Genomic DNA, 142,613 nt, shown 5'->3' with positions numbered 1-142,613 from the left:
TATCAAAAGAAATTCATTAATATGAAACAGAAAAACTATTTATTGGGCTCCTCTGAGCCAAGAGGAAGGCTGTTTTATTTGCTTCCCAAAATCCACAAAGACCCGGCAAAGTGGTCTGTACCATTCCAGGTGCCTCCCGGGCGTCCCATTGTATCTGATTGTGAAAGTGAAACATACCACACAGCAGAATATCTGGACTTTTTCCTAAACCCCTTGTCCACAAAGCATGACAGTTATATTAAAGACACATATGACTTTGTGGAGAAGGTGAAACAGGCAGAGGTACCCCCAAACTCATTTCTTTTCTCGATTGACATTGACAGCCTTTATACCAATATTGATATTAAGGAGGGAATGAACTCCATTAGGAATATTTTCCACAAATATCCAGAAAAGAAAAGGCCAGAAAAAGAATTATTACAATTATTGGAAATCAATCTGACAAGAAATGACTTTGAGTTCAACGGGGACTACTTCTTACAAATAAAAGGGACAGCCATGGGTAAGAAATTTGCCCCAGCATACGCCAACATATTCATGGCTGAATGGGAAACTGCAGCCCTGGCAAAATGTAATAAAAAACCGCTGTATTATTACAGGTTTCTTGATGACATCTGGGGAGTATGGCCTCATTCTGAACAAGATTTTGAAACGTTTCTAACCACTCTGAATGATCACAATGACTCAATTAAACTCAAATCCACAATTAGCGACTCTACAATTGACTTCTTGGACACAACCACCTTTAAAGGCCCAAATTTTTCACAGACCCACAAATTGGACATTAAAGTGTTTTTCAAACCCACGGACACGCATGCATTGTTATATAAAACAAGCTTCCACCCGAAACATACCTTTGCTGGTCTAATTAAGTCCCAATTATTGCGATTCCACAGAATCTGCACCCAGCGGACTGATTTCAGAGCAGCGACCAAAATTCTATTTGCAGCTCTCGCCACTAGGGGGTACTGTCGTTCTTTCCTTAGGAAATGTTTTAAATCATTCCTACAGACCAAACCTATTGATCTGACCCCTATCCTACCAGTGATTGTGACATATGCCCCATCAACATGTAAACTGATCAGAGTGATTAAGAACAACTTTCAAGATCTTGTCCAGAAAACCCAATTACTGGGTGATCATAAGGTGATAGCGGCCTTTAAGAGGAATAAAAACCTGAGGGATTTCCTCATTAATGTAGCCAAGTGAACTAATACTACGCATGGAAAGGGTTTAAAAAGAGGGAATTGTGTTTTTGACTGGTTGCCTGTCTACCGGAGGTCTGTTGTAGGGTTGTCATGGTGATGACTAGACCTCGCGTTTTGGGGGTATACTGTCCCTTTAAGAGCCGCCGTAAGCCAGAGCACGCATGCACTCAAGTTTGTGTCACACTGAGCGCTGTGAGCGGGAGCACTGGAGAGTTAGAGACTGCAAAAGATTCTGTGGCTAGCTACACACGAGGTAAATGTGCTAAAAAGTGTAGCATACTGCAAAATATTGTCACCAGTGTTGTAGTAGACTGTAATTAGCTAAGTTTCTTTAGCAATGACTCCATGTTTGTGACCATTTCTGTACAGTTCTTAACGCGCGACGGGTGCATGTTTAATGGTCACGTGCTGTGAAAGGGACTGAAGAGCGGGTTGGCGTGAGTAGTTACAGTGTCCTAACAGATTTCAAAGTTGTTAAGTTTGTAGTTTTACTCACTTTGCATAACTCTGTATGTTTCTGTTTGATTCAGAGGGGAGATTACTTGCTGTGTGATTCCTGCGTGTGTACTTGTCCTAGCACAGTAGCTGTGTGGAGAAACCGAAGTGAGTTCATGATGTTCTCCCATAGAAATGTATGTTTAAAAGAGAGTTTACAGTGCACTTTATTGCCAGTTGACCTGCGAAGTTGTGGGATGTAAACAATGTGTTTATTTGTTTTGTTTTCTCTTTTTTTGTTGTATTTGTTTCTTGACAGGTCACTACTGTTGTCTATACTGTTTGGATTTAACATGTACATATGATAGTTACTGTTGTCTCAGACCCTGAAAGGCAGTTTAGGCTGAGCCAGTGGAATAGTTAAATTTTGCCGTTTCACTCAAAACTACAGAATTAAAACTGTGCTCCTCCGAGTACAGTCGGAGAATAAAAAAGCCCACAAAAGAGTATTTCCTGTGTCCTGTCTCATTCCCCATGACCGGGCCACATAGTTTGGTGTCAGAAGTGGGATTCTCAGGTTAGTTTTGAGTTTCAGTATAGAGAGACACAGTGAGTGGGGCTTTATAGACAACAGTAGTGGCTTAGAAGATCCCAGTCCTTCCCAGAGGGCGGCAATCGCAGTGTGGACGTCCTGAGGTGGTTCGGTGCAGTGGCAGTTGGTACAACAGGAGCCTGCTTCAGCCATTGGACAAGGAGGGCGCCTGACACAGATTTTGGACTGTTGAATCTCATCTACAAGTGACTGTGGGAATCTGCTGCAGTAAAGACTCAGAGACATTGCAGTATGTCGCAAGAGGACGAAGGGGAAGGTCCTTCAGGGGCCGGAGCTATCCCCACTGAAGACAGTCAAGCTGCCTCGTTGTTTGACAGTGCAGGTAACCCGTTGGTGGAGCTACAAACAAAGATTAACGAACTGAGTAGGAAACATGATGCTGTTATGTCTAGTATTGCTAACATGGGTAATGTTCCAACCAGATCTGTCGTGTACATTCCAAGAGAAAAGGTGATTGTACCTTTTAGTGGGGAACCAGCTAAAGATGCTTACACTGTTGATGAATTCATAGAAGAGGTGGAAAGAGCAATAAGAACTAGGGGTCTGCGTGGAGAGGATCAAACCGACTTTATCCTCTCACAGCTGAAAGGGTCTGCCCTAGAGGAAGTTAAGTTACGTATGGCAGGCCAGGTGAAGCAACCGAGTGATCTCTTTTCATATTTGAGGGAGGCATTTAGAGAGAAGCGCACCACACCACAGCTCTTGCATGCTTTCTATGCACGCCGCCAACTAGATGGGGAAGACCTGCGAGATTATTCACATGCACTCTCTCAGTTGCTCAATGCTGCAATACAGCAGTCCCCTAATGTAGTACCCAACACACAGCTGGCACTTCGGGATCAATTCATTGAAGGTGTGCATGCCCCAAATCTTCGGCGTGAACTACGTAGGCTCACTAGGGACAAGCCTGAGTGTAGTCTCTTTGATGTTAGAGAGGAGGCAATCATGTGGACTATGGAAGATCGTCCACGCAGCACTAATGTAGCCAGACATAGAAATATAGTGAGTGACAGGCCAGATGAAAGCTGTGAAAAGACAACCTCCACCAGTGATGTACAGACAGACTTTACCATGGCTCTGCAAGAGATGGTTAAAATAATCACACAACAGGGTAAAGCCATAGGGGAGTTAACTAATGCAGTGAGGGAGCTCACAACACAGACTGCCAGTTCTGAAGACAGTAGAAGTGTTAAAGCTAAGCCCAAGCCTAAGTACACTAGAGAGGGTCAGCCTATTTGTCTCCGATGTGAAGGGGTGGGACATATGGCCAGACACTGTAATGCACCCCAACAACCTACGAGCCAGTCTGCAACCATGTCCAGTTCCTCGCTAACGGGAAACGGGAACCCTCCATTGCTATGAGCCGGGCAATGCGAGGCAAATCAGAAGGCTCAAAGGAAGCTCTAACCAAGGAACATTTTCTAGAACATGCTGTTGGTCAGTGCCCTGAAGTAGATATCCAGATAGGTGGTGTATCCCTTAGATGTCTGCTTGACACAGGAAGTAATGTAAGCACTTTGACAGAAAGCTTTTTCAGAAATCATCTCCAGGGAGAGGATGAAGATATGCACTGTACTGCCAAGTGGCTTAAAATCACAGCAGCCAACCAGTTGCCGCTGCCCTATTTAGGCTATGTAGAGTTAGATGTACAGGTCATGGGGCTCACTATACCTGAATGTGGTTTTCTTATAATCAAAGATGATAAAACAGAAAGAGACAATCCCAAATGGTTGGATTTGTCACCCCATGGCATTATAGGGATGAACATTGCAAAACGATGTAGACAGTTAGTACTCTCAGAGTTTGACACCACTCTAGGGGGAGAGCTGGAGTCCAGCTGGAGGAAGGCCTGCCACTGCGTACAAGCTGCTGAGCTTGTGGAAAAGGTGTCTACTGCCCGTGTTGCAAGCAAACACAAAGTGCGGGTGCCTGCCTCATCCCTGACCACTGTCTATGCAAGGGGCCATGGCAAGCAGTTTGGTAGCGCATTGGTTGAACCAGGGAATGTTCAGCTCCCAGGTGGCTTATTGGTGATCCCAACTCTAGTGTCAACTAACAGCCTGGTATTCCCAGTACAGGTGATGAACATCTCACAAGAGGATGTCTGGCTTCCACCTAAGGCTAGACTAGGCATTATTAGTCCTGGCCGCTGCATTGAGGGTGACCCATGCGAGGTGAAATTTGAGCGCATATCTGCCAACCACGAGGAGGTGACTCTTAACCAAAAGGACTGTCAGGGGGCCAACAGCTGCGTACAGGACTTATTGGGAAGATTACACATAGGTGGCACACCAGGACAACAGGCCGAGGTCAGAACTCTTTTGAAAAGGTATGCGGATGTTTTTGCACTTCATGATGAGGATTTGGGGTACACTGATCGTGTGAAGCATGAAATTCCTGTTGTAGATGAAGCCCCTGTTTCTCAGCCATACAGGCGCATTCCACCAAATCAGTACAAAGAGGTCAGGGAGCACATTTCTGAACTGTTGAGAAAGGGGGTGATTCAGGAGAGTTCGAGTTCCTGTGCTTCACCAGTTGTTCTGGTACGCAAGTCAGATGGGAGTCTTAGACTGTGTGTAGACTACCGCAGACTAAACGCGAAGACCAGGCGTGATGCGTTTCCACTCCCTCGCATTGAGGAGAGCCTGGATGCCTTGAGTGGTGCAGAGTTCTTCTCAACCATAGATCTTGCCAGTGGCTACCATCAGGTAGCGGTACATGAGAAAGACAGAGACAAAACAGCCTTTACCACACCATTTGGCCTGTATGAATACTTAAGGATGCCTTTTGGGTTATGTAATGCCCCCGCGACGTTTCAACGTCTTATGCAGGCCACAATGAGTGATTTGGTCTTTCAGATTGTATTGATCTACTTGGATGATCTGCTTGTGTTTTCATCAACATTCCAGGATCACATTGTGAGACTGGAGACTGTTTTGAAAAGGCTGAGGGATACGGGGCTGAAGGTTAAGGTTGAGAAGTGCCATTTCCTCCAGCCCAAGGTCAAGTTTCTCGGTCATGAAGTGTCGGCTCAGGGAATAAGCACAGATCCTGACAAGATAAGCGCTGTGGCAAAATGGCCCATCCCTAGTACTGTGAAAGAGCTAAGGTCCTTTTTAGGATTTTGCAGCTACTATAGGAGATTCATTGAGGGCTTTTCCCAAACTGCGGGGCCACTCCATGATGTGGTGAATGTCTGTGTTAAGGAGATAAGTCCTGTCAGGGCTAAACAGCTTTTTGCTTCAGCCTGGACACCGCAATGCTTACAAGCTTTTGAGTTGCTTAAGGGAAAGTTGACTAGTGCCCCTGTTCTAGGCTATGCTGACTTCAGTCTCCCTTTCACGCTGGAAACGGATGCTAGCAGTCTTGGATTAGGCGCTGTCCTGTCTCAGAAGCAGGGGGGAAGGAATAAAGTCATAGCTTATGCTAGTAGGAGGCTCAGAGGGGCTGAGAAGAATGATCAAAACTTTAGCAGCATGAAGCTCGAACTCCTAGCGTTAAAGTGGGCAGTCACCGAAAAATTTAGGAGTTATCTGCTGGGGTCCAAGTTCACAATCATAACGGATAACAATCCCTTGTGCCACCTGCCCACTGCTAATTTAGGAGCCATTCAACAGAGGTGGGTAGCTCAGCTGTCTGTGTTTGACTTCGATGTTAAGTATCGCCCTGGCCGCTGCAACACTGCCGCTGATGCCCTCTCTCGGCAACCAACAGTTGACACGGCAGAACCTGACAGTGAGGATGCAGAATATGATGGCTCTATAGCCATATGTAATGTGCTAAGGGCAGGTACAAGTCTAGGCTCAGATCTTGTCATGGCTGGAGTTGAGGCTTGTAGGATCAGACTGCTGCAGGCCTCCGAACCAGATGGGGAAGCAGTCAGTGAGGCTGTGCTGGGCAACACCCCAACGATGCCTGGTTATTCCAATGCAGAACTCTATCGCTTCCAAGTGTCAGACCCAACAATTGGTGTCTTGAGAGAGTTTTGGAGCAGACAGAAGAGACCCACCTACAGAGAGAGAGGGGGTCTGTCTAAACCGGTACGTTCTCTACTGAAGCAGTGGCCTCGGATCAGAGAAAAGGATGGACTGCTATACCGTGTAATTGAAGATGCTCACCTTGGACAGTGCCATCAGCTGCTACTACCTGCCTGTCTTAAAGAAAAAGTGCTCAGGAGTGTGCATGATCACATGGGACACCAGGGAATCGAACGCACACTGGGATTGTTGAAACAAAGATGTTTCTGGGGAGGCATGTTTGAAGATGTTGAGCACTGGGTGAAGAAATGTCAGAGGTGTGTGTTAACAAAGATGCCTCAACCCAAAGTTCAGGCACCCCACGCTCCATTTTTGGCTACCCGCCCACTTGAAGTTGTTGCTGTTGATTATACCACCCTTGAGCGGGCTACAGATGGTCGTGAAAACGTTCTTGTAATGACTGACGTGTTCACCAAGTTCAGTCAGGCATTTGCCACACGAGATCAAAAAGCAGATACCACAGCTAAGGTTATCCTGAAAGAGTGGTTCCTGAAGTATGGGGTACCAGAGCGCCTGCACTCAGACCAGGGCAGGAATTTTGAAAGCGCAGTGATTGCTGAGCTATGCAAACTGTATGGAGTGAAGAAAACGCGTACAACACCCCACCACCCTCAGGGTAACCCACATTGTGAGAGGTTCAACAGGACTTTACACAACCTCTTGCGTACGCTTCCCCCTGAGAAGAAGCGGCGCTGGCCCGAGCATCTGTCAGAGCTGGTGTATGCTTACAATGTCACGCCGCACTCAACGACAGGGTATTCTCCCCATTACCTGCTGTTTGGGGTCCACCCACATCTACCCGTTGATGCATTGTTGGGCCGGGAGGAAGTGAAGGATGACAAACTGGACTGGTTAGCAGTGCACCAGGAGCGTCTCCAGGATGCACATGCCAGAGCCAGAGAATTTGCCGAACGGAAGGCTGCAGAGAGAGTGGTTCAGCAGCAAGGAAAGGTGTTCTGTCCACCTGTTGACATCGGACAGTTTGTGTATCTCCGTTACCGACCACCAGGAAGGAATAAAATTCAAGATGCCTGGGCAGCCCCTGTGTACAAAGTGGTTGATATCCAAGGGACAACATACACAGTAGTGCCACTGGAAGGAGGGCCGGTGAAAAGAGTCCACAGATCTAACTTGAGGCCATGCGTGGGGTCTATACCTGCACCCAACCCAAGGCTACGTGACCAGGAAGTCAGTTCTGCAGATGAGCACCAAGTGTCTGATACGGAGCTTGAGCATCCAGAGTTTGCCTTGATGGAGGAGGTCCAGTACCCAATGGAGCTGCCAGTGGCTCAGGGACCTGGGAACTTGGTTCCGACGGTCAACGAGCCTGGAAACCAATTGGAGAATGGAACTGAAAATATGGGTGAGGATCTGCTAGGGCAAGAGAGCAGCGACAACCCTGATGACCTCGAGGTGGAGCCAGCAGCTTACCTTCCACCTGGGCCAGGAAGCATTGGATTCTCCAGTGAAGAACCGGTGGCAAAACCTGTTCCAGCTCCTAGGAAAGGAAAGAAAGAGAAAGCGGAGGCCGGTCCACCCACACCTGCTACACGCAGGAGTAGGAGAGAAACTGCAGGGGTCCACACAAACCCATTTAATCTACCTAGGTCAGCATGCAATGCAGTATCCTTCAGTCCAGATGTACTCTCCCAGGTGTTAGCCGGTATGGTTCTCTACACCACCAAACTCAGGGGAATGGTGGATGAGCAGGGGGTCACCGAGGACGTTGACTCGTAGCAGGGGAGAATGTAGCCAAGTGAACTAATACTACGCATGGAAAGGGTTTAAAAAGAGGGAATTGTGTTTTTGACTGGTTGCCTGTCTACCGGAGGTCTGTTGTAGGGTTGTCATGGTGATGACTAGACCTCGCGTTTTGGGGGTATACTGTCCCTTTAAGAGCCGCCGTAAGCCAGAGCACGCATGCACTCAAGTTTGTGTCACACTGAGCGCTGTGAGCGGGAGCACTGGAGAGTTAGAGACTGCAAAAGATTCTGTGGCTAGCTACACACGAGGTAAATGTGCTAAAAAGTGTAGCATACTGCAAAATATTGTCACCAGTGTTGTAGTAGACTGTAATTAGCTAAGTTTCTTTAGCAATGACTCCATGTTTGTGACCATTTCTGTACAGTTCTTAACGCGCGACGGGTGCATGTTTAATGGTCACGTGCTGTGAAAGGGACTGAAGAGCGGGTTGGCGTGAGTAGTTACAGTGTCCTAACAGATTTCAAAGTTGTTAAGTTTGTAGTTTTACTCACTTTGCATAACTCTGTATGTTTCTGTTTGATTCAGAGGGGAGATTACTTGCTGTGTGATTCCTGCGTGTGTACTTGTCCTAGCACAGTAGCTGTGTGGAGAAACCGAAGTGAGTTCATGATGTTCTCCCATAGAAATGTATGTTTAAAAGAGAGTTTACAGTGCACTTTATTGCCAGTTGACCTGCGAAGTTGTGGGATGTAAACAATGTGTTTATTTGTTTTGTTTTCTCTTTTTTTGTTGTATTTGTTTCTTGACAGGTCACTACTGTTGTCTATACTGTTTGGATTTAACATGTACATATGATAGTTACTGTTGTCTCAGACCCTGAAAGGCAGTTTAGGCTGAGCCAGTGGAATAGTTAAATTTTGCCGTTTCACTCAAAACTACAGAATTAAAACTGTGCTCCTCCGAGTACAGTCGGAGAATAAAAAAGCCCACAAAAGAGTATTTCCTGTGTCCTGTCTCATTCCCCATGACCGGGCCACATTAAGGCAAAACTTTCACCTCTCTCTGAGCCCAAACTCAGAGACCAGGGGCAATTTTTTAAGCACCAAACATGGTTGCGCAGCTTCTCAAATGGAAATGTATTCCACTCACAATGTAACGGTACTCCACGCTCCAGGAACTGTATTTATGTGATTACTTGCAGCCAATGTGGCATCCAATATGTTGGTGAGACAGGCAACACACTTCTGACCAGATTCACCCAGCACAGGTACAATGTGTTAAGGAAAAGGAACACACACACACATTTGGTGAAACACTTCCTGTCACACGGCTGGAAATCGGTCAAAGCAACAGTGATACAGGCAAACCCCAGATGGACAGCTCAGCAGAGGAGGAAGGCTGAAAGAGGCTGGATTGCCAAATTAGACACTGTACACCCTAAGGGGTTAAATGAAAAAAGTTTTTAAAGGGACATAAAATCCACACAGTGTACATAATGGTTGTTTATTAGTGTCTTGTTGTTGCTATGCTTGTTGCCATGCTTGTTATACTCATCATCATTATTGCTGTTATCATCATTCCACCGGTCTCTGTATATATTTGCTGAAGCACCCTGACCATGAGGTTTTATCCTAACCTTAACCGGCTCGAAACCTGCGCTGGATTTAACCTTATCTTTGATGCCCAGCCCTGAATTCAATCCTAACCCTAACCACCTTGAACCCTATATTGGTTTGACCCTTGACCCCAAAAACCCTCCTCTTCCCCCCCCCCTCCCTCCCTCCCTCCTCCCCTCCCTCCCCATCTGGAGGCCTCATGCTCAGGATGCTAAAACAATCCCTTTTCAGGGCACCAAATCGGGGACATGGTTCCTTGAGCCGGGAGCAAGGATGGCCTGTGCATTGGGACCCAATCGGGCCCCCACCTTACCTTCTCCTAACCGGCCTGCGCCCCTTGTCCACCCACTCCTGGAGCCCTCTGTCCTTACACAAAGCACTGTATATATGCGTGTATATTCAATAACTGTACATATTATCAACATAATTCGAATTGTGATACTGTTCTTTTAACTCTCATATGGAGAGAGACTTTATGTGGAAACTGTATATTTCTATACACAGATTACTGTCATCCGGTGTACATATTGTTTGATTGTATATATCATCAACGCCATTTTGTTTGTGATGATTTTTATTTAACTCTCATATGGAGAGTAATGTTTTGTGAAAACTGTATTCCTCTTCACAAATTACGGTGGGCCAAAATGCTCCTGAACACTGCAAACAAGTAAGCATCCAATCAATTTAAATTTTTAAAGGGACCTCTGACTCATGGAGCAGATGCTCTTCTCATTGGTCGAGGAGACCCGCAAAGTTTGAATTTGGACTTGCGCAGTGTACATACAGAACATAACTGAGATTTTGTTATGCTGTATTCATTCTTCTAGTAAGCCAGCCTGAAGAAGGTTCATGCGAACCGAAACGTCGCGTTATTGGCTTACTTTTATGTATATTTGTTCACTTTTGAACTTTTGTACTGAGCGAAAATAAAGCTCCTAGTTGTTGTACTAAGTTAAACGTGAGTGTCATCAGTTTGCGCACAGCTGCTTAACATTGCTAGCACAGTCACAAGTGACCAGTTAGTTAAGTTAAAGCCACGAGTGAGACCGCAAACATGCCCACGTTTACAGCAGAGGACCAGTGGACCACCGTCCGACGACGTGGAAACCGGAGAGGAGATCGCGGCTTTGCGAGCGACCGGAGATCACCCCGGCGTACCAGCTACCCGTCCCGCAACAGACGCCGGACCTACGCATCGGTGGTGAGAGGACGTGACTACCGGGATGAGAGAGAAATCCCGCACGTATGGCAGCACAACCAGCGGAGAGAACGGCCGACTGAGGATCGCTATGCTGCCCAACACAGAGATCGGACTGAACGAGAGCAGCGGTTTGAACGGGGGCGAGCCCAGGACAAACGGGGAGATCGCTACTTCACAAGCGACCGGAGGTCACCCCGACGGACCAGCTACCCGTCCCGCAATGGGCGCCGGACCTACGCATCGGTAGTGAGAGGACGGGACCACCGGGAGGTGAGAGAAATCCCGCACACATGGCAGCCAAACCAGCAGAGATGGCGAACGACTGCGGACCACCATACTGCCCGTCACCGAGAGCGGCGTTTTGAACAGAGACCAGCCCAGAATAGACGGTATGTGAAACACGCCAGATCCGAACGATCTGAGCCTCCCACGAACAAAATACCGTCTGATGACCCAGACTTTTCTATCAAAGTGCGTATTATTCATAGACTCATTAAATCAGTCCACCACCTTAAAAATGTCTCAAGGGATGCATACCCGCCCTCTTTGAATAAAATAGCCCAGAACTTGATGACTGTTATTAAGCCGGCTGTCCCAAATGAACGGACACAGACGCTGATTGAGGGTAATGCTCAAAACTGGGCGCACAACGCTGTTTTAATCCTCCGTGAACATTATTCTGAGGCGATGGAGGAGGAATTAAAAAGCCTTTTTGAGTTCCCTAAGCAGGACTGGAGGGGACCCTTTGAAGTGGCGACATCCTGGGCCAAACGCAACCTGGGCCGCCGCCTCCAGCCTGAGTCGCTAGAACAGACCGAGGCAGTCATCGTAGCTAGGCTGGCAGACACCAGATCAGCAGAGCGGGGCCATACAGCCGGCAAGCCGAGACGACAACCAGAGGCGAGGGAGGACCTGATACAGCCCGACCCTGTCGAACCTCCGGTGGAGGTGTTGCAGCCAGCCTCTTCCCACACGCGACCTGCCGCACCACAGCCCAGCACCAGCCAGGCCATTAAAGTTACTGCGCAGATCCATGCTCCGCCTGTAGCGAGCGCTGTAACCATGGTGACAGCGACGACCATGACGGACCCCATCAGAGGTGACTGGTCACCCCTCACAGAGAGACTGGTGGAGGAGGACGGTGACCTGAGGTCCACCACCACCCCTCAGGAAGATTCTCCTGAACCAGAGCCCGAACCAATGTCACCTAAAGACCAGAGAGTGAGAAGGGTCCTCGACGCTCTCCACGTGACCTCCACTGGGGAGAAGTCACCTCCACCCACTCAGCCTCCACAGCCTTCTGAGGACATGGAGATCGAGGTAATGGACCTCACACAGGGGGAATCCACCCCCACCAAATCCAAGGGAGGCAGAAGAACAGCGCCCAAATCCCCGACAGCTTCACGCTCCAGCCTGCCACGCACCACTCAGGATAGACTGAAATCCTGCGTGCAGACCCGCCTCCAAACGAGGAGAATTGAGGAATCCTCCTCGTCTCCTCCCCCTTCACCAGGTTCACCCATTCAGCAAACGCACCCTCCAACGAGACACCCGAACACGCAGAAGAAACTGGAAGACTGGAGTCTTCACATCAGAGAAACATCACTCATCATGGGTGACTCGAATGTGTGTAAACTTCCATCCTTTTCAGCACCAGGAATACAAATTGACAGTTTTCCCGGGGCGAAATGGTGCCACGCACAAGCCCTTTTAGAAAAAGCGACCTGCGACGAAGATTTGGAAACACTGGTGTTATCTTTTGGCCTAAACAATAGGTCACAAAGAGACAAAGACACACCGGTCACAGAGCTGAAAAAGGCACTGCAGACAGCCCAGGAAAGATTTCCTGAGGCCGACATCTACATTCCAGCTATTAACTTTTCCTCAACTCTGCCCCGGAATGAGCAGGAAACACTGCTGCATTTGAACACTTTTATTGCAGGTCTGGACGAACACATACCCACTCTTCCTGATTCAATGTTCCACACAGAAAAGGACAATATCCACTGGACTGATAAGACAGCGATGTGTATGTTGGAGCATTGGAGCAACTATGTAAATGTTGTATCCCCGTGAACCCAGCTAACAGGGAGGGGGTAAGTGATGTCAATTGCAACAGTGTCATCAATTTATCTAAACACTTTCAGCCTTCCACTGCTCAGCGGACCCTTTTAAGTAGGGGCCTTAATTTTATTCCCACAAAGGGCCACAATAAAAATTTCCTATTACAATGTAGATACGACATTCAACAATATCACAGAAGGGTCAAATTGGCTATACATTATGGAGATAAATCTGACACAGAAATCCAACCCTTCACTCCCAAATCTAATTGGTCTCCTCCCTTGGGTCAGCTTCCACATGAGGTGTCCACCTTGGTGAAAGCTGATTATGAATATTTTGATAATCATTTCCACATTGACCGCATCAAACCTAACTTAAAGGGAGAAGAAACCAAAGCTCTAAAAGAACTAAGAGAAAACAAACAAATAATTATAAAACCGGCAGACAAAGGAAGTGCTGTGGTCATCCTGGACAGAGATCAATATTTACAGGAGGGCTACAGACAACTAAATGATACAACATACTACTCAAAATTGAAGAAACCCATCTATTTGGACACACTGCCTATTGTGGAGAAAATAATTAATAATCTTTATCAAAAGAAATTCATTAATATGAAACAGAAAAACTATTTATTGGGCTCCTCTGAGCCAAGAGGAAGGCTGTTTTATTTGCTTCCCAAAATCCACAAAGACCCGGCAAAGTGGTCTGTACCATTCCAGGTGCCTCCCGGGCGTCCCATTGTATCTGATTGTGAAAGTGAAACATACCACACAGCAGAATATCTGGACTTTTTCCTAAACCCCTTGTCCACAAAGCATGACAGTTATATTAAAGACACATATGACTTTGTGGAGAAGGTGAAACAGGCAGAGGTACCCCCAAACTCATTTCTTTTCTCGATTGACATTGACAGCCTTTATACCAATATTGATATTAAGGAGGGAATGAACTCCATTAGGAATATTTTCCACAAATATCCAGAAAAGAAAAGGCCAGAAAAAGAATTATTACAATTATTGGAAATCAATCTGACAAGAAATGACTTTGAGTTCAACGGGGACTACTTCTTACAAATAAAAGGGACAGCCATGGGTAAGAAATTTGCCCCAGCATACGCCAACATATTCATGGCTGAATGGGAAACTGCAGCCCTGGCAAAATGTAATAAAAAACCGCTGTATTATTACAGGTTTCTTGATGACATCTGGGGAGTATGGCCTCATTCTGAACAAGATTTTGAAACGTTTCTAACCACTCTGAATGATCACAATGACTCAATTAAACTCAAATCCACAATTAGCGACTCTACAATTGACTTCTTGGACACAACCACCTTTAAAGGCCCAAATTTTTCACAGACCCACAAATTGGACATTAAAGTGTTTTTCAAACCCACGGACACGCATGCATTGTTATATAAAACAAGCTTCCACCCGAAACATACCTTTGCTGGTCTAATTAAGTCCCAATTATTGCGATTCCACAGAATCTGCACCCAGCGGACTGATTTCAGAGCAGCGACCAAAATTCTATTTGCAGCTCTCGCCACTAGGGGGTACTGTCGTTCTTTCCTTAGGAAATGTTTTAAATCATTCCTACAGACCAAACCTATTGATCTGACCCCTATCCTACCAGTGATTGTGACATATGCCCCATCAACATGTAAACTGATCAGAGTGATTAAGAACAACTTTCAAGATCTTGTCCAGAAAACCCAATTACTGGGTGATCATAAGGTGATAGCGGCCTTTAAGAGGAATAAAAACCTGAGGGATTTCCTCATTAAGGCAAAACTTTCACCTCTCTCTGAGCCCAAACTCAGAGACCAGGGGCAATTTTTTAAGCACCAAACATGGTTGCGCAGCTTCTCAAATGGAAATGTATTCCACTCACAATGTAACGGTACTCCACGCTCCAGGAACTGTATTTATGTGATTACTTGCAGCCAATGTGGCATCCAATATGTTGGTGAGACAGGCAACACACTTCTGACCAGATTCACCCAGCACAGGTACAATGTGTTAAGGAAAAGGAACACACACACACATTTGGTGAAACACTTCCTGTCACACGGCTGGAAATCGGTCAAAGCAACAGTGATACAGGCAAACCCCAGATGGACAGCTCAGCAGAGGAGGAAGGCTGAAAGAGGCTGGATTGCCAAATTAGACACTGTACACCCTAAGGGGTTAAATGAAAAAAGTTTTTAAAGGGACATAAAATCCACACAGTGTACATAATGGTTGTTTATTAGTGTCTTGTTGTTGCTATGCTTGTTGCCATGCTTGTTATACTCATCATCATTATTGCTGTTATCATCATTCCACCGGTCTCTGTATATATTTGCTGAAGCACCCTGACCATGAGGTTTTATCCTAACCTTAACCGGCTCGAAACCTGCGCTGGATTTAACCTTATCTTTGATGCCCAGCCCTGAATTCAATCCTAACCCTAACCACCTTGAACCCTATATTGGTTTGACCCTTGACCCCAAAAACCCTCCTCTTCCCCCCCCCCCCTCTCCCTCCCTCCCTCCTCCCCTCCCTCCCCATCTGGAGGCCTCATGCTCAGGATGCTAAAACAATCCCTTTTCAGGGCACCAAATCGGGGACATGGTTCCTTGAGCCGGGAGCAAGGATGGCCTGTGCATTGGGACCCAATCGGGCCCCCACCTTACCTTCTCCTAACCGGCCTGCGCCCCTTGTCCACCCACTCCTGGAGCCCTCTGTCCTTACACAAAGCACTGTATATATGTGTGTATATTCAATAACTGTACATATTATCAACATAATTCGAATTGTGATACTGTTCTTTTAACTCTCATATGGAGAGAGACTTTATGTGGAAACTGTATATTTCTATACACAGATTACTGTCATCCGGTGTACATATTGTTTGATTGTATATATCATCAACGCCATTTTGTTTGTGATGATTTTTATTTAACTCTCATATGGAGAGTAATGTTTTGTGAAAACTGTATTCCTCTTCACAAATTACGGTGGGCCAAAATGCTCCTGAACACTGCAAACAAGTAAGCATCCAATCAATTTAAATTTTTAAAGGGACCTCTGACTCATGGAGCAGATGCTCTTCTCATTGGTCGAGGAGACCCGCAAAGTTTGAATTTGGACTTGCGCAGTGTACATACAGAACATAACTGAGATTTTGTTATGCTGTATTCATTCTTCTAGTAAGCCAGCCTGAAGAAGGTTCATGCGAACCGAAACGTCGCGTTATTGGCTTACTTTTATGTATATTTGTTCACTTTTGAACTTTTGTACTGAGCGAAAATAAAGCTCCTAGTTGTTGTACTAAGTTAAACGTGAGTGTCATCAGTTTGCGCACAGCTGCTTAACATTGCTAGCACAGTCACAAGTGACCAGTTAGTTAAGTTAAAGCCACGAGTGAGACCGCAAACATGCCCACGTTTACAGCAGAGGACCAGTGGACCACCGTCCGACGACGTGGAAACCGGAGAGGAGATCGCGGCTTTGCGAGCGACCGGAGATCACCCCGGCGTACCAGCTACCCGTCCCGCAACAGACGCCGGACCTACGCATCGGTGGTGAGAGGACGTGACTACCGGGATGAGAGAGAAATCCCGCACGTATGGCAGCACAACCAGCGGAGAGAACGGCCGACTGAGGATCGCTATGCTGCCCAACACAGAGATCGGACTGAACGAGAGCAGCGGTTTGAACGGGGGCGAGCCCAGGACAAACGGGGAGATCGCTACTTCACAAGCGACCGGAGGTCACCCCGACGGACCAGCTACCCGTCCCGCAATGGGCGCCGGACCTACGCATCGGTAGTGAGAGGACGGGACCACCGGGAGGTGAGAGAAATCCCGCACACATGGCAGCCAAACCAGCAGAGATGGCGAACGACTGCGGACCACCATACTGCCCGTCACCGAGAGCGGCGTTTTGAACAGAGACCAGCCCAGAATAGACGGTATGTGAAACACGCCAGATCCGAACGATCTGAGCCTCCCACGAACAAAATACCGTCTGATGACCCAGACTTTTCTATCAAAGTGCGTATTATTCATAGACTCATTAAATCAGTCCACCACCTTAAAAATGTCTCAAGGGATGCATACCCGCCCTCTTTGAATAAAATAGCCCAGAACTTGATGACTGTTATTAAGCCGGCTGTCCCAAATGAACGGACACAGACGCTGATTGAGGGTAATGCTCAAAACTGGGCGCACAACGCTGTTTTAATCCTCCGTGAACATTATTCTGAGGCGATGGAGGAGGAATTAAAAAGCCTTTTTGAGTTCCCTAAGCAGGACTGGAGGGGACCCTTTGAAGTGGCGACATCCTGGGCCAAACGCAACCTGGGCCGCCGCCTCCAGCCTGAGTCGCTAGAACAGACCGAGGCAGTCATCGTAGCTAGGCTGGCAGACACCAGATCAGCAGAGCGGGGCCATACAGCCGGCAAGCCGAGACGACAACCAGAGGCGAGGGAGGACCTGATACAGCCCGACCCTGTCGAACCTCCGGTGGAGGTGTTGCAGCCAGCCTCTTCCCACACGCGACCTGCCGCACCACAGCCCAGCACCAGCCAGGCCATTAAAGTTACTGCGCAGATCCATGCTCCGCCTGTAGCGAGCGCTGTAACCATGGTGACAGCGACGACCATGACGGACCCCATCAGAGGTGACTGGTCACCCCTCACAGAGAGACTGGTGGAGGAGGACGGTGACCTGAGGCCCACCACCACCCCTCAGGAAGATTCTCCTGAACCAGAGCCCGAACCAATGTCACCTAAAGACCAGAGAGTGAGAAGGGTCCTCGACGCTCTCCACGTGACCTCCACTGGGGAGAAGTCACCTCCACCCACTCAGCCTCCACAGCCTTCTGAGGACATGGAGATCGAGGTAATGGACCTCACACAGGGGGAATCCACCCCCACCAAATCCAAGGGAGGCAGAAGAACAGCGCCCAAATCCCCGACAGCTTCACGCTCCAGCCTGCCACGCACCACTCAGGATAGACTGAAATCCTGCGTGCAGACCCGCCTCCAAACGAGGAGAATTGAGGAATCCTCCTCGTCTCCTCCCCCTTCACCAGGTTCACCCATTCAGCAAACGCACCCTCCAACGAGACACCCGAACACGCAGAAGAAACTGGAAGACTGGAGTCTTCACATCAGAGAAACATCACTCATCATGGGTGACTCGAATGTGTGTAAACTTCCATCCTTTTCAGCACCAGGAATACAAATTGACAGTTTTCCCGGGGCGAAATGGTGCCACGCACAAGCCCTTTTAGAAAAAGCGACCTGCGACGAAGATTTGGAAACACTGGTGTTATCTTTTGGCCTAAACAATAGGTCACAAAGAGACAAAGACACACCGGTCACAGAGCTGAAAAAGGCACTGCAGACAGCCCAGGAAAGATTTCCTGAGGCCGACATCTACATTCCAGCTATTAACTTTTCCTCAACTCTGCCCCGGAATGAGCAGGAAACACTGCTGCATTTGAACACTTTTATTGCAGGTCTGGACGAACACATACCCACTCTTCCTGATTCAATGTTCCACACAGAAAAGGACAATATCCACTGGACTGATAAGACAGCGATGTGTATGTTGGAGCATTGGAGCAACTATGTAAATGTTGTATCCCCGTGAACCCAGCTAACAGGGAGGGGGTAAGTGATGTCAATTGCAACAGTGTCATCAATTTATCTAAACACTTTCAGCCTTCCACTGCTCAGCGGACCCTTTTAAGTAGGGGCCTTAATTTTATTCCCACAAAGGGCCACAATAAAAATTTCCTATTACAATGTAGATACGACATTCAACAATATCACAGAAGGGTCAAATTGGCTATACATTATGGAGATAAATCTGACACAGAAATCCAACCCTTCACTCCCAAATCTAATTGGTCTCCTCCCTTGGGTCAGCTTCCACATGAGGTGTCCACCTTGGTGAAAGCTGATTATGAATATTTTGATAATCATTTCCACATTGACCGCATCAAACCTAACTTAAAGGGAGAAGAAACCAAAGCTCTAAAAGAACTAAGAGAAAACAAACAAATAATTATAAAACCGGCAGACAAAGGAAGTGCTGTGGTCATCCTGGACAGAGATCAATATTTACAGGAGGGCTACAGACAACTAAATGATACAACATACTACTCAAAATTGAAGAAACCCATCTATTTGGACACACTGCCTATTGTGGAGAAAATAATTAATAATCTTTATCAAAAGAAATTCATTAATATGAAACAGAAAAACTATTTATTGGGCTCCTCTGAGCCAAGAGGAAGGCTGTTTTATTTGCTTCCCAAAATCCACAAAGACCCGGCAAAGTGGTCTGTACCATTCCAGGTGCCTCCCGGGCGTCCCATTGTATCTGATTGTGAAAGTGAAACATACCACACAGCAGAATATCTGGACTTTTTCCTAAACCCCTTGTCCACAAAGCATGACAGTTATATTAAAGACACATATGACTTTGTGGAGAAGGTGAAACAGGCAGAGGTACCCCCAAACTCATTTCTTTTCTCGATTGACATTGACAGCCTTTATACCAATATTGATATTAAGGAGGGAATGAACTCCATTAGGAATATTTTCCACAAATATCCAGAAAAGAAAAGGCCAGAAAAAGAATTATTACAATTATTGGAAATCAATCTGACAAGAAATGACTTTGAGTTCAACGGGGACTACTTCTTACAAATAAAAGGGACAGCCATGGGTAAGAAATTTGCCCCAGCATACGCCAACATATTCATGGCTGAATGGGAAACTGCAGCCCTGGCAAAATGTAATAAAAAACCGCTGTATTATTACAGGTTTCTTGATGACATCTGGGGAGTATGGCCTCATTCTGAACAAGATTTTGAAACGTTTCTAACCACTCTGAATGATCACAATGACTCAATTAAACTCAAATCCACAATTAGCGACTCTACAATTGACTTCTTGGACACAACCACCTTTAAAGGCCCAAATTTTTCACAGACCCACAAATTGGACATTAAAGTGTTTTTCAAACCCACGGACACGCATGCATTGTTATATAAAACAAGCTTCCACCCGAAACATACCTTTGCTGGTCTAATTAAGTCCCAATTATTGCGATTCCACAGAATCTGCACCCAGCGGACTGATTTCAGAGCAGCGACCAAAATTCTATTTGCAGCTCTCGCCACTAGGGGGTACTGTCGTTCTTTCCTTAGGAAATGTTTTAAATCATTCCTACAGACCAAACCTATTGATCTGACCCCTATCCTACCAGTGATTGTGACATATGCCCCATCAACATGTAAACTGATCAGAGTGATTAAGAACAACTTTCAAGATCTTGTCCAGAAAACCCAATTACTGGGTGATCATAAGGTGATAGCGGCCTTTAAGAGGAATAAAAACCTGAGGGATTTCCTCATTAAGGCAAAACTTTCACCTCTCTCTGAGCCCAAACTCAGAGACCAGGGGCAATTTTTTAAGCACCAAACATGGTTGCGCAGCTTCTCAAATGGAAATGTATTCCACTCACAATGTAACGGTACTCCACGCTCCAGGAACTGTATTTATGTGATTACTTGCAGCCAATGTGGCATCCAATATGTTGGTGAGACAGGCAACACACTTCTGACCAGATTCACCCAGCACAGGTACAATGTGTTAAGGAAAAGGAACACACACACACATTTGGTGAAACACTTCCTGTCACACGGCTGGAAATCGGTCAAAGCAACAGTGATACAGGCAAACCCCAGATGGACAGCTCAGCAGAGGAGGAAGGCTGAAAGAGGCTGGATTGCCAAATTAGACACTGTACACCCTAAGGGGTTAAATGAAAAAAGTTTTTAAAGGGACATAAAATCCACACAGTGTACATAATGGTTGTTTATTAGTGTCTTGTTGTTGCTATGCTTGTTGCCATGCTTGTTATACTCATCATCATTATTGCTGTTATCATCATTCCACCGGTCTCTGTATATATTTGCTGAAGCACCCTGACCATGAGGTTTTATCCTAACCTTAACCGGCTCGAAACCTGCGCTGGATTTAACCTTATCTTTGATGCCCAGCCCTGAATTCAATCCTAACCCTAACCACCTTGAACCCTATATTGGTTTGACCCTTGACCCCAAAAACCCTCCTCTTCCCCCCCCCCCCCTCTCCCTCCCTCCCTCCTCCCCTCCCTCCCCATCTGGAGGCCTCATGCTCAGGATGCTAAAACAATCCCTTTTCAGGGCACCAAATCGGGGACATGGTTCCTTGAGCCGGGAGCAAGGATGGCCTGTGCATTGGGACCCAATCGGGCCCCCACCTTACCTTCTCCTAACCGGCCTGCGCCCCTTGTCCACCCACTCCTGGAGCCCTCTGTCCTTACACAAAGCACTGTATATATGTGTGTATATTCAATAACTGTACATATTATCAACATAATTCGAATTGTGATACTGTTCTTTTAACTCTCATATGGAGAGAGACTTTATGTGGAAACTGTATATTTCTATACACAGATTACTGTCATCCGGTGTACATATTGTTTGATTGTATATATCATCAACGCCATTTTGTTTGTGATGATTTTTATTTAACTCTCATATGGAGAGTAATGTTTTGTGAAAACTGTATTCCTCTTCACAAATTACGGTGGGCCAAAATGCTCCTGAACACTGCAAACAAGTAAGCATCCAATCAATTTAAATTTTTAAAGGGACCTCTGACTCATGGAGCAGATGCTCTTCTCATTGGTCGAGGAGACCCGCAAAGTTTGAATTTGGACTTGCGCAGTGTACATACAGAACATAACTGAGATTTTGTTATGCTGTATTCATTCTTCTAGTAAGCCAGCCTGAAGAAGGTTCATGCGAACCGAAACGTCGCGTTATTGGCTTACTTTTATGTATATTTGTTCACTTTTGAACTTTTGTACTGAGCGAAAATAAAGCTCCTAGTTGTTGTACTAAGTTAAACGTGAGTGTCATCAGTTTGCGCACAGCTGCTTAACATTGCTAGCACAGTCACAAGTGACCAGTTAGTTAAGTTAAAGCCACGAGTGAGACCGCAAACATGCCCACGTTTACAGCAGAGGACCAGTGGACCACCGTCCGACGACGTGGAAACCGGAGAGGAGATCGCGGCTTTGCGAGCGACCGGAGATCACCCCGGCGTACCAGCTACCCGTCCCGCAACAGACGCCGGACCTACGCATCGGTGGTGAGAGGACGTGACTACCGGGATGAGAGAGAAATCCCGCACGTATGGCAGCACAACCAGCGGAGAGAACGGCCGACTGAGGATCGCTATGCTGCCCAACACAGAGATCGGACTGAACGAGAGCAGCGGTTTGAACGGGGGCGAGCCCAGGACAAACGGGGAGATCGCTACTTCACAAGCGACCGGAGGTCACCCCGACGGACCAGCTACCCGTCCCGCAATGGGCGCCGGACCTACGCATCGGTAGTGAGAGGACGGGACCACCGGGAGGTGAGAGAAATCCCGCACACATGGCAGCCAAACCAGCAGAGATGGCGAACGACTGCGGACCACCATACTGCCCGTCACCGAGAGCGGCGTTTTGAACAGAGACCAGCCCAGAATAGACGGTATGTGAAACACGCCAGATCCGAACGATCTGAGCCTCCCACGAACAAAATACCGTCTGATGACCCAGACTTTTCTATCAAAGTGCGTATTATTCATAGACTCATTAAATCAGTCCACCACCTTAAAAATGTCTCAAGGGATGCATACCCGCCCTCTTTGAATAAAATAGCCCAGAACTTGATGACTGTTATTAAGCCGGCTGTCCCAAATGAACGGACACAGACGCTGATTGAGGGTAATGCTCAAAACTGGGCGCACAACGCTGTTTTAATCCTCCGTGAACATTATTCTGAGGCGATGGAGGAGGAATTAAAAAGCCTTTTTGAGTTCCCTAAGCAGGACTGGAGGGGACCCTTTGAAGTGGCGACATCCTGGGCCAAACGCAACCTGGGCCGCCGCCTCCAGCCTGAGTCGCTAGAACAGACCGAGGCAGTCATCGTAGCTAGGCTGGCAGACACCAGATCAGCAGAGCGGGGCCATACAGCCGGCAAGCCGAGACGACAACCAGAGGCGAGGGAGGACCTGATACAGCCCGACCCTGTCGAACCTCCGGTGGAGGTGTTGCAGCCAGCCTCTTCCCACACGCGACCTGCCGCACCACAGCCCAGCACCAGCCAGGCCATTAAAGTTACTGCGCAGATCCATGCTCCGCCTGTAGCGAGCGCTGTAACCATGGTGACAGCGACGACCATGACGGACCCCATCAGAGGTGACTGGTCACCCCTCACAGAGAGACTGGTGGAGGAGGACGGTGACCTGAGGCCCACCACCACCCCTCAGGAAGATTCTCCTGAACCAGAGCCCGAACCAATGTCACCTAAAGACCAGAGAGTGAGAAGGGTCCTCGACGCTCTCCACGTGACCTCCACTGGGGAGAAGTCACCTCCACCCACTCAGCCTCCACAGCCTTCTGAGGACATGGAGATCGAGGTAATGGACCTCACACAGGGGGAATCCACCCCCACCAAATCCAAGGGAGGCAGAAGAACAGCGCCCAAATCCCCGACAGCTTCACGCTCCAGCCTGCCACGCACCACTCAGGATAGACTGAAATCCTGCGTGCAGACCCGCCTCCAAACGAGGAGAATTGAGGAATCCTCCTCGTCTCCTCCCCCTTCACCAGGTTCACCCATTCAGCAAACGCACCCTCCAACGAGACACCCGAACACGCAGAAGAAACTGGAAGACTGGAGTCTTCACATCAGAGAAACATCACTCATCATGGGTGACTCGAATGTGTGTAAACTTCCATCCTTTTCAGCACCAGGAATACAAATTGACAGTTTTCCCGGGGCGAAATGGTGCCACGCACAAGCCCTTTTAGAAAAAGCGACCTGCGACGAAGATTTGGAAACACTGGTGTTATCTTTTGGCCTAAACAATAGGTCACAAAGAGACAAAGACACACCGGTCACAGAGCTGAAAAAGGCACTGCAGACAGCCCAGGAAAGATTTCCTGAGGCCGACATCTACATTCCAGCTATTAACTTTTCCTCAACTCTGCCCCGGAATGAGCAGGAAACACTGCTGCATTTGAACACTTTTATTGCAGGTCTGGACGAACACATACCCACTCTTCCTGATTCAATGTTCCACACAGAAAAGGACAATATCCACTGGACTGATAAGACAGCGATGTGTATGTTGGAGCATTGGAGCAACTATGTAAATGTTGTATCCCCGTGAACCCAGCTAACAGGGAGGGGGTAAGTGATGTCAATTGCAACAGTGTCATCAATTTATCTAAACACTTTCAGCCTTCCACTGCTCAGCGGACCCTTTTAAGTAGGGGCCTTAATTTTATTCCCACAAAGGGCCACAATAAAAATTTCCTATTACAATGTAGATACGACATTCAACAATATCACAGAAGGGTCAAATTGGCTATACATTATGGAGATAAATCTGACACAGAAATCCAACCCTTCACTCCCAAATCTAATTGGTCTCCTCCCTTGGGTCAGCTTCCACATGAGGTGTCCACCTTGGTGAAAGCTGATTATGAATATTTTGATAATCATTTCCACATTGACCGCATCAAACCTAACTTAAAGGGAGAAGAAACCAAAGCTCTAAAAGAACTAAGAGAAAACAAACAAATAATTATAAAACCGGCAGACAAAGGAAGTGCTGTGGTCATCCTGGACAGAGATCAATATTTACAGGAGGGCTACAGACAACTAAATGATACAACATACTACTCAAAATTGAAGAAACCCATCTATTTGGACACACTGCCTATTGTGGAGAAAATAATTAATAATCTTTATCAAAAGAAATTCATTAATATGAAACAGAAAAACTATTTATTGGGCTCCTCTGAGCCAAGAGGAAGGCTGTTTTATTTGCTTCCCAAAATCCACAAAGACCCGGCAAAGTGGTCTGTACCATTCCAGGTGCCTCCCGGGCGTCCCATTGTATCTGATTGTGAAAGTGAAACATACCACACAGCAGAATATCTGGACTTTTTCCTAAACCCCTTGTCCACAAAGCATGACAGTTATATTAAAGACACATATGACTTTGTGGAGAAGGTGAAACAGGCAGAGGTACCCCCAAACTCATTTCTTTTCTCGATTGACATTGACAGCCTTTATACCAATATTGATATTAAGGAGGGAATGAACTCCATTAGGAATATTTTCCACAAATATCCAGAAAAGAAAAGGCCAGAAAAAGAATTATTACAATTATTGGAAATCAATCTGACAAGAAATGACTTTGAGTTCAACGGGGACTACTTCTTACAAATAAAAGGGACAGCCATGGGTAAGAAATTTGCCCCAGCATACGCCAACATATTCATGGCTGAATGGGAAACTGCAGCCCTGGCAAAATGTAATAAAAAACCGCTGTATTATTACAGGTTTCTTGATGACATCTGGGGAGTATGGCCTCATTCTGAACAAGATTTTGAAACGTTTCTAACCACTCTGAATGATCACAATGACTCAATTAAACTCAAATCCACAATTAGCGACTCTACAATTGACTTCTTGGACACAACCACCTTTAAAGGCCCAAATTTTTCACAGACCCACAAATTGGACATTAAAGTGTTTTTCAAACCCACGGACACGCATGCATTGTTATATAAAACAAGCTTCCACCCGAAACATACCTTTGCTGGTCTAATTAAGTCCCAATTATTGCGATTCCACAGAATCTGCACCCAGCGGACTGATTTCAGAGCAGCGACCAAAATTCTATTTGCAGCTCTCGCCACTAGGGGGTACTGTCGTTCTTTCCTTAGGAAATGTTTTAAATCATTCCTACAGACCAAACCTATTGATCTGACCCCTATCCTACCAGTGATTGTGACATATGCCCCATCAACATGTAAACTGATCAGAGTGATTAAGAACAACTTTCAAGATCTTGTCCAGAAAACCCAATTACTGGGTGATCATAAGGTGATAGCGGCCTTTAAGAGGAATAAAAACCTGAGGGATTTCCTCATTAAGGCAAAACTTTCACCTCTCTCTGAGCCCAAACTCAGAGACCAGGGGCAATTTTTTAAGCACCAAACATGGTTGCGCAGCTTCTCAAATGGAAATGTATTCCACTCACAATGTAACGGTACTCCACGCTCCAGGAACTGTATTTATGTGATTACTTGCAGCCAATGTGGCATCCAATATGTTGGTGAGACAGGCAACACACTTCTGACCAGATTCACCCAGCACAGGTACAATGTGTTAAGGAAAAGGAACACACACACACATTTGGTGAAACACTTCCTGTCACACGGCTGGAAATCGGTCAAAGCAACAGTGATACAGGCAAACCCCAGATGGACAGCTCAGCAGAGGAGGAAGGCTGAAAGAGGCTGGATTGCCAAATTAGACACTGTACACCCTAAGGGGTTAAATGAAAAAAGTTTTTAAAGGGACATAAAATCCACACAGTGTACATAATGGTTGTTTATTAGTGTCTTGTTGTTGCTATGCTTGTTGCCATGCTTGTTATACTCATCATCATTATTGCTGTTATCATCATTCCACCGGTCTCTGTATATATTTGCTGAAGCACCCTGACCATGAGGTTTTATCCTAACCTTAACCGGCTCGAAACCTGCGCTGGATTTAACCTTATCTTTGATGCCCAGCCCTGAATTCAATCCTAACCCTAACCACCTTGAACCCTATATTGGTTTGACCCTTGACCCCAAAAACCCTCCTCTTCCCCCCCCCCCCTCCCCGTTCTCCCTCTCCCTCACCCTTTTCTCTCGCTCTCCCTCCCTCCCTCCTCCCCTCCCTCCCCATCTGGAGGCCTCATGCTCAGGATGCTAAAACAATCCCTTTTCAGGGCACCAAATCGGGGACATGGTTCCTTGAGCCGGGAGCAAGGATGGCCTGTGCATTGGGACCCAATCGGGCCCCCACCTTACCTTCTCCTAACCGGCCTGCGCCCCTTGTCCACCCACTCCTGGAGCCCTCTGTCCTTACACAAAGCACTGTATATATGTGTGTATATTCAATAACTGTACATATTATCAACATAATTCGAATTGTGATACTGTTCTTTTAACTCTCATATGGAGAGAGACTTTATGTGGAAACTGTATATTTCTATACACAGATTACTGTCATCCGGTGTACATATTGTTTGATTGTATATATCATCAACGCCATTTTGTTTGTGATGATTTTTATTTAACTCTCATATGGAGAGTAATGTTTTGTGAAAACTGTATTCCTCTTCACAAATTACGGTGGGCCAAAATGCTCCTGAACACTGCAAACAAGTAAGCATCCAATCAATTTAAATTTTTAAAGGGACCTCTGACTCATGGAGCAGATGCTCTTCTCATTGGTCGAGGAGACCCGCAAAGTTTGAATTTGGACTTGCGCAGTGTACATACAGAACATAACTGAGATTTTGTTATGCTGTATTCATTCTTCTAGTAAGCCAGCCTGAAGAAGGTTCATGCGAACCGAAACGTCGCGTTATTGGCTTACTTTTATGTATATTTGTTCACTTTTGAACTTTTGTACTGAGCGAAAATAAAGCTCCTAGTTGTTGTACTAAGTTAAACGTGAGTGTCATCAGTTTGCGCACAGCTGCTTAACATTGCTAGCACAGTCACAAGTGACCAGTTAGTTAAGTTAAAGCCACGAGTGAGACCGCAAACATGCCCACGTTTACAGCAGAGGACCAGTGGACCACCGTCCGACGACGTGGAAACCGGAGAGGAGATCGCGGCTTTGCGAGCGACCGGAGATCACCCCGGCGTACCAGCTACCCGTCCCGCAACAGACGCCGGACCTACGCATCGGTGGTGAGAGGACGTGACTACCGGGATGAGAGAGAAATCCCGCACGTATGGCAGCACAACCAGCGGAGAGAACGGCCGACTGAGGATCGCTATGCTGCCCAACACAGAGATCGGACTGAACGAGAGCAGCGGTTTGAACGGGGGCGAGCCCAGGACAAACGGGGAGATCGCTACTTCACAAGCGACCGGAGGTCACCCCGACGGACCAGCTACCCGTCCCGCAATGGGCGCCGGACCTACGCATCGGTAGTGAGAGGACGGGACCACCGGGAGGTGAGAGAAATCCCGCACACATGGCAGCCAAACCAGCAGAGATGGCGAACGACTGCGGACCACCATACTGCCCGTCACCGAGAGCGGCGTTTTGAACAGAGACCAGCCCAGAATAGACGGTATGTGAAACACGCCAGATCCGAACGATCTGAGCCTCCCACGAACAAAATACCGTCTGATGACCCAGACTTTTCTATCAAAGTGCGTATTATTCATAGACTCATTAAATCAGTCCACCACCTTAAAAATGTCTCAAGGGATGCATACCCGCCCTCTTTGAATAAAATAGCCCAGAACTTGATGACTGTTATTAAGCCGGCTGTCCCAAATGAACGGACACAGACGCTGATTGAGGGTAATGCTCAAAACTGGGCGCACAACGCTGTTTTAATCCTCCGTGAACATTATTCTGAGGCGATGGAGGAGGAATTAAAAAGCCTTTTTGAGTTCCCTAAGCAGGACTGGAGGGGACCCTTTGAAGTGGCGACATCCTGGGCCAAACGCAACCTGGGCCGCCGCCTCCAGCCTGAGTCGCTAGAACAGACCGAGGCAGTCATCGTAGCTAGGCTGGCAGACACCAGATCAGCAGAGCGGGGCCATACAGCCGGCAAGCCGAGACGACAACCAGAGGCGAGGGAGGACCTGATACAGCCCGACCCTGTCGAACCTCCGGTGGAGGTGTTGCAGCCAGCCTCTTCCCACACGCGACCTGCCGCACCACAGCCCAGCACCAGCCAGGCCATTAAAGTTACTGCGCAGATCCATGCTCCGCCTGTAGCGAGCGCTGTAACCATGGTGACAGCGACGACCATGACGGACCCCATCAGAGGTGACTGGTCACCCCTCACAGAGAGACTGGTGGAGGAGGACGGTGACCTGAGGCCCACCACCACCCCTCAGGAAGATTCTCCTGAACCAGAGCCCGAACCAATGTCACCTAAAGACCAGAGAGTGAGAAGGGTCCTCGACGCTCTCCACGTGACCTCCACTGGGGAGAAGTCACCTCCACCCACTCAGCCTCCACAGCCTTCTGAGGACATGGAGATCGAGGTAATGGACCTCACACAGGGGGAATCCACCCCCACCAAATCCAAGGGAGGCAGAAGAACAGCGCCCAAATCCCCGACAGCTTCACGCTCCAGCCTGCCACGCACCACTCAGGATAGACTGAAATCCTGCGTGCAGACCCGCCTCCAAACGAGGAGAATTGAGGAATCCTCCTCGTCTCCTCCCCCTTCACCAGGTTCACCCATTCAGCAAACGCACCCTCCAACGAGACACCCGAACACGCAGAAGAAACTGGAAGACTGGAGTCTTCACATCAGAGAAACATCACTCATCATGGGTGACTCGAATGTGTGTAAACTTCCATCCTTTTCAGCACCAGGAATACAAATTGACAGTTTTCCCGGGGCGAAATGGTGCCACGCACAAGCCCTTTTAGAAAAAGCGACCTGCGACGAAGATTTGGAAACACTGGTGTTATCTTTTGGCCTAAACAATAGGTCACAAAGAGACAAAGACACACCGGTCACAGAGCTGAAAAAGGCACTGCAGACAGCCCAGGAAAGATTTCCTGAGGCCGACATCTACATTCCAGCTATTAACTTTTCCTCAACTCTGCCCCGGAATGAGCAGGAAACACTGCTGCATTTGAACACTTTTATTGCAGGTCTGGACGAACACATACCCACTCTTCCTGATTCAATGTTCCACACAGAAAAGGACAATATCCACTGGACTGATAAGACAGCGATGTGTATGTTGGAGCATTGGAGCAACTATGTAAATGTTGTATCCCCGTGAACCCAGCTAACAGGGAGGGGGTAAGTGATGTCAATTGCAACAGTGTCATCAATTTATCTAAACACTTTCAGCCTTCCACTGCTCAGCGGACCCTTTTAAGTAGGGGCCTTAATTTTATTCCCACAAAGGGCCACAATAAAAATTTCCTATTACAATGTAGATACGACATTCAACAATATCACAGAAGGGTCAAATTGGCTATACATTATGGAGATAAATCTGACACAGAAATCCAACCCTTCACTCCCAAATCTAATTGGTCTCCTCCCTTGGGTCAGCTTCCACATGAGGTGTCCACCTTGGTGAAAGCTGATTATGAATATTTTGATAATCATTTCCACATTGACCGCATCAAACCTAACTTAAAGGGAGAAGAAACCAAAGCTCTAAAAGAACTAAGAGAAAACAAACAAATAATTATAAAACCGGCAGACAAAGGAAGTGCTGTGGTCATCCTGGACAGAGATCAATATTTACAGGAGGGCTACAGACAACTAAATGATACAACATACTACTCAAAATTGAAGAAACCCATCTATTTGGACACACTGCCTATTGTGGAGAAAATAATTAATAATCTTTATCAAAAGAAATTCATTAATATGAAACAGAAAAACTATTTATTGGGCTCCTCTGAGCCAAGAGGAAGGCTGTTTTATTTGCTTCCCAAAATCCACAAAGACCCGGCAAAGTGGTCTGTACCATTCCAGGTGCCTCCCGGGCGTCCCATTGTATCTGATTGTGAAAGTGAAACATACCACACAGCAGAATATCTGGACTTTTTCCTAAACCCCTTGTCCACAAAGCATGACAGTTATATTAAAGACACATATGACTTTGTGGAGAAGGTGAAACAGGCAGAGGTACCCCCAAACTCATTTCTTTTCTCGATTGACATTGACAGCCTTTATACCAATATTGATATTAAGGAGGGAATGAACTCCATTAGGAATATTTTCCACAAATATCCAGAAAAGAAAAGGCCAGAAAAAGAATTATTACAATTATTGGAAATCAATCTGACAAGAAATGACTTTGAGTTCAACGGGGACTACTTCTTACAAATAAAAGGGACAGCCATGGGTAAGAAATTTGCCCCAGCATACGCCAACATATTCATGGCTGAATGGGAAACTGCAGCCCTGGCAAAATGTAATAAAAAACCGCTGTATTATTACAGGTTTCTTGATGACATCTGGGGAGTATGGCCTCATTCTGAACAAGATTTTGAAACGTTTCTAACCACTCTGAATGATCACAATGACTCAATTAAACTCAAATCCACAATTAGCGACTCTACAATTGACTTCTTGGACACAACCACCTTTAAAGGCCCAAATTTTTCACAGACCCACAAATTGGACATTAAAGTGTTTTTCAAACCCACGGACACGCATGCATTGTTATATAAAACAAGCTTCCACCCGAAACATACCTTTGCTGGTCTAATTAAGTCCCAATTATTGCGATTCCACAGAATCTGCACCCAGCGGACTGATTTCAGAGCAGCGACCAAAATTCTATTTGCAGCTCTCGCCACTAGGGGGTACTGTCGTTCTTTCCTTAGGAAATGTTTTAAATCATTCCTACAGACCAAACCTATTGATCTGACCCCTATCCTACCAGTGATTGTGACATATGCCCCATCAACATGTAAACTGATCAGAGTGATTAAGAACAACTTTCAAGATCTTGTCCAGAAAACCCAATTACTGGGTGATCATAAGGTGATAGCGGCCTTTAAGAGGAATAAAAACCTGAGGGATTTCCTCATTAAGGCAAAACTTTCACCTCTCTCTGAGCCCAAACTCAGAGACCAGGGGCAATTTTTTAAGCACCAAACATGGTTGCGCAGCTTCTCAAATGGAAATGTATTCCACTCACAATGTAACGGTACTCCACGCTCCAGGAACTGTATTTATGTGATTACTTGCAGCCAATGTGGCATCCAATATGTTGGTGAGACAGGCAACACACTTCTGACCAGATTCACCCAGCACAGGTACAATGTGTTAAGGAAAAGGAACACACACACACATTTGGTGAAACACTTCCTGTCACACGGCTGGAAATCGGTCAAAGCAACAGTGATACAGGCAAACCCCAGATGGACAGCTCAGCAGAGGAGGAAGGCTGAAAGAGGCTGGATTGCCAAATTAGACACTGTACACCCTAAGGGGTTAAATGAAAAAAGTTTTTAAAGGGACATAAAATCCACACAGTGTACATAATGGTTGTTTATTAGTGTCTTGTTGTTGCTATGCTTGTTGCCATGCTTGTTATACTCATCATCATTATTGCTGTTATCATCATTCCACCGGTCTCTGTATATATTTGCTGAAGCACCCTGACCATGAGGTTTTATCCTAACCTTAACCGGCTCGAAACCTGCGCTGGATTTAACCTTATCTTTGATGCCCAGCCCTGAATTCAATCCTAACCCTAACCACCTTGAACCCTATATTGGTTTGACCCTTGACCCCAAAAACCCTCCTCTTCCCCCCCTCCCCGTTCTCCCTCTCCCTCACCCTTTTCTCTCGCTCTCCCTCCCTCCCTCCTCCCCTCCCTCCCCATCTGGAGGCCTCATGCTCAGGATGCTAAAACAATCCCTTTTCAGGGCACCAAATCGGGGACATGGTTCCTTGAGCCGGGAGCAAGGATGGCCTGTGCATTGGGACCCAATCGGGCCCCCACCTTACCTTCTCCTAATCCAATATGTGGGTGAAACGGGAAACACACTCTTAACTAGATTCACTCAGCACAGATATAACATTCTACATAAAAAGAACACTCACACATACCTGGTAAAACACTTTTTGTCACATGGCTGGGACTCTGTTACAGCAACTGCAATCCAGCTCAATCCGAGGTGGACATCACAGCTGAGGAGGAGAGCTGAAAAGACCTGGATAGCCAAATTAGACACGGTTCACCCAAGAGGCCTCAATGAAAAGGGATTTAGGTGAACCAAACCCAAGACATTGTGTATAGTTATTATTGTTGCTCTCATGTTTACATTTATTGTGCTTGAGGAGATATGTTTTAGTTTCCTGTGTAGGACAGTTGAGGAGAACCCCACCCCTGAAACCGGCCCTTAACCTAACCTCAGTGGACCCCATGCAGGAGGTAAATTTGGCCCTAAGCCTAACCGTATTTACCCCCATGCAAAAGTCAACCCCAGACCTAAACCTAACCATCCAATCAGCTTATTGGCTATTCCCCTTACCCCTAAAACAGGCCCTAATCCTAACCTCAGTGGGCCCAACATAAGGGACAATTTCGGCCCTTAGCTTAACCTCAGTGGGGTCCCTACCACCTTAAACCTTTTTCACACAAACTCACCTTAAACTCCATTTGGAGTGTACTTTGGGGGCTCCTGGACGTCTGAGAGGAGAACAGGTGTGGTCTGTGCATTGGAGCCCGGCCCCCTTCGGGGACCGGACTCCCAAATTTGTTTTCCCCTAACCCAAATGACTTTCTCCCTTACAATGGGAATCCCCCCACCCACCAACTTTTCCTAACCCTAACCCCTTGGACCCCCCTCCCCTCCTCCCCCCTCCTAACCCTTATCTATGGGAACACTATAAAACTTAGAAAAAATTAAAAAACATTAAAAAGACAAAAAAAGAGGGAATAAGTGACACAAACGAAGAAAAGGAAAGTCACGTAAAGAACACAAAGACAGATAAGAACACTTAAAGGAGTAAGAAAAGTAAAGCAGGTAAGACTGAGTAGAAAAAAATATTAAGAAACAGAAAAGAAGAAAAATAGAGAAAACACGTATAAGTGGAAAGAAGAAAACACGTATAAGTGAAAAAGAGAAAGAAAAGTAAGCAGGTAAGACTGAGAATAAAAGTAAAGAAACAGAAAAGAAGAAAAATAGAGAAAACACGTATAAGTGGAAAAAAGAAAACACGTATAAGTGAAAAAGAGAAAGAAAAGTAAGCAGAAAAGGAGAAAAATAGAGAAAACACGTATAAGTGGAAAAGAGAAAACACGTATAAGTGGACACGAAAAAGAAAAGTAAAGCAGGTAATACTGAGAATAAGGGAGAGTCACGTAAAAATTGAGAAACAGAAAAGACAAAGAAAAGACTTAGAAAAAAGAAATGTCTGAAAAGAAAGGGGCGGAGACAGCCCAGTATATAAGGCCCTGAGTGGCAACAGAAACACATAGAGACGTTGGGCCAGCCTGAGGAAGGCTATACCCAGCCGAAACGTCGCGATGGCCCAACGGCAGTGCACTACACCCGCTACGGGTAATTTTTTGAACAGGGGGCACCGTTCCCAATCCCATTGATGGACCGTGCACCCTAGGCTCCGGCATTAGCCGGGCCTAGTCTTATCTCAACACCTAACCTCAGTGGGCCCAACATAAGGGACAATTTCGGCCCTTAGCTTAACCTCAGTGGGGTCCCTACCACCTTAAACCTTTTTCACACAAACTCACCCTAAACTCCATTTGGAGTGTACTTTGGGGCTCCTGAACGTCTGAGAGGAGAACAGGTGTGGTCTGTGCATTGGAGCCCGGCCCCCTTCGGGGACCGGACTCCCAAATTTGTTTTCCCCTAACCGGCCCGTGCCGCCTGTCCGCTCACTTGGGTGTCTCCGGGGCCCCCCATGGCTATGTGCATTGTTTATTTTTTCCATAAAAAAACTGTGTGAATGTCAGAGGTCATAAGGTCAGAACAACAAATATATACTGAGGGATACCGCATACTCATGTTTTGCAATTGAAACCACTACTGCCTTTTTAATCCCTTTGTGGAGGACATTGGACCCTCACAGATCTGTTATTGTGGATTATTAACAGGCAATGTGCCATATCAATACTATGTACACTCACTGGGACTTTTCACTGCCTGTTTGAACTCATTTTATGCACAAATGGTACATTACCAATCTGAAACTGCTTTTCCTTGAATGAGAGACATGACAGGACATTGAACTGTATTATATTATATTTTATATTGAATGTGTATTGAACAATTGTACATGTTAAAAAGGCTGAGTCCGGCCATTTTCCACACCCATGTTCCGGGATGGGAATCTACACCATGTTCACTGACATGTCAGTTTTCCAGAGGTCCGTGAAAGCAGCATTCACGGGCGCGACCAATCAGAGCCCCGATCGGACTGACACTGCGGGCCACACCAATGGGTGGACTACTGACTGTTTCAAAAAATGCCCGGGTACCCTAGTCATTCTGGGAAGTGTTGTCCGATCCACACACAACCTGTATGAACGTTTCTGGTACGGCACACAATCTGCACCGGACACTGTTATATGGACTTTTTTGCTTCTTTTACAAGCCAGCCTGAAGAAGGTTTATCAAAAACCGAAACGTCGCGACTTTGGCTTATTCTGTATGTATGTATTTTCTGATTTATTGAGTTTGTAATAATAATAAAACGCTCAGTAACCATAAGTCAGTAGTACGAGTGATCCGTTAGCACAGAACCAACTAGCATTATCAACACGGTCAAAAGTGACCACACGACACTGCTAAGGACATCAGTGGACACAACCATGCCCACATTTGCTACGGATGAACAGTGGACCGTTGTTCGCTTCGGGGACCGGACTCCCAAATTTGTTTTCCCCTAACCCCCTGGACAGCCGTGGAGGACACACGCAGACCACCCCGACACAGCAGTTATCCATCTCGGGAGGCTCGGAGAACCTACGCGGCGGTCGTAAGGGGAGAACACCGCAGCGGTGAGCGACACTTCTTCCACGCACCACAACGGAGATGGGAGAGAGAACGGCCCGCGACGGACCGTTATGCAGCCGAACAGAGGAGTCGGGGAGGAGAGCGCGGCTGGACAGCCGTGGAGAACGCACGCAGACCGCCCCGACACACCAGTTACCCATCTCGAGAGACTCGGAGGATTCATGCAGCGGCCGTGAGAGAGGAGCATCGCAGTGATGATCCAGATTTTTTCCACGCGCCACAGCGACATCAGAGGGGACGACAGCAGACGACAGGTCGCTTTGCAACCGGACCAGGGAATCGGACCGGACGGGACCGACGCTTTGAACGGAGACCAGCTCAGGACAACCGGTATGTGAGAAACACTCGAATTGAACGAGCTGGTCCTCCTGTTCACAAAATACCGTCGGAGGATCCAGACTTTTCTGCGAAAGTCCGCGTCATTCACAGACTGATTAAAGCCGTACATCACTTAAAGAATGTGACTAGTGACAATTATCCTCCTTCGCTAAATAAAATAGCACACAATCTAAAGACTGTCATTAAACCAGCAGTCCCTACCAAACAAACACAGACCAGGATTGAGGAGAACGCGAAAAATTGGGCCAGCACAACCATGATGATTCTCCGGCAACATTACACTCAGAGTGTTGAGGAGGAGATCAAATGTCTCTCTGAGTTTTCCAAACAAGATTGGGAGGGCCCATTCCAAATAGCCGCCTCCTGGGCTAGGAGGAACCTGGGCCGCCGCCTCCTACCAGACTCTCTGGAACAGGCCAGAGCTGAGATCGTAGCCAAGTGGAGTGACCTGGGACCTACCACTGCTACCGATGAGGAGGACACCACCACGACAACTACACGGGGGCCAAGAGGTTGTGTGATGAGACTGCAGCAGGACACCATTGAACTCCTTAGCGAGGTAACGCAGCCTAATGCTCGGAACACACAACCCGCCCCGATACAGACCGGCGCTGGTCGGATGGTGACTGTTTCTGCACAGGTGCACGCCCCGCCTGCACCATGCAGAACTTCCAAAACAACAACGGCAACGATGACGGACCACGTCGCGGGGGACTGGTCGCCCTTCGGTGAGAAGGAGCAGCAGCCGGAGAGGGAACCGACACCTTCCCCTCCTCTGGAGCCTTTACAACCAACGGAGCCAAATCTGGAGACTCCGAAAGACCAGAGAGTGTGCAGACTCTTTGCCTCGCTCAAAGAGACAACATGCCAGAAACGTCCAAGTTCCCTCTCTGCCCAAACGCCACAACCTGGTCAGGTGTCACACACTGAGGTGCTGGACCTCACACAGGGGGAATCCACCCCCATTAAGGCAAGGCGCATTGGCCCTGTGACAGTGTCTAAACCACAAACAGCTTCTCACCTGGGCCCACCTCGCAGCGGTTTAGACAGACTCAGCTCCTGTGTGCAAACTCGGCTCCAGGTTCAGCCAGCAGAGGGATCACCATCTCCTCCACCATCTCTTCCTTCTTCGCCAGCCTCGCCGGGACAGCAGGTGCGGACCCCGACCAGACATCCCAACACATACAGGAAACTGACAGACTGGCATCTACACGTCAGGGACCCCTGGCTCATCGTCGGCGATTCCAATGTTAGCAAATTGCCTCCCTTTGCAGCCGACAGCCTTCAGATTGACAGTTTCCCGGGTGCCAAATGGTGGCATGCAGAGTTCATCCTACAGAAGGCCACTATTGACACTACGGTGACAAATCTGATCCTGTCCTTTGGCATTAATAACAGGTCCCAGAGAGACAAAAATGTGCCTGTTCTAGAACTAAAGAGAGTCCTAAAGACAGCCCGGGAGAAATTCCCTGAGGCAGACATTTATGTGCCTGAGGTTAACTTTTCTTCTGCTCTCCCTCAGATCGAACAGGACACTTTGCTGTATATGAACACCTTTATTACAGGTTTAAAAGAGCACATTCCAGCCCTCACCCCAGACAGCTTCTCCACAGAAGATGATGATGTTCACTGGTCGCATGAAACTGCAGAGGCAATGCTTCAGCACTGGGAGAAGTATGTAAATGGGGAGTCCCCATAAGCCTGACACGGGAGGGGTCAAGTGATTTACATGTTGTAAATGGTGTTATGAACTTGTCCAAAAAATTCCGTCCTTCCATTGCTCAGCGGACCCTACTGAATAGAGGCCTGACTTTTATCCCCACAAAAGGCTATAACAAAAATCTACATTTACAGTGTAAATATGACATTCAGCAGTACCATAGGAGGATCAAATTGGCTGCCTTTTATGGAGATAAAAATGAGACTCGATCTCAGCCCTTCACTCCAAAATCATACTGGTCACCACCCAATGCTCAGCTTCCACCCCAAATTCTTAATTTGATCAAAACAGATAATGAATATTTTCAAAACCACTTTAACGTAGGACGAATTAAGTCCAATTTGACAGTAGAAGAGATAAAGGCCCTAACAGAATTGAAAGGAAACAAACAAATTATCATTAAACCAGCAGACAAAGGAAGCGCAGTCGTGATTTTGGACAGAGAACAGTATTTGGAGGAAGGCTACAGACAATTGAACGACAAAACATATTATTTGAAACTAAAAAAACCCATTTACCACGAAACAGTACCACTGGTGGAAAAGATTATTAATAATTTGAACCAAAAGAAATTTATAAACCTAAAACAAAAGAACTATTTACTGGGCTCCGCTGAGCCAAGAGGAAGGCTTTTTTACATGCTGCCTAAGATCCACAAGGATCCGGCGAAATGGAGTGTCCCCTTTCAGGTGCCCCCAGGGCGACCAATCGTTTCAGACTGTGATAGTGAGACATATTATACAGCTGAATACCTGGACTATTTCCTGACTCCTTTATCCACAAAACATGCAAGCTATATCAAAGATACATATGATTTTGTGGATAAAGTGAAGCAAATAGAAGTCCCCATTGATGCTTTTCTGTTTTCCATAGATATTGACAGCCTTTACACAAACATTGACATTGGTGAAGGCATTGACTCCATTAAGAGAGTCTTTCAAAGATACCCGGATAAGAAAAGGCCGGAAAAAGAATTACTACAACTTTTAGAAATAAACCTCACAAGGAACGATTTTGAATTCAATGGTGACTTCTATCTACAAATCAAGGGGACGGCTATGGGGAAAAAGTTTGCCCCAGCATATGCAAACATCTTCATGGCAGAGTGGGAAGCTACTGCACTAGATAAATGCATAAAGAGGCCACTGCATTATTACCGCTTTCTGGACGACATATGGGGTGTCTGGCAACATTCTGAGCAGGACTTTGAGATATTTCTTAAAACTTTAAATGACCACAACGCTTCTATTAAGCTTAAATCAACCATCAGCAAGACCTCTATTGATTTTCTTGACACGACCACCTTTAAGGGCACAAATTTCACAAATGATCACAAATTGGACATAAAGGTATTCTTTAAACCCACAGACACTCATGCCCTACTATTTAAAACAAGCTTTCATCCCAAACACACATTTGCAGGAATTATCAAATCTCAGCTGTTAAGATTCTACAGAATCTGCACACAGAAGTCTGATTTTGGAACTGCTGTCAAGACCCTATTCTCTGCTCTCTCCACTAGAGGGTACCATTGGTCTTTCCTAAGGAGGTGCTTCAAATCATTTTTGCTGACAAAACCAATTGATGTTTCCCCTTTACTTCCAGTGGTCATCACATATGCCCCTTGCACCTGCAAATTGGTCAGGGCTATTAAGAACAATTTCCAGAACCTGTCTCGAGATGTACAGACACTCCATAATCACAAGGTGATTGCTGCCTTCAGGAGACATAAGAATCTGGGTGATCTCCTCATTCGAGCCCAAATCGCGCCTCTCTCTGTGCCTAGGTGGAGAGATCAAGGACAATTTTTCCAGCATCACAGATTGGTGCGCAGTCACTCCAATGGCCAGGTTTTTCTGTCACTGTGCAAAGGGACCCCGAGGTCCAAAAATTGTGTGTATTTAGTTACATGTAAGAGATGTGGGATCCAGTATGTGGGGGAAACTGGTAACACACTGCTCATCAGCTTCACTCAACACAGGTACAACATTACCCGGAAAAAGAACACTCACACCCACCTGGTCAAACATTTTTTATTGCATGGCTGGGATTCTGTCACAGCGACGGTCATTCAGATCAATTCGAGGTGGACAACACAACAGAGATGGAGAGCTGAGAGGATGTGGATTGCTAAACTAAATACAGTTTATCCACATGGCCTCAACGAAAAGGGTTTTAGGAGGTATTAATCGAACAACATGTATAAAGTTAATGTTTCATTTTTGTTAGGTGTATACTTATGGACATTTTGTCACTGCACTTGGGACCTCGGCTTCTTTCATGTCTCACAGGGGAACATCCTGGCCCTGAAATTGACCCTGACCCTAACCTCAGTGACCCCTATAATAATTTGACCTCCTGCCCTAAACCTAACCACCTGCCACTCTGATTGGACACGAGAGTTGGTCATCCCCCACCCCTTGAGTGGACCCTAAACCTAACCTCCACACCCCTCCTCCCCCCACCTCTCTAACTGCATCTGTTACATTCCATTTGGAGCTCCACTGGGGGGGTCCTGGACGCCTGAGATGGGAGCAGGTATGGTCTGTGCATTGGAGCGCGGCCCCCTTCGGGGACCGTGCTCCCAACTTTGATTTCCCCTAACCCACAAGCAGCAGAGTTGTGCAAAATACAGTAATGTAAACAAGCAAAATACAAGAATGGCTACATCTTCCAGTAGCCCAGTTGTCGTCAGGGTGCCCTGGTTCCTCAACACCTGACGCGGACCTTGTTGATCCGGGCGACGTCCGAGCCGGCATGTCTGCGGTAGGCTCGCTTAGCATAGGGGGTCTAGCCTTAGGACCCTTACTGGATACAGACGCCCCAGGCAGGAATCGAACTTGCGTGTAGTCTAACCACTACGCTATCCAGCTCTCTCTCTCTCTCATATATATATATATATATATATATATATATATAAGGAAGGACAGGCCCCTGCACGGTATGTACCACCGGCAGATAGAGGAGGTGGCTGATATCCAGAAATCCTACCAGTGGCTGGACAAAGCTGGACTGAAAGACAGCACAGAGGCACTAATCATGGCAGCACAAGAACAAGCTCTGAGTACAAGATCCATAGAGGCTGGGGTCTATCACACCAGGCAAGACCCCAGGTGCAGGCTGTGGAAAGATGCCCCGGAGACAATCCAGCACATAACAGCAGGGTGCAAGTTGCTAGCAGGCAAGGCATACATGGAACGCCATAACCAAGTGGCCGGCATAGTGTACAGGAACATCTGTGCCGAGTATAACCTGGAAGTCCCGAGGTCAAAATGGGAGATGCCCCCAAGGGTGGTGGAGAATGACCGAGCTAAGATCCTGTGGGACTTCCGGATACAGACGGACAAAATGGTGGTGGCTAACCAACCGGACATAGTGGTGGTAGACAAACAGAAGAAGACGGCCGTAGTGATCGATCTAGCGGTTCCGAATGACAGCAACATCAGGAAGAAGGAACACGAGAAGCTGGAGAAATACCAAGGGCTCAGAGAAGAGCTCGAGAGGATGTGGAGGGTGAAGGTAACGGTGGTCCCCGTGGTAATCGGAGCACTAGGTGCGGTGACTCCCAAGCTAGGCGAGTGGCTCCAGCAGATCCCGGGAATAACATCGGAGATCTCTGTCCAGAAGAGCGCAGTCCTGGGAACAGCTAAGATACTGCGCAGGACCCTCAAGCTCCCAGGCCTCTGGTAGAGGACCCGAGCTTGAAGGATAAACCGCCCGCAGGGGCGTGCTGGGTGTATAAAAACTCAGTCAATTACTATACATTCACTACGGCAGCTCAAGACTTTATTTATAGCCCTCTAATAAACATAAATGGCGTCTTAAACACACATTCAACGATGTTTGCAGCAGTACTTGTAAAACCAACTGTGGTTTAAACAGTTCACTGCTTACTAATTTGCATTTTCACACACCATCTAAAAATAGCAGCAGACAGTCAGTGCATTACTGACTCGACAACTCTTATTTTATATTACAAAGACGTCTTATATTTACAACCACTGTCAGATCTGTCAGCTTTAGCGCCTAAACAATTTCGACAAATTTAAGTTAACGGTCCATCCGATAAAGTCCAACTTTCTAGTGATCAATTAACCAGTATCTGTCCAACAGTTTCTGGCCTCATCTCTAAAAGCCCTAACTCAATTTAAAAGCGTCAACCAACCCAAACTTTGCCTGAAGCTCTATTTTTGGCATTTCACAGCCAAGGCTTACCCCAAAGTTTTAAGTTAAAGTTACACGCCCGAAGTCCAACTTCTGCTGGCCAAAAAAGCGCAGACTACCGTTCCAAACGGTAAGGAGACTCTAACTCCTAGTTATTCTGGAGTGCCCCAAGCTCCACAGTGACCAACTGACTATCCCTCTTCGAGGACAATGCCTAAGTGTCCTTGGCATTGGCAAGCGTTACCTCTGAGCACTACGCTTCCTATCAGTCCAACTGACGTTCTTGAATAATTTATAATACTTTGGAACAACAGTAAAACACCCAAAAAAGTGAAAGACTGAAGCAGGTCCAACCTTATAACCAATAGAGGCTCCAACCCCAAACAATAACCAAATTCCCTAATATACTAAAAGCAGTCCAACTGCTTTCCACGGTCCAACCGTATTAAATCCTTTAGCGGTCCAACCGCATTCAATCATTTAAATCCTCAGTACTCTCATGAGATTTTCATCAAAATCAAACCAGACATTCACCAGTAATTTCAGTGAGTAGACTTTAATTTGTAATGTCCAATTTGGCACACTTTGGAAATAATTCAACAGGTAGTGCCTTACCTTTGGATAAGCCGGCTTATGCCCACTCACTTCGAGCACTGGCACTCATGTCTGCCCGTCCGACCACCTCAGACCACCGAATTTCTCCATCTACACCTTCTAATTCTCTCCCTCCTCAACCACCGGACGAAGCCCCCAAATGTTAAGGTTCAAATATTGAGGAAGGAGAGTACAAACAACCAGGTCCAGAAGAGCTTGGTCAGACAATTGATTTTAATGAAATACATGCGTGGGAAGACCAGCTCCGCTTGCAGACAGGGCTGATCTCCAACTTAATCAAAGCATAAACAGATATTTTATACCATCAGGGCTTGAATTTAATGACGCCCCCTCAACGTCAGATTCATTTCATACATAGGTCAGATCAAAACCACAATGACTTTTAACACAGTTTAAAAAGAACATTGTCTTCATCTTCAGGTACTTCCTGTCACTGCCGGATGCTCGCTTATCATCTTGACACATCAGCAGCAGTTCTGCAACAAACTGCTCTTTTGCAACCCCGAGCAAAACATGATTAAACTTTCACCTATAAATGATTCTCTCTGAGTGTGTGTGTGCTAACCACAATTGTACCCTATTTCACCTCGCCGACTAGCTCCTGACCTCTCACCAGACAGAGACAGAAGCCACTCTCATATATGTAATAACCGAATTGAAACTATGTATATGTTGAATAAATGTTTTAATCAGGAACCTCTACTAAAAGCTTAATCAAAGAATATAAAAGTATAGAAGACAATTTGAATAACCTAGTTATTCACATAGCCTCGTCCAAACAGCTCCTCAGAATAACCTGCACTTAGACTCTGCTTTCGGTTTCACTTCTGTAAAAGGCACACTCTGCAAACCTGCAATTACCTGTCAGCCTGCAACTTAAGTCTTTCTGAAAGACACACACACTGTTTAAACATCTGAATGCAATATCAATACTGTAGATTATATTATTAATGCAATGGTAATGATGATGATTATTAACAATAGCAGCAAAATAATTTCCCTGATCTCCACAGCTACAAAAATATCCGTTCGGAAAGACGGAGTGCGCACGACCATACCCAGCTGACGGCACTCCCGCCCCGCCGCATCATCGGGTTAAACCAGCACCGCCGACAGAACGAGTGAGAGCGCAGCTGGCACAAAACACGGATCGCTGGATGGCCAGTTATTCATCAATAATATTTAGCAAAACCAAAATGTGTGGTAGCATTTCTTCAAAAGAATAAACATAAAAATATCGTAAAGCCCAGTGACAAACAACATTAGTAATAGTGTATTTATTTCCACATATTCAGAACTTTTTATTCCTTAAAAGTCCCCAACAGTTCCAAAAATGTGGCCTCAGTCAGGCTCTAGTTAAAAATTCAAAACATCTTTTTTAATTTGCAGCACCGACTTATTATACAGCTCGTCAAATATAGTTCCAATTTTAACAACGATTTGAAAGACACCAAAAAGCACACAGGAACACCAAACTGAGTAAACAACACTGTTCCAGCCTGGTGCTGCATGATTTCCCAAACGTTTTACCAGCGGGAAATCAGAATTCACCAGGAAAACACAATTATCCCGAGCAGTTGTTCCTCATGGATAGCCACATACGGGTGACCGCACAGCAGCAAACAACCACACTGCGTGGTGGTAATCCCGTCATCCTGTTAATTCACTTTAACACCATCTGTAAATCTGTCAGTCAGATGTATTCATTATTTCCACCAGTCTCCTGGACGGGAGCTTTAAAATTTACAGAGCGTTGCAGTGAGGAGTCTTCAAGTGAGGCTTCTGGGCGCTGCAGAGAAACAGAACAGAAATGCATTACAAATTAATTACATATTAAAAAGTACCTTTTAGCAGCAAATAATACACTCATAAACCAAAGTTTAAAATTTAGCCATTAAGAGATTTTCAACTACATAAAGATAATAATAATCACAAAACGTTAAACACATTTGGAGTTCAAAGTTATCATTTTAGTTACCACAGCGGGTAGCTCCATGCTTAATTTGATACAGCTGTTTACCCATCAGCATCAAATGTGTCTCCTCCTTGGATCAAACCAGGGAACTTGCAAATGTGTAAACTATACAACTATGAAGCCACTAATTATTTGCTGCAAAACGTCCTCAAATGAAAATAACAAAACAATGTAATGAAGATACAGTCGCTGACATGCACTTTATTGCTGCGTATACTGAGAGAGCTCCATCAAGCTCACCAGGATTGAAATCCACTGTTGTTGAACAAACGTCAGTGGTGTGGTAGCAACAGAAATCTAACATATACAAGGCAGAAAAAAAGCAGTAATGATAACGCATTACTGGCTCTACATTAACAAAACTAAGACAAACTCAGCAGGTATAAAAAAAAAAGAAAAGAACAAAAGACAAAAATGCAGGAAAAATGAAATGTTAATGTCATTAAATACTTTGTTACCAATTTATGTTGCATGTGAATATTCACCTTCCCGTCCATGAGTGCATTAAAAAAATAAGAACAACATTAGTCTCTGTTAAAAACCACTGCTGTGTGTCTAATTTGGTTGGATGAATATTAGGGCTGCCACGATTAGTCGACTAGTCACGATTACGTCGACTATCAAAATCGTTGACGACTAATTTAATAGTCGACGCGTTGTTTGAAGCTTTGTAAGATCCCAAAAGACGCAGGAATAAGTAGTAGGATTTAAGAGTGTAATAACGGACTGAAACAGAAGATGGCAGCACTGCAAGTACAAGGATGCCAGCTGCCGTTAAACCCCGAAGAAGAAGAAACTGTGTCCCAGAATTCATAGCGCAGCCCAGCTCAGTTTCCAACAATGGCGGCAGCTACTTAGTTTTAATATTACTCTTATTATTCTTTCTGGGTCACAAAATAAACGTTTACCATATTTTCAGGCGAGAATGTAGCTGTGTAAACCTCAAATATCTGCTCAGTTTATCAAGACACCACATATTTTCAAAAGCGCTCCGACGTTTTCGGAGACATCTGTTACCCACTAGCTCGATAGCTAGCCGGGGGCAAGGCTAACTAGAGCCGTGAGAACACCAGACTCCCGGCAAATCGTTTTCAAACCCACCGCCGTCTTTTGCTACTCAGGTTAAACATGATATATGAGTCACTTTGATAACTTAAAAATGTTATTGTTTGGCTTTTTTCAGTATTTTATTTGTTCCTGAGTAAATCGGTTTGGCTGAGATTAAAGTTATAGTTTTTACACAGCTGAGTAAAGTCAAGCAGACAGCTGATTATCAGAAGTGTGAGATGCTCGAGAATATACTGCGGTGAGTTTATTAAACTCCACCGAAACAATCTACAAATTTCATTAAAATTTAATAAACTATCATCTTCTCTTTCTTTTTAGTTAGCACATACCTGAAACACTTAAAGCTGTAAGCTAATGATATATATGAGCAGATGCATGCTGGTGCAATAAGCTGCAGGTTTTACGTCCAATGGATGATGATCTGATTAGTTGACTAATCGCAAAAATAATCGGTGACTAGTCGACTATCAAAATAATCGTTTGTGGCAGCCCTAATGAATATAAACAAAAATCTAAAAAAAAAAAAAAAAAAAAAAAGGGGGGGGGGGGGCTCACCTCATCGACAGGCTGCACGTCTGGGAGCTCAGGTCTGAGCAGTGCAACATCTCTGTCTGGTTGATCTTGAGAAAGGTTCTCATTCCCTTTTGAAGTTTTATTCTTCGACTCAGACGAATCTGACCGAGCAGCTTTTGGCTCCGATTTGGCTTTGTTTTCACCAACGCTGTTATCCTTTGCTGCTGGTGGCCGTTCTTCTGCTCCCCGCTGGTTTTCTGAATCTGGCTCAACAGACGGATTCTGGTCTGCCTCAGGAACTTCCTTGGCCCGCTCAGCGTCCGGCTCATCCTCAGCAGTTCCTAGAGTCTCGACCCACTGCCTGTTGGGTCTCCTCTGATGCAAGTCATTCCTGTTTAATCTGGCTTCATCAGCTCTGTACCTTAGGGCATGTTGCTGTTGAGGTGCATCCCCTCCTGCAAAATGATTGCGGTCCTCAATCCTGAGGCGAGGTTGAGCTTGCGGTTGTTCCAGCTCTGGTGGTGGTGGATCCCTTCGAGGGCGGCGTAAAGGTGCCATGATGCCATGCTGGAAGGCTGCTTGCACACTTCCATACATGAACACCTGTAGAAGAGTCAAACATATATTTATTTATACAAAGCAAAGACATACAATGTATTGCTTTATTAATGCAAATAATGCTGTGTATACAACGCAAGCTCCATAATGTGAATTAATGTGAAAAAGGGGACAATTTGTACCACAATGGCGATCACGATAGTGAGCAGGACTGGGATCTGCAGGGTAACTGGTAGATCTTTGAGGAGCGCTCGAAGAAATTCACTGATTCCCTGTCCGAAGTGCTTCAGTGGCTCTGTGATGAAGGTCGTAATGGTAACAGAGATTGCCTAAAAAGGGAAGGATGTCTAGGTCATAACAAAGTCCAAGCGCATACCAAGGAACACAGTTTGGCATGGTAAAAATATATAGCAGTTAGAACAAGGTAGACTGGTTGCTGGGTAAAATCGGTGTAAAGAAGGTGCTGTACCAAAATCCTCCTGGTGACAACTTTGGTTTTTGCCACAGTGGCTGTTTTTTTTTCACGTTTTGTCTGCAACAACTTGCCAACTAATAGCCGAGCAGTTGCACAACTTGAAAAAGTGTGACACAAACTGGACATGGAAGCAAAAGTTGTGCTTCAGTGCTGCAGCCAAGATGTTTCGAAATGCAATTTCAAAATTTGTACTTTTTACTTCACAACTGGAGGTTGTCGTATGGTTGTGGGCAGTGTGTGACTGGCAACTTGCTCGCTCACTTCTACGCTGTCAACATATTTGTCACATGTCCAAAATGGCAGCCAAATTAAAACCATGTGTTTAGTGGTGATGTGTCCGCAAAACCTCAATAACCCTTAACAGACATTCCAAAGAGTGGCCTACCTTGGTTGGAGGTACCAACAGGATGGGATTAACCATGAGAACTTCATAGTATCTCTTACAAGGGTCATCTTGAAGAGTCCAGGTGCTTCTAAACCACTCTGCAGGATACCAAATACAGGTCCAAGCTTAGGCAGACGTTATGAGCCAAATACGCTTAATATATGCAAAACAGCAATGCTGGAGTCTAAAACTGTTAAAGCAGCTGAGACTTCAGAGTTTGCACAATGACTCCACAAGGACTTAAATTCCTCTCCATCTCATGGCTGTGCAGTGAAACATATTTCAAAATGATATTTAATACGCTCTAAAAAGGAATGTTTTTCTCAGCCAGTTAATATTTTAGATGCACGAGGTTTTCACAGAATGCCGTGACTGTTCGTGCTTGGTGATCGCATACCTTTCAAACTGTCACTCCAGTCAATTTTCTTCACCCCAGTGCATTTTGCATTAAAGCCTTCCATCTTCACTATATTATTTTGATGCTCAGCAAAGGCAATCTGAACAAAATATACATATTTATTAAAAACATTGTATTTTACAATCAAAGCACTGAAATACAGCTAAACTGAAACCACTGAAAGCTGCAGGAGCTCCTATTTACCTTGTACAGGTAGAACCAGTTCCAGATAATACTAACGAAGAAGCAGACGGCAAACAGTCGTCGGAACTGCACAAACCAGGAGATCGTTGTCCACAGTTCGGTGCTGATAATGGCTACTATAATCAGGACAAATGACCCGATCTGGAGGAGAGAGCAGAGTACAGTTTGAGTGGTTACAGAAAATAGAAACCATTAAAGCACAGTAGAAGCATTAAGAAGAGTCAGAATAGAAGGAAGCCAGAGGTAAAAGCTACTAAAAACTTACTTTTAATACTGTGTCCAGCTCCACCCCAAAGGTGTCTTCAAATCGCCACTTCCAGGCCTCATAATCATGCGGTTTAAGGTCCACGAGTATCTGACTGATGGCGTTGTCCAGAGCGCCTGTTCTCCACCTGTCTTCACCCTCCAGAAGTGTCTGGATCTCTGTCATGGCTTGTTTGGACAGTTTGACTTTGGCATCAAAAAAGACATCTGTGGAGTCACTGGGCTGGGGAGAAATTAGAGCAAGTGTCTTAAAATTGCAATATTTATGACACTTGGCCAATTATTGAACCAGAGAAAAATTATGGCACAATATGTTCAACTAAAATCTCATAATTCACCATAAAACATGAGATGACCACCTACCACACCCACTCTTTGTATTTCCTTCAACAGTCTGCTCAGAAATCGCTTGAACACTGGACTGCATGTTGGCTGTTGTGAGATGAGCTTGATCGTCTTCTTTTGATCTTCATTCTGAATGAAGGAAGGTGGTGTAACGATATGAAGGATATCTTCTTGGCACACTTCGCCATAATTTAAACATCTCAGCCTACCCGAGTCTTGTTGCTGACCCACTGATGGCTGTTCTAGAAGTAGTAACAAAACTCAAATCATGTATAATTGGTTTCTTGTACATTCAGTGATGATCTCAAGCCAATAGAGCACCTTTGGGATGTGGTGGAACTGAAATGTTTGCAGAACCTTGTTGAACATAAGACCGCTCTGAATGCAAAAGAGGCTCCAACACAGGACTAACAAGGTGTACCTAAGAAAACATGCACAGCGAGTGCACATGTATACATAAAATGTGATTGAATGTGATAGGCTAACTTTGTGATGACACCATAGTAACAGCCTGACTTTTACTATGGTAATTTCCTGATACTCTTGATGGTCCAGTATCTGTAAGTCTGACTCTAGTTAATAGAAAGTGAGAGGCTTAGAGTGCGGCTAGTCCTATCCCTGATCCTCAGATCATACTTTACTTTCTTTTTAGAGGCTACATTTCAAAAGTCCCTTAGAAAAAAACTTTCCAGACTCCTTAAACCTTCCACACAATTCTGTTTAAAAAGGTACATGAAATTGTTTTCTAAGCTTGAACGCAGAGCTTGACTCAGGAGTGTAAAACGTGTCAACAATTGTGCTAACAATGAGAAGAAAGTAATAAGCCTGGAGCCTAAATACTGTTAGACAAATTGGAAATTGTTTTTCAGTTCTACACCTTCAATTAACTCATTCAATTTGAATGGGGGAAAACTTATATTTTGAAAATATGAATATGCATTGTGCCTGATTTATTATTCAAAACACCAACCTGTTTCTGTAAATCCTCCACTTGCTCTTTGCAGGACGTCAGCTCGGTCTGGCTAGAGTCCTGATTGTACTCTCTTCTTTTAGTGCCCACGTTGTCATAGCTTGCTGGCTGCGATGCAAATACACACTCTTAATGAAAGAGCTGGACAACACAACGTCTTCACAGTGATCAGAATCGTGTCAAATGTAGCTGGGTCAGAGTAAACAATCTCCCAACCTCAGTAGGCTTCCTCATCGTTTTGGTGCTAGCATCGTAGTTGAGCATATCGTAAGGGTCGAGCCACTCGTTGTCCTCCTGCTGGCCCACGGCAGTGAGCGACAGGCTCCACAACAAAGCAATAAAGAACATCCTGGCCGGGAGAAGACAGGCTCCTAACCAGAGTTAGATCCCTGACAGTGAAAGCAAGCACAGGTGTGCACAACTTTAGCTAGCAACGTTAGCTAAGTTTAAAGCTAATTTTTAAAGCAACTTTAGACTCACTGAATAAAACGTGACGTTTAAGGTAATATGACAGGTTGAGGCGTGGGTCACATATTAAAACTAAACCGTCTATACTGAACAAAACAACATAACAGACCTTTCCGCAAAAGGAACCGCTTTACTGTACAACCGCGTGACGCAATTTAAGTTTGAAGGCTCATGGGTAATGTAGTTTTGGGAAGAAAAAAAACTGTCCATTTTGGTAAAGCCGTAGTATTGATATTAAAAATCAGCTCAACCACACATGCAACTTCATAAGTAAACATACAGGAGCATTTTTTACAATTACACAAACTGAAATACAGATAAAGTATCAGATACTAGAAATCCTAATAAGTGCTTGAGCAGATTTGCTTTCTTACACTTGCATTGATGCACACAATTTGGTAATAGAAATTTTAAAAATGTAGTTTATTTATTTAGGTCACAGCAGCGTTAGTGTTTCTCCAGCATGACCGAGGACACTGAGCAGATGTTTCTGTGCAGGTCAGACTTCAGGAAGTACTCGCGCCTTTTTGAAATAGAAAAGACGTCATTCATCAGGTTGAGTTCGCTTCCTGCTTGGCCTGTGCAGTCTAAGACAGATGTTTTTGCACTTTTATAGCTGTGGCTGCATTAGACAAAGGATGAAATGTTTTTTTTGTAAAATGCTTGAACAACCAATCTGAACAAAAACTTTATTGCAAAGATTGGTATTTACACGAGACAAACATTTATCAATAAACTTTTACTGCATTTTACAGTTAAGCTGTTCAGTGAATCCTCTTCCTTCCAGGGGGTTCAAGGCAAATCAGCTACATCTTCACAGAGACGTATACATAAAACCTGGATGTCATATCTCCCAGACATGTCTGAGGTCTCCAGGGCTTTAAGAAATCCAGCAAAGGTTCCAAAACAGAGACTCATGTTTATTTTGTCTGTGATACAGGAGCCAAAACTGAACCATCGTAGTTCACCAAGCTCCACAAATGCTCAGTTATAACACGAGTCCAGGGAGTTGAATAATAATAATAATAACGACAAGCAGAAACTCAAATGCATTTTCATTTTCGCCCTTTACCACTCTTCACCCCTCCTTTGCCACCCTTAGCCTGTCGTCCCTTTCCGCGCTTTCCTTTGCCTCCTTTAGCACGTTGTTCTTTTCTCTGCATTCCCCGCAAATCTTTCTTCATGCGCCCGTCCACCACCTTGAAGACTCCTTTGACACCAGGAGGCCGTCTCACCTTCTTCCCAGCGCCCTTTTTGCTCACAACGTATGTTACTTCTCTCTTTTCTTTCCCCAAGCCGGCTTTCTTGTATATACTGAAAGAAACACAAACAGTATTGAAATTTTCTCCTGGGTAAAACAGCCAGTTAGTTTTGTCTTCACAGCCCCACAGATGTGACAACATACCTCTTCAGCTGAGCCATCTTCTCCCTCTCAGAGATGTCCACTGTGTTGACAACCGCTTCTGCTTTCTTCTTGGCCTGCTCCATTTTTTTCAACGTCTTGAAAAGAAACAGCGGAATTAATACATTCAGAAATACACCGATTACTTCGAAAAGCTCCTCGGGCTACAAGTGTTTTACCCTTCTCTTCTTCCTGGCCTTGGCCTCAGCAACTCGTTTGATTGGCCGAGCATTGATCTCCTTCCATTTTTGTTTGTATTCCTCCACCATCTCCTTGGTGACCGGCACCGGCCTCTTCCGGTGTTTCCGTTCATCATCGAGGAACCACTCCGGTACTTCCCACGGCTCGTCAGAGGTGGCGAACCTGAAACGGCATACACAAGGTGTTATTCGCGATCTTCACTTATTCCAGCAGGTTTAAGCCTTATTTGTCGAAAACAAATGTTAACCCGAGTATACGCATCGTTAGATGCAATCAGCAATCTGAAAGGCAGATTCTTTTCCATTAGTACCTATTGGGATTGACTCAGCAAAGTTTTAGGTCATAGTACCTGGTACCACTGCTCGACTGGGGTTCCAAGCAATCCGAGCAGGTACTAAAATGTGACGCCGTCAGAGTGCGTGCCACCGATTAGCTGGTCAGTGGCGTCACTCGATGAGTCGCAAGAGCGTCTCCTTCCAAAAAATCAAAACTGCCCTTTTTGAAACCCGAAATGGCTACAACCCCCCCCCCCCCCCCAAAAAAAAAAAAAAAACAACGCCATGGTCCCAGAGTCTGCCGAAAAGCCACAGATGGAGCACCAGGTATTAGGGCTGTGCCATTTGACCAAAATCTCCATATAACAATTTCTCATCCCGACAACAATATAAATCACAAAACGGTGCATTTTCTGTAAATTCTGTGAAACTCGGGCAACTCGACCTGCGTGAAGTGTGGGCATCGTGCACCTGGAGTCGAGTGTTTTAACCGATACATAAAACTACATTTTTTTAGACATAAGTTGTAACGGCCGCCATTTTCTTCTTGAGTATTTATTACATGGCGTGCTGCAGGGAAAAGCCATGTTCTAACGTTTGAGCCTAAGGTTTATTTTGACCACCTGACGGCTCTTTTCTTCTCATCCATAAACCCTCTCCACACTCCTTCACGTGATTCTTGCGTAGGTGGTAGAAGAGAAAAACAAGATACTGCCGTATACGGGTTTTTTGTGACACCACGAAACAAACGATAGCGCGTAACATGAAGCGACAGATATTTTCCTGTCAACATCCGACATATTTCATCATATAGAACAGCCCTCCCAGGTGCATCAACACTTTGACATCCACCTTTGTTATAGCGTTCATGTTGTATACTAATAAGGTCACAGAACGCGCAGCAGCATTAATAATAATAATAATAATACATTTTATTTGAAAGCGCCTTTCAAAACACTCAAGGTCACTGTACATAGTAGAATAAAAGCAACAAAAGCAAGAAGTTTACAGAATCATAAAAGCACAAGACATAAACAAATAAAATAGCAGAGTGGAGAGGTTATGTGGGATAAGCTACTTTGTGCAAGTGGGTTTTGAGTTTGGACTTAAAGAGAGAGAAGGAAGAGATGTTTCTTAAATCAGGAGGTCGGGAATTCCAGAGTTGTGGAGCAGAGCAGCTGAAAGCCCTGCTCCCCATGGTGGCAAGACGGGGGGGAAGGGACGGAGAGTGAAAGGGAAGAAGAAGATCTGAGACAACGAGATGGGGCGATGATCTTGATCAGGTCAGAGAGATATGGAGGAGAGAGATGATGAATAGCCTTAAATGTGTACAAGAGTATTTTGAAATTGATGCGATATTTGACTGGGAGCCAGTGAAGCTGCTGCAGGACAGGAGTGATGTGGTGGACAGAAGGGGTCCTGGAGATGATACGGGCAGCAGAGTTCATCGCTATGATGACAACCACGGACATTTGCTAGTTCTGGATTGTAATGGAAAAAGATCCAAAGCACACACACCTGTGGAAGGAGCTGTCCACCAGGTCCCTTGCCCTCTTCTTAGATGTAGCGATCTGAGTGCCGAGTGCCAGGCCTTCTGGACTCAGGATTCTAGCTTTCTTACCTAAAGAAACAGTCAGTCATCCAGAGTTACACACACACAGGCTAAAAACAGAATATAAGCTCTAAAGCATGAGATAGGACATATAGACATATCAAATATTGCTGAGATGCAATGGTGCATGTTATTTAACTTAAGAGCACTTTTATTGGAAACCATGCGGGTTATTCAAATGAGTTTTCAACCCAGCTGTGGCAGCAGCAGTGCAATACTTCAGGTTACAAAAGAGTTGAGAGGTGCAACACCAAAATGGATGGGTGCCAGCACGCAGCACCGTGCAACAGGGGGCGCTCACCAAGCATACCATACCATACCATACCAACTTTATTTCTAAAGCACTTTAACATAAAACCAGAGTTTCACAAAGTGCTGTACATGTTAATAGCATACGTAAAGAAAATTAAAATGAGATACGATAAAATAAATAGATACAATAAATTGAAACATGTTAAAACAAATTGAGTCAACCCCTCTAATCAATGCCAAAGGCTTCAGCGAATAAATATGTTTTAAGAAGACTTTTAAATTCGGAGAGAGAAGAGGCCTGCCTAACATGCAAGGGCAGATCATTCCACAACTTTGGAGCAGCTACAGCAAAAGCACGATCACCTTTAAGTTTATACTTAGTTTTCGGTACCTTAAGGAGTTGCTGATTGGCGGACCTAAGGGAACGGGCAGGTGTATATGGTTGTAGTAGCTCCGAGAGGTAGGGGGGGGCCAGGCCATTAAGAGATTTAAAAGCAAATAAGAGAATTTTAAAAACAATCCTAAAATGTACAGGTAGCCAGTGGAGTGAAATTAAAATAGGGGTAATGTGCTCAAACTTTTTTGTTCCAGTTAAAAGACGTGCTGCAGCATTTTGCACAACCTGCAGGCGCCTAATGGACGCATCACTAACCCCAAAATAAAGTGCGTTACAATAATCCAGCCTAGAAGTAACAAAGGCATGGATTACTGTCTGAAAATGCTGTTTCGATAAGATAGGCTTTATTTTGGCTAATTCCCTCAGATGAAAAAAGCTAGATCTTACAACAGCTCTGACCTGGCTTTCAAGTTTAAGATTTGCCTCTATTTTAACTCCCAGATTAGTGATGACTGGTTTAACATACTGTGCCAGTGAACCAAGATCTATAATAGTGGCCTCAGAAGCGCCACCAAAAACCATCACTTCTGTTTTCTGTTCATTAAAATGTAAAAAGTTCAAAGCCATCCAAGTCCTTATTTCATCAAGGCATCTGAGCAGCGGGTCTACTGAGAAGCCATTTATCTTTTTAAGTGGGAAATAAATCTGGGAGTCATCGGCGTAGCAGTGGAAAGAAATCCCATGTTTCCTGAAAATAGACCCAAGGGGTAGGAGATATAGAGAGAAAAGAAGCGGGCCTAAAACTGAACCCTGTGGAACCCCACATTGAAGAGAAGCAGTAGAGGATACAAACTCCCCTAGTTTCACAGAGAAAGTTCGCTCTGCCAAATAGGATCTGAGCCACTGTAGTGCGGTACTCCGCATACCCACCAACTGCTCTAAACGGGAAATTAAAATATTATGATCCACTGTATCAAAAGCAGCAGTTAAATCTAACAGCACGATAATAACACAGTCACCTGAGTCATTTGCCAAAAACACATCATTAAAAACTCTTAAAAGGGCAGATTCAGTACTATGTAAAGCTTTAAAACCAGATTGGAAAACTTCTAAAATACCGTGTTCTTCTAGGAAGGACATTAATTGCTTGTAAACTACCTTTTCAAGAATCTTTGAGATAAAAGGCAGTTTGGAAATAGGTCTGTAATTCGCAATAATATCAGGATCAAGAGCAGGTTTTTTGAGTAGAGGCTGAATCACTGCATGTTTGAGATTGACAGGTACAACACCAGAGGACAGACTACTATTTACAATGGATTGTACAGCTGATGCTATAGTGAGAAAAACCTCTTTGAAAAATCGAGGAGGGAGAGCATCATAAGGGGAACCTGAGGGCTTCATGTGAGCAACCAACTCCTGCAGGCAGACCATGGAAACTGGCTCGAACCTGTCAAAGACAGCAGAACTAGGGACAGGGGTAGAAGGGTCGGGAACGGACTGGGAAGTCTGTGCTTTGACAGATAGCACTTTATCAATAAAAAAGTGTAGGAAGTTTTCACAAATTTCCTGAGAAGACTCGACAGAAGACTGTGGAGCATGAAGGACCATATCAATAGTCTTAAATAAGACATGAGGCTTACGACAATTTGCCTGAATAATAGTAGCGAAATGTTTCCTCTTAGCATCTTTTACAGTTTTCTGGTAAGAATTCCAGTAATCTTGTAACATTTGGTATGACACCTGAAGTTGATCCTTCTTCCATTTACGTTCAGCTCTCCTGCACTTTCTTCTGGCAGCCCGGGTGTCTTCATTCAGCCAGGGTTCAGATTTGGCTTTAACTTGCTTAAGCTTAAAGGGGGCCACTGAATCTAAAGCAGTTTGGCAGACAGAATAAAACCACGTACTCAGCTCTTCTGTATCATTGCATATGAAATCAGGAAGGCCGCCGTTCTGATTAAAAACAATAGAAAACTGTCCAGCAGAGAAAGGGTTAAAAATACGACAGCTCCTAGCAGCAACAGGAGGAAGATTAACTTTAGTACAAGGAAGGAAAACCTCAAACAGGACAGGCCTATGGTCTGACCATACAACATCACAAACCTCTAAGTTAGAGACAGGTAAATTGTGAGTTAAAACAAGATCCAACGTGTGCCCATATTTTTGTGTAGGCACAGACACAGGTTGCACAAGATCAAAAGAGTCAATAAGATTTAAAAAGTCCTTTGCCATTGGCTTGTCAGGGCAGCACACATGAATATTGAAGTCCCCAATAATAAGAACATGATCATATTTTGGCATAATTTCAGCCAACAGATCAGAAAAGTCATTTAAGAAGTTCTTATTGTATTTTGGGGGTCTGTAAACCACAGCACAGAGCACTGTGTGAGACCGACCTAGCTCAAACATGCTCAGTTCAAAGCTACTAGGTGAGGTTAATAATGGCAGTGGTTTACATTTATGCTGCTTCTTAAAAACAACCGCTAGTCCTCCTCCTCTGCCTGATATTCGAGGAGAGTTTAAGAAGCAGCAGTCATCAGGTAAGAGATCTGTAAAAGCGCTGGACTCACCGGCCCTCAACCATGTCTCAGTTATACAGAGGAAATCCAGTCCTTGGGTTGTAAATAAATCCCTTAAAATAAAAGTTTTATTACTCAGCGATCTAGTGTTCACCAATCCAAACCTGGTGGAGGTCAGCGTGTTCGTGGCTGACAGCGAGACCCGACGCAGCGGCCGCAGGTTCTGTAGGTTCGCACCGTGCTGACGAGGATGGGAAATCTTTCGTGGCTGGGACATCTGATCCGAGCCAACAACGGGCACCAGCCAGGCATCGATGGGCTCCAGAGAGCACGGAGAAAAGGCATGACAAGGTACCGATCCACGTTCGTTCCAAAGAGCCGGAGAAGAGCGCACCAAGTACGCCTTAAGTTTCACGAGTAGACCGCTACGTTTGCCCCGGCGTCTGAAACGCTTTCGCCGTGAGGCTGGGGCCGGGGTCCGACAGAGGCTAGCTGGTATCCCAGACAGGAATGGAGGTAACGCCTTATGTCCATTATAAGTTGTATTGGTAAGATCACTGGCAACTAGTCGGAGGTCCAAAAGTTTTTGGCGATTGTACATTAAAAGAGAGTTGACTCTAGCAATAAAAAACAACATAAGCAAACACAACAGAGGAAGAGCCAGACGGCGAGCCACACACACTGGCGCCATCTTGAAAGCATGAAAACTGACTGACTCTTCCTGAAGATGGCAGACTAAAGGTTCACCACTGAGTGCAAAGATGCACTGAGGAAGAGTTTCAGCACTCGAAAACTGACAAGCAAACAATTTAGAAGATCGGAGAATTATGTGCTGCCTGGCAAAAGCATAGTTTCTTTGTAGGGCTTCAAACGTAGGGTATAAGATGAGCTCTGTCAATTGTTCTGGAGCCCAAATGTGCATAAATAAAGAAATGTCTATATGCGACATTTAGATGATGACGAGAAGTGTTTGGGGATGCTGACGACCTCACTGTCATACTCACTGGTACTTTCGACAGGAACAACCTGGAAGTCGTCGTCATCATCGACCTCTCCTGATACTCCACCAGCCCCCCGGGCCTGCTTCATTCTGGTAATCTCCCTAAAAGGAAACCGGTGAACATGTTACCTGTATATTAGCATTAATGTTAAGAACAGTTTTAAGAAATTGGAAATATTGCAGATTTCTTTTCAGTTACGCAATCAAACTAAGCTTATTAATTATGTAACACACTGGACTAAAGAGAGCCACACTTAATGTGCTTTTACGTTTCATCATTGCTGCTGTCATCCGAGTCACTGTCACTCTCCTCTGCAGCTTCCAGTGATGGTCCTGCCTTTTCCTCCTCTGGCAGAGCAGCTTCTTGCTGCTGCTCCTCCTCCTTTATGTCTTCCTCAGCTTTCCTCTTTTTGCCTTTTCCTAGAAGTAAGAATACATACAAGGATAGCTACTAGCCCCTCACATACACAATTTCATTTAAAGCTGTGAAAAATAACATGTATGTGAACGTGTGAGTGTGAAGACATGAACACGAGGAGGAGAAACACTTCACACCTGACTGTTTAGTCCGGAGCCACTCGGTCTGTTTGAGCTCGCTCTCTGCGTCTCCTTCGAGGCCAATCTCAGAGAAGATGCCCTACGGGTACACAAAGCACGGTGAAAGATCAGAAATCAAGTAGGAAGCAGGTGCCACATCACACAGCGAACAGGTGCAGCAGAAGAATACCTGAGCTTTAGATGTTGTGTTACGAGTCAAACACATACCTTGCTGAACCACAGGTCGGCCTGACGCTCCATCTTCTCATCTTTTCCCTCTAGCTCCACCACCAAGCCACCATCCTGCTCTTCATCCTCCTCCTCCTCCTCTTGGTTGGTAAACTTTACTCTGAAAACCACAGAAATGAATCGTGAACTTTGAGGTCTTCTAGAAAGGTTGGGCTTTCTTTCTGGTAAAATAAATAAATAAACAGACTTGAGCTTCCAGGGAAAAACAGTAAGCATCAAACTTGTGGAATGACAATAACAATTCTAGTAAATCAGTCTAGTTTGAGACCAACTCTGCTAAAAATAAATTTGTACTCACTGAACATGTATACTAGGGGTGGGTTTTAATAATCGATTCATCGATTAAAAGTGATTCTGGCTTGGATAACGTGATATCGATTCATTAAAATCCTGAATCGATTTTTTATATAAATGTATTTTGCCCAAAATTCCAGAATCTCAGGTGAAACGTCACAAATTTTGACAACCACCAAACATTTAAAACAGTAAATGAGAGCAGGAACACGGCTTCTGCACAAAGACGTAAACACAAAGCGTGGAGCCGCCAAAACATCAGAATCAGTGAGATGTCGCCTTTCTCACCGACGACACGGTCGGGGCTGAAAGCCGACAGCTCGCTGATTCTGATGTTTCGGCGGATCTGCGCTTTGTGTTTACGTCTTTTTTGCGCTGATTCTAAAGCTGTTAGTTTTATCTCTCTCCAAACAATATTGACTGAACCAGCAGCAAAAGAAGATCCAAACTAAGCTTCACATAAAGATCGTCATGAATTCACTGACTTTTGCTGTTTTGCTTCCACCAGGATAAAATCACACTTCATGCACAGCTCTCTCTCTCTCTCTTTTTCTCAGTGTACTTCAAGAACAGTTTCCCGTCTATCCCCGAAATCTGTTTTCTGCATTATTCGCTTGCTTGTTACGCACAAGTCTACCGTTGTTCGCAGGCTGTCGGCCGATGTTTTTTTCCTTTTACTTACTTCCGAAAAGAAAACCTAATTTCTGCCGTTCAACAGGCTTCTGAACAAATTTAAACTTTTTAAAATTATACAAAATGCAAAACGCCGTGTCTGTAATAAAACCGCTGTAACTTCAGAGGTAATGTTCATGTGTTGATTAATGGTTTTCTTTCGTTTCTGATGTACTGCAGAATATTTTTATAAAATCCAGGCCAGGAAAATCACCTTCATGTTTTTCTGTTTTATCTTCAGCTACTTTGACACAAAGGCCTCTGCTGTGATGCTCACACCTTTGATAAAGTCTGGAAAGCGTCAGCTTCCTTTAGATACAAAAATATGTAAATGTACTGATCTGAATTATAATATTTCTGACTGTCAAAATTTCCCAGATTTAAATCGAATTGAATCGAATCGATTCAGGACCTTGTGAATCGGAATAGAATCGATTCTAGAAATCAGTGACGATACCCAGCCCTAATGTATACATGCTATTCAGTGCTTAACACCTTTCTAAAGAGAACTCCTACAGAGCCAGGCACCACATCACCAGTACCTCAGAGTGCTTTTGCTCTGAATGGCCTCTTACTTCTTTTTTGGCGCTTTCTTTTCCAGCTCCTTTTGTCGCCGTTCCACCTCTTCCAGATCCTCGTCATCCAAATCAGATGCCAGTGACATTTTATCTGCATCATCGCCATCTTCATCGGAGAGGTGAAAATCATCGTCTTCATCTACCAGAGTGTCCGCTGCCTTCATGTCCCCCTTTGATATGTCAACAAGCACCTGAGGGACCGAGAAATTAACATGAAGCCGCTTCTCAGTGATAAAGCTCGTGGGACTTGAACTCTGTGGGAATCAGCGGTATTCTGATCTTGAGTTTGGTGCTTTAGGGAAGCAGCGTGTGACGTTTACCTTTTTCTTCTTGATGGAGACGAGAGAGAACAAGGACGAGTCCTCAGTGGAGGCGATGGACACACCCGGTAGATCCATCTTCAACTCCACTCTCTCTCTCTGCTTCCGCTGCTCCTTCAGCAGTTTCCTCTTCTTCCTGCCAAATCAGCAAGAGACAGTTTCTTGGTTTGCCCCTACAACTGCATCCGTGGCAAAAGCTAAGAGAGGTGAAACTAAAAGTAAAGTGTTGCTTCTCTTTAAGGCAAGATGCACCTATCAAGACAAAGTAGGAAAGATGAGGAATTAATGTCACCGAAAACACAAAAAACTAAAGCGGTTCATACCGTTTGAGCTCAGCCACCTCCTCAGCTTTCAGCTCTGCCAGCTTTTTCACCATTTCTTCCTCCTCGTTGTCCTCACCCTCCTCCTCTTCATCCTCCTTCTTCTTTCCTGCTTCTTCCTCTGAATTGCTCCCTTCTTCATCTGAGCTTAAGCTAAAAACAATGTAGAGATGATTTATGTGTGACACACTTTAACAAAGATTTAATATTTAAATTGCTTTTTCTTTTCTTTTTTTAAACCTGATCTCCTGGTCGAGCTGCTTAGCCTCGTCTTTCAGTTTCTTAGCTAGGTATCTCCTCAGCTTGGACCTCCAGTTCAGCAGCAGGCTGCAAACGTGAGAAAAGACATGCAAACACGGCCCGTGTTAACAACACTTCATGCTATCTGGGACTCAGCTCATCTATGTGTCAGTGGATCTCCAACTTCCTAACTGGCAGACCACAGGCAGTAAGGATGGGCGGACATGTCTCAGCCTCCACCACTCTCAGCACTGGAGCCCCCCAGGGGTGTGTTCTGAGCCCCCTGCTGTACTCTTTGTACACATATGACTGCGTGGCCACTACCAGCTCCACCACCATCATCAAGTTTGCTGACGACACCGTCGTGGTGGGCCTGATCTCTGATAACAACGAGACGGCCTACCTGAAGGAGATTAGGAATCTGGAGAACTGGTGCCAGAGGAACAACCTCCTTCTAAACGTCAGTAAGACAAAGGAGCTGATAGTGGACTTCAGCACTAAGCAGGAGAGGAACTACCAGACCCCCGTCATCAACGAGTGCCCAGTGGAGAGAGTGGACAGCTTCAAATACCTCGGAGTTCACATCACGCAGGACCTGTCATGGTCCTGTCACATCAACACCGTGGTGAAAAAGGCCCGACAGCGTCTCTACCACCTCAGACGCTTGAGAGACTTCCAACTGCCCTCCAAGGTGCTCAGGAACTTTTACTCCTGCACCATAGAGAGCATCCTGGCGGGAAACATCTTAACCTGGTTCGGGAACAGCACCAAGCAGGACAGACGAGCTCTACAGAGGGTTGTGCGGTCAGCTGAGCGCACAATCCGCTCCGAGCTCCCTGACCTGCACTCAATCTACAGCAGGCGGTGCTGGACCAAGGCCAGGAAGATCGTGAAGGACCTCAGCCATCCCAACAACAGACTGATCTCTCTGTTGAGGTCAGGAAAGCGATTCCGCTCCCTGAAGACCAACACAGAGAGACTGAGGAGGAGCTTCTTCCTGCAGGCGATACGGTCTCTCAATCACACCACCACACAGTACTGACCCACACATATGGTTCTTACACACACACTGGACTTTCTGGACATTGTTTTTGCACAACACTGGTCACTATATTCTTCATTTCCGGTTAATACTTGTACAGCTGCTGTTATTGTGTATATATTTATTTATATTTAGATTTCTTCATACATTCTTATATAGTTCTATATTGTGTATTTTGTTGTACAGTTATTTTATTTTCAACTTTAATTTATATATTTTATCTTATTCTTCCCAGTTAAATTTACCCTTCATTCTAATTTGTGTTGTACAGTTATTTCATTTTTAACCTTAATTTATATTTTATTCCTTCCTAGTTAAATTTACCCTTTTTAATTTTTCATATTTATTTCCTATCTTATTCATAGCCTTTTCCTTTTTTGTTTTCTTTAGGTCACGAGCAGTTGTCCAAGCATTTCACTACATATCGTACTGTGTATGACTGTGTACGTGACAAATAAAATTTGAATTTGAAATTTGCTACAACACGTTCGCACACCATCTGATGTATGTGATGTGCAAGCACAGTTAAGTAGCAGCAGCTTACTAAAGCACAAACGTGGCGAGTGAGAGATGGAAAAGCTCACCGGAGTTCTTTGCGGCCCAGGACTTTGATGTCACGACAACACTCCTTTATTTCATTGCTGGTTGCTGAGTGAAACTCCAGATCAGGATTGTTGAAGGTGATCTGAATGAGACAGAGCAAGAAAAGCACGAGTTTTCTTCTTAGTTCTTATTCTTAACAGGACTGTCTCAAAGCCCCCCCCCCCCAACACACACACACACACAAACAAAAAAAGCTCACCTCACTGGCTTTTCCCAGAAAGTCGACTGGGTTCTCGGCTTTCAGAAAATCGGTCACCATGAAACTGTGGTAGAGCGTCAGATCTCCATCTGTATATCCCTCCGCCTGCAACAGAAGAAGAGCTGCTTCATCACTGATGGTTCATTTCTGGGCTCAAATGTGCCTTAAAGTAAGTCTTAAACCTTGTGACTGATAAATAAAACAAAGTGTTTAAAAGCCAAAAATTTCATAACAGGCAATCACAGCCAGATCTGACATGCTTATCGTGACCAAACACTTGTCAGTATACATGCCTTTGGCTTCTTTACAGGGATCAGCTCCTTCACAGTTTTGGCCTGCACCTCCACCTCTTTGAATGCATACTTGGGGTCAAAGAACTTGCTGTCGATTTTGTCCGGGGCAACAAAACCTGATGATGACGACAATGGGGGAGGTTTAGGTGAGGTTTAGTCATGAACAAGGTCAAAATTAAGATCATTATTTATTGTCTTCAAAAAGCGAATGAAATAATAAAGGTTGTGCTAATGACACCGACCCTGACAGATGACAAAGATCTCAGCAGACTCATTCCTGGATGCCTGCGGTTTGGTGGCCTGCACCTTCTTGAAGAACTGCTGGAAGATCCAAAGCAGAGGCTGGTAGTCTTTGGAGCGAAACACCTTGGTGACAAAGGTGCCTCCTTTGGTAAGAAACTCACAGGCCAACTTCAGAGCCATGAGAGTCAGGTGAGCTGTGGGTGAAAAAGGGAGGATTTCAAAATTAGATTTAAATACCAAATACTGTGGAAAATGGACATGAACTAGTTTAGGCACAACAGAGACACAAAATCAAAGAGTGGAAAGGATGTATCAAAAAAGAACCCCTTACAATCCTCTTCAACCAAATTAAATCATTTTGGACATATTGTGCGAATGCTGTTTTACTGCAGTCTGATCTCTAGACGTTTTGTCTCGACTCACCTTGGGAAAAGGCATCGTGCTGCCAGTTAGCTCCCACATTTGGGGCTCCATCGTTTAACACAACATCCACTTTCCAAGTCTGAAGCTCCTTTCTGAGAGACTGTACAACGGAAAGAGTGTCTCATCAGTTAAAACCATGTCACAAACATAGCGTTGGCTGTCCACATCTGTACTGTTGAAATATCATCTCTGATTTTATGTTTTTTCAGTGATGTTGTGAACAGCAGCAGCTTTCTCACCTGTCTGCATTTCTCAGTGGTGATGTCTTCTTGAAGTGTCACCACGTTGGGGATGGGTTTAATGGGGACCAAGTCAACACCTGAGAAGAAGAAACCACTCATATGGGGAAGTATTGTCACACGCGTTACAGCTGCTTTAGAAGCATAACAGAAACAGAGCCATTTATCATTGGAGAAATTTGCACTCACCGATTATCAGACTTGAAACAGGCATAAACTTAGACGCTACCTGCAACCTGGAAAAGGAGATTTTGAATTCAACTTTGATTATTTTGCATAGTACAAATCACTCATTTATCCGTTTTCGCTTCCGTCATGACGTATTGTACCGTAATGTCATTTCTGTAAGGCTCGTGCATTTTATCTTGTAATCACAGCAAAAGAAAGTCTGTGATTATAGTGAACCAGAGTCATGCTCACCAGAGAGGAGGTCGAGGTTGGTCACACACGGTCCTAAGTTAATGCAACTTTACACAAACTGCAACTGTACAATCACCAGTCAGCTCCTCTTCCCTGACTTTCACCCCCTACTTTCTCCCCTCTCCCCCATACTGTCATTATATTAATGCTGCTATCCTGTATATATCGTACTTACTATTGTTTGAGTACTTGCGATTATTTTATTGTACTTTTTATATTTTACATTTATATTTATCTTGCACCAAGGGAGTGGCACTCCAATTTCGTTGTACTCTGTACAATGACAATAAAGGCTATTCTATTCTATTCTATTCTAACACTTCTGTCAACGTGGTCGCTGTTTTCTCTTCTCTCTGTCCCTGACTCAGCTGCCACTTGTTATAACAAAGACCTTTGGTGATCGTTCAAATGTGACAGAAGCGAATGACCAAAGACTGCAAAGTGGTCAACTGGCCAGCTTCCCCCCCCGAGGGGTTACTTCTTTTCCTTTTGTTACCACACACGACGGCATGTCTGGTGACGGGATGCTTACCACCCTCCAGGTGCAGCGCACAGATCCACCAGAGCTCGGGCTTTCTGCAGAAACTGGAACTTACGGTTAAGCTGGATCAGTTTGAAGGAGGAACGAGAGCGATAACCTAAAAATTACACAAAAGAGGAGATTTAAAAGATTGCCAGCAGTCTGCAACCCACACTTTATATCGATCGGAGCTTTAGCCTGCTAATGCTAATATCACGACAGTCTCGAGCTCGTGTTGTTTTCCGGTACTCTACCTGTTTCTTTGGCCAGGTGGTAGAATTTATCTTTCCGGGTCTTTCCGACCTTAAGTTTCTTCCCCATATTTGCTGCTTTACTTTTACGCCGGACCTTAACACACAGATATGTCACACACTCAAAACACCCCTCTGCCTATGAAAACAGCACGTGTACACGTGCCGGCGCAGGACTACGACGTCACACTTCTTCTTCTTCTTCGGATTTGTTTGTTAGTTTCGCGCATGTTTCGCCACCTGCTGTTAACAACACATTACTACGATATCTTAAATAAAATGCATTATTATTATTATTATTATTATTATTATTATTATTATTATTATTAATGCCGTTGCTGCTATAAATATATCCAGTTATATGGACAAGATTAGTACTAGACACACAAAAATAGCTCATGTTTATGAATTGCTATTGAGGGAGAAGGACTGTTCTTGTCATGCATACAGGCGATCGTGGCTCAAGAGTTGGGAGTTCGTCTTGTAATCAGAAGGTTGCCGGTTCGAGCCCCGACTCCGACAGTCTCGGTCGGTGTGTCCTTGGGCAAGACACTTCATCTGTTGCCCACTGGTGGTGGTCAAAGGGCGCCAGTGTCCGGCAGCCTCACCTCTGTCAGTGAGCCCCAGGGCAGCTGTGGCTACAATGTAGCTGCCATCACCTGTGGGTGGATGACTGGATGTAGTGTAAAGCACTTTGGGGTCCTTAGGGACTAAGTAAAGTGCTATACAAATACAGGCCATTTACCATGGCAGTCTGAGCAACGTAAAATAAGACTGTAATTAATTCATTCAACAACTCTCCATTACCCATTAATTGCTTTCATCTAATGGCATCACTCTTTACAGATCAAAAATTAATTAAGTGAAAATAACACACCATGCTTGGTTTGCTGAAATTACAGAAAACAGGGATCCACAGTATTTACTCTGGCCTATACTGGTGTCCGGCGTGCTTATAGTTTTTCAGTTACAAAGGTGATGATACATTTCTGTCCATCCATCTCTTTAGGAGCTAATCCCAGCTGCTATAGGGCAAGGAGCGGGGTACACCCTGGACAGGTCACCCATCTGTCGCAAAGAGACAGACAACTATTCACACCTACAGGCAATTTAGATTCACCAACCTAACCCCATCAAACTATGATTAATGCTCCATGGGTTAAAAAAAAATTTGGTCAAATAATTCACAACTCCTGCCTACAACAAAGACTGGATCAACAAACAACTGCGGCCATATTGTAATAGTATATGGGGTCTGTTAATAAACATAACATCATTTTTTAAATCTTTATCAATGTTTATTTTGTTATTTTTTATCACAGCCAAATGAATTTAGGGAAAACACTTTAGTGAAGACTACAGCTGTCAGAAAGGCCTGTTTCTGGACCGTGTGTTGATCAGTCCCAGGACAGAGAAGGCACTGGCTGCTGCCGTCACCAAACTGATGGCCCCAATGGCTCGTGAAGCCTGTGGAGACAAGAAGGAGGGGCAGGGCGTGGACTGCAAGTTAGAATAGGAGCAGCAGAGGCTGATTGATTTTATTGCATATTTACAATACAGCATGATTCCAAACTTAACAAGACTAACTCATTAGTCTGTAACTCAGATTTGTCTAACTTATAAGAGGAAGCAAGCAACAACACATTCATTTACAGTAAACCTTTTTTTCCCGTAAACTCTTTTGAGCTGATTATTTAATTCAAAGCTGATTTGTTGTGTAAAGATTAAGGCTTTGGCAGGATGTATTTGGCTCTTAAACATAGCTTTAAAGTAGATTTGGATGTCGTTGTTTTCAATACAGAACATGGTCATAATTAAAGCAATTATAAGATTATATGTGGGTGAAAAATAGAATTATAAATTATATTTTGGGACAAAGTATCATGTTTTCATTTTAGTGGTATAGTAGAGCCCTAGGATGGATAAATCCCTGATGTTAAGGTTCACTCTGATTTGCCACTTTGGTCAATGTTTTTAAATGTCTGACAATGTGAGACTATGACAGGGACAATGTTTTGGATTTATTAGTCGCTTTTAGTGACAGAAGCAGAACAAACAGTGAGAGACCTGCTCAGACACCCCCTCCCCGTAACGAAGAAGGGTAACGAAGTGCTCGCAGTTGCTCCCCAGCAAGTCATAAGAGACCTCCTGGCCAATGAGGACTTGTGCCCGCTGGATGATTTCACAGACAGGGAGGGGTGTGTGGTTGTGGTCATACTTGTTGTTGACACGGTAGGAATCACTTCCCACTACCTCCTTCAGTAGCTGCATGCGTACCACTGCCTTCCTGCTGAAGACAGACTTCACACTGGACATGGCGGCTGCCTGGCTCTCATCTGTGGGAAAGGAGGAGATGATTTAAATTGTCAAAGGGAAGAGAAGAAAGACTCTTCTGTAGGCTAAGGCTAATGACGCCAGACTTAAAGACCAGATATAAACACATTAGCACAATGAAGCTGGAGAATGAATGCTAACCTTTTTTCCACTCGATAAAAGTTAACGTGAGGGTTCCCGATGTTTAGAGACAAATGCAATCACAGGATGCTGTAAATGGACCAAACTTCAGTCAAGAGAACAACTGAGCTGTACGTTTTCATTTTTTTTTAAATCTCTCAGTCAGAACATACTCTATCATGTTTAGGTGGAAACTAGCGAGCTAACCTCCTGCTAACTTCAAACTCAGTTAAATTTCATAACTTCAGTTTTCATGGATGCCTGGATGTTAAACTGAATTGTTACACCTGGTAAAGCAGCAACGCTGATCATTTTATTAAGATGAAAGAATTTAGACAGTTTGTAACGCTCAGTTATACCGCAGTGTTCATTTGACTTTGGGACCTGAAGCGGAGTTTGGACCCAGAAACAGCTAATGCCATCAGACTAAAAGACCGGATAGAAATGGGGACGTTTTCAAGTATGAAACAGGGGGAGGGGATGCCAACATCTGCAGATAACAGGGGCCACACGCTTGTCAAAAAAGGGTAAAAACAAGTTTTGGTTAAAAGGGGGTGAAAATTGTGATATGTTATCCCAGCCCGTTTCACAGTGAATGCAGTTCACTATGAAAAAGGACATTTTTACAGGACTCTGGGTGTATTTGTGAAAAAGTAAGAACATCCTCTCTCTTTCCCTGGAAAATGCACATAATCATCAAAAAGTGTGAGCACCTCTATAAAGTTTCTGCAGTTTGCTGGCCTGGAGCATTCAGACGTGTGTAAACACGATCCTACAATATTCCCAGGAGTGCACATCATAGCCCCACGATGACCCAAGAGCTACATCTCAGACTAAAGGCTTCAGTTGGCATGTTGAATGTTAAAATTCATGACAGCTAGAAAAATACTGAACCAGTATGAATAGTTTGCCAAGATAAAGCCTCTTTTCTCTAAAAATGAGCACGACAGGAGAGTTTAGGTTTGCAAAGCTGCATCTGGAACAATGGCCCTCACTTACTAACAATGCATACACAAAAATGTGTGCATGATTTATGGATACAAACATTTCATGCACAAATCAGTGATTTATCAGTATTTTCATACCTGAATTTGTTTACATGTTACATGTTACTAGTCACTGCACAGTGGCGTCAGAGTGGGTATTTCAGTTTAACAGGTCAACGAAGTTGTATTGTATTAATTTTTAACCTCCTTTCACTCTTCCTTCAATTATTTGATAAACGACGTCTCAGGAGTTATGAAGTGCCCAGACCTTAGTGAAATAAACAAAGCTAAAATTAATTTGAATTCAAATCAATTCAATTCAATAAAACTTTATTGATCCTGAAGGTTGACCCCGAAAGAAATTGGGTTAAGGCTGCCGACCTTTGCCAGCGCCATCTTACCCTCCGACCATACATACATTAGACAAACATCACATGGGGAAGACAGGTCAGAGAGGTATAACAATGGAAAATGCACAACATGAGGAAAGACAAGGAGAAAAAATAACTCCCCCCAGACTGAGCTCCAACAGGAAGATCAGTTTGAGAACAGAAAAAAACACCTCAGCACATAAATCATCACATCTCACAACATAAAGACATGAGCTTCGAAGGCGTTTGGAGGGGGTGGGGGGTGAGTGTAGGTCTGTGTCAGTGTACATGCGTGTGTGTGCGTTTTCCATGTTCAACCGAGAGAAAGTGTCCCTTCACCCGGTTATGCAAAAGTCAACAATCTTCGATCAGCGCGGATGGCCTTGAAGGAAGGTTGTTGTTCCAGTCAGCTTCAACCTTGGCAGGCCTTCAGCTGGTGCCAGTGGGATGGCCGTATGAGTGAAGATGGTGAATGTTTAGGTTTAGTGAGAACAACTGCATCCAATTTTACAATTGGTCTAATGTCCGTCACTGGTCACCAATTCTCTCAATTCCCGTTGTTCTTCTCCAAGATCGTATCCATATTGAGTTCAAAACACAGTCTGAGTACTCACAGCCCTGCCCATCGTCTATCATGCCGGCCAGCCTTGTGGGATTTTGAACAGCTGTAGCCGCTTCTTGTACTTCAATAAGCCAGGTCTGAGCCAGCTCCAATCAGCCAGAACTCTGTTATCGTGGTTCCGAATTGGTAGATGTCGTTCATTGTCCTCCATCGAGAGTGTCGCCAGACAAACGATGCAACCGACCATCGAGTATCCGGCAGCAAATGTCTCCGCAGGACAATCGGGCTCTCCCAAGCCCAGGAAGGTGTCAATTCCGCTACGGGACCAGTTGATCAAATCCATAATTCTTTCGGTTTTAGAGAAGAAGACTGAGAAACTCTTTGAGGGTTAGAAAGCGAGACTATACAAAAGACATGAGAAGCCAAGCAGGAAAGATAAGGGAGAGGGAGAAGAATGCGACCGCCTCCGTCAAGAGCCAAGAGAGAACTATTCTCTAATTTAATTAAGCATCAGGATGTAGTTTGTAATGTGAGCCTTTTAACCTCAGTCTAAAACATGACAGGTTTATGTCAGATTTGTGAGGATAGCCGCAAGTTTTACGTTAGAAACTCTTTTACTGACCAACAGGAGTTAAGTTGATGATGTAACCATCTCCCAGGTAGAGAGCCCAATGCTGATAGGCTGGTCTGAAAATCTCAATGAGGTCACCAGGCTGGGGGTCACCGGAGAGGGCAGGAAGGTCCAGCTCATTAGAGGCCATCTACACAGAGAGCCACAGAGAGACATACATGCTTAAAAGGACATTTAAATAACAAAAATAACAGAAATATTTAGTTGATAGAATATTTGTCATTTTAGAAAATGTGAAATCTGTAACACACTTGCAAAATGTGAAGCCTTTCTCACTAGATTTGAGAAATCTTATCGCTGCTACATGCTTACAGATTATATAATTATTATTGATAAGGAAAACTGCTGCTAGAGTGACCGCTCACTCATATGTGTATCCCTCTCTGCTGTCATTCAATCCCCAAAACACACATGGCTAATGCACATTATCCAGCAAACTTACATTAGAGTTTTGTAGTTGTTTATCCATCCCACATCATGCTTCCACAAATTCTAAGAAGAGAGGAAGAACAGAGAGAAAATCCTTTCAATTCAGCTGATAAATACAAACTGCTTTTGCACCAATAGATGGAGAAATTCCACTTTCCTTTCCTAGTCTGATAAGATTCGAAAGGGAAAATAACAAAATTCCCAGAGCAAGAAAATGCTAGATAAAACACAATGTAAAGGTCACCCATACATACACGCACGCACAATACACACCAGCTCGCACAGACAATACGCACATGAGCTCTTGTTTCACCTGTGCTGCCACAATAGCAGCAGCACAAAAGGGAAGCTGACAGAAAATAGTTTGAGCACAGGTTATTTCACACAGGAAAAAAATATTTCACCTGTCATTTCATGTCTTTAATTCCCTCTCTCTCTTATTTTTCTTTCCTGGACGATAATGATTACAGTGTGAATATTTCCCAAGGTCAGAGTTTAATGTTGAATAAAATTTCACTTGGATGGCATGAAATCAATATCTGCCTGGGAGAGCAGCTGCTATATCCATCTCATTATTAATGTATGTATGTATTAAGACACGTTGAAAATAAGTGTCCATACATTATTCACCAAATCAAAACCGCATCAGCATCTGAGAGCTGCCACAAATACAGAAACATACATGTATAAAGTCATGTGACAGAAGTATATTGTAATAACTAAATCGAGGTTACAGACCAAATAGGCAACACTGAGCAAACATTTTAAAGAGAAAAGGCGTCCAAGAGTAGTACTTACTCAAACACCAGCAGCTTTTTCTTCCTCACCATTTTAATTCCCCATCATAAATTCACACAAAACCATAAAGAAATTCAAGAGAAGAGAAAAAAAGAGGTTCGAACACGAGTTCCTGAGAGGATGAGCAGATTTTGAATATCTCAAAACAAAACGAGAGGCTGGAGGTCCTGGTGGAGGTATTTCACTGTCCGCTGTGCTGACTGATAGCAGTTTGTCCCAGCTGTCAAAGTGACACACACATATAAACACGCACACACAGGCATTTCCTACCTGCTTTTGTCCCATTCAGAAGGAGCTGTTTGCAGATATATAGCTGGTTTCAGATTAACTCTGTCTGATCACTGTTCCTGGAAACTGACAGATGCACAAAATATCTTACATCGTGGAGTTTAGGTACAACACCTGGTGGACTGGTGTCAGAATAACAACCTGTCTCTAAATGTTCAGAAGACTTAAGAGATGGTTGTTAACTTCAGGAAGAGCTCAATGGCCCACACCCCACTGCACATCAACGGATCTGCCGTTGAGATGGTCATCAGTGTCAAGTTCCTGGGTGTGCACATATCAGCTGACCTCTCCTGGAACCTGAACACAACCACCATCATGAGGAAAGCCCAACAACGTCTTCACTTTCTTAGAATCAGAATCAGAATACTTTATTAATCCCGAAGGAAATTAGGGTTACAGCAAGCAGCACGCTAATGGCGCATGCGCACTTACAAAGGAACCTTCTGACCAACTTTACACAAACATCACATTGGGGAAACATGTCAGAGAGGTAGGCTGATAGGAAAAAAACAACGAAAATACATAACATGAGGTAAGAGGAGGAGAAAAAAAAACTCCACTCAGACTGAGCTCCTAGTGGGAGAACAGTTTGATAACAGAAAAAACACCTCAGCACAAAAGCACATGACTATCAATACACCATAGAAACACAAGACAAACAACAGGGGCGGGTAAAGGGTGAGAGAGAGCCGGTGTAGACAGCGCATCCGGTCCTGCAGCATGTCTGCGCTGGTCCAGTCGACTGCCATCTTCCTCGGCACAAGCATCGAAGGCGTTTGGAAAGGGAGGGGGGATCAGTGTGTGCATATCAGTGTATGTGTGTGTGTGTCCAGAGTTCAGCTGAGACAGTGTCCTTCATCCTGCCAGGCTAAGTAAACAGTCTTCCAGCCAACCCAGGTGGCCTTACATGGAATGGGGGGAACAGTCTAAACACAGTCGTTATCATTAAGAAACTGAAGAAGGCCAGTCTCCCTCCTCTTATCCTCACATTATTTTACCGGGGAACCATTGAGAGCGTCCTCTGCTGCTACATCATTATCTGGTACGGGAACTGCACCCTCGCTGAAAAGAAGTCTCCGCAGCGGATCGTGAGGACAGCAAAGAGGATCATTGGAGGCCCTCTCACATCCATCTCCCAACTCTGTGACAGACACATCATTCGACATGCGAACAGCATAGTGAAGGACACTTTCCACCCCTCACATGCACTATTCTCCCTCCTTCCATCTGGCAGACGGTTTCGCAGCATTAAAACTGTAACGACCAGACACTGCAAGAGCTTCTTCCCCCAAGCAGGCAGGGCCCTCAACTCACTACCACAAAAGGACTGATATAAACATACACCTCTACAAACACCTTGCAATAATCATCAAAAGACTCAAAAACAACAAATACTACCACAAATCCACTACAAACTGGTCCTGGGAACACTATGCTTTGCACACTCAGTCACAGAGTTCTGAACACACACCGAAATTATATTATATTTGCACATTTTGCACGTCTTTGTCTTGTCTCGTTAATATCCTGACAATAACTTGAAACTGGTATTCAATACCTACTGCACATTCCACTTTGTATTGTCTCTGTCCTGTCTTTGTTTATCTTTGTTTATCGTACAGTTAATATTTTATAGTTACCATTATAGTATTGTATAGAATTGTATAGTTAGTAATTACACTGAACAAAAATATAAACGCAACACCTTTGTTACTGCTCCCATTCCCCATGGGATGGACGTAGAGACCTAAAATTCATTCCAGATACACAATATAACCATCCCTCCCAAACAGTGGTCACAAATCAGTCCAAATGTGTGGTAGTGGGCACATCTGCCATATTGAGATAATCCATCCCACCTCACAGGTGTGCCACATCAGGATGCTGATCTGACATCATGAGTAGTGCACAGGTGTACCTCAGACTGCCCACAACAAAAGGCCACCCTGGAATGTGCAGTTTTTTGCGCTATTGGGGGTCTGGGGACCCAGAACCTTCCCAAATCAAAAACCCTGGATTAACGGAGATGTTCGCGCGGCACTGGCGGCACGGAGCACCGCCTTTGCCTCCGCGAACACATCGGACTACAAACACGCACATTACCAACTCCGGAAGACGATCAAAGCAGCCAAACGTGAGTACAGGGACAGGGTGGAGCAACAGTTTGACAACCCTCGGAGTATGTGGCAGGGCTAAACACGATCACAGACTTTAGAGGGAAAACCAGCACACCGCAGACCACGGCCTCTCTGTGTGAGGATCTAAACGTATTCTACGCTAGATTCGACACAGCGAACACCATGAGACCGGACAGTGTGCGCACCGCGGATGACGTCAGTGCGCACACTGTGTCTGAGGAGGATGTGCGGAGGTGCTTCAGGAAGGTGAACACACGCAAAGCTACTGGTCCGGACGGGATTCCCGGCCGCGTCCTCAAGTCATGCGCGGCTCAGCTGGCTGGAGTGTTCACGCACATCTTCAACCTTTCCCTCTCTCTGTCTGTAGTCCCAGCCTGCTTCAAAATGGCCACCATCGTCCCTGTACCCAAATCCTCCACCATCTCCTCATTGAACGACTGGCGACCTGTAGCCCTGACCCCCATCGTAAGCAAATGCTTCGAGAAGCTGGTCAGGGACTTCATCTGCTCTGCACTGCCCGACTCACTGGACCCTCTACAGTTCGCATACCGCCACAACAGGTCCACTGATGATGCCATAGCCCTGACACTACACACTGCCCTGTCACACCTGGAGAAGAGAGACACGTATGTGAGAATGCTGTTTGTAGATTACAGCTCAGCATTCAATACCATCGTTCCCTCGAAGCTGGACAGGAAACTGCAGGATCTAGGACTGAGCAGCTCCCTCTGCAGCTGGATCCTTAGCTTCCTGTCTGACAGACGCCAGGTGGTCAGACTGGGCAGCATCACCTCATCCCCCATCACACTGAACACTGGTGCTCCACAGGGGTGTGTACTGAGCCCTCTCCTGTACTCACTCTACACCTACGACTGCACAGCCACTAACAGCTCCAACATCATTGTGAAGTTTGCGGACGACACTACAGTGGTGGGTCTTATCACCAACGGTGATGAGACGGCTTACAGGGAGGAGGTCAGCGCCCTGACCCACTGGTGTCAAGACAACCATCTCACCCTCAACGTCGCAAAGACAAAGGAGTTGATAGTGGACTTCCGGAGGTGCAGAGAAGTACACACCCCCATCACCATCAACGGCGCTGCTGTGGAGAGAGTGAGCAGCTTCCGGTTCCTTGGCGTACATCTGGCTGAGGATCTTACGTGGTCAGTACACACAAACAAAACAGTGAAGAAGGCGCAGCAGCGCCTCTTCTTTCTCAGGAGACTGAAAAGATTCGGCATGAGCCCCCGCATCCTCAGGACCTTCTATCACTGTGCCATTGAGAGCATCCTCACTGGATGCATCACCACCTGGTATGGCAACAGCACCGCCTACAACTGCAAAGCTCTCCAGCGAGTAGTGCGGTGCTCTGAACGGATAATTGGAGGTGAGCTTCCCTCCCTCCAAGACAGCTACAGGAAGCGGTGCCTGAGGAAAGCGGGGAGGATCATCAAGGACTCCAGTCACCCCAGCCATAAACTGTTCAGACTACTTCCATCAGGAAGGAGGTTCTGCAGCATCCGGTCCCGTACCAGCAGACTGAGAGACAGCTTCTTCCATCAGGCCATCAGACTGCTGAACACGTCATAGACACCTCAGCTTCACTACTGGAACTTTAACATTATGCACTCCATACTGTACAGTAACGCCACTGTTTTGCACATGTCTCACTCTGTATATTTTATTTTATATATTTTATTTATTGTTTACTCTATTTAATTTGTAAAATATGTGTACACACACACACACACGTAGAAAAATATTTAGTATACACATCCAGAAATGCATATACTATTATATATTGTACATATATTTATTCGTTTCAGATGTAGCCATTCTTGTATTTTGCTTGTTTACATTATTGTATTTTGCACAACTCTGTTGCTTGTGAAGCTCGCACACAAGAATTTCACTCACATGTGCTGTACCAATGTACCTGCACATGTGATGTGACAATAAAAGTGATTTGATTTGATTTGAACCGATCAGTATCTGGTGTGACCACCATTTGCCTCATGCAGTGCAACACATCGTCGCATGGAGTCTATCAGATTGTCAATTGTGGCCTGTGGAATGTTGGTCCACTCCACTTCAATGGCTGTGCGAGGTTGTTGGATATTCGTGGGAACTGGTACACGCTGTCGTATACGCCGGTCAAGCACATCCCGAACATGCTCAATGGGTGACATGTCCGGTGAGTATGCTGGCCATGCAAGAACTGGGACATTCTCAGCTGCCATCTGCCCTGAACAATGTGAACCATGATTCATCCATGAAGCGCACACCTCTCCAACGTGCCAGACGCCATCGGATGTGAGCATTTGCCCACACAAGTCTGTTACAGCGACGAGCTGGAGTCAGGTCAAGACCCCGATGAGGACGACGGGCATGCAGTTGAGCGTCCCTGAGACGGTTTCTGACAGTTTGTGCAGAAATTGTTTGGTTGTGCAAACCAATTGTTCCAGCAGCTGTCTGGGTGGCTGGTCTCAGACGATCTTGGAGGTGAACCTGCTGGATGTGGAGGTCCTGGGCTGGTGTGGTTACACGAGGTCTGCGGTTGTGAGGCCGGTTGGATGTGCTGCCATATTCTCTGAAACGCCTATGGAGACGGCTTATGGTTGAGAAATTAACATTCAATGCACGGGCGACAGATCTGGTTGACATTCCTGCTGTCAGCATGCCAATTGCATGCGTCCTCATTGCTTGTGGCATCTGTGGCATTTGCTGTGAGACAAAACTGCACATTCCAGGGTGGCCTTTTGTTGTGGGCAGTCTGAGGTACACCTGTGCACTACTCATGATGTCAGATCAGCATCCTGATGTGGCACACCTGTGAGGTGGGATGGATTATCTCAATATAGCAGATGTGCCCACTACCACACATTTGGACTGATTTGTGACCACTGTTTGGGAGGGATGGTTATATTGTGTATCTGGAATGAATTTTAGGTCTCTACGTCCATCCCATGGGGAATGGGAGCAGTAACAAAGGTGTTGCGTTTATATTTTTGTTCAGTGTAGTACCTTTTTATCCCTTAATTTTATTATTTATTTGTAATTCCTAGTTTTATATCTCTTGGAGATATATCCTTTATATATGTATAAATGCACCATGGGGGGCTTAGGGTGAAACAGCATTGCGGTACACTGTATACTGTGTATACTACTGTATTGACAATAAAGCTCTTGAATCTTTACTTTAGTAACCAAACTGCTGCTGGGATTACCAGTTTGGCTGTATACAGTACTGTAAAAAAAGTCGTTAACTCTTACTTTTGTAAATCGTAAATTAACTGTGATTAACGACTTTTTTGTGTGTTTCTTTGGAAAGCTGAATTTAATGTCACTATTCACACTCAGGCCTGATTACTGGCAGATATAATGAATCAAAAAATCAATAAAACAGATCCTGTCTGACAAAGTGAAGCTGGCAAGAAGACCTCAAAAATCAGCACATCATGCCACGGTCTAAAGAAACTCAACAGATGAGAAACAAAGTCATTGACATCTATCAGTCTGGAAGGGTTAGGGTCATTTCTAAAGCTTTTCTAAAGACTCCAGTGAACAACAGTGAGAAAACCTGGGATAGTGACGAACCTTCCCGACCAAAATTGCAAGAGGACAGTAACGACTTATTCAAAAGGTCACAAAAGAACCCAGAACATCTAAAGACCTGCAGGCCTCACTTGCCCTAGTTAAGGTCAGATTTCATGATTCAACAATAAGAAAGAGACTGGAAAAATGGCATCCATGAGAGAGCTCTAAAGAGGAAACCACTGCTGACCAAAAGGAACATAAAGGCTTGACTGCCAAAATTTGCCAAAAAAACATCTTGACGATCCTCAAGACTTTTAGGAAACTATTCTGTGGATTGATGAGACAAAAGCTGAAGCTTTTCCATAAAGGAACATCATACTAACAATCAAACATGGTGGTGGTAGTGTGATGGTCTGGTGGTGCTTTACTGCTTCAGGACTTGGACAACTTCCAGTAAGTGATGAAACCATGAATTCTGCTTTCTACCAGAAAATACAGACAAAGTATGTCCGCCCCGTTCGTTCCCTGAATTTGGCTGATTTAAAAAATGTTCTGCAAAGAAGGTAGGCAAAAATTTCTCCACACTGATGTGAAAGACTCATTGCCAATTACCAAAATGATTGCTTGATTATAGGTCTTGCTGCCAAGACTGGCACAACCAGTTATTAGGTTTCAAATGACCTTTTTCACATAGAGCCAAGCGTGGATAGCTTTTTTTCCCCACTCTTGATCATGATCTAAAAAGTGCATTTTGTATTTACTCTGGTTATCTTTGTCTAATGCTAAAATTTGTTTGATGATCTGAAAAAGATCTGAAAGTGTGACAAATAAACACACACAGAAGAAAAAGAAAACAGAAAGGGCAAATACTTGTTCACAGCACTGTATGTATTCTAAAAATGGTGTGTAACCTCTATCAAACTGGGATAGGGCACAAACATCAACCTGGGTTGAGTTGCTGTCTTATTTTCATTTTTCAAAGGTTTTTACCTTTGGTTTCGTTTTAAATTTGATTTTAGTTTAATTTGGTTTTAATAACAGGTTTACCGGGTTTAGTACTTATTTTTTTCAGTTTCACTGGGTGTTTTTTTTTTGTTTGTTTTACTTTCACTTCACTTTCACTAAATGCTTAGACGTTTTTTGCAGAAACATGTGCAGAGAGTCTGTTTTTTAAATCGTATATCCTGGACAGGCGTTTACAGTAAAGGAGAGCTCCGGGTCGGACACATTCTTTGCTCATTGTTTGGCTGTTTCCGGACAACCGTTTCGTCACTTATCTCCGCCCCCTGTCCTGAGACTGGAGCTGACGCTGGCGGGGGCTGCGTCAAATGGAAGAACAGGAAGACTAGACACTTAAAGTTTGAAAATAAAAGAACGGTCAGGACAATTGGCCGCTAAAGCGGTTTCAAAGAGAAAAAATATATAGAGTCGATATTGTTTCTCAAGGGTGACACGTTTAAGTTCTAAAAACAATGGTGTTATATTCTGGTCTCATTCACGACAGACTCCAGAATATCTATTTCCTACCCAACGGGGTAGTAAGTTTTATTAACAAGTCATGCGACTCAGATTGGTCCTCTGCCATGTACAATAGCAACATACAGCCTAACTATCCTTACTTGTGTGACACTCTAAAACGTCCGTGCAGCAACACAATCTATTGTGGAACAAAACATCTCGCAAACAATAATTCACATTATTACATCCCTTCTCTTTTTTTTTTTTTTTTTTTGGAAAACACAGAAGTCCTTTTGTTTTGATTTGTCCTTCTTCTCACTGAGGGTGAAAACAATATGAAACACTCAAAGAATACAAAAGCATTCCACTTATTCCAACATGTACATTTCTGTAAGCTGTAGTGAACCTCAATATCCACAGAATACACAACTCTTCCCCTCAAACAATAAACAATAAATCCTCATTATGCAACATAGTCTTTGTACCTAAGTGGTGGAACCACTTTGCGGCCTGACCTTGTCCTGACACCCCCTGTTACCTCGTCAGTCTTGATCTGCCGCTCACGAGTGTCTGAGGGAGCTGTCACTGACCTGGTCAGTGCCCCGGTGTCCGTTATGGCATTTTCCTGATCCACCACGCCTGCATGTCTCAGGTGCCTCCGATTCCTCCTCAGGACACTTCCAGAGTCCAACTGAACCTCATAGGACCTCGGGTCGACAGTCCCAATCACCACTCCCCTGCTCCAAGTGGAATGGCGGTCAAAAGGCTGAACTCTGACACTGTCCCCTAGCTTCAAAGAGTCCATGTCTCGTGCTGATCGGTCATAGCACAGTTTTTGGCGCTTCTGTTTCCTCTCCAACTCCCGCCGGGCTGGAATGACTTTTGGCCTTAGCAGGCTCGTCCTGGTTGGCAAAAGCGTCTGTGTCCTCCTGCTGAGCAGCCTCTGAGCTGGGCTGGTCTCCAGGCCTTGTGATGGTGTATTGCGATGGTCCAGAATCGCAAGATACGGGTCTTGCCCTGCCAGTTTTGCCTTTAGCAGCAGCCTCTTTGCTGTCTTTACTGCTGATTCTGCCTTCCCGTTACTCTGAGGGTAACCTGGCGAAGATGTTTTATGCTGGAAACCCCACAGTCGACTAAATCTCAGAAACTCACCGGACGTATACTGTGGTCCATTATCTGAAACAACAATGTCCGGGATGCCCTGTCTGGCAAAGTGAGCCTTCAGCTTTCTAATCACTGTGGTGGACTTAGTGTCCGGGAGATAGTCAATTTCCCAGAAGTTTGAATAGTAGTCCACTGTGATAAGGTAGTCCTTGTTGTCAAACATAAACAGGTCCGAGCCCACCTTAGCCCATGGTCTAGTCGGGATCTCATGTGGGACCAAGGTCTCTTTCTGCTGTCTGTAGTCAACTGACCTGCAGATGTCACACTTAGTCACATAAGTCTTAATTTGTTCGTTCATGCCTGGCCAATATACACACTCTCTGGCTCTCCTTAGACAACCTTCTACACCTAGGTGTGTCGAGTGTAGTCTAGTTATGATCTCCTGTCTCATGGTAGTCGGGACAACAACACGTTCACCTCTAAACACAAGTCCATCCTGACTACTCAGTTCATCCTGGAATGAGAAGTATGGTCTGATGTCACCGTCAGTGTCTCTTTTGTCTGTCGGCCAACCTCTGTGAATTGTATCTATGAGGATCTGTAGTGCTTTGTCCTCTTGTGTAGCAGTCCTTATGCTGTTTAGTCTGTCAGGTGAGATGGGTGCATGAGTGACCATGTTAATGCTCTCTATTTCCTCCTCTATGGAGCCCTGTGGTGAGCACTCTGGAAGATATGCCCTGCTCAACGTGTCTGCTAATAACATGTCTTTGCCTGGCACATACACCACATCTATGTCATATTTCTGAATGCGCATAAGCATCCTTTGCAACCGTTTGGGTGCGCTCAACAGTGGTTTTCTTACAATGGTCTCTAAGGGTTTGTGATCACTGTGTACCACCACTTTACGACCATATGTGTACTGATGGAACTTCTCCATGCTGAAAACTACAGCCAAAAGCTCCTTTTTTAACGGCTTTATCATTGCAATAGGGACACGCCGTTTTGGTAACTGCACCGGTTTCACAGTTTCATCCACCTCGAGCCTTAACTCTCCCTCCAAACAGCCATCTCCCGTGAAGACATCGGCATACTCTGTTTTAATCTGATCCATGTTCCACTCATTGGCTGTTGGGTGCTCTGAAGTAACGATGCTGTCCAGTTTCAAGATGTTTTCATAGTGTACTTTTATGAGTTTCATCGCTTCGCTGGCTCTCTTGCCCAGCAGTGGTACTTTACAGTCTTTGTCAACCACTTGAAACTCCAACCGATACAGTTTCTGATTTCTCGGGTTACGTAGCTTAACTTTGCATTTTCCCAACGGCTTTACCTTACTTTTGTTGTACATCATCAACACTGTCTGTGTGTCCTCCAACTGTGTGTTCGGGCTTAGCATGTGGATTGGCATTACATTACAACTGGCGCCACAGTCAATCTGAAAATTTACAATCTCTTTGCCCATCAGCATGCCTGCAAAGAGTTGAGTGCCTCTCACTTTGTCAGTGTTCTTTGTAGTTGAAGCATGTGTGTCTGCCTCTGTAACACAGAGAACGTCCTCATACTCATCACTCTCACATGCTGTCACGTTGTGTACATTCGTCCTTCTCTTCTGCTCTGAACGTGCCATGCATTTAACTGCAAAGTGGTTTTCTCTGCCACACTTTTTACATTTCTTCCTGTATGCTGGACATTTTTCTTTCTTTTTTTCATGTGTTCTGCCACAAAACTTACAGTCCACTGCGTCGCTGATCCGTTTCTGGCGTGCAGCTCCACGCACAGCATGCACCTCCTCCACTGCAGCTCCCGAAATTGTTTTGCTGTTTTCCCGCGACAGCTCCGCGGCTCTGCAGTGCTGTATGCATGCATCCAGTGTCATATTTTTCTCACGCAGCAGTCTCTCCCTCAAACTCGGGTTGTGAAGTCCACATACAATCCTGTCACGAATCAGTGAGTCCCTTATTACTCCAAAATTGCACGTTTTTGTCAGCAGCTTTAACTCCGTCACATAGCTGTCGATTGTCTCACTGGCGCCTTGGTTTCTCGTGAAGAACCGATAACGCTCCACAGTTTCATTAACTACAGGATTGCAATGATTGTCAAACTTCTCAATAATGTCCTTAACTGTCCACCGATCTCTCGCTGTGTCGCCCATTAGCGTGTCTAGCAGCTCCCTGCCGCTCTCACCAACGAGATAACTGAACAAGCTTACTTTTTTCTGTTCGCCGTCTGAGTCCATGGTCAGCTCCACATAGAGCATAAACTCGTCCCTCCAGGTCTTCCATGTCCGTGATAGGTTACTGGAGTCCAATACCAGCGTCGGCGGCGATTTAAGGCCCTCCATGCCTCGCGGCGGTGCTAACTCGATTAGCCGCTAGTTGCTCACCGCTCCGACAGGCGTCTCTCGGGGGTTCACAGCGGCCGTGCAGCTTGCTCCGCTGTCACCATGTTATATTCTGGTCTCATTCACGACAGACTCCAGAATATCTATTTCCTACCCAACGGGGTAGTAAGTTTTATTAACAAGTCATGCGACTCAGATTGGTCCTCTGCCATGTACAATAGCAACATACAGCCTAACTATCCTTACTTGTGTGACACTCTAAAACGTCCGTGCAGCAACACAATCTATTGTGGAACAAAACATCTCGCAAACAATAATTCACATTATTACAAATGGCAGCGGTAAAACAGTAAAACACACATAGTTTAACAGCAATTAAACTAAAGCGACATCAGTTAGCAGCGGTCACATTTACAGTACTGTACTTTCTAGTAGGGGTGGGTTTTGATAATCGATTTATCGATTAAAATCGATTCTGGCTTGGATAACGTGATATCGATTCATTAAAATTTATTTTGCCCGAAACGCCAGAATCTCAGGTTAAACCTCACAAAATTTCAAGAACCCCCAAACAGCTAAAACAGTAAATGAGAGCAGGAACACAGATTCTGCACAAAGATGTAAACACAAAGCTCGGACCCGCCGACGGATCAGAATCAGTGAGATGTTGCCTTTCTCTCACATGACGGCACGGACACGGTCGGGGCTGAAAGCTGACAGCTCGCTGATTCCGAAGTTTCGGCGGGTCTGCGCTTTGTGTTTACGCCCTTTTGCGGTGAAGCTAAAGCTGTTAGTTTGATCTCTCTCCAAACATTATTGACCAAACCAGCAGCAAAAGAAGATCCAAACTACGCTTCATAAAAACATCGTCATGAATTCCCTCTGACTTTTGCTGTTTTGCTTCCACCACACTTCATGCACATCTCTCTTTCTTTCTCTCTCTCTCAGTATACTTCAACAACAGTTTCCCGTCTAAAAATCTGTTTTCTGCATTATTCGCTTGCTTGTTACGCACAAGTCTACCGTTGTTTACAGCGCTGTCGGTCGCTGTTTAACTTCAGAGGTAATGTTCATATGTTGATTAATGGTTTTCTTTTGTTTCTGATGTACTGCAGAATATTTTTATAAAATTCCAGTCCAGGAAAATCCCCTTTATGTTTTTCTGTGTTTTATCTTCAGCTACTTTGACACAAAGGCATCTGCTGTGATGCTCACACCTTTGATAAAGTCTGGAAAGTGTCAGCTTCCTTTTTATAGATAGAAAAATATGTAAATGTAATGATCTGAATTATAATATTTCTGACTGTCTGAGGCAAAATTTCCCAGATTTAAATCGAATCGAATTGAATCGAATCGGAATCAAATCGATTCTTGAAATCAGTGAGATACCCAGCCCTACTTTCTAGTGTTTCTGTCAAAGCTGCATTTTATTTTGAAAAGTTGTTTCGGAAGCATACTTCTTCCTCTAACTAACTTGGCGCTGTGACATTACAGTGAACACACGGGCCAGTCTGACAGCAATCAATCTTCCAGTAAGCAAAGGAGATCTCTGCATTGTCCACCCGGATCTATATTATTTGTGTTATGAGAAGAGGACGCGGGCTCTCTTTGGACAGCGGTGAGGAAAAAAAGTAGCACCGGGGCTAATGCTAGCTTACGGCTGCCTGTAACATGACCTAGCTTAATCGGTTAGCCTCCAGGACAGCACTCACCGTGAGAGATTTTCAAGTGTGACAGCTGCTAATAACTAACCAAGAAAAGCCGGACATATGTGTGTACAGCTACCTATCTGAACACCGTGTGTAGCAATGTGTAGGAAGATGCACGGCGTCACTGCTAACTCTTGTTCGATAACTTTGCTAAAACCCTTTTAATAAACAATCCATCTTCCATCCACTGCAGTTTGATACTTTGATACTTAAGTTATGTAACTGTAATATTAAGATCAACAGAAGTGTTTCGGCTCGATCCAAACTGTGTTTGCGGTGTTGTTCGTGCCCGCTGATACGAGTGTGTTTGTCCTTGCTGACGCCTCCGGTTTCAGATTGACCAGCATGGCTGCGGCGCCTCCACTCAGACGGACAGACTCGGCCCGGGGCGAGTTTTCCCCTCTCAAGCACTTTGTTGTGGCCAAGAAGACGATAAGCGATGTGTTCGAGCAGCTACTCCACTACGTGAAGGAGACTTCAGAGTTTGTGGAAGGTGAGAGAAGTTTGCCTGGGAGCTTCTAACACCGACTTCTTGTCAATCAGGAGTGTTGGTGCAGGAGGCGCACAGCACTTGCTTTTCTTCATGCTGTGTTTTTGTGCTGACAGACATCAGCGGGAATAAAGTTTTGGAGAACATCGCAACTCAGGATCAGAAGGAGCAGATTAAGGCATATAGAGACAAACTGGCTGTCATCAAGGAGGTGCTGGCACGCAGGCACATGAAAGTGGCCTTTTTTGGCAGGTTAGTCTACCTGTTGACCAGATTTATTTTTATTTAATGACATTTTATTAATAAAAAGTTTTTATTATCGGTTTACTTCAGTTATGTGTTTGTGAGATTTAAGAAGATCAGAACAGGTATTACAATATAAACGGTGTAATGAGGTGTTTTCACATCCAGTTTTACTTTTTATGTTTACTTTCGTTGAACTATAATAACCATGATGCTTTACACATGCTCTACCAAAAGCGGTGCTATTCTTAAATGGTATTTTCCAGAGTGGGTTTTTTTTTTGTGACGCTCTCAGTCGTGGGAATGTAAAGCACTCTTTTCCCTGTTGTGTGGATAGGTGTGTCTTTACTTTCATTTTCTTTAACTATGAGTCACGTGCCTCGAGTAGTTACTTGACCGTGAAACTAATGTGTTACAGCAAAACAAGCATGTCCTATATTAAAGTAATTCAGTCAGATGGCAATAAATTGCACCATACAGCAGCTGGACTAGCTGAAAATAACAGGAACTTTGTACATAACACTTTCATTTCTTTATGAGTTTTTAAAATTATGAGCACACTGAGCAACAACAGGTCTCACTTGCAAATGAGACCTCGAGTGTCAGTGGGACCGCCTGTGTGAATAAAGGTTAAATAAGTAAGTAAAGAATCTGTTTGTTGATCTCAGGACCAGTAATGGTAAAAGCACAGTGATTAATGCCATGCTGAGGGATCGAGTGCTGCCAAGTGGTATCGGCCACACCACCAACTGCTTCTTGAGTGTGGAGGGCACCGATGACGATAAGGCCTACCTCAAGACAGACGGCTCAGATGAAAAGAAGAGTGTCAAGGTAAGTTTAATTCAGAGGCAGCAGAATGTTTTTGGAAGTTTGCGAGCTCTGTCTAGTAATTATGTGCAGCTGATCCCCTCCAGAGAAACCGAGGACAAAGTTTATGTGAACACACGCACCAGAATGCCACCGTGGTCGTTAATCAGAGCATCTGCTCACACTGCTTGCCGCTCTTTCTATCATACTATACATTCTTATTCTTGTTGGTTTTTCACAGTTGCAGATAAATGTAGAACTTGAGTAGCTAAATGGACTGGTTCTTCTATGGCGCTTTCACACCAGCACTTATTTCTGTGTAAGTGCTTTCTGTCTAACTTCACACACATTCATACTCCGATGTGTCTGCAAGCATGCAGAATGGAGCAGCCAGGGATTGAACCACAAACCTTTCAGGTAGTCGATGGCTTCAACATTATGCACTCCACACTGTATATAAATGCCACTTGTTCTGCACATATTCAACTCTGTATATTTTATATATTTTATTATTATTATTATTATTATTTTTATTTTTATTTTTTTTACTATTTAATTTGTAAAAATGTGTATACACACACACACACACACACACACGTAGGAAAATATTTAGTATACACATCCAGAAATGCATACACTATTATATATTGTACATATATTTATTAGTTTCAGGTTGGCCATTCTTGTATTTTGCTCGTTTGTGTTGTTGTGTTTGCACATCTCTGTTGCTTGTGGGGCTCGCACACAAGAATTTCACTCGCATGTGCTGTGCCAGTGTGCCTGCACATGTGATGTGACAATAAAAGTGATTTGATTTGATTTGGCTTGCTCTACCTCGTGAGCTACAGCCACGTAAATAGTCAGTTGAATGCAAATTGAACTGGGCAAAGGCTGAACTTGTAGCCATGTAAGAACATGTGACATGAAGGCAGGCTGTTTACTGCAGTGTCAGGTGTCTGAAATTTAAAGGAGACCCTACAGTCTTGTTTACTGTGTGGAGCTGAGCGGCTTCGTCTCACCTTCCTAATAATCAGTCCGGTGTTTTTACGTGTTATAACTCAAGTGATTAAAGCTAGGTGGGTTTCCAAGTGGTAAATTTACTCATATTTATAAATAATGCGCTTCTACTCGAATCAAGCACTCAAAGCACTTTTCACTACAAGCCACTTTTCTTCCAGTCATACAGACCTAAGGTGCTTTGTTAACACTCTCTCACACTCTGATGGATTCTTGGGACAATTCAGCACCCTTCGGTGGTTTTTAACACATTTTGGTGGCTGCAAAATGTGCTATAATTTTCATTTGCATTACTATAAACTTTTTGTGTAAATATTCCTAAGATCAGTGGATTTCCTCCCTGTCTGCAGACCGTGAACCAGCTGGCTCACGCGCTTCTCATGGATGAAAGCCTGGATGCCGGCTGCCTAGTACGTGTCTTCTGGCCAAAGACAAAATGTGCTCTGCTGCGAGATGACCTGGTGCTTGTAGACAGGTAACAGGATCAGATCTTCGCATCTGAAAAGTCCACCTATCTCGTACATTTGGTGTATTTGACCTCCCTTCTGACTTCCAGCCCCGGAACAGACGTCACGTTAGAGCTGGACAGCTGGATAGACAAGTTTTGCCTGGATGCTGATGTTTTTGTGCTGGTGGCAAACTCGGAGTCTACACTCATGAACACGGTAAAGTGTCTCACACACATCAAACTCATGTTTGGCTGCTGTCCTGGTGTCACTCTGTTTCAATAATTAGTTGCAGCGGCACTTTCATGCGTAGATAGGGAATAACCCGAGCTGGGGAAAAGGCCGGATAACGTTTTAAATCATCGAAACAGCTCCATGGGTGAGCGCCACTCACTTAAGGATTGATCAAAGAAATTCCCTCATTGTTCCCGCTTGTAATTCAGCTCTGAATTTTGTCATCGTATTGCCAGCACCTGTCATCTTATCTGATCTGTCTAGTCAGCTTTTTTCAGATTGCCTATATGCTTGTGTCAGTCATTAAAACCATTATTAGGCTTGTTAGTTACTGATATTTTATCTGCTCTTTCTTTGTCAGTTACTTGTTTAAATGTATTCAAAGGAGCTTGCAAAGAAAATTTAAATGTATATTAATGCATATATTGATAGCTATTAGATGATAGGGTCGCTGTGTCCGTCGGCCCGTTGTCACCCGTCATTGCTCTATAAGCCTCTAAGTTTTTAATTTAAGTGGATGGTGTCCTCCAAAGGCCTATCTCCCCTCACCACACTCCCTGCCGGTAACTGATGCCCTCAGGGGTCGGTGCGTTGGTGGTTCTTGGTGTCCGGGGCTGGGCGCTCAGGCATGTACCAGCTCACTCCCGGTGACTACTTGGCGGGGCCTGGTGCCTGTTGGTCGGTCAGGTCTCTTCCGGGGCAAAGGGGGGCCTCCGGCCTCTGGGCCTGTGGCTCGGTTCACTCTGGCACAGCTGGCTGCCGGCAGAGCCGGCGGGCACGCCACCGCAGCCCCCTCTGGCTTCTGCTCCGTGGCTACTGGGTGACCCCTCATCTAGGGCTCTCCTCAGCTCTTCCCACACTCCAGTGGTCCTCCTTGGACTCTCGTACTCTGGGGCCTCTGGATGTCTGGGGCCTCTGGATGTCTGGGGCCTGGATCTCTTCCATGCCTGCTTCATGCCTTGGGGGACGGGGCTATGGCCCTCTACATCCTCTAGCAGACCGTTACATGGGGAAACCTTTTGAATACAAGCGCGCTGATCCACACAGGTGTGCACGCAGGTGTTCACTGTTCATAGACACAAACTACACCTCTATTGGCTGCTATTTCCAAGCACATTGTGCACTGTCGTTCCTATGTGCTGCACAACAACATTCAATATTTAGTATTTACTGCTGTTTACACTTGGCTAGATTAACGTGATGGTGTTGTGTTTAGTATGTTGCTTTTTTTTTTTTTGCTTGTTTTCTCTTTTTCCTCTCAACAGGTGATCCGGGAGATTTTTTTTCTTCTTTCTCTTTTTAAGTGCCCTTTCTCACTGTCCCGCTTCCCTTCTGTTTTTCTTTTCCTTCATCTTTCTTTCTCCCTTTCCTATCCCTCAGTCATGTCTGTCCCATCTGTAACAACTGAAAATAAAATAAATAATAACAACAAAGGTCGATCAAATGGACCAATACGGCAAGGCCGTGATGATCCATTGGGCAAAGTAAATCCATTGGGTATCCTTGTTGGTCTTCAGACAACAATTCTGACGGCTAAAGAACTCCAAGTTTCCAGTTCTGTGAGTGCCAGAGGGGCCGTGTGGATGTTCTCTATGCTGAGCTGATAAGAGTGCAACCAGCCAGTGTTTATGCCTGACCACAAACAGACCCCACTCTTCTTTCTGTCTGCACATTCATGCAGCGTGAAGCTAAACACAGCCAGTCACAGAGATCTTTAGCGCAGCTGCAGTTCTTAAAGGCAAAGCAGACTTGCATTCCACTCTGGGCTTTTCTGTAGATATAAATCGAGGATTTATGTAAATAACTTTGATGGCTGAGTAGCAAACATAAAGCTACCATTTCTGCATAAGTGTGGAAACCGTGAGGATTTTTACCCCTGCAGTCTGCACCCTGTCAAATCAAGCAGGAGCTTTGTTTTGGAAAGAAAGAAATGACTTCCTGTCTTTACTGTTCTGCACTACTCAGACTGTCCTTTAACTTCTTTGCTTCTAGGAAAAGCACTTTTTCCACAAAGTGAATGAGCGTCTTTCAAAGCCGAACATCTTCATCCTCAACAATCGCTGGGACGCCTCAGCAAATGAACCAGAATACATGGAGGACGTGAGTATGGGATTGCTGTGTCATCAGCCTCCAATGAAAGAGATTGTTACTTTGAGAATACATAATGTAAAAAACCTCATACGTGAAGGTGGCGTGTCTTCTTTTTCAGGTGAGGAAGCAGCACACAGACCGTTGTGTGAACTTCTTGGTGGATGAGCTCAAAGTTTTGGACAGTGATAAGGCACCCAACCACATTTTCTTTGTCTCTGCAAAGGAGGTGCTCAATTCCCGTATGCAGCGTGCACAAGGCATGCCTGAAACAGGTGAGGATACAGGGAAGGTCGGACTAACAAAGTGTACTACCCAGATTTCATACACGTGTGTTCACCAGTGTTACGCAGAAGCCTTGATATCAATATAAAGCAGAACTATGAATGAATATTAAATTAGAGGTTTAGATGTTTACATCCGATGTGAGTCAAAGTATTGTACGCGTGCATTTTTGCAGTCATGTTCAGAACTTTATGATCTTTCTAATGTGATTAAATTGTCCAACAGGTGGCGCTCTTGCTGAGGGCTTCCAGGAGAGACTGAAGGAGTTTCAGTGCTTTGAAAGGAGGTTTGAGGTGTGTTTGTGTGCGTTTAGGAAAACGAATACATTGAAGCGTATATTCCAATGTTTACTAACAAACTGAGTGTTGGATGGATGTTTCAGTCGTTACAAATATAGGATTCAAAGAAACGTTAGGTTGCATGGATGCCTGCTGAGAGCTGCAGTTAGCGCATCGTCAGAAATTACCGCTGAAGAAAGAAGGGAACTCACCGCTAAGCTAACTGAGATTGTTTCCTCATTCATTGTGAGCAGGAGAAGAAAAGAGTGGCTGCTCTACAAGAAGCAGAACTTAGCTTGTTGCATAAGTCTGCTAACATTTGTGGAATAAATAAGAAATCTTCAGATGTTCCTTTGCCAGCTCAAAGTAGTAGTAGTCTGTGTGTTTCGATGTTTAAAAAAAAAACCAAGAGTCGGCGTGAGTCTTCCCTCGAGCAGTAACAGCTGACAGAAGCAGCCAGCTGCTCAGACTTTGACTCCCGCAGAGCCGTCCACTCGCTGCGCCTTTTTTACATCAACCTGCGTCTTCATTGCTGAAATCTAGATTCACTTAGGTGAGGGCAGCCGTTTGTTTTATTCCACATTTTTTTCATTGAGTTTTCTATTGCTGCTTTTTTTATTTATTTTTGTTTAATTTTGCATCTTATTGTGGTATTTTGTTTTTTGTTGTATTTTACTGTATAGATCCTGGGAATAAAAGCACATAGAATAAGAGACATTTGGCTTCACTGGCAGCTTGGTCTGGCTGTTGGGGTTGTTAGTGATGGATGCTGGAACATCAGATTACATCCAACATAGGAAAATGTTAAAGTAGGCAGTTAGCAAGTTAGCATACACTTCTCCTCCTCCTTTACACCTGAAATAGCCCAATAAAGGAGGAATTGTTTGGAAGAGAGCATATCAGACAAATCATCATACAGCTGGGAAAGGGGAAACAAAAAGTGCTCTGTGAGAAAAACAAAGAAAGCACAGTTCTGATGACGTAGATTTACTATATCGTTAGAGAGCTGCTTCTGTCAGGGTCAGGAATCTGTTTCCAGTAAGTCATCGCGATACTCTTTACTTAACTTAAAATGAAGAACAGCTACTTTAAATCCCAACATGACATAAATTCCTACTTATCTATGTTGCACTTCCTCCTTCATTCTGTTGCGTTTGTGTTTAAATTCACTTAATATGTTGATTTTTATTTCTTAATTTTGTTGTGAGATCACCAACACACTACTGTGACCAAATGTGGGCTGCGTGACACAAGATACGCACTCTGCTGCTGTCGTTTCCACACCTGTGTTTCCATTTCTTTTCTTCTTCTTTTAAGTCAAACGTAGCAGGTGTTTATCTTGTCCTACATTCGTCCCTGGTGGCGTGCAAATTCCCGCACGGCGTCCAGCAGCAGCCACAGTAAATGTCACAGTAACTTGTGTGTTATGGCCTCGCAGGAGTGTATCTCGCAGTCAGCAGTGAAAACAAAGTTTGAGCAGCACACTATCAGGGCCAAGCAGATCACAGAACAAGTCAAGAGCATAATGGATGCCATCCACATCGAGGCCGCGGAGAAGAGGTGAGCGCCCACTACGTTTTCTTTACTTATAATGTCTGATCTTCCTCCAGCTGAAGGGTTTCTAGAGATAAAACATCAGCATGCTGAAAAATTATGTGATCATTTGAGTTGTCAACATGTGTTTTTTTTGTTTTTTGTTTTGCTTCTTTCTGCTGTGTAGGTCTAATCAACGTTTTACTGTCAAGTTATTTACCTGCTAGTTTGCATGTGTGACAGCATTTCCTGTTTGGGGGGTGGGGGTCTTCAGAGTGGCGGCACTGGAGGACAGAGAGTATCAGATGGATCGGCTGGAGTTTGTCAAGAATCAACTCAACCTGCTAGTCGATGAAATTAAAAAGAAGATCAAGGCGATCAGTGAGGACGTGGAGTCCAAGGTAACACTGACAAAAGGAGAAATTGATTTTTTTCTACCCTGAAGGATCTCCAACCTCAGATATTTACTTTGTGATTACACCAACACATGCAGTGCTAATTATCTGCTGATCACTTAGGTGTTTCATCTCATCATAGTTTTTAAGGAGCCAGATATTACTATATATCAGCTAAGAGTTTTTTTTTCTGCTTATAAAACAGATTTCTCGTTTATTTATGAACTTGGTCACGCTGTCTGCTTTTATTAGCAAACACGTTGCCAACAGCAGATGGCAGGGTGCCCTCTGGTGGCCAAATTATGCATAATCAACACCTGATTGAAGGGTGTTTCACCTGTCTCTTCTTTAGATCAGCTGATAAATTTATCAGATGTTATAAATGCCAGTAGGTCAGCAAATAGCAAATATTATATCAATCAATCAATCAATCAATCAATTTGTAAGCAACATTTAAAAACCACACATGTTGACCAAAGTGCTGTACATAGTAACAAAAGTAACAAGTAGAACAAACACGCACAGAGAATAAAACACTCAGTCATGAGTAAAAGCTAGAGAGTAAAAATGTGTTTTGAGACAGGCTTTAAAAATGTCAAGTGTTGGAGAGATCCTAATCTGAAGAGGCAGACTGATCCAAAGTCTGCTCTGTGTGTAGCCTGCTGCTAGGGACAATCAGAAGCAACTTATCAGCTGACCTGAGAGATCTGTTTGCAGTATTTTTAGTTAAAAGGTCAGAGAGGTATGACAGAGCTAATCCATTTAGAGACTTAAAAACAAGCAATAACATCAATTCTACAATGCACTGGAAGCCAGTGTAAACGAGCCTGGAGAGATATGGTCATGTTTACGAGCGCCTGTCAGGAGTCGGACTGCAGCATCCTGAACTAGCTGAAGAGCAGAGCCTGGCTGGTACCGAAATAAAGACTATTACAGTCGTCAAGCCTGGATGAAATAAACGCATGGATCACTTTCTCAGAGTCAGCAGGTGACAAGCTGATTAACAGAGCTTTTGTCTGTTTCCTTTCTCCTTTAAATGAAAGTAACTTAATTACCTCTATATGCAAAAATAAAACTGTAATTGGTTTTTTTTTTCTTCTTTATTTCGCTGATATTGAAATTGGAAAAACTTCTTGATGCCTGGACAGAAACCAGAGGAAGCTCCATTGTGTGTCACTGACTAGATCAACTTGAGCTCCCATGTTGCGTTTTATCCAGGTTTCCACCGCCATGGGGGAGGAGATCTGTCGCCTTCATTTAATTGTTGATGAGTTCCACTGTGACTTCCACCCCTCACCTCAGGTCCTCAAAATGTACAAGTCTGTAAGTAAAGGCAGCATAAAAACACCTCAGACGAAATAAAAGCCAATAAAATGATGTTCTGCTTAACCGGCTGTAAGGGTCAACAATCGATGCTCATTAAAGTTGTCTGCTACACATTGAGTCACCAAGCAGATAAACTGCCTGTACATACTACTTGCTGAAGTTTCTCTCTGCTACACTGTGTACTACACACATTTAGTTTAACTTTATCTGACAGGCCTCTGAAAGCATTTAGCATCTGCTAGCTTTAGCACTACAGTGTTCCAGTTTCAGTTTTAGTGGAATAACAGATGCAAAGTCTGCATAAACACTGTGACAGTGCCATGCGTGCAAAGATCCTTTTTTCCATCTGACCTCTGACCCCTGTTGCTGTTGGCAGGAGCTGCTGGGTCACGTGGAGGAGGGGATGGGCAAGAATTTGGCTTTCCGCTGCTCCAATGCTGTCAACGCCTCTGTTCAGTCCACCCAGGAATACATGATAGGTAATTCACGTAACACGGATGTTAATGAATAAGAGCTCCTTTGCAATGTTGCAATATAAAAGCTGAAGTCGTTAACGCAATTTCTGAAAATGGTTTCATCTCTTAAGAAATGGATATTTTTTATTAGAAAATGGCTTCAGGGCAGCATTTTTTCGCTCCGTCACTCATTCGCAGCATTGCTAAACTTGGTCAGAACCTTTTTGCCTTCAGGCTGATGTCTGCTACACCCTGATCACTGCTATATTTACCCTCCTCGCTGAATGCCGTCATTCCATGCCCCATTATGCGACAAATGCGTCACTGTCATGCACGCATGCAAGCTGTGCTCGGTGACAGTGATGTTGTAAAGGTGTTAATGTGCCCTCTGATGAAAAGACTTCCGGAGCTGTTCTATAAATCGGTTTCTCTTTTTCCTTGTAAGGAAAAGTGCAACACAAACGTGTCATATTTGGTTCTTAACTTTGAGCCCAGCAGGTCCCTAAAATTATACCAGCTCCAAATGTGTCCAAATGTGAATGTCCTCATTTTGAAGGGCTGCCCACTTAGTGTCCAAATATGCCTTCTCTTCATTTTATGCTGGGATTCTCCCTTTCCAGAGAGCATGCTCCCTCTGCTTCCCTCTTCAACCCAGAGCCAGGTGTCCATGCTGATGAACAGCAGGAAGTTTGACATGAGTTACGACCTAAACTGCGCCACACTTTGCAGCGACTTCCAGGAAGACATTGAGTTTAAGTTTTCGCTGGGCTGGAAAGCGTTAGTCCACCGCTTTCTGGGATCTGCCAATGCAGAGAGAGCTCTTAGACTGGTGGACCAGAACTTTCAGGTGCGCACCAATCAAGAATTATTATTGTAATGAGACTTTTTCACATCCTATTCTGAAAAACTCTGCTTGTCATTCCTTAGACACCTCGCCCAGCACTGCCTCAGACCCAAACACCCTCCTCCTCTGCGCCCCCCACGACCGTGGCAGTGCCCAACCAGCAGACAGCCCTCATGACCCAGGAGGACCTGATAGTAGCCATCGCTTCCCTCAATTCCCGCACTTCAATGGGCGTACTGGTCGTTGGAGGAGTGGTATGTTGTGTCTGAGGTCGTTTTTAATTCCAACATATGAAATATGGTGTGTGAGTAAGGAAGACAGTAAGTCCATTTTTTTTATCTAGCACATTTCAAACAAAAGTGATTTACAATAAAAAGAAGAAAGAAATAGAAGAAGCTGCTCTTAACCACAGCACTGGTTTCACTGTCAAAGATGTTTGAACCTGTTTTAATAAAAGGAGCCCGAGAACCCAGGTCTCATTTTAACCTCTCAGTTAATAGTGGACAGTCGAACAATATGAACTCTGATTGGACATATTTAACTGTAAGAAACTGTCTTGACATTGAGTTTTTATTTGTTGCACTCCCTGAGCTTTGTTATGGACCAGGGCGTTCCAGTATTCAGAAATCAAAAGTAATGTAAAGTTCAGCTAAATGTCCAAAACTGTGTGTCCAACGAAATTCAGGCCTTATGTTTGCCACCACTGAACTAACATGTACCATGTACTCCCAACTTTGTGATGTGCATTTTAGCCTGTTTAACATTTTCCTGTTAAAAATGGTTGATATTTGTTCCATTGTAGCTCAAAAGGATTGTTTAGACGACCGTCTTTGTAAACCTATAGAGAGAAGAGTAGTATTTGCAAATACATGGTGCTGAACTCGACATGTTTAATCTAAGCTTCCACCACTGAAACAGCAAAATAAGCATGCTTCACCTGCCTACTCTCTCTCAGGTGTGGAGAACCGTTGGCTGGAGGCTGATCGCCCTGTCAGCCTCTCTCTATGGCCTGCTGTACCTATACGAGAGACTCACTTGGACCACGAAGGCAAAGGAGCGTGCTCTGAAGCGGCAGTTTGTGGACTATGCATCCGATAAAATGCAGCTCATGGTCAGCCTTACGAGTGCAAACTGTAGCAAACAAGTCCAACAGTAAGTGTGCTGCCTTTCATATCATCTGTCTATCCAGTGAGCTGACAGTGTGCACTGTGAACCATCTAAAAATCATTTCTGCCACTTGCTCTTCTGTGTGCATGAACAGGTTATAGCCTCATGGTTTTTGCTTCCCTCCTCCTGCCTCCTTTCCTAATTTAAACCTACACAGCTCAGCCCCGCCCTCTGTAACAGAGCTAAATAAATAAGCAGTGCCACACTGTGCCCTCTGTGTTACCAGGGAGATGGCAACCACCTTTGCTAGGCTCTGTCAGCAGGTGGACCAGACGCAGAAAGAGCTGGAGGCAGAAATCCGTCAACTGACAGCGAAGATCGATCAGCTGGAGAGCATCCAGAGCCGCTCCAAGAGCCTGCGGTCAGTCCAGCTCCCTCTCTTATCGGGAATAACGGGAAAAGTAAAGTGTCTGTCTGGGAATTTATCAGGAACCAGTGTGGGGAACGTTAACGTCTCAGATCAAATGAATGATAACAGTAATTGGAAACGTGTAGTTGAGTTCTACATGACAGATATCACAAAATGTTATCTCAACCCAAGAAGGTAATAAGTCAAGTATTTCTCTTTATACACGATGTGTGCAGACATAAAGCCACTGACCTGGAGAAACAGCTGGAGGAGTTCACCAAGCAGTATTTGCAGCCTGAGCAGTGAAGATCCTGTTCTTCATCGCTCCACAGTTCAGCTCTCACGGAGTCAGTCATTCCTCAGTTCGGTGCCACGTCACTGCAAGATCGCGCAAACTACAGCCGAGGTTTATGCGCCGATGTTTTGATAATCAGCTTCTCAATTATTCATTTATAATTGTGTTGGTACCCCGGGAACAGTTTTCAATCTGAATAGCCACTTGTAATTTTTTCCCTTCTTTTTGTGATTTTGTAGATTTGACTGTTAATCTAAAAAAAAAAAAAAGACGATTCTTCATGATTAGCAGAGAGACGTGCAAAGGCCCAGACACAACAGGGTCTGCTGTATGTCAGGCTCTTCTAAAAGCAGTGAACACACCTGAATCCTGTGGTGCAGATATGCTCCACGGGTCACGGTTATCCTGGTCGGCGTGCACACCACCGGTCGGGTGCTGTATTTGGACACTAATGTGCTTCTGACTGTGAATATTTCAGTAACCTCTATGGAGCAAATCAGTACGACTGTACGTGCATCTGTTTGGTCACATCTACATTGTGTGAAAAACAAATTAATTTAATAATGAAAGAAAACATTTTCACAGTTACAGGAAGCTCAGTAAATTCACTCAATCGTTTGAGTACGATTGAAAAGCTGAAGCCTTGTCGGCTATTTTCTAATACTTCAAACTGTATAGAACAAAAGCTTTCAAAATATTCATATATATATTTTATAATACCCTATTTTATTTATACCCATTACCCGATGATGACTACACCAGTGTGCACTTTGTAAACTTTTTTTCCTCAAATGTGTCCTGAAGTATGTGTAGATTTTCCAAATTGCATTAAAACTGCAACGATCTAAAACGAGATTTTGTGTGTTTCTTTTTGGACACTTACAGAAAAAAGGTCAAATGTGTTCAATATTGCAATAAATTAGAGTCACTCTGCTGCTAGTTTACGATTGAATGGCGTGAAGTCGACAATAACATGCCGTCTGCTGCTGATAATGACTACTGACTGTAAAATGAACAGCAAAAATCAAAAGCCCAACCTGTGGCTGTCTACATGCACAGAAATCTCCAGCCAGACCTACATCAATTTGAAAGAGGAATTCCTCCACTGATAGTGATGTAGTTGCTGCACCCGAGGTTTATGTAGGAGCATAACCAGAAAACAGCCAGTTTAGTGGAGTCCGCTGTTGTACTGAGACACTGCAGACATGTTGCACAGAGTGACTCGGATATGCTTTGGCAATCGGCCGCATTTGGGAATTAGCAAATATTTGCAAGCCTTAGCAAATCTGAGAGTGAATGCAGTGCGGTTATTAGGATACACATTGCTTCCAACCAGCAATTTGGTTACCACAACTACTTGTAATCTGTCACTGAATTAGGAGGCTGGTTTGGTGTGACTAGAGCCATAAAAGCAAAACAAAAAACAGCTTGGCATAGGAACTGTGCAGGATTTCGTTTTTCTTTTAAGGACGGAGGTTCTCCGAGTATGTTTGCAGTTCCCTAAGAATACAGACTCATTTTATATTAGTGGTTTATAGCTTGATGACTTGATTCACTTGTTAGCAAGACATTTGCTACGAGTCTCCACAGCAACTCCTGACGAAGGCACCTGCGCGTTGTTTTAACTTCTAAGTAAATAACGATCAAATGACTCGTATGTGCTTTACATAATAGTTAAAAAGAGCATTTTGAGCTCAAACTACCTCACTGACTGACTTTGTGTGTAGATGTGTTTCACAGTTATATGGGCGGGAAAGTTTGCGTGAGTGTGCGCTGTGTATTTGTTTGCAAAGACCATCCATGTTTTCTTGGTTAAAAGCTTTTTATTGGTTACAATAATTCATGGCAACATATCAGTATCACCACGCCACTGTACAAATACAAAAAAAAAAAAAAAAAAAGGTCTGGTGTGAAAAAAAGACTATAAAAATTATTCCATAACAAGTGATTATAATTTCACACAATAGCACTGTAAGAGAATTATCATGGCACCAAGTCCCTGGTCTTTACTGGCTTAAAACATAATAAATAAAAATCAAACGAAGGAAGTTTCAGAACAGTAAGTCAAAGTAGATTTGAAGGGCAGTGCATTTTCTTGTGACCATGCGGTGGCGGCGGTGGTCCTGTAATGCTAATGGGGAATACTTTTTTCCTCCGATGAGCGACTTTCAGAAACAACTTTTCCATTTTCTGATGAACTTGCACGGCCTTTGCCAAAAATACTGCGAACGCGTGCAGCAATGACGTTTGCAAGCCTGCTCTGAGGTTCAACATCTGCACTGCATGCGCCAAAGCTGCTGAAAAACAACAGCGTGCAGTCAAGTCTACTTCAATAATGAACACACTGCGGTTTTTGGTACTTTTGGACTCTAAAAGTATCAAATAAGGACATCACGTAGGGCTGCGGGGATGGAAAAGACTTCAGGTAAATACAACAGTTAGATGAAGTCAAGCACCTGTATTTGTTTTTTTTTTGGACTGAAGAATTTCCTGCTCTACTTGCATGAGCGAACGGCACAGGCACATAAAAGGATTACTGTTCCCGGGTTCCAGCTGCTAATAGTGCTGAATTACAGAGCGACACGATGGTTGTCTGCTAAGTCACTGTCAGTAATGCAGACAACACCCCCCCCCCCCACACACACACACTCCCTTCCTTTTAAGCTGTTAAGGGCTGAGGTGTTTTTTTTTTTCACAGCTAATGTTGGCAAATGAAAGTGAAAAAACTAAAGGAACAGCTCAACATTGTGGGAAAGGTGTCTACTCACTTCCTGGCACGGGGACTCGCACGCTAAGATGGCAGAGATGGATCCTATTTATTCTTTAAAAGCGCCGAAAGGAAGGCAAAATCTCACAACAATATTTAGAGGCTGCATATTTCTGTACAGTCATCGTTTGCCTCTCTAGGAAACCCTGCCTTTCATTATTCTTCATTGTGTGGATCTCAGAATAAAGCGCTATGGCTGAATGCAGCTCAGGTAGTATGAATACGAGTCCATTTAATCTTGAAGTTGTTTCTGTTTTTACAGGAAAAATGTTGAGAAAAGTGTTTTTCCTCATTAAGAGAAGCACTTTTAATTGTGACAAAGGCCGTTATGAAGCTGAACACAAACACGCAGCATCTAGTTACTGTCAGGCATCACAGACAATGCACCTCTACCAGTTTACAGACTCAGCTGCTCAGAGTCACACTAGATTAATAAATAAAGTCTAATTTGTACATTTTGGTCACGTTATGCTAATGACACACGAGTGTCAAGTAATTAACCCACGATCGTGCAGTTTGAAGGCCACACTCTTATCACAAACACCAGGATGGAGGCTTTGGATGTTCCTGGTGATGAATTGGCTGTTTAACCCTGATGCATCACGTCTGATATGTGTGGTTTTGTGAGTTTGAGACTTGCACATCGTTACTGTGAATTTTTCCCAGTGAAAGAAATGTCTCAATACATTTTTAAGCAATAAATTGGAAAAACAAACCCATTCATGTATTATGTTGTCTGGTTTCTGTGACAGTCTGAATATTAGTTTGTATTTACAGTGGCATCCAGTGACATTTTAATTAACTTTAATATTCTGATACGACTGCAAGAAAGCACATTTCCTAAAATTTCATACTGCTTCTTTAAATTCAAGCTGAGGACTCGTGAACACCTTATGTCCACCGACCTGAATAGAAAAATGAGCTCTGTCAGCACTCTGGGAAAACTCATCGTCCTCTCCTCATCATCACCATCACATGTAAGCAGCCGCCCTGTTTGATCATCAAACACCAGACTGGATTTAAAATCAGACGCTGAGGTGACTTTTGATTTGATGGAGGAAGAGGAGGAGGCTGCCACTGGAGTACAGTGAGCTAACGTGTAGTTTTCAGTTCACAGCTCAAGGTCTGTGGGTAACTTTGGCACCAGTCTAACACTTGGATCTATACGTTATCCACAAACGTCATCAGATTACACCCCACACACACCTCACAAAGATATTCTCAGGTTCAAAAACTAGAACTGCTTTTTAACATTTGCTGAAAAAGGACTTTCATGATGCAAAGCTGTGACGAAGCAGCGGGTCAGTAGACTGACACGGGGGCAAACGGGCATCTCACACATACTACAAACTGATCTGCAGTAGTAATATTAGAAAGCAGAGTTGTATAAAAGGTGCTGCTGAGCACTCGTTCTAAGCCGTCTGTGGTGTTGCGGTGGGTTTTCTGCAGGCACGCCTTCGTTTTGTAGTGTTCTACGGGGAAAACGTTCTTATTGATCAGCGCCTAAACAGGAAGCGTGAGAGAAAAACATTACGGTAGCTGAAGCTAGTTTAACCTCCGATTATGAATGATATCGTAAGGCAGAATGGAGACACGATAGCTCCACATCCACAGGTGCACCAACCCTCGTTATCCAGCCGTGCGGCTCAATGTTTACATCTATAAATAGGCACCTGAGACAGCTGATGGATAGGTCCAACTCACACACGTCACATGTGTGAGTGTTTAAAGCCTTTTAAGGAGCTGAGAATAATGGAAGATGCACGATAAGAAAATACTTAAATCAGAATTACCACGTCTATGTGTAAATAAGTCACGTGTGCTCGACGGTTTAACATTTGTACTACAGTTCATGAGTGCTTTTCTAGCTCTCTACTAAGTGTACATTTCACTTGCCATATGTAACAGTTCATAATGTTTCTGTTGAAAACAGTGAAAGTGTTAAACCCTTAAAAATGTGTAGTTTTGTTTTTTCTTCTTGTTACAGGCCTGTGGTGGCACTGCTGTGACTTTGGGAGTGGCTGCCATGGTTCCAGTCACACACCTTGTTAATGACAAACAACCCATCCTTCATTGAAAAGAAACGTCACGGTGAGCTGTGGAAGTCATCCCTCCTTCTGATGGACTCACTAATGTCCTTGGCGGTCCTGACATGAAGCTCCTCCTTTAAAAGGCCGCTCGGGGATAAGGTGTCCACTTGCAGCGCAAGGACACCGGCGTCATTTGAAGGGCGGTGCGTGATCTCAGATTGCGTAGGCCGCACGAAACAGGGATGCAACGACCTCCTTCAATCCTATCATTGCGACCGAAGCGGCCCCCTGAGCATCCACAGTCTACTCAAGCAGGGCCTCGGATAAAATAAAGTTTTCTATCTGAGTCTACAATTCACCAGTTTCTACGTTGGGGTTAAAGCTGGATCCAGACTTAAACCACAGCACTCCAATCACTTCCTTCCAAAATAAAAGACTGGTGGGAACGCTGGGATTCAGGCTTTTTTTGTTGGTTTTTGTTCTTTTTTTAAAAAGAGAGCGATCACAGCCATCATTGACATGAATGCAACATTTACAGGTACAGGGTGCATGAATGATGTCACCACCTGTAACCATGACACAGAGATACAGGTGAATAAGGTGAGTTTGATTTTTGGTTTAGGTGTCAGATCCTGTTTTCCTGCACGATGAATCGGTGCCACTAAATCAACGGGAAAATTTGGAAACATTACACTGCTTTGTATCCGTTTAAACTCCCACACGATTTGGCATCTTGTTGCATTACATGAGTATGTCCATTCAAAATAAAATACAATATCAAAAATGATATTTATAAAAAAAAAAACAACAACTCAAGGGCTGGAAATAATCTAAAAAAATATATACATACACATTATATATGCATATATGATGCATATATACACACACAATGCTATACATATATATGTATATACTGTCTTTATATATAAATGTACATGTTAGACACCGATGCTAATCGTGTTGTTAGTCATGGTAACACATACCTTTGGAAAATTATTCGTGTGAGGACCAAATCTTCTTTTCTGTAACATTTTTCCTGGACGCTCTGACTTCTGCTGCTGAGCAACAGCTCGGTGAACAAAACTAAACATCTGGTGCTTTCTCACAGGTCACCAGCAGAGATGATAACTGGGGGCTGAGTTAAGGAGAGTCAGCTAACACAGTGTGTGCACCCGCCCAGTGATGAGTTGGGATATGCCGGGTGGGGTTGTGGAGGGAGGAGGGGGTAGTTTTTGAGTATGACAGGCTCGTTTAATTCCAGATCCGGAGGAAACTGTCCCAGGAGCCGGTGGCCACAGCCATGCCGTCGCCCGTCACTCCTAAGCAGCTCACTCTGTTGTCGTGGCCCGCTAACACACCTGGAGGGTGAAAAACAAACCACAGTCACAGGTAGGGTCAAAACAAACCTCCATCCCACTGAGAATCGAGACTGCAGGTCAGCAATGACTTTAAAACATCAGCTGTATAAGTGATGCAGGCCTTCATGATGTCTGTATTTATCAGCTCGTGTTTTACATCCGTTATCTCGTCGAAAACAAAAGTCCACTGGTTTCGCTGGTTTGAATTTAAATAAACACACTTCAGAAGAGTTGAATTCAGTTTGCGTGCATTTCCCTCACTTCATCTGAGTCCTTCAACTCTAAATAATACCACAACCTTAATGGGACCAGTCGGACCCTGCTGTTGAACAATAAGAAATCTGAAATGCTGTATTTGCACAAGCAGCAAGGTTCACTGACGTGCACGTCATTAGCTGACAGACGCCACCGATCGTTAAAAAGTCACATGGGCGTCTTCATGAACACAAACTGTTTACAGGAGCTGAATAAGTTCTTGACATTTGTCAGTAGTAGAGAACCCACAATCAGAGTTCAGGTGTGACTCACCTGCACGCTCGCCCTTCAGCGTGTCCCAGACGTTGCAGTTGAAGTCATCATAGCCGGCCAGGAGCAGGCGGCCGCTCTTGGAGAACGCCACGGAGGTGATGCCACAGATAATGTTGTCGTGGCTGTACGTCATCAGCTCCTGGTCTGCACGCAGATCAAACAGCCTGCAGGTGGCGTCATCAGAGCCCGTCCCAAAGGCATTCCCATTGGGGAAAAACTGTTGGGGGGGGACATGGATAGCGCAGATAAGTGATGAATTGTACGTTTTCAGGGTTTTGTCTCTAAGGAAGTCGTTTCTATGACGATGCCTGTTTTACACTGCCAGGAAAAGATTATAATACAGGAAGCATGACAACCAACACACTGATGATTATTGTTGTCAAACACTGACGTCACTGCTCCTCCACAGGAAGGTGCTCAGCTTCAGTCTGTCACTCGCTCTGCTTTCATCATGCTGACATAAAGGCCGTGAACTTTAACCAGGCTTCACGTCGTCTTCAGGTTTTTAAAATGAGCCTTTTTCATTTGACTAAATGATAACTTTATTAATACATTTCAGTCAGACTTCACCCTCCACCCTCTTTGGCTGGGTGCTCTTCCTGCTCAACATTTGCTCCAGTATTATCCCGGTTCTCTGTCAGGCTACGGTGACAGCCGTTTGTTTGGAATAAACACAGGATCAGCCCACAATTTTCCTAGAAGTCTGCTACGCGGAAGCGCTCATAAAAAAGATAAACACCAGGTCACATTTACTTCTAAAATGCTGAGACATAATCAATCTGCAATAGTCTTTGTGATCGCCGACGCTCCCACGTCTCCTTGCGATTAAATCTCGGGTACTCACGCTGACGGCATTGATGTCAGACACGTGGCCGGTGAACGACTGCCTGCACATGCCGTCGCGGATGTCCCACAGCTTGGAAGTGGCGTCGCAGGCTCCCGACACAAAGGTCTTGTAGTCCGGGCTCAAAGACAAGCTCATCACATCGCCTGTATGGCCAGAGAAGCTTGTAGTTTGCTGGCCCGTCTCTATGTCCCACAATGCACTGCAACAAGGAAGCAGGAAAGACATATGAATTCTTTATGAAAAATATGCTTTATTAGACTTTCTCATTCATGGATCGTATTGCAATATCATCGCAGTGATCAAAGGCTCTGCACGCAGCTTTACAAACCTCCTGTGATGACAACATGCACGTTACGCAGCTCGTAAGAGCGTCCGCAGTCTACTGCGAAACATCACTGGAATATTTGAATGGTTTAAACTGCTCACCAGGTGGTGTCTCCAGAGCTGGTGAGTATCTGGTTATCATCCAAGAAACGGCAGCAGGACAAATAACCTGGAGGCAAACAGAAGGTTCCAGATGAGACGAGGACTCCTGTGTGCTCCCCACTCACACTGTGTACTTCCTCTCTCCTACTGTCAGCTCTTCCACATGTTTCACACTGGCTGTGCTTCCTAATGCAACCCTAAAGGGATTAATGTCTCCTCCTGAAATCAAACTGGGGAGGTGTGAGCCACTACACTGTAGAAAAGCCCTTATGGCCCCCGTCAGCCAGGACATGCAGGATCTACAGCTACAGTACAGAAGTCAGATTGGATTCAAATGTTTAATATGAAAACAGAATAAATAAATATAAGGGTCGCTGGTCTCTCCCTCCCCCAGACTCACCTGTCTAATCTTCACTCTCCGATAAAAGCAACAAATAATAAAAAAGAAAGAAATATGAAAGATCTTATTGAGGGTCTGTGAATTATGACAGAGTATCAGGGCCACATATTCATTCTGAGAATAAAGTTGAAATGTGAAGATTGATGAATCAAACGACTCCACGCCAGCCTCTAAACCGGCTCATGTAGATGAGTTAGTGAGACGACTCAAACGTTTCGGATCAGTTCTGGTTTTCCTTCTGATCGCTGCAGCTTTCTGCAGAGCTCCCCAACATCCTCACACTTATCCCCACCCTGTGTTTACGAGCTAAAACACAAACGATGACTTTCTGAGACTCTGACGGACAGTTTCACTAACTTTTCCCCTTCATGTGGCTCTAGTGCTCGTTTGTAATTAACCGTCTGTATTTGTTTCTTGGCTGAGCGTGTGCTTACCTGTGTGTCCAGGTAGCTCTCTGGTGACGCGCACGTTGCCTTCGCGGGTCTTCAGGCTGTATATGGAGCAGATGTTGTCCAAACCTCCACAGGCCACGTAGTTTCCAGAAGGGGCGTAGGCGCACGTCATCACCCATGAAGAGCGCAGAGGGATGGCGTGCATCTGATTAAAAGGAAAGTGATTTCGTTATTAAATACAGTGAAAGCGCTTCATGTGGCGCCTTAGTTTGACTAAAAGCTTCAAGGCTGAGTTCAACTGATGAAAATTAGATCAAAACATTATTTTCACTTATAGGAACTTAAGTAAAAAGGAAATGAAAGGATGGATTCTTCTATTTCTTCATCTGGTGCTGTTGCAAACAAAATAAAATAAAGAAAGTAGAAGCCATAATTAACTGATGCATACGTGAGAGATGAGGGTCTGAAATCACTATTTTACGTTGCACTGGGTTGGATCTTAATGCAGGTGCAGTTGTAGATGTTACAAAAATCACAACAAAAATAATCAAACCTTATTTGTTGTGTAGCTGTCCCAGATGATTAGCTTCCCATCTTGTGATGCACTGACAAGTAACCTAAAAACGAGGTGAGAAGAGCAGCGTGACTCTGAGCTCGTGGTGAAAAGCCTACACGAGCTAAGCTGCATGCACCCAGTTTCATTAAAAGCAATGAGAGCCAGCCTTGCAAGTTACTGCGCTGCACTGTCAGCCTGGTTACAACGCTCTCACTTCTTCTCCCGCTGGAAGCCTCTTCGTCCCAGGTAATGTCCCACTCTGTGGAATATTTATTACCCCAGTTACATAAAAGTCTACTGTCGGGTGGGAAAGCGCTAGAAAGAAGCAGAGGTGGGGCGGCTAAATGTATCGGCAGCAAAAATAGCCCCGAGAAAAGGTGGAGTCAGAGATGGGTACGATAGGGCGAGATCTACAGATGGTGCAGATGCACAAACAGCTGGAACCCCTCCCTCCTATCCTGACTGGGTGTTTCCATCTCTCCGGGGACAGGAAGTAGCTTGTTGGTGCTGCGGTACAAATCAAGAGGAGAGCTATCATGCTCAAATGTCAGTAGCTGTATACAAAACAAACAGTGGCCACCTGCAGGGTCACCTGGAGGGTGCGAGGCACACCCAGGCACACATTCACACCTACACACCAACGAGGACACACCTGTGCATCTGAGCAGAACCTTCTAATGAAACTGCATCTTATGTTAATAAAAACTACTAACTACAAAAACAGAGACACTTATTAATCTGTATCTACCAACGTATTGCCTAAGGATTAGTGATGTGCATGCACACTCATGGTGACATTAACTGCTCCGTCTCAGTGCTCATAACTGCAGCAAACCGTTAAAAAGGCAGTTTGTAAGCTTGAATTCATCGAGCACTCAGTGCATGTAGCGACAGCTGAAGATTTCCTCACTGGTAAAATTTGAAATATATTAATTATTTTTAAAAATGTTCTGATTTTAGGAACTTACAAACTGCATCCTTAAGAAGATTATTAAATAAGCTGTGGTAGCTGCGATTACTATTGTGCTCACAGTAAAACGGTGCTCGTCCCATGTATGGTGGTATTAGTCATATTAATAGACAGGTAGCAGTAAAAACATGAACAGCAGTAGTGGTAGTAGTTTAGCCCCACACCTGGGACTGTCGTCACTGCACCAGTGCATTGCATTGGAAGACAGACACAAAGAAAGAGAGTGACACACACACACAAAGATACAATTTTTAACAGCAATAAATACGAGAGGTTGTGAACCTCACGACTGTAAATTCATTTTTGCTGTGCAGCACACTTTCACCTGGAGCTTGTGTTGGTCTACAAACTGTTAATAAATGTCGTATAAATGAAGCATCAACAGAGATTAACCCAGGATGTGACTGAGGATTTATGGTTATGACTGCTTTCTAAAGGTGTGTTCATATTTGATTTCAATAAAAAGCAGACCATCAGCCCCACAGGCAGACTCCATGTAGTCTGACCACGGTCATTCTGTTACTGACCAACCAGAACTCAAATTCAGTGCCAGCACTGCCAGCTAGAGACAAAGCAGATCAACTACTGCCAATTCAGAAAAGATGCCATCAGGCGAAGCAGCATCTCAGTGAATACAAGTCCAACATTCACTGCTCTGGACTCCTCCAGCAGAAAACAGCTGAGTGATTAATGTACGAATGCTCCAATACAACAAAAACCAAAGCCGTAGTAAGTAGAGATGGACCGATCCGATATTAAGTATCGGTATCGGTCCGATACTGACCTAAATTACTGGATCGGATATCGGAGAAAAATAAAAAATGTAATCCGATCCATTAAATATCACGAAAGCACCTCACAAAACTTGCAACGCGCCGTAACTCGCCTCAGAACGTTAGCACGTCGGAGCAGTATGCATCACGTGATAGAGCGGCTGTGGCATGCGGGACCTGTCGGTGGTCTGGATAGCATTTGGAGCTTCGCTAGCAACCCGGCATTTCATCTCCGACAAAGTTATCCCCGAGAGAAGTAAAGCAAGTGTGTAACAAGCGATATATGGAGCGACTGCCTCTTCTTGCTGCTACTTCAATCATGAAACTGCTTAATGATCAGCTGATCGGCTTTTCTGTCGCGAGTCCGTCTCTCTGGTTTGTTTTTGGCCCACTTTGCGCCAGAAAGAGGAAACCAGCGGCTGAACAACAGCAGCACGTTTAAGCTTGATCAGCTGTTGTTAGAATTTATTTAATATTACTTTCTACTCGAGGATCTTTTTCTACAGCTGACGGCTGTAACTGTGCAGGGGCGGATCTATCAAAGTTTAGCCAGGGGGGCCGATAGGGCATGAACAGGGAAAAGGGGGCACAAAGACATACTTTTCTTTCTTATTCTCATTTAAAATGTCGAGCTTTTAATAAATAATTATCTGACACCCAAAGTTTTAATTTGATGCAAAATGAATAGAAGTCAATTACTATATATAGTAACTATTAAGTCTAATATACCCTAGTAAGCTATAGTACTTTTTCCTTTGGGAAGGTACCATCTGTGCAGTCTGCAATTTTGTTGAAGAAAGATGTTGAATCTATTTAATATTTCTTGAAAAATAATTGATTTCTGTGCATTTTTTTTTCACACTGCATCAAATTAAAGTTGATTACGTCGATTAAGCATCATGAGGTGGAGCGTGAGGGGTGGTTCCCTATTTTTTATTTATTTATTTTTGTTGTTGCTGGGAGTTGGAACTCTATTAGTTAGGTTGCTTAATATTTACGCTAAGTACTCTTTAAAATACCAGAATAGGGAGGATGGTGTAGGTTTAAGTTTATTAGATTGATCAGTATTGCTGAACTATGAAATATTTTTTTTTGCATACAGGTATAACAGAATAGCTTTAGTGTAGTTGTTGTTTTAAACTTGAGTATGAACTTATACAAAATGCAGCAAGATATTTAAAAAACAGTTTTGTTGATTAAAAAACACTATATCGGATTCATATCGGTATCGGCAGATATCCAAATTTATGATATCGTATCGGACATAAAAAAGTGGTATCGTGCCATCTCTAGTAGTAAGCAGACGCTCAATGAAAGAGCAGAAAAAGAACATTGCTCGAGTGAATTTCACATCCTGGCTGCAGTTAATAATTCTGTTGTCTGTATAACCAGCACACTACCTGGAGTCACTCCCCCAGTGCATTGCATAGATCTTGGCCAGGTGGCCCCTGAGAGTGCGTCGCGTCCGCATCTGTATCCGGCCCACCGAGTCCAGACCAGCTGTGATCTGCCAAAACACAGGAAGAAGTGTCAGCGGTTACACTAGAAGGCTCACACACACTCATCAGTGGACACCAAAAACAGGCCATTATCTGTCGACGAGGCAGCGGGGCGAACGTTAGACGAGCTCACGCTGCTGCACGTCTGTGGGATATTTATATGGATCCAATGACAGCATGTGTAAATACTGACACACTGAGATCCCCGGTTTTTATTCTGATTTACATGAGATATAATTGATCAAATTTATGTAATTTTTCACACATTATTCACAAGTAACACGTGTGGCAAAAAGATCTACCAATGAACCGAATGGTAAATGCATTTATAGATATATAGTAACCTTAAACTCGTACCTGTGACAGAGTGGAGTCACTGCAGGCTTTTCTGGCATCCTGCAACGTAACAAAACGGGAAATGTTAGCGTATTCAACCACCACGTAGCAAACGGCTCATCAATGTGTTTAAACCTGCTGTGATTCACCGCCAGTCGCAGAGATGATCAAACAGCAATCACACAGACCGACTGATGTTTATTCAAGTGACGGTCTGACAAAAGTTACACACGTCACAGTGTCGCTGCATGCAGTGAACACACAGAGGCGCACGTGTGATGTATGCACACACACAAAAACAACAACAACAATATAAACAAAAAAGCACAAACAGCATGTCGTCGTACCCGAATCTGATTGCGTAGTTGCTCAGCTTCCTGTCGCAATTGTTCCAGCTCGCTCATTGTTTCGCTGATGGGCCACGCTCTGCTCCAAACACCGACTACGCTGGGAAAACACACGCATGCAAACTCACACGCACACACACACACACGCACTCACGCACACTTTACCAGCTGACGCCTGCAAGAAAGACAGAAGAAACACTTTTAGGTTGAAGGATGGGAAACAAACACAAGTATCCTGTTTGGGTTCACACCAAAGAAGAAGGTGCTGCAGAGGGTGGGGCCGGGCGGAGCTCCAAGGGTGGTCTGGCTCTTCAAACACCCTCCTCAGTCTGGTTCAAAAGGCCATCTGAGCCAGGCTCTGACCTTTACTGGCTCAATCAGCCTTTTGTGTTGCTGCATTGCACTGGCTGCTCCGCCCGCAGTCTGTGTTTTTGTGTTGAATGTGCTCTGTTGTGTACTGTGGGCAGATCTGGATTGTCTATTTGATAACATGTCCAAGTGGGGAAAGAAAGCATATATTTTTTAGTTTGTGTGTGAGTGTCTATCTAAATGTGTGTGTCAGGGTTAAGTGCGTCATCCCTTTGCAGATGCATGCGCACAAACATGCACGCGCACATGCCGGTTGCCACTTCCTTTACCTTGGGGAGTCTGAATGTGGGTCACAGAGCACTTACACACTCCTTGGAAATGTTTGGACAGCAACCCCCCCTCCACACGGCTCCAACATACCTCGCCCCGCCCCCTGACTTTCCACTCTGTTTCACAGTCCAGAAGACAAACTCAGGGAGATTACATTTTTAGTCCCGTTTTCTAAAATTCAACAATTAAACCAAGTTCAGTCTTTCCTCTTCACAGGAAACAGTGCAGATGTAACGAGGAGGATGTTTGTGTTTCAGCTTCAGTTTTGCAGATGCTTTAAAGCCGTGGTACACGAGGTAATTCATGAGCACAATCGTGGAAAAAAAGGCAGGTAAACAACATAAGATAATGATAAGATGTTTATACAGTTCAGATGACTTTTATCTCGACATCACTTGAGCTGGTTTTGGCCCGTTTTTCCACTGCACTGACACAACAGAGACCTCGACTGCTCGTCGTGGCCTTGGCTCAGCCAACGGGGTCTTTGACAGGCACTGCAACGCTCTCAGCGCTTCTCCAGCTGACGCAACCCCCACTAAGAAGGGTCTGGGCGTCAGCTCTCCAGTGATGTGCACCCACGCTATCACTGCTTTGGATCCACTACCCTGTACCTCTCTGCCACGTCACCATGTGCCTCTCGTGGAGGACCATAACACCCAGTTTGACCTTCTCCACCTCCTGGTTATGCTGGGAGATGACGTGAGAAATAATTCAGCTTCATAATGCTGACAGACAGAAGGATATCCAACCAGAATAAAACTGCAAGCACTGATTTATGGGAGTGTCACATGAATGTTCATATTCCAGTAGTGATTATTATTCATTCAGCAGCTAAAACAGAACACATGAAAGTGCTGTCGTAAGCACAAAGACAGGCAAAACACACGCTCATACAACATTTACGTGTAGTGACTTACAGTTGTGAAACTCGGGTCGTTTGTGTATGTGTGTATTTTTTCCCTCCACTTGTGTGATTTGAGTCATGCGTGCAGCCAGTGAGCTGGCCTACAAAGACCTAGATCATGGCCCAGGATCAGCCGCAACAAAAGCGGAGCTGTGTGTTGCAGCTGCCCATTGTTTAGTATGTGGTGCCAGTATAGCAGATAGGTCTGCTTGGCACCGCCGCCACATTTGGGGCCTCTGCGATAGGCCACGGGAGGCCACAATTGCTACTTCTCTGCACAACATCCAAGCACACAGCCCTCCGTGCATTCATTCATCTTGTTCAGCCTGGTGCTCCCAGTGGCCAACAGGACACCGCGGTGCCTAAACTGGGATAAAACATCTGCTGCCTGCTTCAAACTGTGGACATGTAAGACAGAAAGGCACTGGTGGAAATAATCACAAACGCTACATTTTATTTTGAAAACTGACCACAGGCATTTTCGGCTGCTCCCTTATTTCCCAAAGGATCAGGACAGCGGACAGATGTGCATCTTTGATCGTGCAAAGACTCCAGGCCTGGGCCCAGCACTAGCTGCTGATGCCCCGAGCCCGGGTGTGTCTCCTCCTGGTCTCATACCGCAGAGCTTTCACATTACAGGTGAATGTGTCACCTGGTAAATCACTGAGAATAATCTCAACAAACAGCTTAAGCATCACTCAGTGTTTGTGCACAAAATGTTTAGCTATAAAGCCAAAGTGACTTTTATCTAATAACTTCTCATTAACAGCAGCAATCAAATGTAAGGAGTAATGACTTAAGTACTGATCAATATAGTTCACAAAGTGTTTCACAAAGCATCAAATCATCAGGACAAAGAACATTTTAATTAAGACACGAGAAATCTATAAAATAAATAAAAACTACAATATATTAAAATGACATTTAGATTTGTTACAGTAACAGAAAAAACACACATGGCCTCAAAGCCTGCAGTATAATAATCTTTTTTTTTTTTTTAAACTCACTGTTTTTAGTTTCTTTGAATGTTAATTAATAGTTTAATAGTTTGACTATGATACTGGCTGCTGTTGCTGCTTTTATGACTTAATCAATACTGCGAACCTGTCTGTGTTTATCATGTGTGAGGAATACAAACGTTATCTGAACTGTATCCAACTCCAAGACACATAAGTTCACTGCTCGCTCACTAAACTCTACATCCGTGTCAGACTGTTCAGTGTCTGCTCCTGCAGACACACAGACACAGTAGTTCATGTTAAGGCAGAACTACACCTAAGGACAGCATGGGAACTCCAAAGGCAAATCCTATGAGATCTGAATCAGAAAAATCCAACTGTGAGAACACACAGTGGTCTAGTTTTATTTAACAGAGCAGCAGCTTTAGGGGCACGGCAAAATAAAATGAGCAGGAGGTTTACCAACATCCAGGTGTGGACACACTTGGGCCTGCTGTGAGCACCTTATACCAGTGCTTACAGTAAGTTGTCCATATTATGACTTCTGAAATCATATCTTATACCTGTATACAGCACAAATCCTCTTATTATTAAAAAGAATGACTTACACCTTGTGATAAAATTTTAATTACTTGGAATCAATCAGTGCTCTAAACCAACGTTTTTCAGGCTCTTGTCTAGCGAGCACTCAAAGCACTTTATACAATATGCCTTGTTCACACAAGGTCTTTTTGCTTTGTCTAAGTGCTCTATCACCCTCAGATGAAGGCATCAATATCTGGGATCGAACCACCGAGCTTCCGATTACTAGATAAGATTGACTAGTATTAGATTTTTTGTTTGTTTGTCTTCAGCTGATGCCACGTGCTGGGTTATTTGTTAGAAAACACACCAAAAAGACAAAACGTGATTTGTAGTGAATGTGCACCTACTGAAATGAGTAGGAGGCAGCAGGGCAACTCCACAGGTGTGAACTTGTTCAGGTGACCTACAGACTATTCCAGACATCTAGAGAATGAAGCAAATATCTGAAAAATGTCCCGTATGGTGAGGCTTCCTGCAATAACTAGAGCACATATGAAACTGCACAGGAAATATGCGCCATGATTATGATTTCATTGCTTCCGCACTTGTTCTGAAGTAGGTTAATGCTTAAATAAAATCCCCCCAAAGCGTCACACTGCTCTGGGTCAAAGCAGAGGCCCAAACCCGAGCATACTCAGTTTATAGTAGGACATGAACCTCTGCGAAACACCGAGCTGCGGACATTTGTGGTCATCCTTCCGATCATCTTATCGACCAATCAGCTAGCCGGTCTAGCTTTCCCCACATTTAAAAGCTTTTTGTTTAAACAGTGAAACACTTTACTATGCAAAGACCAAAAGCAAAATGTATTCCATTTTTACAAACGTGTAAAGACACTGAATACATCCGTGACACACGGACCAAAGAGCAGGAGCCAAACGGCGCGGCACCAGTTGATGCTCAGAGGAAGGCTGTCATGTATATTTAGTAGAAAAGGAAAAGAAAATCTACGCAGCCACATATGAGAGAACCAGATGTATGAAATGGAAATATCTGAACTGCTGTCTGCCCAGTGAAGGGTTTTGCCCCTACAGTTCCGCCTGACAGTGTGTAAAAGGCCGCGTTTGGTGAGCAGAGAAATTTCAACAACGTAAAGCTTTTAGCTTAGAGAAAGAAAACAGCGCAGCCCGGGAACAGTTATTTCAACACTGCTGCCTGGAGCGAACCAGCTAACGGCGGTTTTTGCATATCAGCCGAGCTCAATGTAAAACAAACAAAAACAGCCGCGACCAGAGCAGGAAATAGCGTTTGTAAAAGAAAAATAAAAAAAAAACGCCACCAAAATATCAAGACTTGAGTGCACGTCCTCACCTGAAAACAGGCGGTTTGGGGCTCCGTCCGTCCTTCAGTCCGAGTCACACCGATCCGTTTTCACACGACAACCATGGCCACAGCTGTGAGGGAATCGCAAAGGGAGCCGTGCTAATTTTAAGCCCGTTTTAATCGGTTTAAATGGTCAGAAGCGAGCGCGACTCGTGTCGGATTTGACTAAAATTTTCACCAAGCAGGCTAATCACCACACCCATGAAAGTGGGAACATAGCAACAGCCTACGCTGAGGGGTGCCCGCTACATGACACATTCATATTCATGTTTCCTTGTTAATACAACAACTTGTAGTGTAACAATGTCGTACTAAATTAGTTATAATTACGTCAATAATCTCGAGGAATCATTAACAACACTTTAACTAGCTCTAAAAATATCTATAATGACTCGTACACCCTACGGGCGAAATGGTACCGTCTGGCAGCTCCCTCTACAAAAAGGAACCGAATGGGATACAGGAAACAAATATTAGACCTAAAAAGCCAGTCATTGTAGTGATTCAAACGACAGTCATCTAAGGTTTGCAAACTCCACCTTTGCCCTCTCATTCAAATACAAACTGAGTAAATAACGCAGACACTGCAGTAGAAGTGAAAGGTGAGGAGACTGCAGTGTTTTTAACAACTTCACGAATGTAGTCTGTCAACAGCAACAGTTGTGACCACATAGACTAGCGATGGCTGAGACGTGAAGGTACCTGCAGGTCTGCTGTAGAGCTTCGCACCGTGAAAGGCCAGACAAGAAATGAACCGATTAATCAAAATCAAAAATGAGTGGTAAGTGCAGCTCTAAAATGTGTATGACAAACATAGCTCGCTCTTCATCATCAAAGTAGCAGAAATATTTGTCTACTTTCTCTAGTCATCCTTTGGTTTCTTGACAGTTTAATGGATTTCGTTGCTTTACTATTCAGACAAATCTAATGAGTGAGTTAGAATTATAAATCTGTCTAAAACAAACTGAAATCCCTCAGGAGACAGCTGTGCCAAGTCTCACCCTGGCACACAGCAGTTGGCCTGCAGTGGGTTCATTGAAAACGATCTCTCTCCATTAGGACAGGATGAATATTTAATGGGGCCAATGAAAGGGAGCAGTGGGATAGGCTTTTCCATATCTCTGCACGAGCCATAATCAATGGAAAGGAGATGAAAGTTTTCCAGCGCCTGGTTTCCTTTCGGAGTTGCATGGGGGCAGATTAAGTCTAATTTAATTCATACACACAGCAGTAGTATGAGGATTAGGATTACCATGATAGCAGAGACATATGCCTTGGATGGTTTGCCATTAGTGCCAATGGGATTACATTTTCTTTATTTTACAGTGTTAATTTGCACAGCCTCGGAACAGGATATTATTCACAGTATGTTTTATTCATTAGCCTGTATTCATACATTAAAACCACACATTCTACAGCATTTAGCAAAATAGAAATTCGATCCGTAGGATGACACCTGCCAAAACCACAATCAATAATTTGCCCATGTGTTATAGAAAATACATCTTATCAGTCATAATAAAGATAATCAGAACATTTAAGTGGATTTAGTATTACTGTTTCATTTATAGCGTGCTTGTAAAGTTGTACTAACAAGTTTAAGCCAGCCGGTTTCACAGATGACATAATACTGGGTCACCCTTTAGCGTTTTGTCAGATCATGTCTGAAGTTATGCAAAAATAGACTCCTAATTGCACAAGGTAGAGCTAAATCATGCAGCCTGAACACCGCTACAGCTCAGCTCTAGTCATGTGCTACATTAGTCAACACTGAGTGCTGTCGTTTTTTTTGTTTTGTGTTTTTGTAGTGTTTTGGATCAGAGATTGGTTTTAAATGGAAGATAACTGCCTAAGAAGAAGTCAGCTTGTGTTCTCTCTGTATAGTGAGCAAAAAAGACTGAATTCATTAACCAGCTGAGAATCGCAGTCAGTGTGTCCAAAAGCACATCCTAGGCCAATCAGGTCCCTTGGTCCATTGCTTAGCAACCAGGAAGGAAGAAGCAGGGTTGGGTTGGGGGGAGCAAATTGACACTGTAAAAATAGAACATCAATAGCCTGGTGTGTGAAAAAAAGAAAGACACACATGTTGCCGAGGCTATAAATAGTTTCCTGGAGCCTGGAACAGGTATTGTGTACAGTAGCTTTGTCGTGTTGTTGTACATTTTTGCATTTATTCGAATTTAGCAACACAGCTCAAAGCATAGCAGTCATGCAAGTGAATAACATCATTTGAATTTTACGATGATTTTATGGCATAGGAGAAACAGCAAGAACTGACGTACCTGTATACTGCTGACTACAAATCATCCCAAAACCATCAACAGGTCGGCACAATTTAGATTTTTCTGTTTGTCAGCGTGGATACAAAATTCTCAGCATGCTGTAATAATACATTTCAGCGTATTATCACTGACGTTTTTGGAAATCCATAAGGGGAGGGGGTTAGGGTTTGTTTTTCATTTTAGTTAATAAATAATAAATAATAATAATATAAAATCACCAGGATAATATCTGATCTTTCTGCCTCATATCATAAATCTGTGTGCATATTGTTCAGGGGAATTCCAGTGATCTTTTCTCATATTACACCACCTTTATATATGACATTTTTAAACTGGGTAATGCATGTGTCTTGTGTAGAACAGTGTGCTCAAAAATAGATCTATCATATCCAATTCAGTTTCACAGGACTGCTCAATAATGACCCCAAAACGTGGGGGATCCGATCGAGTGGAGATAACGGGACGTCAATCCCCCACCTCCTAAATGTTGGGTTTTTTTTAATCCCGATGTTTCGATTTTAGGCCACATGCCATCACACCCCCATGTAATACTTTCACAGTATCAGAGGCAATTAAAATGTGTAGCAACAGTAAAAGGCTTTATCGGGGCCGTCTTATCCACCAGACATCTCCCGGGGAGGCAGGCCGTTGTCAGGGTAACCCTCACAAATGGCAACTGACGTCAAAAAGGTAGGAGAAATACCAGGGAGAGCCAGAGCTGCTATGCATAATGGATTATTGAAAAAAAGGCCCTCTTGAAGAGTGCAAAGTGACTTAAAATATGCGTGCCTTGCTGAGCTCACCAGTCCTGTCTCACTCTGTGTGATGAGGGAAATAGATGTTGGCAAATTCTGGGTTTACTTGCAGACTGCCACAGCTTAGCCTTCATTGGCTCTTGTTAAATTATGTATTTTGAGTAAAAGCTTGATGGAGAACAATCTCTGCATTTGGACACATAATGGTCTATATCCTGTCCTGTGACCTCTGTGTCATTTGTCAAAGTGCTGTGCCACTCCTCATTCCGTTATGTTTTGCTTCCAAAGAGCCAGGCTGCTTTCTGGAGCAGTGGGTCCAGGCTTCCCGAAGGTCTTTCAAACTTTTTCTTTGGACATTGTCTGCTTTGGGTGCAATACGTGGTGCAAAAACATGGCATATCTCAGCATAGTGTGCAGTGCGTTATTAAAAAAAATGTAGGAGACTGGCCTACAAAAACTATCTACAGCAGAGGATCAGTATGCGAATCAAATCTAGGAAAGACCTGACACATGATGCATTTGAGAGATGCATCTTATGTTCAAGTCTCACAAATGGTCTCAGAGGAAAGGTGTCTGTCAAGAGCCATTCTTAAGGAAGGGAAACAGAGAGAGGTGAAGGCTGAGGTTTGCCAAATTACACAAGAACTGGACAGAAAATCAGTAACAACAGGCTTCTGGAGTGAATCCTAATTCGAAAGTTTATGTTCAAATTGTTGTCAATATTTACAGAAGAGGTGAGGAGACACTGTGTCTTCAGCTCTGCCATGGTTTTGACGCTTCAGGGGTCTTGGCAATTGATGTCATTATGAACTCATAAAAATAACATGAAGGGTTTAGGTTCTTGTCTAATCTCAGTGCTATTCCTGGGCCATGAGAGTGTCACACAGCAGCAGCTTGGCGAAGAACCCTTCTGTGATCATGCCTCGCGTGTTGTGCTGGGAATCACACTCTCCTCGATCAACGACTGTGAAGTCATGTACTGCTGCTGTCCACATTGGTAGAGCAAAACAGAAGTATGGACATGTAATACAGAAGTGACACTGTGTCCATTTTGGAGAAGATAATACATCTATATGCATAGATCTGTGCGATGCCATTATTATGACATCATTGACTTTCTCACATAGAATAAAATCAGGTTTAAATTTTTTTTTTTGCCCACGAAGCTTTATGTCTCCAGCACACAACATTAAATTACAAGAAGAAAAATTTAGAGCAAAAGTGTTTTTCTATAATGTGAATATCCATGTTAAAATCAAATAAATGTACTAGTGTCCAAAAATTTATCTATTTGTTGAAAAGCCGCATATTTTTTGATGCTATATTTTCACTGTGGGTTTCAAAAGTACACAATTTCCACATTTATTAATCAAACGACACCCTCAATTACATTAAGGAAGAGCAACCCTTAATCTTTTGATTTAGGGAGAAGCTGCGGAGGAAATGTGCAAACAGAAGAAGTGAGAGTGTTTCGGTCCAGGGGAATCCCAGACACTTCTGTAAACCAGGGGTGCAACAAGCAGCACAAAGCATGAACCAACATGCTATGAGTTTCCAAAGAAGTCGATCACACATCAGTATTGGGGGAGTGAGGAATAACCTTGGTGTGCTAATACCACCCTTTGCAGAGGCCGCCAAACAGCTTCAACCCTCCCACGCCACATGATCATTAATTTATTACCACGAGCACACTATTTCTTTCCCTTTTTTTTTGACTTGACATTTTGGTGCACCACAGATTTTTAACATGAGATAAGATCTACAGTTCACCTCTGCACTGCCTCAAAACCAACTTTATACCAGGTACAAAGTCTGAGTTCACAACCTCACTAAACACCACAGTCACCAGCGTTTCCTCTATTACACTGCAAACACCAAAAGGTGAGTTAAGTGCCAGAAAAATATCTGAGTTTTAGTAAGGTTTATACTGCAGACTTTAGCCTTGGAAACATCATTTTTCTATGTAAAAAAATATTTAAATATTATATTAAAACAGTAGGAATATTCTCATTTGTACTTAAATGTATACAGTATTCCTGAGTAAGTACATTTTCCCTGGTAAATATAGAGGTTACTGCGCCAATACATCATTGCTGTGAATCAAAAAGCTTGACATTAAAAAAAAAAAAGAATGAAAGCTTTTCTACCTTTTCCAGTGCAGATGAGGAGGGGAAGTGGCTGTTTCTGCATATGTCCTAAATGGCATGGATTATGAGTCGCACAGAGCGCCGTGGTTTCAGTTCTTCCTTTCAGCCGTGAGTGTAGATGCTGCCAGGAGGAGCAGCAAATGGAGAGCTAGAGGATGGAGAGCTACTGAGTGGGAGGGTGATGATATATGGGGGGGAGACAAAGGATAGCCGATGGAGTAATTTTTCTATTAAAGGGACAGAGTTGATTTCTTCAGTACTAGTTGAAGAATGTAAATAAATAGAAATGAAAGAATAATCCCAGTTTTTTTTACTTTCCCACCAAAAAACTTGTTGCAGGTCCCTTGGCAGGTGGCCACACGTGTTTTCATACAGGGCTTCCTAGAAGAACAGCATAAACAAAATTGGCTCCAAAATACTCATCAACCTTTGACATGATTCTGACGCGCATCTTCAAACATGAGCATTTATAGTTTGAGACATCTGTGTGACTTCTTATTTTACCATTCCTGTATATGAAAACTTGTTTCCGTCACTGAAAAAAAACCTTTTTTTTTCCATTTGTGAGTCAAAATTTTGAGTTAATTTCTTAGAATTTCAATTTAAAAATATCCAACACAATAACTCAAAACTGAGAAAATTACTGCTTAATTGCTTTACCTGGTAAATTTTTTAAGATTTATTTTTAATGGCAGAAACACGCTTCTATTCATACACAGCCTGTATATACTTGCTTATACACTGCCTCATGTCTACACCATTTTTGTAAATGATCCATTCCCACAGTAACACTTTTGTCCAGTATGTGCTTCCTTTCTGTAACGGTTTAGAATATTCTAAGACAAAAATGAAATGGGTCGATTCAACAGCATCCTTCTGAGATTGTGGTCCATTTTTACATAATAGCAGCAAATGCGTGACGTCTGTTCCACTAAATCTCACAGGTGCTCTAATGGATTGAGATCTGGTGACTTGAGGTCATTTGAGTACAGTGAACTCATTGTCATGTTCAAAAACCCAGTTTGAGATTACCTGAGCTTTGTGCCACAGCTCACTCTCCTGCTGGAAGCAGAAGACGGCTACACTGTGCTAATACAGGCGAGCTATTTCCTTTAGCAACCGCTGAGTGTTGTTGCTGATGGACACGGTCAGCAACAGCACTCAGGTAGGGTGTGGTTAAATGATGATCAGTTGGTACTGAGGGGTCCAAAGTGTGCCATAAAAACATCCCTCACACTATTAGAGTACCAGCAGACTGAAGCATTAATAGAAAGCACAGTGGATCCATGCTTTCATGTCATTCACCCCAACATCTGACCCCACCATCTGGATGTCACACAGAAGACTCATCGGACCAGCTAGCATCTTTCCAATATTCCGTTGCCAGTTATGGTGAGGCTGAGTTGTTACCTGTTCTTGCCGAGAGTAGCATCAGGTGTAGCATCAGGTGTAGCATCAGGGGTGCTGGTTGTTCAGAGATGCTCTTCTGCCTACCTTAGTGATATTTGAGTTGCTTCTTATTAGATTAAAACAGTCTGGCTCAGTCGCTCAAAATTACCTTTCTTCCCCATTCTGATGCTTGGATGTGTCTACATGCCTAAATAGAGCTGCTGCCTTGTGACTGTCTGATATTTGCATTAACGAGCAGTTCAACAGATGTCCCTTTGTTGTACCTAACAACGTGACAGTATTTAAACAGTGCTCAGAGCATATCATACCATGTCGACTGAATCATCGCAGTAATCAGCAGCTGCAAAGTTCCATAAAATTAAACCATGTCAAATATAATAAATATGTACGCTGCTTGTTTATATATGATTTTTATCTTCTCGTCCCTCTGTGTACATCTTAACTAAAATCCAGGATTGTAATTCTAAAAAAAATAAGATGAGCTCAACTAAAAACTTTCATTTTCAAAGTCAGTCACATTAAAATGCAACAGGCTAATAACTTTGATCATCTCTTTCCAACTTTTTCACAAAACCTGGCCTTTATTGGACATTACACTGATGTGTACCTGCAGAGAGATTTTCCCAGTCACCTTTTCGCCCAGCGTGGGAAAAATGCACCGACAACGCTTTTTCCACTGAAGAACAATTTCATGGTTGTTTATTATAAACCAAAGAGCCAAAAAGGCACTGACCTGGCCTCTAACCCCCCATCCAAATCTAACTGAGCGTCTGTGTTCCAGGACAGGCCCAAGTCACGGGAGTAACTTCCTTGTCAGTGCATGTCGAACATGGAAATTATTACAGCACACATTATTTGTTTAAAGAAGAAGATATATGTTCATGATCCAAATTTTACTGGGATTTGACTATTGCACTTGGGTTCTCTCAGTGAAAGCATTAAAATACGAAATATCCACAGACAGTACACATGTCAACCCATTGCCTTTTATTGTTGTTTGGTTGCCTGGAAAATACTGTGTATTATAGAAATTACAGTATATTCATGTGTTAACTGGGTGCAAAACAGCCAGTGTTGACTACGCAACATTTCTGTTAATGGTGAACTGCAACGATCGACACATTTACAACTTTGTCTAGTTTTTCTTCCAAAATGTAACGATTGTAATTGATCGATTAGCCAAACTTCATTAAGTGCTTGTAGAAAGGTGCACACATTTGGGGGAAAATTTAACCTTGAACAAAAACTCCTGAAACTGTTTTAAATCCAGAATATTTTTAAACTACATTCATACAGATACACTTATCCTATGTGACTGAGACAGATCTAAACACAAGCTGACCTTTCTGAATGCAAATGCATTACCATGCATTTCACTTGGCCATTCAAACTATTTAGTGTTGTCCTCGGGGCTCATCGACGCTTAAAGCCGGCTGGCTCACTCAAACTTGATTCCCTGGGCCAGAGGAAGATCCTTGCTGTAATTGATTGTGCATGTCGAGCGCCTCATGTACTGCTTCCATGAATCACTGCCTGACTCTCTTCCACCGCCTGTATGTTTCTCCCCACCAAAAGCTCCTCCGATCTCTGCTCCGCTCGTGGGAATGTTGACATTTACGATGCCACAATCTGACCCTCTGGGGCCAAGCCAACGGAAAACCCGGCCTAGATCTTTGGTAAAGATGCTGCTGGACAGACCCTGCTTCACCTCATTGTTCCAGGCAAATGCCTCCTCCTCTGTCTTGAACTTCAGGACATACAGGATGGGGACAAAGGTTTCGGTGTGGACAATAGAGGCATCATGAGCCAGTCCTGTAATGATGGTGGGCTCCACATAATTTCCAGGACGGTCCATCACCTTTCCTCCACACACCACAGTGCCGCCCTGCTGCTTTGCCTGCTCGATGGCAGCCAGGTACTGCTTGACAGCTTGCTTGGTGTGCAGAGGACCATAGAGGGTGCTGGGGTCCCAGGGGTCTCCGATGCGGACTTGTTTATAGGCCTTGGCGAGACTTTCAACCACTGTGTCATGAACGCTCTCGTGCAGCATCAACCTCCTGGTTGTGGTGCAGCGCTGGCCAGCGGTTCCGACGGAAGCGAAGACGGCAGAGGGCACCACGAGATTCAGGTCAGCATCTTCAAACACGATAATGGCGTTGTTGCCACCGAGCTCCAGCAGCTTGCGCCCAAACCTTTCTTGCACCATCATGGCCACCATCTTGCCAACATAAGTGCTGCCAGTAAAGGACAACAGATCCACACGCTCATCCTTTGCCATGGCCGTGCCGATATCTGCTCCGCCACAGGTCATGGAGCAGATTGAGCCAGGGAGATTGTTCTGCTCCAGCACCTCAGCCACGATCTTGGTAACTGCAACACTTGTGAGAGGAGTGGTCGGAGCTCCTTTCCAGAGGCAGACGTTGCCGCAGGTCAGAGCGATGGCGTTGTTCCAGCCGTAGACAGCTACGGGGAAGTTGAAGGCGGTGATAATGCCGACCAGGCCGACTGGGTTCCACTGTTCAATGAGGGCGTGACCCGGTCTCTCTGAAGGCAGGATGGGCCCGCCGATCATTCTAGACAGACCAACTGCATAATCACAGACGTCAACGTACTCCTGAACTTCACCAACTCCCTCAACATAGATTTTGCCCATTTCCAGTGACACCAGACTTCCAAGTACTTTAATCTTTTTTCTCAATGCATCCCCAATCTGTCGCACAATCTCCGCTCTTTTAGGAGCGGGAATGTCTGCCCACAACTTCCAAGCCTCCTTCGTCTTCTGAACAGTCTCTTCATACTCCGCCAAAGTAGCCTGGGTAACTCTGGCAATCGGCTCATTGTTGGCAGGGCAGTATGACGTGATAACCTCCCCACTACCTCCCCAGCTACCGTTGTAAACACCTGGGTTGTCCTCAGACAAACCCAGCTCTTTGAGCCACGCGTATTTGGGCTGGTTGATCAGGAGACTTGACATAGCTGCTGACTGCTGGCACTGGGCAAGTGCAAATTTACTTCTTAAGAGGAGCCTGCTGTGCCGAGCAAGGGTCAGTGTGGTGCAGCGCTGCATGAGTGCTGGAAGGAAGCAAAGTTAAAAATTTATTTTGCACTAAAGAGAATTCAGAAATAATTATTGACATTTCAGCTTTAAAGTGAAAAAAGGAATGAAAACTACATTCTAGACCTAAAAGAGATGTCTTAAATCCTCCATACAACAATGGAGCTTAAAGTTATATAAAGGCAGCAAAAAACCTAAACTACATTTGAAAGGCTGAAAAGACCCAAAAAGGTTTGATATTTTTCCCCTACAGGGTGATGAGCCGCCAGCTTCACTGCAACATTTAACATTTGGCTTTAAATATTTAGATCTAATAAAATGAGCTATTTTTCATAACTTTCCACAAAAATAAAAATGTGAACATAATGTAGGTCTTGTAATGCAAGACGTTATTATTAACGAAGCGACCTTCAGCTGCTCCCTGTATTCACAAAGGGTCACCACAGCAGGCAGTGCTGGCTGTCGGATTTTTGTAAAGAGTGGCCTTTCTGACGAAGTCTCAGAGAGACTCTGTTAGGTGAATGTGTAACCCACCGGACTGTGTTGACTTTGTTACTACAACTAATTCAACTCATTAATTAATCTATAAATCAACCAATGAACCTATAGCTAACATTAAGGCAAAAAAAATTAACAAGTGCTAAGTTTCATACTCTTTAAAAAGTAAACATAATCTTATTGATGTGTCATTATTAGCCAAAGGAACATTTTGATGATACCACCTTGAAACAACAGAGCTATCTCCAATTTTCTGATGTTTTATGGATGGAAAAAAAAAAAAGCAAATTGATTTAAATTAATCAATAACAAAAATACATGCTTTTTATCGCACAACCAGTGTTACTGTCTTGGTCTAATATTGCAGGTTGTTAACAAACAAGAGCCAACTGGGCCTCATAAGTAATCCATAAAAAGATAAAACTTTCAAAGATATATTCATATTAACTTTGAATTAATAACATGGTAAACATCACTATTGCGACATGTATGAACCTACATATTACATAAAAAGTGTATTTTAGTAATTAGAAATCGAGAAGAGGCACAGTTATATAAACACCTTTCCTGAGGCTACTCTGCTACTGTCCAGCAAGTTCCTTAACCATTTCCACCGTGCGCTTGCGCAATTAACCCAACACCGGACAAACACGAGGCTGGAAAACTTGGATTGAGCTGCAAAAGCTGGACAATGATGACGCATAACGTGTAATCTAAGGATTGCATTTCCGATTTTCTAATATAAGCGTGTCCGTACAACAGCGCTGCTGCTTTTTCAGCGTGGACATGCTCGCTTAGAACAGTCAATGTTTTGAGTCTGACCGTGACCGTGACTCAAGGTCCTCCACTTTTCATTCACCAACACCAGCGTGTACTCATCAAGTCTGCACGTGCACGATCCGTGCATCGATTTTTAATCTTTAAAGTTACATTTGAGACACTTATGACGAGTTTTAACTCACGTCGATATGAAATCCTCAGGGCCACGTCCACTCCAAAGCATGGAAGTACTCGCAGTCACTTCCGACTATCACCGTGGAAACGGAAGTACTGAGAATTGCTGCTCTCTGATTGGACAGCTGTCTCGAAGCACTGTGGAGCCCGCTTTGTTGGACTGATGCATGCTAGCAGATTTCCTTTGTTGTGATTAATCGCTTTGTGGTTGTGTTTCTCCTGTAATAACATATATTGTTAAAGTTACTGTCGTTATAACTTAGAGGATGAGTGGTGGAGTGTACGGTGGTGGTGAGTATGATAATATGCTGATTTTATACACAACTGTCGTCCACGTTGTCCCTGGTTGGAGCTAGCCAGCTTTGTAGCTAGTTAGCTCGTTATGCTAGCTATGCTAAAGTTCTGCTTCGTAGTTGGTCAGCGATATAGTCTTGTGTCCATTTTAATTCTCATGTGTTTAGGGCTGTTCAAATATATAGATATCACAGGTGCTTAGTCGTGCAGACGTGAAGTGTTATACAAGTCACTCAGCCGGTGTCGTCTAGCTAGCAAGGAAATGAATGAAAATGGGCTTGCCGAGCTCACGAACAAATACCGTTTATGTTATGTAACGGTAAAAATAACGGTAGTTATGACGATACCGAGGCTCTCATCGCGATAAACCCAATACAAAGACCCTGCAAAGACATACTGATGACCCATCCTGTCGTTCCTGTGTTTTACAGAGAATAACTTCATAGTTCCTCCGGGTAGCCGGTGTCAGTTGTTATAAACGTGTAGGTACCGAATAGACCTTTTCATTAGTGACGCATGCGGCTTATAGTAAGATGCTTAGAAAGGATTCAAGGAGCTAATAAGACAATACAATAAATAATATTATAAGTAGAGTGCAACAAGCTGAGTACCAGTATAGAGTGTGGGTATAAATATAGGTGTAAATAAATACTTTAGCAGCAAAGGGCATGATGACCAGCATTGATAAAGTGACAGTGTCAGTAGTGGTTAAGGTGCTACAATAACAGTTCTTGTCCATTATGCATGGAGAAGTTTCCCAGCTTCTGGAATGAAGCTGTTTCTCAGTCTGCTGGTTTTGTATTTAATGCTCCTCAGCCTCCTGCCTGAGGGGACAAAGAATGTATGTGCTGGGTGAGTGGGGTCCTTCATTCATCTGGAGGTGTATATGTCTGTGACGGTTGGGAGGCTGCCTCCGACAACTCTCTGTGCAGCCTTCACCACCCTCTGTAGAGCTTTCCTCTGTGCCACAGTGCAGTTTCTGTGCCACACGTTGATGCCAGAGCACAGAACATTTTCCACCGCACATCTGTAGAAGGAGATGAGGACTGAGCTCTCCATTCCCGCACGCTTCAACCTCCTCAGGAAGTAGAGGCTCTGGTGAGCCTTCCTGATCAGGCTGGAAGTGTTTTTTTTCAAGGTGAGGTTGCTATCCAGGTACGTACCCAGGTACTTGTAGCTGGGTACTACTTCAACTGCAGATCCTCCAACGTGCAGGGGTGTGTGTCTTCCCCTCCTGAAATCCACAACCATCTCCTTCGTCTTCTTCTCATTTAAGCAGAGATTGTTTTTCCTGCAAAAGTCCTCCAAGTGTTCCACCTCCTTCCTGTAGCTGGTCTCATCATTGTTTGTGATGCAACCAGCCACAGCTGTGTCGTCCTCAAACTTTATAATAACACAGCTTGGATGGATGGGTGAGCAGTCATATGTAAGCAGCGTGAACAGGAGGGGACTTAGCACACAGCCCTGAGGGGAGCCAGTGCTGAGGACTCTGGAAGATGAGGAGACGTTGTGGATCCTCACAGACTGCGGTCTGTTGGTCAGGAAGTCCAGGACCCAGTTACAAAGAGAGGAGCTCAGTCCCAGGGTCAGTAATTTGTCAACAAGTGTCTGCGGGATAATTGTATTGCAAGCGGAGAAGAAGTCCATGAAGAGCAAACAGACGTAGGAATTCTTCTGCTCCAGGTGGGTGAGGGTGGTGTGAACCACAGAAGAGATGGCATCTTCTGTGGATCGATTCTTCCGGTAGGCGTACTGGTGTGGGTCTGAAGTGACTCTGATGGTGGCTTTGATGTGGGCCATAATCAGCCTCTCAAAGCATTTCGTGACGATCGGCATGATGGCTACTGGCTGTCACAGCAGAGCTCTTGGGGACTGGGATGATGGTGGCAGTCTTCATACAGGTGGGGACAGCTGCCTGGGTGAGGGAGGAGAAAAGAACAGAAACAACAACAAACAACGCACATGCACGCATATACACATATAAGTAATATAATTTGTATTTGATACCTCACTTTATAGATAGCTTCAATGTATTTAACCTCTTAGGACCTGGCATCCACATATGAAGACATCACATTTTGGGTTATTTAGACCAAAATACTCAATTTTGCTCTACAAGGGCCTGAAATCCACTCATGAGGACATTATACTGCTACTGTTCTGTCGAAATTTTAAACAAATATCCTCATATATGGTTCTCATTTTTCTTAGAAACAAAAAATCAGGTAAAATTTTTTTTTAGTAATTTATATATATTTTTTACATTCATTGGATCCCAATCAGCCCAAATATCAAAGAGAAATCAAAAATGCATGCCGTGGAAGAGTTCGGGTCTTAGGAGGTTAATGATTATTTAAGATTGATACAGCATAGTATTGCGATGTTTTGCGTGGGGATATTGTATCGATCCAGTGACACTAAATATAAATCTTTTATTAAATAAATTAAAATATTCTGGGAATACTATCAATAAGGAGGCACATCTCACCTTGTTGGTGGCAACCTTTCTGCAAACAGTTGCAGTCTGATGTGCATTGACTGCAATCACTCTGGGAGAGATTGTTGAACGTCTCAAATAATTTGCTGTCTAATTTATCAATAAGTTCTTTACAAAGACCCATGTTTTTTTTTTACAGATTTTATGAAGGCTGCATGGCTGGGAGCTTGATGTTATAAACCTGTGGCAGTGAAAATGCATGAACTCAAAGATTAAGATGTGTAGCCCAATACTTTTGCCCGCATTGTGTACAAATTACAGGAATAAAATGTTCCCCCATATTTTGTGCATAACTTCATTCGAAAAATGTTCAATCGCAGCCCTTCCCTTATTTCTGCAGATGAGGTGGGAGCATTGGTGTTTGACATTGGCTCTTATTCTGTAAGAGCTGGCTACGCAGGAGAAGACTGTCCCAAGGTAAGTGGCTCACTCGAATGACCTTATTAACAACGTGTCTTTTCTTCCTCTGTGCATCTTCAACATCCCTCTGGGGGAACGGCAATGATGAGAAATCAGGGTTGGAGTCACCTTGGAGGCAGGAGGCATAAATTGAGTTCAGATTATTCCAGAATACTTCCTTTTTCTGTTTCCTCTGGTTTACGTGCAAGTCCTGAGGGATAAAATGAATCTTGTGTGAATAAATGTAAGACATTACAGATGGACACTAATCGCCTATCAGCAGATTATATGCAAGCACAAATTCTACCATTTAAAAGATGTTTTTTCTTTCTGCTTTTGACATAACCCTCTTCTTCTGAAAATCCTCTCAGCATTTAGCTAGACACTGTAAATACAGTTTTTGCATAATAAACTGGTCAAAAACGGCCAGATTCAAATCAGGTACTTTTGAAAATTTCCCAACTGTTTGTCTTCATAATTCAGGAGGGATTGCATCACATTATGGCACCTCAGTGTTCCACAAAAATGTCAATTCATTCACTCACTGCAAAGGAGGATGACTAACTTTGTGAAAGGAGTTTTTGTGAATTTCTGTTGTTATGCTGGTCCGAAATCAGGCTCTTGCAAACAGCCTTAACCTGTAATTTGGTGTGTTTTGTTTCTTTTGTCCCATCTCAGGCGGACTTTCCCACAGTAATAGGTGTGACTCTTGACCGAGAGGATGGCAGCACACCCATGGAGACTGATGGTGACAAGGGCAAGCAGAGCGGCACCACCTACTATATTGATACCAATCAGCTGAGGGTACCCAGAGAGAACATGGAGGTCATGTCTCCGCTCAAGAATGGCATGAGTAAGCGTTTAGTCCAAGTGATTGGAGAATAGGACTTTTTTCACCTGTACATAAAAGACTGGCCTTGATCTTTTCATATGTATGTTGTAAAAAAGGATTTAAATAAATGGGAAGAAGAGCTGTTGGAAAACACGGAACAGGTTTTGATCTCTGATGCAAATGTGAATGTGTATAATCTGGCCTGCTTGATCCAAATCCATAATTAGTCTGTTTTGGTCTGACAACGACTTCATTGGCGAGCTCGTTAAACCCTGGCTGACGTGTATATATATATATATATATATATATATATATATATATGACTGGAGCGCATCATGAATATTAATGAGATTATTTGAAGCTCAAGGCAGCTCATCAGCATCAGCTGTGGTGTGCAGTGTTCTCCTGATGGAAGCCAAGCCCTCTGCAATCTGTGGTTTACTGCAGTGTCTGTGTCATAACGGGGCATGTGCGGAATAACCCAAACTGTGTTTGGGCTTATTTTGAAAAACTTTGGATTTCAGTTTAACGGTCACCAACCAGGGCTGTTGCTGCTGCTGTTGGTCTGGTTCCCCAGTGAGCAGCAGGGCTGTAAATGAACTAAACTGGTTTAAAAAAGACTAAATTGGTGATTTGGCTCTTCTGCGATGGTGTTTGTATGCTGGAGCGGACTAAGCTTTAGAGGTTCGTTTTTATGTTCTGGTCAGCTGAACAGTTTTCTTTCCTTATTAGAAATTTCAGATATTTGCAGTTTATGGTTGTTCACGTCATCGACTGATCTTTTGATTGTTCTTTGGGTGAAACAATTATTCATTTGCCCTAAATGCCCTTTACTTAGTTTTCAGATTTACTTACTTGAACATTTATTAGTATCAGAAGTGACATAAAGTTACTGTTAGTTTTTTTTCATATAATTCATTTAACTAAGCCATTTCAGGCTCTAACATCGCAGCAGTTTGCTTCTATATTTGGGTTTTGGACTGTTGGACAACTAAAAATTGTAATGGCCATGTTTGTTTGTAGTGGCTTGATTCACAGATAATAAATGGCTTTTGCCAGTTAAAGTATTAAGTGATTGCAGTCCACTGATGGTGTTGACACTTTTTAAAGCATTTACCCAAAGTATTAGTGATGGCAAGTGCCCCAGTGCACTGACCTAGCTGCTGATGCTCATCAGAATCTGGTCCACTGGAGTTTCTCAGGCTATTTAGAGATGAGTGTGACACAAATCTTAATTGCAGCAGAAGAGCACAGTGGGACCAGAGTCTCCCTTAGAGGGCTAACCTGGAAAAATGGTGCCTGGTGCTCAAATTATTATCTAAAAAAAATTATAATTGCTCCAATTTCTCCGCCATCTGACCCAACACACATGATAGTGTTGATGAAGGGGCTTTTTGAGGTCTGTATCCACAGAGACTGCAAAGCCTTAGCATGACAACGTTGCTGTTATTTGCTTATGGTAAATGGTCTGTATTTGTATAGTGCTTTACTTAGTCCCTATGGACCCCAAAGCGCTTCACACTACACCCAGTCATCCACCCATTCACACACACATTCACACACTGGTGATGGCACAGGCACCCTGGGGCGCACTGACAGAGGCCAGGCTGCCGGACACTGGCACCACCAGCCCCTCTGACCAGGCAACGGGTGAAGTGTCTTGCCCAAGGACACAACGACCGAGACTGCCCGATTACAAGACGAACTGCCAACTCTTGAGCCACGATTGATATTCACGTCTTTTAATTTAAACTAGTAAATGTTAACAAAAAGCTGCAGCTCTTCATATGAAATGTAAATGGTTTTGGCTACCTTATTCTATGCACAAGTGATTGCTTTGTCATATGTTTTAATGTAGGTACGGTGACATAAAAAAAGATTTCAGAGGTGTTTGGCAGTTACCAGGCCCTTCATTTGTTTTCTCTTAACTCTGCCTCTAGTTGAGGACTGGGACAGTTTCCAGGCTATTCTGGATCACACGTACAAGATGCACTTCAAGTCTGAACCCAGCCTGCACCCCGTGCTCATGTCAGAAGCGTCGGTGAGTTAACTTTTGAGTCTCAAAAAATTAATCGGTTTGATTTGCTGCTCTGTTTAAAAATAAATATGTGACACATTAATGTTAACATCTGAGCTATTTGAGCTCAGCGCCATGTGAAGAGTGTGTTTCCTGTCCTTGCCCTCATCACCATCTGCAGGTATCTGTGTGTATCTGGCAGTGATTTGTTGTAAGTGGGCTAACTTCTGTTCTGTGTTTGCAGTGGAACACACGAGCAAAGAGAGAGAAACTAACAGAGCTGATGTTTGAGCATTACAACATTCCTGCCTTCTTCCTTTGCAAGTCAGCCGTGCTCTCTGCGTATCCTTTACTGTTTCACGTCATCCAGGACGGACACTAAAGCAGTGCGTTCAGTTAATCATCACAGACAGCTCTGATGAAATTTCATGCCATCTGCTGGACTTTAAACCACATATTTCTTTAACTTTAAACATACAAGCTTTGCCAATGGGCGGTCTACAGGCCTGGTTCTAGACAGTGGTGCAACACACACTACTGCAATTCCAGTGCACGACGGCTATGTTCTGCAGCAAGGTGAGAAGCTATTGTAACATACACATCATAAAATCATAAAGGGACTGCAGTTTGACCAGAAGAGCTCAGCTTGCTGTGATGAGCCAATCCCAGCTGCCGTAACGCAGGAGGCGGGTACACCTTGGACAAGTTACCAGCCTGTCGCAGGGCTGATGGATGGACCGTTAACATAACATGCATGTTTTTGAACTGTGGGAGATTATTTTGCAAAGGTATCGTGAGACTGGGAGCAGGATTTACTGTGAACGTTTCTGATTGGTCAAGTACTTGCCCTCCTCCTCCTTTGGGCTCCTTCCTTCAGGGATTGCTGCAGCGGATCGTGTGTCCATCTAACGTTTTCCTAAGCAGCATTGTTTTCTGTCACAGCAGCACTCTGCGTGTCCTCTTTCACTACATCCACAAAAATTTTCTGTGGCCTTTTTTGTTTACTGTCTTTCTAAAGATAAATGAAGAACAGGATATCTGACAAATAGAAAAGCAAAGTCAGGTTTTATTCATTAGTTAATAAGACCAGATTTATTAATTATGCTGAGGACAAAATCCAGCAGGAATGGGAGTGATCCATTCAGGGTCACTGTTACTGTGCAGTCTTTGTAGAAAATGATAAATGGGGTGTTACTGAAGTCACATTACGGTCTTTGAGTGCTTTTAAATGATATGTGTTACGGTGCCTACAAAGTTACCGTGTCATTGAAGTTGCGTTACTCTTTCACTCTCAACAGGCATCGTCAAGTCGCCCCTGGCTGGAGACTTCATGAGCATGCAGTGCAGGGAGCTGTTTCAGGAGCTAAATGTGGAGATAATCCCTCCCTACATGATTGCATCGAAGGTACGATCTGTGGGAGTGATTGTTTCATTTGATGAATGTTAAATGATTAACTTTGCTCAACATTTACCACGCCTGGCTTTTCTACACATCATTGCCACATTACTGGGTTCAAGCCCTTATTGCCATGAGTCTAACCACAGTGGGGGGGTTTGTCCATACAGGATCCAGTGCGGGAGGGAGCCCAAGCCAGTTGGAAGAAAAAGGAGAAACTACCTCAAGTCACCCGCTCTTGGCACAACTACATGTGTAATGTAAGCAGCAAACTCGGCAGCACAGTAATAATAATTACATGTTTGGTAATGAAAGTGTGTCTTTTTCTTCCAGTGTGTAATCCAGGACTTCCAGGCATCAGTGCTGCAGGTGTCAGACTCTCCATATGATGAACAGTGAGAGTGGTTTGATCCTGTACTTCAGTTTAACAGATTCACTCTAACGCTGTACTAGAAAAAGAGTCACATTAGAACCAGAGATGTTTACTCACACATAGATCGATATGATACATTTCAGTACTTTCCCCCCCTTTTCTTTTGTTCATCAGGGTTGCTGCCCAGATGCCCACAGTGCACTATGAGCTGCCCAATGGCTACAACTGTGACTTTGGAGCAGAGAGGCTGAAGATCCCAGAGGGGCTGTTTGACCCCTCCAATGCTAAGGTGAGTTTTACTCAGCAGGTCCCGGATGAATGAACGGCGCTGGTGATTAAATGTATATTGCTCTGAGGTGGTCAAATGTTTTTATTTATGAATGTAACATTTGTGTTTGATCGCTTTTAGGGACTGTCTGGGAACACCATGCTAGGAGTTGGCCACGTCGTGACAACAAGTGTGGGAATGTGCGACATCGACATCCGGCCTGTAAGCACCTCGTTCAACTGGATTTTCTTTTCAGAAACACCGTTTTATGTAATCTGAGTAGTTTTTGTGCTTCGTATCTGTGCCTAAACCCTACAACCCCACTTACTGACCTGTGACTGTTATCCAAGGGTCTGTATGGCAGTGTGGTGGTGACTGGTGGAAACACGCTCATTCAGGGCTTCACTGACCGACTGAACAGAGAACTCTCCCAGAAAACCCCTCCGGTGAGTATCAGCCAGTGCCAGCATGTCACTAAATATGTTTTTATCAGTACCATCTTTAGCTTTAGTCAGTGATGTACTGCAATGTTTGTCTTTCCATTTTAAATTTGCTACATTTTGTTCATCATTTTTTGAGAGACCTTTAATCGCGTGCTTTTGCAGAGTATGAGGTTGAAGCTGATAGCAAACAGCACTACAGTGGAGCGCCGGTTCAGCGCCTGGATAGGAGGCTCCATCCTGGCATCTCTGGTAAGGACACACAAAATGACTTCATGTCTGTACCACATTAAAGGCACTAAAGTGTTTTCAGAGTCTTTTAAACATTTTTCTTGCATCCTCCAGGGAACCTTCCAGCAGATGTGGATCTCCAAACAGGAGTATGAGGAGGGAGGAAAGCAGTGCGTGGACAGGAAGTGCCCTTGATTTGACCCCCGATCCTCATCGTCTTTTTCACTGCAAGCTCAACGTCGTGAATGGTTCCCCCCTCTGACCCAGACTCAGGAACACCTCGCTGTTTTATTTTTGTACGACTTGTTTTTAAAACAGAGTTTGTCCATACACCTGTCTGGGATTTGCTGTAGAAAACAAACATCTGCAATTTCAGCTCCTCTGAGAGCTCCCTGAAAGTCGGCCGGTTGCCTTATCTGTAAGTTGTTGGTGGGAACCTCGAATCAAAAAGTCAAGTTTCTGATCAAAACGACAGAGTACAGAAGCCAAAATGATTTGTGCAGAATGCTGATATGGTAAACTTGGGATGATTAGGATGTATTTGGAAAAACAACCTGTTAGTTTGACGTGAATATCGTCTCGTTCATGAACCTTTTTTTTCTTCCTATGTAGCAGGTCAAGTCGTCACAGGTAAAGGCCAGTCCGTTCCTACCTGTGCTTACTGGTATTAACTCAAATCTGTATTTAATTTTCAGTCTTGCTTGTCATTGGCTTCATGTGGTCTTTTACAAATAAAGTTGGTTTTTTTTAATGATTAACTGAGTGCTGTAGTCTCAATAGCCCACTGGTTACTTAAGTTCTGAGGGTTTTCATACAGGAGCGTAAAGAACACCGGAGTCGGGGTCAAATAGAGAGAGCGGCACACTTTAGAGCCATCTTACATAATTTATCTTTGAGATCACATGAAAGGTGGTCATACAACAGTTTCAGTCCATCCATGGCTATTTGATGAGCTGATTCACACTAGTCAGATCCACATTTTCAGGATGCAGGAGCTTTAATCTGGGGGAACCTCTCCTGTAACTTGGTGAGACGTCTCTTCTTTAAGTTTTCATTCCTTGCCCTTTCCCGAAGGTAATTCTCAATACGCAGCCTGAAGGAGAAAGGAAGTAAAATCCTTTGTAAGAAAAGTATCACGTACTTAAAAATGTACATGATATTGCATACACTGGTCTTACCTTATATGTGGTTCAACAAACTTGGGTGTGTAGAACCTCTTGCGCTTGTATCGTCTGTTCATGTACCAGGGAATAGCATACTCTTTGAATCGATACCTGTGGAGGAAATAAATCAATGAGATTACAGGGCGTCCAATAAAAGTCTCAAATTAGCTTTGCCAAGGATGAATCGGTTCAGCTGCTCATTACCACAACTATGGACGGGTGCTTACGTGGTGCTTTTCTACTCTGAGCACTCGAAGCGCTTTAAGCCAATCGCATTGCGGCAAGGTTAAGATGAACGTGACGTGGTTGTTAGTGCCAGATTGGCTGCTCCAAGTAGTTCAAAACTGCTGAAAATTTGTCCAATGAGTGGCAGTTCTCTGTCCAAACAATAGCCTGGTGGTTTCAGGGGAGAACTGATAGGCTGTTTCAAGCCAATAGGAAGGAAACAGTAACTCAAATCACCACATGTTAGAACCAAGGCATACAGAAGAGCATATCTGAACACGCAATATGTCAAACCTAGGATCAGGTGGGCCACAGCAGCAGCAGACCGCATGGATTGCCGCTCCTGTCAGACAGGAAACTGAGGCTACAATTCACAAGGGCTCACCAGCACCGGGCAACAGAAGATTGGAAAAAGATTGTTTGGTCTGATGAGATTTCATTTCTGCTGCAACATTCAGACAATAGTCCAAATTTGGTATAAACAACATGAAATCCTGGATCCATCCTGCCTCGGATCAACAGTTCAGGCTGATGGTGGTGGTGGTATGATGTGTGGGGGCTATTTAAATGCCACAGCCTAGCTGAGTATAGTTGTTGATCATTTCATCCCTTTATAACAACAATATGCTGATCTTCTGATGACTGCTTCCAGCAGGATCAAGCAGCATATCGCAGAGCTGAAAGCAGCTTAAACTGGTTTCTTGGTAAATACTCTTTATTTTATTTTTCAATCCAAGAAAACACTGATAATATTTTTCAGGCTCAATCTGAGAATGAAATATGTGTAACAAAGCTTGGACCACATGTGTTTATATGGACCTACTATGTCCTGCAAACAGGCCGTTTCCCCATCACCATATGATAAAGGTATGACATATCTTTTTCCCATGTAGGTCTGATATGCAAGACTGCCCTCACCAGTACACATATCCAAATATGTTCCTCCTCCAGGCTCCTGGTCGGCCTTTCTCTTGTCCTGTTTGCAGCAGACGCAGTGCACTCTCTCTCTCCTTCGCCACCGTCTCTAGCCTGATCATGGACCGCTCAACCTGGGAGGGGAGAAAGCCTCATATAATCATTGGCACCTACATCGTGTCAGCTATCAGCTCAGCATGAGACGAACCTTTCTTAGTCTTTCTGGACTTGGCATCTGGACCCTCTGCCTTTTTGCTTCCTGTTCAAGTGTGAGCAGCATGTTCTTTTCTTTCAGCAGGACATACCTGAGACACAATCAGAGGGTTACACGCCGCTAAATGTTTCCACTGAGACGCTTCATTTCCACACAGCTCACCAGAGTTTGTGCAAGTCCTCGTTGCTCTTTGTTCTCAGTTGTTTGGCAGTCCACGGTGCGCCTAATAGTGCAAGAAGTTATAACAACCTCGTTAGTGCAATAGTAAAATGATCATGTCACTCTAAACTCACACATCTGACCACAAACAATTTGTTAAACAGTATTTACTATACTTTTTAACAAATTGTGCTGATAAATAGTGTTTAGCAGATTGTGTTTACACTGATCTACATTCAGGTGCAAATAAAATGAACATATTCAGGTTGATTCAAACTACAATCAAACCTGCAGACAATGTTCTCTTTGCGTGCTGTAATATTTTACCTGACTTCACATTGGCCTCTCCCCAGTTCTCAGGTGAATCAAAGAACTCCTCTAGTCCTCTCCTGCTGATGGTTGTGTGCAGAGCTCGATACTGACCTGGAGAGCTGATGGGATTGCTCCAGGATGGGGTGACAATGGGAGACTTCTCCCTGTTGAACATGAAGAAAGTGCACACAGTAAGCCTGATAACAAATGCCGAAGCAGGTAAATTATTTTTCCGCAATTAAAAAAACCCCCAAACAACAAAAACTGAATTCAGGGAATTCCATCTTGAAATTTAAGTGTTACATTTCAGCACTTTCTGGTTTAATCCCAGGCAGATATTTTTGGTGTTAAGCTCTTTAACGTCAAATAAGACTTTGGATCATTTGAAGTTCTTTGGAGCCTCTTCTGTCCTAAAACATCACTGACCTGTCAGTTGGTCTTTAGGCTGTGACTTACTTTTCACACGTATAGTTAACAGCTGTGTATTGATGGGACATAATGGAGACCCCACGATCACAGCAGTCAAAATCTCACTTCAGTCTTAAATACAGCCATAAAACCATAAATGTCCACTGAGTACATCAACATGGGAACTCGGGGTTTCTACCTCACCGTAATAAAGAAAACCTGTCTCTTTGACTTTGCTGTAAACAATCACTGGCATCTTTGCGCAAACAGGGACTGCTGAGCTGTTGACCGACAGCTTTGAATGTGTCGTTGTTAACCCACATTATTGTTCCGTTTTGGGGAATGCATTAAACTGATCTCTTACCTGAGAAGAGAAGTCTGGCATTTGGCCGAACTAACAGCGCCCTGTCGCGCGTTTGTCGCTGAGGATATCCTAAAGACATTTTGAAACTGCTTGCAAAGAGTCAAAACGCGTCCTGCGGATGAGGACGCCGCCATTTTTGATGTAGCGCTTCCCATATTACCCAGAATGCATTTTGTCTCTTTTTCTTAAAAAGAAAAAGAAAGAAAAAAGAAGAAAGATATATTTTTAAATAATTTTATGGTGCTAAATACATTATTATAATATTAATTTAATAATAAAACCCCGTATAACATTTCAGTTGAAAATAAATTACACCTGTGCTCTTATCAAATATGATTCGCTTATTCGCTTAACGGCCAATCACAGTTCGTGTTGCTGGGCCGTCCTCCCAAAGTAACGATGGTGGGCACGAGCGTTCTCAGGTCTGTTGCTGCTTTTGCAGCCAGACTGAGTCCTCTGAAATCTGGAAATACTGCGGCTAATTTACTCACTCGAGCAATCCCCCGCACAGATAAAGGTAAGACACACCCCAGTCGTTTAAAAAATGAGACGACTGACCGGAAGGCTGCTTGTCTTTTCTCATGACCTTGTTAGCTTGCTAACATGAGCTAGCTGTTAACGTGTGTCCTGGTGTCAATAAAGGAAGACAGTGACTTTATTATAGCTCCGTATACATATGTACTGTTTATATACGCCACTGTTTATCCTCCAGTTTCAACCTCTGCCTTTTCATTGCAGTAAGCGGTGCGTATTTAGTAAACATTAGTTGGGTTACAGGGTTTGAATGATAGTTTGTCATCTCTGTGTCAACGCTTAACATAAATCTGCTTGTTGCATGCAGTGCTATGGTCTGCAGTTTTATCTAAAGGCGTTTCACCATGTTTTTAATAGCGACATGTTCTTTAATATCCTTAAATTATAAGGTTTCAGTAAAGCCACCTGACTCAGTGGGACACCCTTTAAACCAGGGGTAGGGACCGTCAGTCCTCGAGAGCTGGTGTCCTGCAGGTTTTAGATCTCACCCTGGGTCACCACACTTGAATCAAATGATTAGTTCATTACCAGGCCTCTGCAGAACTTCAAGACATGTTGAGGAGCTAATTTAGCCCTTTAAATCAGCTTTGTTGGCTCAAGGACACATCTAAAACCTGCCGGACACCGGTTCTCGAGGCCTGGAGTTCCCTACCCCTGTTTTAAACAGTTCATGCAATACTTTGCAAGAGCGAAAATAAATGTTTACAAGGCTGTAGTGAGGTCTGCTATTATGTATGGACAAAAAGACAGAAGGCAGATTTGCAGGTGGCACAGTTAAAGATGCTCAGACTTTCATTGGGAGTGACCATGATGGACAAGGTTAGAAATGAGCACATGAGCTCAGGCTGAGCGCTTTGGAGACAAAGTTAGAGAAGCAAGGCTGAGATGGTTTGGACAATTACAGAGGAGAGGTAGTGGATTTGTTTTGCAAAGGCAGATAAAAGGGAAGGCCGCTGAGAAGATTTGTGGATGTAGTGAAGGAGGGAGACGATCTGCTGTGGCAACCTCTAAAGGGAACAGCCACACGAATACACATTTGAAGAGCTGCAGTGATGGTCATTCTTGATTTTTGCCCATATGGTCAAACCAAAGATTATTACTAAGAAGATGTCCGCAGTAATGGATGACTGCCATTATTGCAAAAATAATCTGGGATTATTTATTGTTGAAGTGAAACGTAATCATAATCTGAGTTTTTGTAGTCCAATTATATGAATATGTAATTATAGCACTAAACTCAATCGGGCAGCCACCATTAGAAACAACGTCTCTTCAACAAGGGAGATGGGGCAAACGTGTCAACCATGTAAAACATCTAAGCGGAATATTAATTAATGACATCAGTGATCACCTACCAGTTTTTGCAGTTTATGACACTAATTATAAGAAAAATCAGCATGAAGAACAACTGAGATACAGACGTGTAAGGACGGAAGAAACGATGACTGCATTTAAGAACGATCTATTAAATCAGGACTGGGACAAGGTGTACAAAGAAGCTGATATTGATATTGCATATGGCATATTTTTAAGAATATTCATGGAGTTGTACGATAAAAACTGTCCAACAATAAAATACAACAGAAAGCACAAATATTCAGATAGACCATGGATCACTAAGGGTTTACAAAATGCATGTAAAAAGAAAAATACACTCTATAGGGAATTCCTAAAACAAAGAACAATAGATGCTGAAGATAAATATAAAAAATACAAAAATAAGTTGACCAATATTATACGTGTATGTAGAAAGGAGTATTATAGTAAAATATTGAACAACAATAAACATAATATGAAAGGAATATGGGATGTTTTAAACGGTATCATTAAAAATAATTCTGGACAACAAAGTTATCCACAATACTTTATCGATAATGGCAATCTTATGGAAAACACTGCTGATAAGGTCAACAGCTTTAATCATTATTTTGTAAATATTGGACCAAAACTGGCAGAACAAATTCCTGAGTCACTGCCATCAGTAGACTGTAGTGAAAACCTGATTGATAGGAACCCTAACTCAATGTTCCTCACATCAGTGGAGGAAAAAGAAATAATTGACATTGTACACATGTGTAAATATAAAACATCCACTGATTATAATGATATTGACATGAAAATCGTCAAGAAGGTGATTGAAGGAATTGTAGGACCTCTAACATATATTTGCAACTTATCATTTCAGACGGGAAAAGTGCCAAACAAAATGAAAATAGCTAAAGTTGTGCCGCTGTATAAAACCGGGGATAGACGCCACTTCACAAATTACAGGCCTGTTTCTTTACTATCACAATTCTCCAAAATCCTAGAAAACCTGTTTAATAAACGATTAGACAAATTCTTAGATAAATATAAATTACTCTCTGACAGTCAATATGGATTCAGATCAAAAAGATCAACATCTCTGGCATTAATCGAATCAATTGAGGAGATTACGAATGCTATAGATCAGAAACAGTATGCAGCTGGAGTATTTCTGGATCTCAAGAAAGCATTCGACACAATCAATCATGACATATTAATTAATAAACTGGAACGGTATGGGATTAGGGGGGTTGTACTGCAATGGGTGAAAAATTATTTAAGTGACCGGAAACAATTTGTGAAGCTGGGTGTCCATTCCTCATCATGCTTGGACATTGCTTGTGGTGTTCCACAAGGCTCTGTACTGGGTCCAAAATTATTTATTATTTATATAAATGATATTTGTAAGGCATCTGATATATTAAAATTAGTATTATTTGCAGATGACACAAATATTTTTTGTTCTGGGGGGAATCTAAAGGAGCTGCTGGATACAATTACTTCAGAAATGTGCAAAATTAAAAAATGGTTTAACAGGAACAAACTATCGCTAAATCTAAGTAAAACTAAAATTATCTTATTTGGGAATTCCCTTAGAAATGCACAAGTGCAGATTCATGTAGATGGTGTGGAAATTGAAAGAGTACTTGAACATAAGTTTCTTGGTGTGATTATAGATGATAAATTAAACTGGAAGTCTCATATAAATCATATACATAACAAAATTTCAAGAAGTGTCTCAATCTTGAGTAAAGTAAAACACATTCTGGACCACAAATCACTCCACATTCTCTATTGTTCCCTGATTGCACCGTATTTGAATTACTGTGCAGAGGTTTGGGGCAATACTTACAAATGTTCGCTATCATCAATCTTTATATTACAAAAAAGGGCCATAAGGATAATCCATAAAACTGGTTACAGAGATCATACAAATCCACTATTCTTAAAATCAAAAATTCTAAAATTCACAGATCTGGTTCATTTTCTCACAGCACAAATTATATATAAAGCAATAAATAACCTGCTTCCTGACAATATTCTAAAAATGTTTTCTAAAAGGGAACGGGGATACAATTTGAGGGGGGAATTAAATTTAAAACATCCTCGTATCCGTACAACATTAAAAAGTTTTTGCATCTCTGTGTGTGGAGTGAAGCTGTGGAACAGACTAAGTAAAGATATGAAGCAATGTCCAAGCATGGCGCAGTTTAAAAAGCGGTTTAAGGATATGGTTTTTACAGGGTACAGGGAAAAGGTAGAGATTTGATAGGGTGTTCTTGTCTAATATTTTCATGTGTGTGCGCATGCACGGGTTTGTTGGTATGGGTATATATGTATGTATGTATGTGTGTATGTATATATATATATATATATATGTGTGTGTATGTATGTGTGTGTGTATGTATGTATATATATATATATATATATATATATATATATATATATATATATATAAAAAAATTGTAGGTTGTGTATCCTTCAGGTGTTAATAGGGTTATTGAAAATGTGTATATGTGTGTATATACGTAGGTATGGATAGATAGAAACATATATGTGTATATATTAAAAAAAAAAAAAAAAAATTACACATAACATATAATGTAATTACAAGGAGGTATTTCTGTAGTCTATTGATACTAGATAGTGGAAAAGGGGTGGGATTAAATAAGCTTATGCTTCTTCCTGCTCCTTTTTGAACATGGACGTTATTTGGAGTTGTGGTTGCTCGTTTTCCTTTTGTTTGCTTTGTTCATTTGTCTCTTTTAATTCTATTTTTTTTTATTTTTTATACTTTTTCAACATGTTCAAAATAAAGATTCAATCAATCAATCAATCAATCAATCAAGCCTGCTAGAAAAACAACACAAAATACAAGCTCCACCCACCTAATCATGATGTAGTGGTAGGTCATAGACTTTGCATTTGTAATACATTATAGAGATACTTGGTACACTGGACAGAGCCTCCATGCAACTGAAGAGGCAGCGTGCGTGCTCACTATAACCAATCACAGGCATCATGATAGTAACTGTGCCCTGTTTTGCAGTTGCGGTCCGTTGGGGTCACGGAAAGAGACTGTTTGTCATCAAACCCTCTGACTACTATGACAGGAGATTTCTGCGCCTATTGGTAAGTGCAGAGCACCATCACATCCACCAAGCTCACGTACATACACTGCAGAAGTGCTCTCTGTTAACTTTGCTGTATCATTATAATATAATGTTTGTGTTCACCCTTTGAAAGAACAAAACAAAATCTTGTTATTGAAATGTAACAAAGGAAGTTTTCCCTCAACATATTTTCCTTGACTGCTCAGACGTACTGTTGGAAGTTTATTATTCACCCACAGTGCAGGTTTCTAAATAGTAACCATGTTTTCTCTCTTATTTTAAAGAATGTTTG

At 43.8% G+C, this 142,613-nt stretch overlaps 9 protein-coding genes across 12 annotated transcripts in view; 3 read left to right on the top strand and 6 right to left on the bottom strand.

Moving 5' to 3' along the window:
* Positions 1-43,758: 43,758 nt before the first annotated feature.
* Positions 43,759-50,309, bottom strand: LOC308393535 (chloride channel CLIC-like protein 1). Of its 2 annotated transcripts, XM_080877373.1 has the most exons (11): positions 50,042-50,309; positions 49,778-49,950; positions 49,562-49,669; positions 48,610-48,720; positions 48,248-48,469; positions 47,983-48,123; positions 47,779-47,878; positions 47,382-47,479; positions 46,704-46,850; positions 46,006-46,566; positions 43,759-44,196 (listed from the first exon to the last, which is right to left on the bottom strand). In XM_080877373.1, the coding sequence occupies exons 2-11, from the start codon at positions 49,907-49,909 to the stop codon at positions 44,101-44,103; spliced, it is 1,716 nt and encodes a 571-aa protein (XP_080733499.1). In that variant the 5' UTR covers positions 49,910-49,950; positions 50,042-50,309; the 3' UTR covers positions 43,759-44,100. The 2 variants fall into 2 exon arrangements, with proteins under 2 accessions (XP_080733499.1, XP_080733498.1); XM_080877372.1 differs by having other exon boundaries at positions 49,778-50,309.
* A 395-nt stretch (positions 50,310-50,704) lies between these two features.
* Positions 50,705-65,258, bottom strand: ftsj3 (FtsJ RNA 2'-O-methyltransferase 3). The gene is made up of 21 exons (XM_080877371.1): positions 65,071-65,258; positions 64,829-64,934; positions 64,066-64,112; positions 63,877-63,956; positions 63,638-63,737; positions 63,214-63,408; positions 62,972-63,087; positions 62,679-62,783; positions 62,461-62,561; positions 60,835-60,921; positions 60,598-60,747; positions 60,275-60,410; positions 59,952-60,145; positions 58,390-58,510; positions 58,180-58,261; positions 57,894-58,044; positions 57,629-57,726; positions 53,426-53,528; positions 51,611-51,794; positions 51,435-51,529; positions 50,705-51,343 (listed from the first exon to the last, which is right to left on the bottom strand). Exons 1-21 carry the CDS (start codon positions 65,135-65,137, stop codon positions 51,085-51,087), a joined length of 2,577 nt encoding a protein of 858 aa, XP_080733497.1. The 5' UTR covers positions 65,138-65,258; the 3' UTR covers positions 50,705-51,084.
* Positions 65,259-65,350: 92 nt separating this feature from the next.
* plaat1 (phospholipase A and acyltransferase 1) lies at positions 65,351-82,169 on the bottom strand. 3 transcript variants are annotated; one of them, XM_080877375.1, is made up of 5 exons: positions 82,030-82,169; positions 70,514-70,563; positions 70,063-70,201; positions 67,135-67,403; positions 65,351-66,534 (listed from the first exon to the last, which is right to left on the bottom strand). In XM_080877375.1, exons 2-5 carry the CDS (start codon positions 70,538-70,540, stop codon positions 66,433-66,435), a joined length of 537 nt encoding a protein of 178 aa, XP_080733501.1. In that variant the 5' UTR covers positions 70,541-70,563; positions 82,030-82,169; the 3' UTR covers positions 65,351-66,432. The 3 variants fall into 3 exon arrangements, with proteins under 3 accessions (XP_080733501.1, XP_080733500.1, XP_080733502.1); XM_080877374.1 differs by lacking the exon at positions 82,030-82,169 and adding an exon at positions 71,569-73,376; XM_080877376.1 differs by lacking the exon at positions 82,030-82,169 and adding an exon at positions 71,299-71,562.
* Positions 82,170-83,609: 1,440 nt separating this feature from the next.
* mfn1b (mitofusin 1b) lies at positions 83,610-96,972 on the top strand. The gene is made up of 18 exons (XM_080878429.1): positions 83,610-83,779; positions 84,206-84,363; positions 84,477-84,612; positions 85,272-85,434; positions 86,778-86,902; positions 86,984-87,092; positions 89,100-89,207; positions 89,317-89,470; positions 89,706-89,773; positions 91,197-91,318; positions 91,566-91,692; positions 92,905-93,009; positions 93,389-93,491; positions 94,088-94,314; positions 94,395-94,565; positions 95,267-95,463; positions 95,705-95,839; positions 96,064-96,972. The coding sequence occupies exons 2-18, from the start codon at positions 84,216-84,218 to the stop codon at positions 96,131-96,133; spliced, it is 2,268 nt and encodes a 755-aa protein (XP_080734555.1). The 5' UTR covers positions 83,610-83,779; positions 84,206-84,215; the 3' UTR covers positions 96,134-96,972.
* A 1,062-nt stretch (positions 96,973-98,034) lies between these two features.
* Positions 98,035-113,970, bottom strand: LOC308394346 (guanine nucleotide-binding protein subunit beta-4). Its single transcript, XM_080878606.1, has 10 exons — positions 113,750-113,970; positions 109,352-109,526; positions 109,026-109,064; positions 108,570-108,676; positions 105,424-105,487; positions 104,913-105,075; positions 104,079-104,145; positions 103,650-103,851; positions 102,806-103,022; positions 98,035-102,277 (listed from the first exon to the last, which is right to left on the bottom strand). The coding sequence occupies exons 2-10, from the start codon at positions 109,406-109,408 to the stop codon at positions 102,171-102,173; spliced, it is 1,023 nt and encodes a 340-aa protein (XP_080734732.1). The 5' UTR covers positions 109,409-109,526; positions 113,750-113,970; the 3' UTR covers positions 98,035-102,170.
* A 7,351-nt stretch (positions 113,971-121,321) lies between these two features.
* aldh7a1 (aldehyde dehydrogenase 7 family, member A1) lies at positions 121,322-124,957 on the bottom strand. Its single transcript, XM_080878734.1, has 2 exons — positions 124,871-124,957; positions 121,322-123,427 (listed from the first exon to the last, which is right to left on the bottom strand). Exon 2 carries the CDS (start codon positions 123,420-123,422, stop codon positions 121,794-121,796), a length of 1,629 nt encoding a protein of 542 aa, XP_080734860.1. The 5' UTR covers positions 123,423-123,427; positions 124,871-124,957; the 3' UTR covers positions 121,322-121,793.
* Positions 124,958-124,991: 34 nt separating this feature from the next.
* Positions 124,992-134,367, top strand: actl6a (actin-like 6A). Its single transcript, XM_080878735.1, has 14 exons — positions 124,992-125,153; positions 127,994-128,070; positions 128,731-128,905; positions 130,825-130,925; positions 131,146-131,243; positions 131,383-131,477; positions 132,200-132,306; positions 132,468-132,557; positions 132,631-132,692; positions 132,845-132,959; positions 133,080-133,160; positions 133,289-133,384; positions 133,544-133,630; positions 133,724-134,367. The coding sequence occupies exons 1-14, from the start codon at positions 125,129-125,131 to the stop codon at positions 133,802-133,804; spliced, it is 1,290 nt and encodes a 429-aa protein (XP_080734861.1). The 5' UTR covers positions 124,992-125,128; the 3' UTR covers positions 133,805-134,367.
* Positions 134,029-137,515, bottom strand: mrpl47 (mitochondrial ribosomal protein L47). The gene is made up of 7 exons (XM_080878737.1): positions 137,370-137,515; positions 136,613-136,761; positions 136,289-136,349; positions 136,121-136,217; positions 135,916-136,046; positions 134,788-134,883; positions 134,029-134,702 (listed from the first exon to the last, which is right to left on the bottom strand). Exons 1-7 carry the CDS (start codon positions 137,501-137,503, stop codon positions 134,591-134,593), a joined length of 780 nt encoding a protein of 259 aa, XP_080734863.1. The 5' UTR covers positions 137,504-137,515; the 3' UTR covers positions 134,029-134,590.
* Positions 137,516-137,725: 210 nt separating this feature from the next.
* ndufb5 (NADH:ubiquinone oxidoreductase subunit B5) overlaps positions 137,726-142,613 on the top strand; it is an 8,691-nt gene continuing 3,803 nt past the window's right edge. Inside the window, exons 1-2 of the mRNA XM_080877104.1 lie at positions 137,726-137,886; positions 142,258-142,340. Coding sequence (XP_080733230.1) covers positions 137,769-137,886; positions 142,258-142,340 — 201 coding nt within the window. The 5' untranslated portion in view covers positions 137,726-137,768. The remainder of the gene's footprint in view (positions 137,887-142,257; positions 142,341-142,613) is intronic.

Source organism: Rhamphochromis sp. 'chilingali' (assembly GCF_963969265.1).
Source record: "Rhamphochromis sp. 'chilingali' genome assembly, chromosome: 3".
Lineage (NCBI taxonomy): Eukaryota > Metazoa > Chordata > Actinopteri > Cichliformes > Cichlidae > Rhamphochromis > Rhamphochromis sp. 'chilingali'.
This window is presented reverse-complemented; position numbering and strand designations above follow the sequence as displayed.

Excerpts from the sequence above, each read along its gene's own strand:
- LOC308393535 (XM_080877372.1), bottom strand. The coding sequence starts at position 49,909 with ATGTTCTTTATTGCTTTGTTGTGGAGCCTGTCGCTCACTGCCGTGGGC. Across the intron at positions 48,124-48,247 it reads AGCTGGACACAGTATTAAAA|ATCGGGTCATTTGTCCTGAT; the intron begins GTAAGTTTTTAG and ends TCTCTCCTCCAG. Across the intron at positions 46,567-46,703 it reads CTATCGTGATCGCCATTGTG|GTGTTCATGTATGGAAGTGT; the intron begins GTACAAATTGTC and ends ACTCTTCTACAG.
- ftsj3 (XM_080877371.1), bottom strand. The coding sequence starts at position 65,137 with ATGGGGAAGAAACTTAAGGTCGGAAAGACCCGGAAAGATAAATTCTAC. Across the intron at positions 58,045-58,179 it reads GCTCCGGACTAAACAGTCAG|GAAAAGGCAAAAAGAGGAAA; the intron begins GTGTGAAGTGTT and ends TCTTACTTCTAG. Across the intron at positions 53,529-57,628 it reads TGTTCCTGTCGAAAGTACCA|GTAAGAAAGCTAGAATCCTG; the intron begins GTGAGTATGACA and ends CTGTTTCTTTAG.
- plaat1 (XM_080877375.1), bottom strand. The coding sequence starts at position 70,540 with ATGGATAAACAACTACAAAACTCTAAT. Across the intron at positions 70,202-70,513 it reads AACAACTACAAAACTCTAAT|ATGGCCTCTAATGAGCTGGA; the intron begins GTAAGTTTGCTG and ends CTCTCTGTGTAG. Across the intron at positions 66,535-67,134 it reads GGGAGGGGGTGTCTGAGCAG|GCTTCACGAGCCATTGGGGC; the intron begins GTCTCTCACTGT and ends TTGTCTCCACAG.
- mfn1b (XM_080878429.1), top strand. The coding sequence starts at position 84,216 with ATGGCTGCGGCGCCTCCACTCAGACGGACAGACTCGGCCCGGGGCGAG. Across the intron at positions 85,435-86,777 it reads ATGAAAAGAAGAGTGTCAAG|ACCGTGAACCAGCTGGCTCA; the intron begins GTAAGTTTAATT and ends CCCTGTCTGCAG. Across the intron at positions 89,774-91,196 it reads GCTTTGAAAGGAGGTTTGAG|GAGTGTATCTCGCAGTCAGC; the intron begins GTGTGTTTGTGT and ends ATGGCCTCGCAG.
- LOC308394346 (XM_080878606.1), bottom strand. The coding sequence starts at position 109,408 with ATGAGCGAGCTGGAACAATTGCGACAGGAAGCTGAGCAACTACGCAAT. Across the intron at positions 108,677-109,025 it reads GTGACTCCACTCTGTCACAG|ATCACAGCTGGTCTGGACTC; the intron begins GTACGAGTTTAA and ends GTGTTTTGGCAG. Across the intron at positions 103,852-104,078 it reads AGCTCTGGAGACACCACCTG|TGCATTGTGGGACATAGAGA; the intron begins GTGAGCAGTTTA and ends TCCTTGTTGCAG.
- aldh7a1 (XM_080878734.1), bottom strand. The coding sequence starts at position 123,422 with ATGCAGCGCTGCACCACACTGACCCTTGCTCGGCACAGCAGGCTCCTC.
- actl6a (XM_080878735.1), top strand. The coding sequence starts at position 125,129 with ATGAGTGGTGGAGTGTACGGTGGTG. Across the intron at positions 131,244-131,382 it reads AAGTCAGCCGTGCTCTCTGC|CTTTGCCAATGGGCGGTCTA; the intron begins GTATCCTTTACT and ends TAAACATACAAG. Across the intron at positions 131,478-132,199 it reads CGGCTATGTTCTGCAGCAAG|GCATCGTCAAGTCGCCCCTG; the intron begins GTGAGAAGCTAT and ends CACTCTCAACAG.
- mrpl47 (XM_080878737.1), bottom strand. The coding sequence starts at position 137,503 with ATGGCGGCGTCCTCATCCGCAGGACGCGTTTTGACTCTTTGCAAGCAG. Across the intron at positions 136,218-136,288 it reads GAGGACTTGCACAAACTCTG|GTATGTCCTGCTGAAAGAAA; the intron begins GTGAGCTGTGTG and ends ATTGTGTCTCAG. Across the intron at positions 136,047-136,120 it reads GTCCAGAAAGACTAAGAAAG|GTTGAGCGGTCCATGATCAG; the intron begins GTTCGTCTCATG and ends CTCCCCTCCCAG.